Here is a 143264-nt window from a genome sequence, read left to right as displayed (position 1 = left end):
GAAATACGGAACGGACCAATGAACCGCGGGGTCAACTTGCGAGAAGCTGTCTTAAGGGGAAGGTTCTGAGTGGAGAGCCAAACTCTCTGACCGCGACAATATCTAGGACTCTTAGTTCTACGCTTATTAGCAGCTCTCACAGTCTGCGCCCTATAACGGCAAAGTGCAGACCTGACCCTCTTCCAGGTGCGCTCGCAACGTTGGACAAAAGCCTGAGCGGAGGGGACGCTGGACTCGGGGAACTGAGATGAGAACAGCGGAGGCTGGTACCCGAGGCTACTCTGAAAAGGAGATAGCCCGGTCGCAGACGAAGGAAGCGAGTTGTGGGCGTATTCTGCCCAGGGGAGCTGTTCTGACCAAGACGCAGGGTTGCGAAAAGAAAGACTGCGTAAGATGCGACCAATAGTCTGATTGGCCCGTTCTGCTTGACCGTTAGACTGGGGGTGAAAGCCGGAAGAGAGACTGACGGAAGCCCCAATCAAACGGCAAAACTCCCTCCAAAATTGAGACGTGAATTGCGGACCTCTGTCCGAAACGACGTCTGACGGAAGGCCATGAATTCTGAAAACATTCTCGATGATGATTTGTGCCGTCTCTTTAGCAGAAGGAAGCTTAGCAAGGGGAATAAAATGAGCCGCCTTAGAGAACCTATCGACAACCGTAAGAATAACAGTCTTCCCCGCTGACGAAGGCAGTCCGGTGACAAAATCTAAGGCGATGTGAGACCACGGTCGAGAGGGAATGGGAAGCGGCCTGAGACGGCCGGCAGGAGGGGAGTTACCGGACTTAGTCTGCGCGCAGACCGAACAAGCAGCCACAAAACGACGCGTGTCATGCTCCCGGGTGGGCCACCAAAAACGCTGGCGAATGGAAGCAAGCGTACCCCGAACGCCAGGGTGGCCGGCTAACTTGGCAGAGTGAGCCCACTGAAGAACGGCCAGACGAGTAGGAACGGGAACGAAAAGAAGGTTCCTAGGACAAGCGCGCGGCGACGGAGTGTGAGTGAGTGCTTGCTTTACCTGCCTCTCAATTCCCCAGACAGTCAACCCGACAACACGCCCCTCAGGGAGAATCCCCTCGGGGTCAGTGGAGGCTACTGAATAACTGAAAAGACGAGATAAAGCATCAGGCTTGGTGTTCTTAGAGCCCGGACGATAAGAAATCACAAACTCGAAACGAGCGAAAAACAGCGCCCAGCGCGCCTGACGCGCATTAAGTCGTTTGGCAGAACGGATGTACTCAAGGTTCCTATGGTCAGTCCAAACGACAAAAGGAACGGTCGCCCCCTCCAACCACTGTCGCCATTCGCCTAGGGCTAAGCGGATGGCGAGCAGTTCGCGGTTTCCCACATCATAGTTACGTTCCGACGGCGACAGGCGATGAGAAAAATACGCGCAAGGGTGGACCTTGTCGTCAGAGAGGGAGCGCTGAGAAAGAATGGCTCCCACGCCCACCTCTGACGCGTCAACCTCGACAACGAACTGTCTAGAGACGTCAGGTGTAACAAGGATAGGTGCGGATGTAAAACGATTCTTAAGGAGATCAAAAGCTCCCTGGGCGGAAACGGACCACTTAAAGCACGTCTTGACAGAAGTAAGGGCTGTGAGAGGAGCTGCCACCTGACCGAAATTACGGATGAAACGACGATAGAAGTTCGCGAAGCCGAGAAAGCGCTGCAGCTCGACGCGTGACTTAGGGACGGGCCAATCAATGACAGCTTGGACCTTAGCGGGATCCATCTTAATGCCTTCAGCGGAAATAACAGAACCGAGAAATGTGACGGAGGAGGCATGAAAAGTGCACTTCTCAGCCTTCACAAAAAGACAATTCTCTAAAAGGCGCTGGAGGACACATCGAACGTGCTGAACATGAATCTGGAGTGACGGTGAAAAAATCAGGATATCGTCAAGGTAAACGAAAACAAAGATGTTCAGCATGTCTCTCAGGACATCATTGACTAATGCCTGAAAGACAGCTGGAGCGTTAGCGAGGCCGAAAGGAAGAACCCGGTATTCAAAGTGCCCTAACGGAGTGTTAAACGCCGTCTTCCACTCGTCCCCCTCCCTGATGCGCACGAGATGGTAAGCGTTACGAAGGTCCAACTTAGTGAAAAACCTGGCTCCATGCAGGATCTCGAAGGCTGAAGACATAAGAGGAAGCGGATAACGATTCTTCACTGTTATGTCATTCAGCCCTCGATAATCTATGCAGGGGCGCAGAGACCCGTCCTTCTTCTTGACAAAAAAAAACCCCGCTCCGGCGGGAGAGGAGGAGGGGACTATGGTACCGGCGTCAAGAGCTACAGACAAATAATCTTCGAGAGCCTTACGTTCGGGAGCCGACAGAGAGTATAGTCTACCCCGGGGGGGAGTGGTTCCCGGAAGGAGATCAATACTACAATCATACGACCGGTGTGGAGGAAGAGAGGTGGCCCTGGACCGACTGAACACCGTGCGCAGATCGTGATATTCCTCCGGCACCCCTGTCAAATCACCAGGCTCCTCCTGTGAAGAAGAGACAGAGGAAACAGGAGGGATAGCAGACATTAAACATTTCACATGACAAGAGACGTTCCAGGAGAGGATAGAATTACTAGACCAATTAATAGAAGGATTATGACAAACTAGCCAGGGATGGCCCAAAACAACAGGTGTAAAAGGTGAACGAAAAATTTAAAAAGAAATGGTTTCGCTATGATTACCAGAGACAGTGAGGGTTAAAGGTAGCGTCTCACGCTGAATCCTGGGGAGAGGACTACCATCCAAGGCGAACAAGGCCGTGGGCTCCCTTAACTGTCTGAGAGGAATGTCATGTTCCCGAGCCCAGGTCTCGTCCATAAAACAGCCCTCCGCCCCAGAGTCTATCAAGGCACTGCAGGAAGCTGACGAACCGGCCCAGCGTAGATGGACCGACAAGGTAGTGCAGGATCTTGAAGGAGAGACAGGAGTAGTAGCGCTCACCAGTAGCCCTCCGCTTACTGATGAGCTCTGGCTTTTACTGGACATGAAGTGACAAAATGACCAGCGGAACCGCAATAGAGACAGAGGCGGTTGGTGATTCTCCGTTCCCTCTCTTTAGTCGAGATGCGGATACCTCCCAGCTGCATAGGCTCAGCACCCGAGCCGGCAGAGGAAGATGGTAGTGATGCGGAGAGGGGGGCAACGGAGAACGCGAGCTCCTTTCCACGAGCTCGGTGACGAAGATCAACCCATCGCTCAATGCGAATAGCGAGTTCAATCAAGGAATCCACGCTGGAAGGAACCTCCCGGGAGAGAATCTCATCCTTTACCTCTGCGCGGAGACCCTCCAGAAAACGAGCGAGCAAAGCCGGCTCGTTCCAGCCACTGGAGGCAGCAAGAGTGCGAAACTCAATAGAGTAGTCTGTTATGGATCGATTACCTTGACATAGGGAAGACAGGACCCTGGAAGCCTCCTCCCCAAAAACAGATCGATCAAAAACCCGTATCATCTCCTCCTTAAAGTCCTGATACTGGTTAGTACACTCAGCCCTTGCCTCCCAGATTGCCGTGCCCCACTCACGAGCCCGTCCAGTAAGGAGAGATATGACGTAGGCGATACGAGCAGTGCTCCTGGAGTAAGTGTTGGGCTGGAGAGAAAACACAATATCACACTGGGTGAGGAACGAGCGGCATTCAGTGGGCTCCCCAGAGTAACACGGCGGGTTATTGATTCTGGGCTCCGGAGATTCGAAAGCCCTGGAAGTGGCCGGTGGATCGAGGCGGAGATGGTGAACCTGTTCTGTGAGGTTGGAGACTTGGGTGGCCAGGGTCTCAACGGCATGTCGAGCAGCAGACAATTCCTGCTCGTGTCTGCCTAGCATCGCTCCCTGGATCTCGACGGCTGAGTGGAGAGGATCCGAAGTCGCTGGGTCCATTCTTGGTCGGATTCTTCTGTCAGGTGCGTGAATGAGGACCCAAAAGCGAATTAACAAAACAGAGTTTCTTTAATGACGAAACACACGTAGGCTCAGATGGACAGGCAGATTCCGACAGGACAGGACAAGGTTAGATGAACAGGCAGATTCCGACAGGACAGGACAAGGTTGCAGCAAACACGACGATAGTCTGGTTCAGGCATGAGTAACACAAACGAGAATCCGACAAAGACAGAAGCAGAAACAGAGAGAGATATAGAGACCTAATCAGAGGGAAAAAGGGAACAGGTGGGAAAAGGGGTGAACGAGGTAGTTAGAGAAGACAAGGAACAGCTGGGGGAAAGAGGGGAAGAAAAGGTAACCTAATACGACCAGCAGAGGGAGACAGGGTGAAGAGAAAGAACAGGAACAGGACACAACATGACAATACATGACAAAGCAGGCCTCCTGTTTGCAACAAGGCACTAAAGTAATACTGCAAAAAAATATATCAAAGCAATTAACTTTTGTCCTGAATACAAAGTGTTATGAAAATCCAATACAACCATTACTGAGTACCACTCTCCATATTTTCAAGCATAAAAATAAAATACAACAAATAAAAATCGTTAAGGACTTGGGAGTTTTTCAGGATAAAAAAGAAATGGAGCTAAGCACAGGCAAAACCCTAGAGGAAACCTGGTTCAGTCTGCTTTCCACCAGACACTAGGAGATTAATTCACCTGTCAGCAGGACAATAACCTAAAACACAATGCCAAATCTACACTGGAATTGCTTGCCAAGAAGACAGTGAATGTTCCTGAGTGGCCAAGTTACAGTTTTGACTTACATTTACTTGAAAATCTATGGAAATACCTGAAAATGGTTGTCTAGCAATGATCAACAACCAATTTGACAGAGCTTGAAGAATTTAGAAAATGATAATGGGCAAGTGTTGCACAATCCAGGTGTGGAAAGCTCTTGAGACTTACCCAGAAAGATTCACAACTGATATTACTGCCAAAGGTGTTTCTACAAAGTGACTCAGGGGTGTGAATACCTATGTAAATGAGATATTTCTGTATTTCATTTTCAATAAATTTGCTAAAATTTCAAAAAAACAATTTTCACTGTCATTATGTGGTATTGTATAGGAGAGATTCTTATTTTTTTAATACATTTTGAATTCAAGTTGTAACAACACAATTAGGAATAAATCAAGGGGTGTGAATACTTTCTGAAGGCACTGTATATGTCCGACTTGTACAATATATTAACCTTATATCATAGCCTACTAATAACATTTGCATTATTAACTGCATTTATTCTCTTTCCAATCCAAGGGGGAATTATGGTGTAGATATTGGGTGGTGGGGGGGGGGGGGGGGGGGACAATTTTCAGACGGGGAACATTACTTATTATGCCGCTCTTGAGTGGTATATGGAGGGATATTTTTTAAAAGACAGTATAAGTGGTCATCACCTTCATTAATTAATATATTTTCAGACAAATATTAAGAAGACACAAGATGAATACTGAGTTGTATTATAATGATGCAAACATGCATATTTATGTATTGTAAGAAGACTGAGTTTTATTATAATGATGATCATAAATATTTACATATAAAAACGTTTCTGCAATAGTACAGTTTGACATGGCTTTATGGTCTCTCGAGGGATATTTTTGAAAACACTAAGTGGAAGGATAAGTCACCATCAGCAATCAAATTATTTCAAGGCAAATATTAAGAAGACACAAAAGAGGAAGACTGAGTACAATGATGCACATTCATATTTACATAGGATATCATCTACTAAGTTGATCATACATTTACTATTAAGTTTTGTAGTTTTCCTAGTTGACAGGTGGAAGACACACTTGGGGGACTGAGCTAAAAGATACCTTATAGTATATTTAGAGTCCTGATATTCAGTCTAACAAACAGCTGTCAGGGGAGAGTCTATATTGAAACTGTAAATTAGGAGGTTGCTGATAGAGACTGGGCTTTTCTAGGAGTCAGACAATAGCTGGACTCTGAAGATGGCTGACCGTAGCTGGACTGGACTAAACTTGGAAGGCAGGCAGTGACTGGGCTCTGAAGGTGGCTGACAGAGACTGGACTTTACCTTTTCTAGGAGGCAGACAGTAGCTGGGCTCTGAAGGTGATTGGCAAAGCCTGGACTGGAATTTGAAAGTCTGGGCTAAACTTGGAAGAAGGCAGACATTGGCTGGGCTCTGAAGGTGGCTGACAGAACGGGCTTGACCTGTCTAAGAGGCAGACAGCTACTAAAAGAAACAATTGGAAAACGAGACTGTCTTATGTTGTAGCAACTAAACTGTCCCTTAGTGGTAGAGCGTGCTCACTCCCTGGATGTTGTGTGCTCAAGGTTGTATTTGTTCTCAGTAGTTTTTTTAATTAGTATATATTTTTCTCCCCAATTTTGTGTTATCCAATTGCGATACAATTACGATCTTGTCTCATCGCTGCAACTCCCCAACGGGGCTCAGGAGAGGCAACAGTCGAGTCATGTGTCCTCTGAAACATGACCCGCCAAACCGCGCTTTTTTAACACCTGCCCACTTAACCCGGAAGCCAGCTGAACCAATGTGTCAGAGGAAACAATGTTCAATTGACGACCAAAGTCAGCATGCAGGTACCCGGCCCGCCACAAGGAGTCACTAGAGCGTGATGAGCCAAGTAAATGCCGCTACCTCGGCTGGGTCTGAGGTGCAGGAAGTGGAGATTAATTGGGTGGTTGGAGCAAATGTCTTATCTGCCTGGGCTTGGGGTATGTGGTGGCTGGCCACATCCAACCTGGCTCCTGAGCGATCTGTCGCCGGTTACTGGAGGCTACTTGAAGAGACCGCTTCTGTCTGCCTCGGTCAAGCACTGCTTGCCTCTCTTCCCAGACTTGTTGATGAAGGTCCGGTCCCACTGCTGTGATCCGGTCCTACGTGGACTTTCGAGACCGGGCTAGCTAAACGAGCGCTGCATAGCGTGTAGCCAGTTTGGCTAACTCGCAGAGGTGAGCTAGCTATTCTTGCCTCCTCATTCTAGACTTATGTACACTCAGCTAGCACGTCAGAGTCTACAATTCAGAATGCTCACGAGCTGCCGGCTACTATAGAGACACATCTGTAGTGGTGTGGAAATGATCCAACCATTATGTAGAAATTATGTTGAATTTATTAATAAACTACATTTATCAATCTGATTCCAATATTATGTGAATAAATGCAACAGGCCGTGTACGTCTCTGGAGGATCTAGTCAAGGTAGCAAGCCTTGCATCACCTCTCAGTATGCATTTAATGAACATGTGTCTAACTTGCACCGTTATGTAATTATTAAGAGAGTAGATACAAATGGCTAATCCTGGCAACCAATGTTCTAACATTAACTTATTGAGGCAAGCAGATCAGCGATTTCAAGGTGGAGCCCAAGCATGTGCTATGCATAGTGTATATAACAATTACCAACAGACCTACTAAATTATAAACGATAGTCAAATAGTTACTCTGTAAAATGAGGAATGCATTTATTCAATTCAACTAATAACATTTATTAGGGATAATTATGAAAACACAGAGATGAAAGATAAATGATTTTATAATAAAAAAGATTGTATTGGTGAAATATTTGGGTAAGCCTGACTTCTGTTGGCATCCATGAATACATATGCATGCATCATTGAGAGATTCTGCAGTGCAGAATATCCTAGTTATCACTGTGAAATAATCTGCTTTAACTAGATTGTTTCATTGTGCCATCTTAATGCAATGCAATGAATGGTCAAAGACAAACTTACATTTCTTTACAACAAGAAATTACACATCATTCATCTACCTTAACCTGATCTTACTTTCTGATTCGGAACTTTGTGTTTGCGATGTTCTTGTTGCTCACTTGAGTCAAGCTGCGAAAAGAGGTAGAAGGCATTTTTGCAAAAGCTATTCTTTCAAGGAGGGGAGAGGGAGGGGCACACGAGAGGGGCGCATTCCATTCCAGAAGATACATGTGTTTTCTGAAATGGAATGAGGCCGGTCTTACTGCGGGGCAGGTGCTGGCATGGCTAAGGTTGCTGAGCAGCATACTGAAATTAGTGGGAGAAGGGTGTATAGACAGTGGGAGAGGGGCGTATAGACAGTGGGAGAGGGGCACATAGACAGTGGGAGAGGGGCACATAGACAGTGGGAGAGGGGCACATAGACAGTGGGAGAGGGGCACATAGACAGTGGGAGAGGGGCACATAGACAGTGGGAGAGGGGCACATAGACAGTGGGAGAGGGGCACATAGACAGTGGGAGAGGGGCACATAGACAGTGGGAGAAGGGTGTATAGACAGTGGGAGAGGGGCTTATAGACAGTGGAAGAGGGGCTTATAGACAGTGGAAGAGGGGCTTATAGACAGTGGAAGAGGGGCTTATAGACAGTGGAAGAGGGGCTTATAGACAGTGGAAGAGGGGCTTATAGATAGTGGGAGAGGTGTATAGACAGTGGGAGAGGTGTATAGACAGTGGGAGAGGTGTATAGACAGTGGGAGAGGTGTATAGACAGTGGGAGAGGTGTATAGACAGTGGGAGAGGGGCTTAAAAACACGGGGAGAGGGGCTTATAGACAGTGGGAGAGGGGCTTATAGACAGTGGGAGAGGGGCTTATAGACAGTGGGAGAGGGGCTTATAGACAGTGGGAGAGGGGCTTAAAAACACTGGGAGAGGGGCTTATAGACAGTGGGAGAGGGGCGTATAGACAGTGGGAGAGGGGCGTATAGACAGTGGGAGAGGGGCGTATAGACATTGGGAGAGGGGCTTATAGACATTGGGAGAGGGGCTTATAGACAGTGGGAGAGGGGCTTATAGACAATGGGAGAGGGGCTTATAGACAGTGGGAGAGGGGCACGTAGACAGTGGGAGAGGGGCTTATAGACAGTGGGAGAGGGGCACGTAGACAGTGGGAGAGGGGCGTATAGACAGTGGGAGAGGGGCGTATAGACAGTGGGAGAGAGGTGTATAGACAGTGGGCGAGGGACACATAGGCAGTGGGAAAGGGGCTCATAGGCAGTGGGAGAGGGGCACGTAGACAGTGGGAGAGGGGCACGTAGACAGTGGGAGAGGGGCACGTAGACAGTGGGAGAGGGGCACGTAGACAGTGGGAGAGGGGCACGTAGACAATGGGAGAGGGGCACATAGACAGTGGGAGAAGGGTGTATAGACAGTGGGAGAGGGGCGTCTAGACAGTGGGAGAGGGGCGTCTAGACAGTTGGAGAGGGCCTTATAGACAGTGGGAGAAGGGCTTATAGACAGTGGGAGCGGGGCTTATAGACAGTGGGAGAGGGGCTTATAGACAGTGGGAGAGGGGCACGTAGACAGTGGTAGAGGGGCACGTAGACAGTGGGAGAGGGGCGTATAGACAGTGGGAGAGAGGTGTATAGACAGTGGGCGAGGGACACATAGGCAGTGGGAAAGGGGCACGTAGACAGTGGGAGAGGGGCACGTAGATAGTGGGAGAGGGGCACGTAGACAGTGGGAGAGGAGCACGTAGACAGTGGGAGAGGAGCACGTAGACAGTGGGAGAGGAGCACGTAGACAGTGGGAGAAAGGCACGTAGACAGTGGGAGAGGGGAGTATAGACAGTGTGAGAGGGGCGTATAGACAGTGGGAGAGGGGCGTATAGACAGTGGGAAAGGGGCACGTAGACAGTGGGAAAGGGGCACGTAGACAGTGGGAGAGGAGCACGTAGACAGTGGGAGAGGAGCACGTAGACAGTGGGAGAAAGGCACGTAGACAGTGGGAGAAAGGCACGTAGACAGTGTGAGAGGGGAGTATAGACAGTGTGAGAGGGGCGTATAGACAGTGGGAGAGGGACATATAGACAGTGGGAGAGGGACACATAGACAGTGGGAGAGGGGCATATAGACAGTGGGAAAGGGGCGTATAGACAGTGGGAGAGGGGCACATAGACAGTGGGAGAGGGGCACATAGACAGTGGGAGAGGGGCACATAGACAGTGGGAGAGGGGCACATAGACAGTGGGAGAGGGGCACATAGACAGTGGGAGAGGGGCACATAGACAGTGGGAGTGGGGCACAGACAGTGGGTGAAGGGTGTAGAGACAGTGGGTGAAGGGCATAGAGACAGTGGGTGAAGGACAAAGAGACAGTGGGTGAAGGACATAGAGACAGTGGGTGAAGGACATAGAGACAGTGGGTGAAGGGTATAGAGACAGTGGGTAAAGGGCATAGAGACAGTGGGTGAAGGACATAGAGACAGTGGGTGAAGGAAATAGATACAGTGGGTGAAGGACAAAGAGACAGTGGGTGAAGGACATAGAGACAGTGCAGCTGAGCGGAGGAGGTACAGGGCATCCACATTATTTTTATTGATTTTAAATCAATTATTGGGGGGATGAATCGACCTGTTCTGAATGTTGTGGGGGGACATATCTCCCCTGCCAATTACAAGCATCATTTACTTTACTTTTCTATGAACTGTGATACCTTTTCAAAAAGTGATTTATTGCCCACCTTCCCTACAGAATCGCATGCTCCATCCATGACAGTGTGGGGGTCCAGAGTGAAGCGCTGCATGGGGCCTATCGTCTACACAGCTCCCCCAGATGGTGGCTGGGGCTGGGTGGTGGCGGTCTCCTTCTTCCTGGTGGAAGTGTTCACCTACGGAGTCATCAAGAGCCTGGGCATCTTCCTCCAGGACCTGATGGGGGAGTTTGGGGAGAGCAACAGCCGAGTCTCTTGGATCATCTCCATCTGTGTCTTCGTCATGGCCTTCACTGGTGAGACTAGGGGCAGCATCAGGGTCTAGGGCTGGGGTGTTTTTGGAGAGCTGCAGGGTGTGCGGGCATTTGTTACTAGCCCAGCACTGATTGAAATAATCAGATTTATGCTAAGCTGAATCAATGCTGGGCTAGAACGACAGGCTCAGGAGCTCAAAATAAATGCTTTTAAAAGGTGACAACACTGTGATAACACTCAGCTACAAAAGGTCAGATGCTCTAAAGTGTGCTAACCAGAGATACCTGTCCCCTTTCAGCTCCTCTCGCTTCTGTGATGACCAACCGGTTTGGCTTCCAGACAGTTGTTATGATTGGTGGACTCCTCGTCTCCATAGGAACCATCGCCAGTGGCTTCACCAAATCCATCAACGAGATGTACATCACCATCGGACTCGTTGCAGGTATTAGTAACAAACACACAATTGATCATCACAACTGTCACAGTGCCACCAGTGTTTCACCAGTGTGCTTGTGTCCTCCTCCCTCCACAGGTCTGGGGTACTGTCTGACCTTCTTGCCCACCATTACTCTCCTGTCCCAGTACTTCTCCCACCGACGCTCCCTGGTCACAGCTGTCGCCTCCACAGGAGAGTCCTTCTCTGTGTTCGCGCTCGCCCCAGGTAAAAGGTCACAAGGGGACTTGAACACTCTGCTTACTAGCTAGCAAAGTTTATCTTAAAAAACAGCTAATGTTTCAGTTTACCAACCTTCCCATTCTCTTAATCTTACTTCTCTCAATTGCTTTTTCATTTCACATTAACCCGCATTTAATTTTAGGAGGGATTGCAAACCCTGACCACCATTTGAAACACTCTCCTCTCTGTTCTCCCCTCTGCTCCTCAGCCTTCTCTGCTCTAAGGGACTGTATCGGCTGGCGTTACACCCTGGTGGTGATCGGAGCTCTACAGGGCATCATCATCATCTGTGGAGTTCTGCTAAGACCCATCATCATCAGACCTGGACCAGCCACGGAGAAAGAAACTGATGGACTGGCTGACAAAGAGCTGAAGGCTCTGAACACAGAGGAGGAGTACTACAGTAAGGAGAGGTTGTACACTAAGGGCAGTTCATATGTTAAGGATGGGTCTTACACACTGCAGAGGGATAGCAAGCTGGCTCATCGTTACTCCCTGAGCTCTGGAGAGTCTGTAAACTCTGAAGTTCAGTCCCTCCATCACCAGGTCCTGGAGGACGGCAGTAAGGCAGGGGAGGAGATAGAGGAGGAGGAGGCGTCTTCACAGAGGTGCTTAGGAAGCAAGGAGAAGGAGATGGAGAAGGACGAGGAGACGGAGGAGAAGGATGAGAAGCAGACACAAACACTATCCCCCCAGAAACTCCTTGACTTCTCCATGTTAAGAGAAGGCAGCTTCATCTGCTACGCTCTCTTCGGCCTTTTTGCCACATTGGGTTTCTTCGCCCCTCAGCTCTACATCATCGAGCTGAGTGTGAACCGTGGCGTGATGCGTCACCGCGCCGCCCACATGCTCTCCGCCATGGCCTTTGCCGAGATCTTCGGCCGCCTCTCCATTGGTTGGGTGCTAGGCAGGAAGCTGTTCAGAGGCAGGAAGCCCCTGGTGCTGCTGGGATGTGTAGTTCTGCTGTGCCTGGTGCTGGTGGCCTTTACCCTGGTGTGGGAGTTCTGGGGCCTGGCCGTGTGTTGTGGGTTCTATGGGTTTTTTATAGGCACCGTGTCGTCGACACATATACCCATGCTGGCAGAGGAGGATGTGGTGGGCATAGAAAGGATGTCGTCAGCTGTGGGGCTCTATGTGTTTATACAAAGTTTCGCTGGGCTGGCGGGACCACCTCTGGGAGGTAAGCGATGCATTCAAATCTCTTTTTCACAGACTTCTGTCATGTCACCTCTCTTTTGCTCTCTTTGATATGTAGCACCAGTTTTATTTTCATTGTCATCAAAGGAAAATAACACAAACTTGCTTAATTTGTGCATCATTTTAATTAATGAGTTTGTTTAACATATACAATTTATATTGTGTTCTCTCAGGTGTTCTTGTGGACCTGACTCAGAACTACGGCTCAGCGTTCTACTCCTGTGCGGTGGGTATGAGTCTAGGGGCTGTGTTCCTGGGTCTGGTACGACCAGCGAAGAGAGGCCTGCTCTGCTGCAGCACAACCAGGCCTCAGAGCATTTCGTATTATTCTGTATGTAAATCCGAGACACTACATTTACTATGATATGTTACATTTCGTACGGTATGTATTAATTTGTGGAAGTTCATCATGACATGGTCGTGACATGGTACAAATTACAATTCATATTTTATGTTATGAATTTGCAAAACGTATGATATGTTACGAAATCTCGCTAGGTGCCCAGATTGCTAACATTAGCTAGCTCGCTAACATTAGCTAGGCTAGGAGTTAGGGTTAGGGTTAAGATTTAGGGCTTAGGATAAATGGTTAAGGTTAGGATTAGCTAAAATGGTTAGGGTTTTTACTTACAGAATAATACGAAGTGCTCTGAGACCAGGTTGTACAGCAGGAGGGGGGATCAGAACCTCCCAGAACTCATGCAGGTGGGGCCGGGGAACCCTGTACCTCAGCGAGAGGGGAAGGAGGCCCAGGACAGAGACAGTCCTCAGGACTTCCTAGAAGTTAACCTTGATTTGGACCAGAAAACGTTACTGAAAAAGGCCAACAGATGACAATCTCTACTTGAAAAGACATCACAAAGGTCAGAAGGAAATCCCATAAGAGTCTGAACTGAAGTCTTAGTTGAACTAGTGCTGATTGAGATAAATCAGACAAATGTTTGAATAAAGATGTAGACTGCCATGGACTATCTATCCTGTGATTTCAGATCTGGTTTTGGGTGTCTGGAGAGTGGCTCACACTGAACAAAGGAAATCCCAATCACGGCCGGTTGTGATACAGCCTGAAATCGAACCAGGGTGTCTGTAGCGACGCTGAAATGCAGTGCCTTAGACTGCTGCGCCACACGGGAGCCCATGAACATGAACACACTGTTTTGGCTCATGGTATTGTAAGAGAGGATACAAACAATATGTAGATACATGAAGTCAGCTGTGAAGAAACAATAACACCATGACATCATGTTGTATTCAATTACTTTTTAAACTTCACTTTACATTTTTTAGACAAAGCAATCACTTGGTACTAATAAAAAATAAATATCACAATAATGTGTAAAGTCATTGAAGTGCTTTGAATAGAAATGTACATTCTAGGATCTTCCTCTCATCCTAGTGTATATTCATAAATCATATACATTTCCTGATTGTGACCATTCTAGAATTTAGAGGTAAATCTGGAGATTCTATTATCTCCAGACACCTCCTGAGCCACTGTCTGAAGGTCTGGAAGGGCAGAGTGGGTTTGGGACAGTAGGGCTCGGAGTCTGACTAGGAGATAGTGGGCTGTCCAGGGCTAGCTGTTCCCCCCTTCTCTATCCATCGCAGCAAGGTCTGAGAGAGACGAGATATACAGTGTGTTTGGAAAGTATTCAGAACCCTTGACTTTTCCCACATTTTGTTATGTTACAGCCTTATTCAAAAATGGATGAAATTGTTTTTTTCCCTCATCAAACTACACACAATACCCCATAATGACAAAGCAAAAACTTTTTTAAATTGATGCAAATATCACATTTACATAAGTATTCAGACCATTTACTCAGTACTTTGTTGAAGCACCTTTGGCAGCGTTTACAGCCTTGAGTCTTCTTGGGTAGGATGCTACAAGCTTGGCACACCTTTGGGGAGTTTCTCCCATTCTTCTCTGCAGATCCTCTCAATCTCTGTCAGGTTGGATGGACAGCATTGCTGCACAGCTTTTTTCAGGTCTCTCCAGAGATGTTCGTCGGGTTCTGTCTGGGCCGGGCTCTGGCTGGGCCACTCAAGGACATTCAGAGACTTGTCCCAAAGCCACTCCTGCGTTATCTTGGCTGTGTGCTTAGGGTCTTTGTGCTGTTGGAAGGTGAACCGTCGCCCCAGTCTGTGGTCCTGAGCGCTTTGGAGCAGGTTTTCATCAAGGATCTCTCTGTACTTTGCGCCGTTCTTCTTTGCCTCAACCCTGGCTAGTCTCCCAGCTCTACCGCTGAAAAACATTCCCACAGCATGATGCTGCCACCATCATGCTGCTGCCACTACCATGCTTCACCATAGGGATGATGCCAGGTTTTCTCCAGATGTGACATTTGGCATTCAGACCAAAGAGTTCAATCTTGGTTTCATCAGACCAGAGAGTCTTGTTTCTCATGGTCTGAGAGTCTTTAGGTGCATTTTGGCAAACTCCAAGCAGGCCATCATGTGGCATTTACTGAGGAGAGGCTTCCTTCTGGCCACTACCATAAAGGCCAGATTGGTGGAGTGCTGCAGAGATGGTTGTCCTTCTGGAAGGATCTCCCATCTCCACATAGGTACTCTAGAGCACTGTCAGAGTGACCATCAGGTTCTTGGTCACCTCCCTGACCAAGGCCCTTCACCCTCGATTGGTCAGTTTGGCCAGGCAGCTAGGAAATGTCTTCCTGGTTCCAAACTTCTTCCATTTAACCCTCATGTTGTGTTCGTTTCATGTTAATTAATTCTGTGTTAATACATATATTATCACCTTATGTTGTGTTAGATCGTTTTATCAACTTAAGTTCTTGTGAACATTACAAGTTTTGAACTTGTTTTAGCTTTTTATGACCTGTAGGCCTCATTGACCTGAGCTCATACAACTTGTTTTTTAGTACAAAAAGCATAATGTATGGATCATTTTGACTATAACAAATAGTCAGATGAAACATATTGTGCTATTTATCACATACTACTTTGTGTAAAAGTTTAACAAGGACTCTCTCCTTCTCACCAGTGTCATGAACAAAGATATGATCAAAGAGCCTCACATACAGTATATTGTTTGGTCACTGTGCTGCCACAGAAAGAATTGTGAGCAAGGCCTCAAAAAAGCTTTATATACCAGAGCTACGAGAAAAGTTCTATATATTATTGAAACAATGTTGCAATTGTTTGTGAGAATTCCAACAGGTGTGGTTCCCGTGGGGGAAAGATTCTATTGGGGAAAGGTTCCCGTGGGGTTGCCATGGAAGCCAAGAAGGGGAGTGAGGTGTGTGTGTGTGCTCAAAATACACATGCATGTGGGGGTCTGGGAGAGGAAGTGTGTCCATCTGATGAATTGGCATGTGCCTGAACTCTATTTTATACACTAATTGTAATGTCACCCATTCATTTATAATGACTGGTCATTTTTGAATGGGAACACCACAGGTGTAAAAAAGTTAAATAAAACACCCAAAATGTAATGAAAATCGTCAAAAGTTTATTTTGTGTGTTCAGATGCCTTGTGTGGACAAAGTCATGGAACCTTATGACAATCAGATTAAATTAACTACAGTTTTCAGAGAGAAAACGTCAAATTCTACAGGAACACAGCAGGAGGATTAAGAAAGATGGAGGCCACTGTGTTCTTGAGGACCTTCAATGCTGCAGAAATTTGTTGGTACCTTTCCCCAGATCTGTGCTTCGACACAATTCTGTCTCGGAGATCTATGGACAATTTCTTCAATCTCATGGCTTGGTTTTTGCTATGACATGCACTGTTAACTGTCAACATTTCTAAAAACCTGTTTTGCTTTGTCAATATAGGGTATTGTGTGTAGATTGCTGAGGATTTATTTTATTTGATCAATTTTAGAATAAAGCTGTAACTGTGGAAAAAGTCAAGGGGTCTGAATACTTTCCGAAGGCACTGTAGCCACTCCAGAGTCACCCCATTACACTGTAGTATGGGAAATAGACTGGCAACCAGGCTACAGAATACAGTGAATCAAAGTCGATGCAAATTACGTGCTTACCTTGTATCTGTCAGCCATTTTGAATCCGATGGCAGACCAGGCAAAGGTCCAGGGGCCGGCGGTCTGAGTGCTCCAGGTGGTTGGAACCCTGAATGACACACTGCATCCACTGGCAGTATTTCACCCCGAATATGTGCTCTATCTCATGGGTGACCATCTGGAACCAAACACAGAGGAGGGATAGGCATAAATGTAGGGGATAAGACTGAACCAATAACAATCCATTTCTAGACAGGGCCAAAGATCAGACTTATGTTCAATAGGCCACCCTCGTGATAGGAGTGCTGTAGTAGCCCTTAAACACAGAGTAGTCTCCCCGACAAGGCCTGATACACGTAACTCCTGCAGTAGAAGTTGTCGTCGTACCTGGCAAAGCTGAAAACTCCCATTCCTGCAGAAAGAAAATGTTCAGTCAATGTATAATTTTTGTTTGAGTAACATGCTGACCACACCGCCTGTGTTTGCGCGTGTGAGCGTTGCAAAATATATGTACACATTCACGTTATTCAATCATTTCATCCAAACTGCTTGTTTGGATGAAATGTCCTGCCTCTCCTCGTTGGTTTTTAGGAGCATATACCCACATGGGTGATTGAAAGATGAACTGAGGTCCACAGTCCAGTTGGTGCTGCTAATGCAACTTAAAGTTGGTTGTCAACTGCCATATAAAATCTAAAGAAGAAGAAGACTGAAGAGAGATTACTAGAAACTAACTAGGTTTCCCCTTTTATTTGTGGATTAATTGTCAGAGTAGAGAACACATGATTTTGTGTGATTCAAAATGGGTCAAAATTCTACAAAAATCTAGAAAAAAAGGACCTTGTGCATTTCAGGTAAAATAAAAACCCAACGTTTATATCCCAGGACAAAGTAGCTAGCAACAACAAGCTAGCTAGCTAAATGTCCATACATTTTCATGTGTTTAGACCTGTCCCCAAATAAATATATTGGTTCAGATATTTATTTTTTTGATCGCGTCTGGTTTGGAAGGACAAAATCAACATGCGCAATGGGATAACTCCATATTATAGGAATACAACTACATTAAAGTGTGTGTGTGTTTAATTACCTTCAGTGAGAGAGGCCTTTCCAAACACAAAGTTCCAGGAATCTTTGGGGTAGAGATCTATCATGGTGATGCCCATGATGCCGAAGGCATCTTACGGTTTGCTCTTCTGAAGAAACCACAGCAAATCCCCTGAAAGAAACAATGACAACCACCTTTCATTTATTTATTATTTTTATACCCACATCGGCCAGTTGAGGGCCTCATAACACCGGAGAAACCCCCCACAAAGCGGAACCCTGGCCCATGACCCGGTGTCGTGAGCTGGTTTCTCTCACCTGCGTGGATCTGTAGGTTGTGTGAACTGCTGTTGACCCTGAAGGCACAGCCTGTGGCAGCAACGGTCACTGGAGGCAACAGCTTAACCACCAGCCAATAATAGAAGGCCTGGCAGTAGTCCCTCAACCACCTCACGTACTGGCCTGTCTCAGCCTCTGCCTCCCTAAAGGAGCCTGGGAAACAACACACATAGAGATGGATAGCTGAATAGTACCACTCAATGTTTCACCTTGCATTATTTCGGTGGAGAATCCTCTCCCATATAGCTCTGTGGCACACCAACTGTAAAATGTTGTCCTCTATTGGTTTCAATGGAACATGCTGGTGTTTGTACTCTAGCCCCGAATGCTGTTTGTGTGGTCTTTGCACCTGACTCAGAAGGAAATAAAAAGTATGAGATGCACTGGTAGTGTATGCCCTATTTGTGGTTCTTGTTCTGAGCACAGAGTGGCAAACTAGGTGCATGCACGCCTCTTTGCAAGAGGTTCAAGTCGTGCATGCTCTGTATTGGTTGCTACACTGCCTTTAACTGTGGCAGTTCAAAGATTCTATCTTTCATGACCTTTAGCTTTAGTTGAATCCATGTAGCTGCTCCCTTAACTCTGATTACTTACAGTAGCTGATGTGTGTGGCTCAACAGTAGTGGTCAGCTCAATCACACACAAATGAGTTTGTTGTCCATGGTGCACCAGCTATTGGCACCTGAATGATTCACTGTTATTTTCAGAGGATTTTGCCACTGCAGAGAAACTGTATCTCTGTAAAAAGTATTAATAGGCCATAGAGCTTGAGAGACAGCTAAAACAGAAAGAGTGTGGACCCACCTACCGATGATCTGTAAGTAGATAGTACTGTGACCCTTGATGGGTTTGCTGGGGTAGGGGTTGCTATAGAAACTCTGGAAGTCTTGTGGCTCCTCTGGGTGCGAGTGGATCCAGTCCGAGACAGAGTGCACAGTGATGGGCCGGAACAAGGACCCATCCCCCAGACAGAGACACTCCTCCAGGAGCCTCCGCTCTTCTCGACTGTACTTATGGTAGCGATCAGTCAGGTCACAGCGGCTGGACACCAGTGCTGTGCGAAGTGTCTCTGCGGGGTGCTGGATCACCTGCATCTGTGGATCAGTCAGGGGAAGGTCAGGAGAATGTGACATACAGTGAGGTAAGAGTATGATGAAGTTGCCCAAAAGGCCTAGACACTGTAGCTCCCTCCTAATGGTATTGGTTAGAGTTTAATATCTGTACCTTGGGGCATCTTCCAGAGCCTTGTATGGCACAGGGACAGCTGAGAATAAGACTGCATTTATACAGGTTAGACAAAGTTTATGGGTGGGGCTGAGGCAAAATAAACTAAAAGCCTCCTGACATTCTTAATAAATATAGCATATTTGCTTTTTGTATGTTGTCTTTAAGGTAAAGGACAAGTTTACAAATGAGGATTGTTTAAATAGTCCCTATAATTCCATACCTGGTGGAGGAATACAAATAACTTCTAATGCCTCTTCATGCAACCACCAGTAACATCCATTATTTTCATTCACAGGTAGATAGGATTACAGAGCATAACACTAGGGACCACACAATGCAGGCACATTCTGTTCCCATATAAAGTTAGAAAAAAAACTTTCATCACAATAATGGAATTTCATAGAAAATATAAATATTTGTAGAACTAAAAGGTTGTTTACCTGCGACAAGTTAACAGGGTAACTGCCTCTCTTATATGCAACATGTAGCCTACTGTAGAGCTTGCAGATGCGCATTCGGTCGGTTTCAGGTTATTGGATCGTTACGTCATCAAACGTCACGTAAACACTTTCAGCTGGGTCTTTTAGCTAGCAGCAGAACACTCGCTAGCTTGATCAGATTCGTAGTATTGTATTCTTTCTGATCTGTCATCTCACCAATACCGAATGATAGTTTGACTGCTATCAAATACTACCAAAACTCGAGTTCAATTGACAGATTGGAGGAATCTCTCGATTGTTTCGTTATAAGTTTAGCTGGTTAGCTAGCTAAAGTAGCTTATAGCTAGATAGTTTATAACGGCGGAAAGAGACGATGAGACGTTAACCGAGAAGTAACTTGTTTACTGACATAATCTGCATACATACTAGGATAGTGACAGTTAATGCTAAATTATCAAGACTAACCAGTCAAGGGTTGTTTCCTTGCTAACCAAATAAGCTGTTCAACAAGCTAACAACCAGATAAGATCAGAATGCCCTGACTGGTCGTGCGGGGAAAGCTCTGCTGTACGTACGAAAATAGATTTTTGCTCGACCAAAAGTTGTGAGGGAGAGGAGTCGTTCCTTTACATCCGAACGTGCTCAGAGTCTTCTTTGTAACCAAAACAACCCACTGACAATCGTCTGCCAAATGTTGACAGAAAACAGGTGAGTGTTTTTCTTACAAAAATACCTAATACCTATAATAATCAGATTCTACTACTTGCATCAGTTAGCTGATGTTGAATAGAGTTCCATGTAGCCATGACACTATTTAGTAATGTGCGTCTCTCATAATCTGTTCTGGACTTGGAAGATACCTCTGGTGGCATGTCTTGTGGGGTATGCATGGGTGTCCAAGCTGTGTGCTAGTAGTTTAAACAGACACCTATGTGCATTCAGCATGTCAACACTTCTTACAAAAACAAGTAATGATGAAGTCAATCTCTCCTCTACTTTGAGCCATAAGAGATTGACATGCATAGTATTGTTAGCTCTCCGTGTACATTTAAGGGTCAACTGTGCTGCTCTGTTCTGAGCCAATTGTAATTTTCTTAAGACCCTCTTTGAGGCACCTCACCACATGACTGGACAGTAGTGGTGTCAGGAAAATAACCTCACACTCAATGTCAACAAAACTAAGGAGATGATTGTGGACTTCAGGAAACAGCAGAGGGAACACCCCCCTATCCACATCGATGGAACAGTAGTGGAGAGGGTAGCAAGTTTTAAGTTCCTCGGCATACACATCACAGACAAACTGAATTGGTCCACTCACACAGACAGCATTGTGAAGAAGGCGCAGCAGCGACTCTTCAACCTTAGGAGGCTGAAGAAATTTGGCTTGTCACCAAAAGCACTCACAAACTTCTACAGATGCACAATCGAGAGCATCCTGGCGGGCTGTATCACCGCCTGGTACGGCAACTGCTCCGCCCTCAACTGTAAGGCACTCCAGAGGGTGGTGAGGTCTGCACAACGCATCACCGGGGGCAAACTACCTGCCCTCCAGGACACCTACACCACCCGATGTCACAGGAAGGCCATAAAGATCATCAAGGACATCAACCACCCGAGCCACTGCCTGTTCACCCCGCTATCATCCAGAAGGCGAGGTCAGTACAGGTGCATCAAAGCTGGGACCGAGAGACTGAAAAACAGCTTCTATCTCAAGGCCATCAGACTGTTAAACAGCCACCACTAACATTGAGTGGCTGTCGCCAACACACTGACACTGACTCAACTCCAGCCACTTTAATAATGGGAAATGATGTAAATATATCACTAGCCACTTTAAACAATGCTACCTTATATAATGTTACTTACCCTACATTATTCATCTCATATGCATACGTATATACTGTACTCTATATCATCGACTGTATCCTTATGTAATACATGGATCACTAGCCACTTTAACTATGCCACTTTGTTTACATACTCATCTCATATGTATATACTGTACTCGATACCATCTACTGTATCTTGCCTATGCTGCTCTGTACCATCACTCATTCATATATCCTTATGTACATATTCTTTATCCCCTCACACTGTGGACAAGACAGTAGTTTTGGAATTGTTAGTTAGATTACTTGTTGGTTATTACTGCATTGTCGGAACTAGAAGCACAAGCATTTCGCTACACTCGCATTAACATCTGCTAACCATGTGTATGTGACAAATAAAATTTGATTTGATTTGATTTAGTACAGGTGTGACAAAACTAGGGCCTGTAGGACCTGCCTTGTTGATAGTGTTGTAAAGAAGGCAGAGCAGCACTTTATTATGGACAGACTTCTCCCCACCTTAGCTACTGTGGAATCAAGATGTTTTGACCATGACAGTGACAATCCAGGGTTACTCTAAGAAGTTTATTCACCTCAACTTGCTACATTTATACGTTATTCATTACAATATTTAGTTGAGGTTTATGGTTTAGCGAATGATTTGTCCCAAATACAATACTTTTAAATGTTTTTAATATTTAGGACTTTTGCCATCCATTCTGACTGCAGCTCTTTTTTAAGTCTTGAATTGATTTCACTTGCTGTAGTAGCTGATGTGTATAGTGTTGAGTCATCCGCATACATACACATTTGCTTTACTCAAAGCCAATGAATGGCATGTCATTACTAAAGATTGAAAAATGTAAGGGGCCTAGACAGTTGCTCTGGGGAATGTCTGATTCTACCTGGATTATGTTGGAGAGGCTTCCATTAAAGAACACTGTTCTGTTAGACAGGTAATCCTTTATCCACAATATAGCAGAGGTGTAAAGCCATATCACATACCTTTTTCCTGCAGCAGACTGATCGATAATGTCAAAAGCTGCACTGAAGTCTAACAAAACAACTCCCACAATCTTTTTATAATCACTTTATCTCCCTCCAGGCCTAAGGGCACACACTTTCTTGTAGGCTTAGATTGAAGATATGGCAAATCGGAGTGGCAATATCGTCTGCTATTATCCTTAGTAAATTTCCATCGAAGTTGTCAGACCCAGGTGGCTTGTCATTGTTGCTAGACAACAGTAATTTTGTTCACATTTTCAAATTACAATGCTTGTCTTTCATATTTTGATCAGTTGTACTTGGGTGTTTAGGGTCAGTGTTTGTTGCTGGCATGTCATGACTAAGTTAGCTAATCTTGCCAATTAAAAAATCATTAAAGTAGTTGGCAATATCAGTTGGTTTTGTGATGAATGAGCCATCTGATTCAATGAATGATGGAGCGGAGTTTCCTTTTTGCCCAATATTTAATTGAAGGTACTCCAAAGTTGTTTTATTATCATTATTTATATAATTAATCTTTGTTTTATAGTATAGTTATTGAAGTACCATTAACCTCTGTGGCCAGTGTTACATTTGTTAATGTTTCAAGTAGGCTAATTGATCTCTCCGCGTATCAGTTTAACTTGGACAATATTTCACATGGTTGTTTTCTTCCCAGATAAGTTGTAATACTCATGGCTGAAAATTTGAGCACATGCCTGCTCCTATAACTATAATGCTGTGGCTGAGATAGCCTCTCTCTCTCCCACACACACACAGTGCATTCGGAAAGTATTCACACCTCTTGACTTTTTCCACATTTTATTACGTTACAGCCTTATTCTAAAATTGATTCAATAATTGTTTCCCCTCAATCTGCGCAACCTACCCCATAACGACAAAGCAAAAACATATTGATAATTCTTTGCAAATGTATTACAAATCAAAAACTGAAATATCACATTTATGTACAGTACCAGTCAAAGGTTTGGACACACCTACTCATTCAAGGGGTTTTCTTTATTTTTACTATTTTCTACATTGTTGAATAATAGTGAAGACAACAAAACTATGAAATAACACACATGGAATCATGTAGTAACCAAAAAAGTGTTAATTAAATCAAAATATATTTTATATTTGAGATTCTTCAAAGTAACCACCCTTTGCACACTCTTGGCATTCCAAATAATATACCATTTTATTAGTCACATACACATGGTTATTTTTACATTTACCTTTATTTAACAAGACAAGTCAGTTAAGAACAAATTCTTATTTTCAATGACGGCCTTAACTGCCTTGTTCAGGGGCAAAACGACAGATTTGTACCGTGTCAGCTTGGGGATTTGAACTTGCAACCTTTCGGCTACTAGTCCAACACTCTAACCACTACGCTGCCGTTAGCCAATGTTATTGTGAGTGTAGCGAAGTGCTTGTGCGTCTAGTTCCGACAGTGCAGCAATATCTAACATGTAATCTAACAATTCCACAACAACTACCTAATACACACAAATCTAAGTAAAGGAATGGAATGAGAATATATACATAGATATATGGATGAGCAATGACAGAGTGGCATAGACAAGATGGTATAAAATACATTACTCATCTCATATGTATATACTGTAAGATATTATTATTATTATTATTATTATTATTATTAAAATGACTAGTGATCCATTTTATTAAAGTGGTCAATGAGTTTGTCTGTATGTAGGCAGCAGCCTCTCTGTGTTTAGTGATCGTTGTTTCAGTCTGATGGCCTTGAGATATAAGCTGTTTTTCAGTCTCTTGGTCCCAGCTTTGATTGTACTGACCTCACCTTCTGGATGGTAGTGCGGGGTGAACAGACACTGGCTCGAGTGGTTGTTGTCCTTGATGATCTTTTTGATATTCCTGTGACATCAGGTGCTGTAGGTGTCCTGGAGGGCAGGTAGTTTGGCCATGGTGATGTGTTGTGCAGACCCCACCACCCTCTGGAGAGACTTGCGGTTGTGGGTGGTGCAGTTGCCGTACTCAGTAGTGATACAGCCCGTAAGGATGCTCTAAATTGTGCATCTGAAAGTTTGTGGGTTTTAGGTGTCCTTTAGTAGTGGTTTCTTTGCAGCAATTCGACCATGAAGGCCTGATTTACGCAGTCTCCTCCGAAAAGTTGATGTTGAGATGTGTCTAATTGAAGTCTGAAGCATTTATTTGGGCTGCAATCTGAGGTGTAGTTAACTATAATGAACTTATCTTCTGCAGCAGAGATAACTCTGGGTCTTCCTTTCCTGTGGTGGTCCTCGTGAGACCCAGTGTCGTCATAGCGATTGATGTTTTTTGCGACTGCACTTGAAGACACTTTCAAAGTTCTTGAAATTTTCCTGATTGACTGACCTTCATGTCTTAAAGTTATGATGGACTGTTGTTTCTCTTTGATTATTTGAGCTGTTCTTGCCATAATATGGACTTGGTCTTTTACCAAATAGGGCTATCTTCTGTATACCACCCGTTAGTGACACACCGATATTACATTTTTGACCGATATCTGATATTTTCCTTAGCAAAAAAAACCAGAAACCGATAACACACATATGGACACAGCTGTCTAAGGCACTGCAGTCCCTGGTTCAAATCCAGGCTGTATCACATCTGGCCGTGATTGGGAGTCCCATAGGGCGGCACACAATTGGTTATTTTGTTGGCATTTACTTATGCCCCCATTACCTGTAAAACAATCAACCTATTTCTTTCACTTACTTGCTGTGCTGTTTTGTTGTTCATTTGTTCAGTAGTTTCATTCTCAACCAGGATTTCATCATACATGTCAAGCAGTGAAGTTTCAGCTCTGTCTGTCCGTTGCGCCTCTTCCTCGGTGCGCACTGTCACTGTCCGTTTTCATCTTGTCCAGCTGCGAATGTAGCATTTCACGGAAACTCTGTTTCTTGTCTGCATTGAAGTAGCGGTCCTTGTACATAGCATCGAACATGGTGGCGACACAGTAAAGAGAGAATTCCACCGAATCACTTGTTCACAGTCTGAGTGGGCAGTTTTTTCGCTGGGGCAAACTTTTGTCAAGGGCAACTGTTTCATTCGCCAATTAGGGCCAGTAGGAACATCCACCTTGTCTGGAAAAGGGGCCATCTTCACTCCATAGAAACTAGCCAGCACTAACGTCGCACACTAGCTGCTAGCTAACTGGTTAGCTTAACATTAGCAAAGTCAGAATGGGCATGCGCACTCCACTGTTGTGACAGAATCGGTGGCGTTAGAATTAGGAATTAGAATACTACACTGAACAAAAATATAAATCAACATGTAAAGTGTTTCATCAGCTAAAAAAAAGATCCCAGAAATGTTCCATACACACATAAAGCTGATCTCAAATGTTGTGCACATTTGTTTATATCCCTGTCAGTTTTTGTTGAGCAGGTGTTTCAATGCCATGAGTCAGTTGTTTGAATGGAGCTAGCTAGTGTATTCATGTTTCCAAGTTTCAACCATGTTCTCAAATGCCATTGAAATGGCAGCAGTGGTATGACAACCAGCATATTCCTGAGCATGCAATATGACTTTCCTCCGTACGAAATCCTCATCGACCCACTGTGCTGTCAGACTCCGCATGCTCATGGGGCTGATAACGCTGGTCCAAATGTCAGTCGTGAAACTAATAGCAGTGACACCTATTACTGTGCAACTACAGTAGGGCAACATCTGAAAAATAGTACCAACATTTAAACAAAAGTCTACCGGTGCTCGACCAGTTGGCGAAAGCCAACATCACCCACGACAGAGAACGGCAATGAATTCCATTATCTTGGCTTTAATGGATTTCGCCTTTGAGTTGTCTCTTTCAAATGACTGCTTGTTCCACACAGCAGATGTGGGCTAGGTTAGGAATGCAATATACTGTAAGTATTCAGACCCTTTACTCAGTACTTTGTTGAAGCACCGTTGGCAGCGATTACACCTTTGAGTCTTCTTGGGTATGATGCTACAAGCTTGGCACACTTGTATTTGGGGAGTTTCTCCCATTCTTCTCTGCAGATCCTCTCAAGCTCTGTCAGGTTGAATGGGGAGCGTCGATGCACAGCTATTTTCAGGTGTCTTCAGAAAAGTTTGATCAGGTTCAAGTCCGGGCTCTGGCTGGGCCACTGTTACGAATCCCTTTTGGCCCGACAGTCTAGGGGGGATGGTAATGATACCCGTAACATAACTCAGGCAAATTATAATAGTGACAAAGCAAAAGTGTGAACGAAATAACCAGGACAACTGAAATCTACCGTCAAACTCAAGGTTTATTTGAAAACACACGGTAATGGGGGGAAGCAGGAAAAGGGGCTGAGCTGGACCCAAGGAAAGAAACAATAAGTATTCAAAAACACCCCTAAGCTAGACTAGCCTATTTCAACAACAGCTAACTAACTAACCAAAAATACAGTGGGTGGTCCGCCCAGTTCTAACTAGTGTATTTAACAAAGTCTACCTACGGGTAGTGTATGCCCATGGGCGACTTGTCTTGATTTCCCCTTTTCCCACCAGCAAACAAACACCATAACCAAAAACAATACTCACAGGTGAGGACAAAGTGCTATGGAGGTGCTCAAACAAAAGATAGGTTAATACACAAAGAGAGCGTGAAACACAGAGACCTACAGACATGGCATTTACAGAGAGATTGAGCTCCAGAGCAAACTACTGACAGGGTTTTTAAACCAAGGGAAAGGAACTGTGATAGGGTAGGAAACAGGAGGAGGTGTGTCTTCTGATTGATGATGATTGGATTGGTGACTGAGTGGGGAGTGATGATTTTCACCTGTGAGGGGAGAAGGAGAGAAAAGAACACAGGATACACACACACACACAGGATACAGGTATCCGTAACAGCCACTCAAGGACATTATCACCTTTAAGTGCCTTTTGGCAAACTCCAAGCGGGCTGTCATGTGCCTTTTACTGAGGAGTGGCTTCCATCTGGCCACTCTACCATAAAGGCCGGATTGGTGGAGTGCCGCAGAGATGATTGTCCTTCTGAAAGGATCTCCCATCTCCACAGTGGAACTCTGGAGCTTTGTCAGTGACCATCCGGTTGTTGGTCACCTCCCTGACGGGCGGCCAGTTCTAGGGAAAAACACCTGGAATTTTGATTTAATCAATTTTAGAATAAGGCTGTAACGTAACAAAATGAGGAAAAAGTGAAGGTCTGAATACTTTCTGAATGCACTGTACACCCACTTTCTCAATATAGGCCTAATAAAATATGCCATTTAATAGAAGCTTTTATCCAAAGCAACTTACTGTATACATGTTATGTATGAGGGGCCCCAGCAGGAATCGAACTCAGTCCTTGGTATTGCAAGCACCATGCCCTATTGACTGAGCAACACAGGCACAAACTCACTTCCTCCCTCCCTGGCCTCTCTGTCACTGTGTACAGGAAGCGGCGGCGGGGTGGAGACAATGAGGGGGACCAGCTGGCGAAAAGGTCAGGAGGGGGACAGGAGGGTCACGCCCTGGTGTCCAAGCTGGGCCAAGACGTCTGGGACTCTGAGGTGACAGGACACACACACTTGTGATGGTTTGTGCAAAAAGTATTTTCTGTAAGTCATTCCTGTTTTCTCTCTCTCTGTTCCAGTCGTCCGGCAGTGACAGCAGTAGTGGTATCAGTAGTCCTGAGAGGGCAGGGGGAGGAGCCAGCACCAGCACATGTACACAGAGCCAGAAGAACTGCACTTCCCAGAGTCTCCTCAGTCCCTCGCAAGAAGACCCTTCAATTTCCTCGTTGAGTCTCTATGGCGGCAGCACTCCCTATGACCACATCAACAGTGTTCTGAGGGAGGCCCATTTCAGCAGTCTGCAGACCAGAGGTCAACCAGGATCTACGTGACCTCAACTCACCCCTGACCCATCACTCCTGACCCCCGTTGCCCCAACTGGGCAGGGTCGGTTCAGGTAGAAGTTGCCCGTAGGCTCAAATCTAGAATCAACTTTAGTCAGATTTGTGTCTAGGAGCAACTTCAACCTATTGTCATCCATGACGTGGCAGATGAGGATATACATCCTTTGGGCTCTGGGCCAAATCCATACCATCGTCCCTGTGCCGTACATCTTACATACATGAAGCACACCTACATATACAATGGCCCGCCCACTGTGGTACTACTATATGCAGTATGTATGTACTCCAGCACTTTACCGAGGGGGTCTACTGCTCTGTGCTAGTCTCCTTAAATTAGTGACTTCTTGTTGGACATTAACATCACCACTGGTGCTATCTACTGACGGACATTTGTAGGAGTGTCTAAAGTGCTTGCTGTATCCTAATTAATAAAGAGAAGCACTTTATTCTGCCTGTTTTTTGTCCAGGCCAATACTCATCATGCTGTTTTGTTTGCAAAGCTGAGTGTGAGTTGGTGTTGATTAGTCACTGTGGTTACCTTCATCCTCCCACCACAAAAAAAATGAGGGGACCATGATTACACTCACTTGCACAGAAGTATTTTTTCTGTGACAACAGGCCACATTCTCCATTGTTCAGAATGTTCCAATGGAAATGAGCTGTTTGTTTCTCCCGTTCTTGATAGAGGAAACTGAGTGTGAAAAACTCAGCATCATTGCAGTTCTTGACACAAACCGGTGCACCTGACACCTTCTACCATACCCCGTTCAAAGACACTTAAATATTTTGTCTTGCCCATTCACCCTCAATGGCACACACACATCCATGTCTCAAGGCTTAAAAATCCTTCTTTAACCTCTCCTCCCCTTCATCTACACTGATTTAACAGGTAACATCAATAAGGGATCATAGTTTTCACCTTGTCAGTCTGTCATGGAACGAGCAGGTGTTAATGTTTTGTACACTCAGCATACTTGTTAGGTAATTGACATCTGTGCTGCTCATGACTACCAAATGTTATGTATTAGAATTGTATCTTACAATACCATTCAAATAACTTGAGTTGTACTTTTATAATGTTAGTTAACCTGACCCAGAATTCCAGACAAACTGACCTTCAACTAAACAGCCTCTGGTAGAACACAAAAAAAGCAAGGGTTTTTATAAGATACAGGACTGCATTGCAAGAATGTGTAGATACTAACCCTGGCCCACTTCCATTTAAAACATACCAAATTCCATGTATTTTCCAATAGAGAGAGTCAGGGAGATGTTTTCCCACTGGTCTGTAGGTCACTAGGTAGAAGTCTGCCTAAATGAGTGACGCCACCTTTGAGCTGCTCTCATGTCTTAATTAAGCATGACTAATGCTGCCTTGGCCTGCTGTTGGTTAAAGCTACTGGTCTATGCAATTTAACCACTATTTAAACACTGCTTTTCAATAGTGTTTTATTTGTCCTTTTCCACATTCTTGTTAATTTGGCAATAGTTAACATAGTAAAGTGCATCTGGAACATCTTCAAAAGGCCACATGAAAAGTAAGCATTGTCTCTTGAGCAAAATCATTGTTTTCATGGAAAGAGACACTCGTACACATGAATGAATTGTTCATATCGTACATAATGAATTGTTCTTATCTGCTTGAAAAATGATATGTACACATTTAACAGTAACAATGCGCCCATATAAATTACGCTTTGTTTGATCTTGAAAACTACCACTGCGCAGACATTGTAGGCCTAAACAAACCAACGTGTCCCTAACAACAAGAGGATAATTACGGAACAGTTTTGAGACAACATATACTGCTGCAGGCATTGAGGTGGACTTGGGGTATTGAAAACAGTATGGGTAGTAATGGATAATGAAACCTTAACATTATAGTACAACAGACATGATGCCACAAGAACACAGATTTCCACACATAACTATGGAATGTTTACCAACTAACTCAAAGATCAAAACTAGTCCCTCATCTCTGCAAAAGGTTATTGAAAACCTTCAACATAGCGGTCAACTGGCTGATGTTTGATTGGATATTCCCCTAAATCTGCTCTCCACTCAAGGTGGAACAGGCTTTAATGACTTCCATCAGGAGATGTAGATTACTGTATGTAAGTCCTAGGATGTAGGTTACAGTTTGTGGCCTGGGACGTAAATGACTCTGTCATTCGTGGGACGGCTAATCTGTGCACCTTACACCTCCCATGCCACACGCATGCCTAAACCAGCCTCACATGCCAAATCCAGTGTCATTAAGTCTGTTTGCCAATGTGTGTGTAAAACTGGATCTGTGTGTAGTAGAATCATCTGGAATGAGGTAGATCAGCCTTTCCTTACACAGACAAACGAAACACATGACCAGCATTACACGTAGCAGGTACAGTAGGCGTCAAGATTGACAAAATGATTCTCAACACGCCACAGACAGACATCCATCCTAAGACTCAGTCTCGGACAGCCGGTCCTGGCATATCTCTAGAGGCAATTTGGCTGCTCCCCCTCCAAACACCTCCACATCACTGTCCAGCCAGGACACCACGTTCCCGGGGGTGTAGGAGGAGCAGTTGGCCATGGTAAGGATGTCGGCTGGCTTCAGGACATTGTCCCAGATGTTAACCTGGCTCAGCTCACCCACAAAGGCCTGTGTGGCGTCAAAGCGCCCACCCACCATGTCCTGTTGAGGCCATAAACAACAGGCCTCGTTAAAAACAACAACATATCACTGTGTGGACTGCCAGGCTGAGCCAGACAAACTTGACCTGTCTGGTCTCTACTTTATTCGCTCTAAAAAAAAAAATATGTTATTTTCTCATGTAACTGATCTTTAGGATTTCTGTTAGCGATGGAGCTTTTCAAATTTGGTCTACACTCTAGAGCCTATAGCTCAGTACTCATGGCCATGGCTAAGAACCTGTACCATTCAAATCTGAAAACCTGATGTGCTTTTGTAAACCAAGAGTAAAATAGGCTAAATATTTCCCATACAAATATGTAATTGTGTATCCTACAGATAAGGGGCGCTAGTCAGCAGACTCACTTGTTCCTGCCCCAGTATGATGGCTCCTCCAGGCTTGATGCGGTGCCAGGGGGCCAGGTTATCCCCTGCCCCCAGCTTCTGACCATCCTGGTAGGCTTCCCATAGACCATCCCTGGTGGTCCAGGTGATACAGATGTGTTGCCACCTCCCATCACGCACTGATAGAGGTAGCTGAGCCACCTGGACAGGTAACATAGGAGAGGAGTGTAAGGTAGGTACAGATGCTTACAAACAGAAAGGAGAAATACACATTAGATTGAGGAAGGTTAGGATTTGGTAAAGCTGGTAAAAAATTAAAAATCAGCAACCTCATTAAAGCCAGATCTAATTTAAAACAAAGACTCCTGTCAATAACGGTAAGCTCTCCCACAGATCAGCGATACTGAGAATCACTGAGTCATTTAGAGTGCCCTTACCTTGTCATTGATGAGCAGCTCTATGGGGTTGTTGCCCCACTCCATGAGGACAATCTCATTGGCCTGTCCTGGCACCCCATAGGAGAAGGGGGTGCCTATGCCAGGGCCGGCGCTGGACCGCAGCCACATGCACAGAGTGAAAGAGTACATCTCAGGAAGGCTCTTGGCCATGCGGCCGTACAGATAGTTCGTACGCAGGGGGAGGACCAGCTTAAACTGCTCGGGGGACTTGAACCCACTGCCACCTACAGAGAGAATAATGGGAGAGTTGTCTATGAAGTCACTTATACACAAATTACGAGAACAAAATGAACATTTGTCAGATTTGATCTAAAGCCTCAGTTGTTTACTGCAGTGGGGTACAGTGTGTGAGTGGCAGTAATTGGGTCAGTTAGTGGGATAATTGATAGAATGAATGACTCATTGTGTTTACAATGTGTGAGTCTCCCGGTTTGTGCTGCAGGTGTGTACTACTGTCATCGGATTGTGTACACAGACATATGTTTGTGCGTACGTGAGTATGTCTGTATGCGTCTGTCATATCTTTCCTTTTCCAGTGATTTACCTTTCTCCAGCTCATTGATCCTGGTCAGCAGGGAGTTGAGGGTGCTCTCTGTCTTCTGCCTGTGGGCTGTGGTCTCGTTGTAGAGCAGAGACTTCTCTTCCTCCAGGTTGTTGACCTTACTGAGCAGCTGTTTTTCCAGGTCTCCCAGCCTGTGCTGCAGCAGGTCTCGCAGCTCGCTGGGGAACAACGCTCCCGACATGTTTGCTCTCTGCTGCTGCTGCTGCGGGGACAAGATGGAGACGTCATTAGACAATTAAATAAGTGGAGACAATACAAGATGGTCACAGACAAATAGTGGAGGTTAACGCAGACAGTCTGTGGAGGTTGATAGACTTCAGGTCAATTTGTATTGAGGTCTGAGATGCGCTGCTTCCCGTCTCTTATGTTTGTCACCTATTTAATGGGTGTAATTTTCAAAGATCATTGGCTGAGTGGAAATCGACTACACTGTGTGTAGGCCAGTATGTTATCAGAAGGCCCAGGAGTTGTTTTCCTGGCCACATGACTCTGGCCCCTTATTGTAAATCATGGAGAACATTGGGTCTCTCCAATTGTCTCACCAGTTTCCAAAGCCTGTTAATGCATAATGAGCTTAAACACCATCTATTGTGTGGTTTAGCTTGATACCGTCATGCGTTTGTTTCCCAATGTACTTTTACTGCATGACCTAATGGGGATTACCTGTGGTTCAGGAAGCTCTAAACTAACAGATGGTACTACACCTACACAAGCTAGGATTGGATTTACTGAACTTGTGTTTCGATCTGGAATGAAACAGCTCTGCAAGAGACCTAAATATCCCAAGAAACACATTATATCCTTGGTCATTTGAATGAGCTGCTTTTATTAAGAGCTGATGCATTTGTTGAGTAAGGTGACATAGGGAACTTAATCACTGGAAGGTAAAGGAGATAAAAGGCTAATCCATTTAGGGTATGCCTCCACATGGTGGCAAAAATAGAATATTATAGGCCACAGGCCAAAATGGGAGCAAATTTATTGGCCACAAAGTTGACCACAGCAACAGGTGTTCACTTTGGACTCAATTACTTAATAAGCAGACAATCATGCAAGGGGCAACAATTTTAAACATTAGGCCTATTTCAGATGTATTTAAGTCACACTGGTGACGATAATTTTCAGCACTCCCTTTCCATGATTTAGGAACCAAAGAGTAATTTACGTGTCTTACCTCTAGGTTCTCCAGTCGGTCCTTCAGACTCTGCATGGTTTTACCGAGGTTGTCGATTGTATCATTGGGATCTCTGGGTAAATCTCCCATTGTGTTCTGATTATTTTTGTTTTTACTCCAAGATCCACCACTTTCATACTTCCCTTCCTCGGAGGCTGACTCGCAGAGGGAGAGCTTGGTGGTCAGCTCGTTTATGGTCCCAAGTTGGTTGACTATCGTCTCTTTCTGTTGGAGAACCGTTTCACGGAGCTGCATGACTGTGTTCCTCAACACTTCCTCCTGAGCTGCCGTGTTTGGTTCGGGAACTACGGGGACCAAACATGTGTCAGCGCCAACCGTCATGGATCGGCATAGGAACCGGGCTCCCGTATCCGGATTGTCATCCTGTCCACGCACAAGCTTCTCATAGCCCAGTCCCAGTGCGTAAAAACACAACAATCTCAACAGAGATAACATACCAGGGCAGTATTTTGGTCGTTAATCTTTAGTGAAATAACGGGTGGCGCCTAACCGATTATTATGCCTTTCAAATCCGGTGCGTAAAACACGCCGAGAAAGCGGTAATCTACTCGGAATACCATAGTCAATCTCGAATTAAACGATATATATTGTTTCAAAACGTTATCATTCCATACAAAGTACAATTTTGACAAGTAAAATTTAGGCGATGGTAAAACCACATGAGTCTGGGTTAACGCTCAAAGTTTCCATGCCTTCAATCCGCATTTAATGGTGCTTTAAGGACAGCGACCATGAGTTAAGAAGATTACTGTCAGATGTATGGCGCGATTGGATTGGTTGTAGTATGTTGCCATAACTACAGTCCGTATAGGTAGGTTCTGTATGATGGACAAGTCATTTTTGAGTTGTATCTAACTGGTACTGTATGATCATTGACCAATCAATTGAAATAGATGCTATAACAATGTCCAATATTCCATATCCTTATAAAAACTATAGTATTAAATAAATTAGGGAAAGCCTTCACACATATGGTTCAGATCCATCAAACACCAGTACTAAAGGCTCAACTGGGATCACAGATGACAAGATAGGTAGGTGGGATTTCCACTAGATAGCCAATTTTGACTTCGTGGCTCAGCTATATCGTAAAAATTAATGAAAACATAAATGAGCTTTATGGTCTTAATTTAAGGTTAGGCATAAGGCTACCAGTGTGGTTAAGGTTAGGGTTTAATGTTAGGTTGAAAATCAAAGTTTGAGAAGAGAAATTGTAGAAATAGGCAGGCATTATACATTTGTGGCTGTGGTAACTAGTGAGCACTCTGACACCACCAATGGAAAGATCCAGAACCGCCTGGCATGATATACTAGACACTGAAAGGAAGATGATGGAAAGGAGGAGAGCAAAGTTGATGGAATGATGAAAATGGAGGTGAGTAGAGTTGACAAGGAAACAGATGTCTAACAGGACCAAATAAGGATATCAATTGTTGCTGTTTTATCATTGCCATCATGCACACCGATTAAGTCAGCCTGCCCTGGTCTCAAAGACATAGTACATGTAAATCCGGGACACTCAAATTAGTAAGATTTGTTACAGTTTGGTATGGTGAAATAAGACGGAAGGTTTCTTAAGGCAAAAACGGAGGGAGGTTGGTTGGGCATATAACACTACTACTTAGCATGTTGTTAGCTAACCCTTTCCCTAACCTTAACTGCAACCCAACTCATAACCTTATCCCTAACCCGAGCATAGAAAACGTTAGCCAGCTAGATAATGTTAGCCACCTAGGTAACGTTACCCACAACAAATTGGAATCATATCATACATTTTGAAAATTGGTAACATATTCTACGTCTTGCGAATTCGTAACATATTGTATTACTTCCAAATCCGTAACATATATGAATTGTAAATCTTAACATATCATACGAAATGGGTGATGGACATCCACAAATTAATACGTAACATATACTAAAAGGAGTGTCTCAAATTTACATACAGAACAATATAAAATGCTCTGAGACCAGGTTGGCCCTAAGAACACTTGGTGTCAACCAATGTTCATGATAAAGGATGTGCAGGTAAACAATTAGTAGCATCACCTTCGTGGTCTGACTGAAATCTGGAAGACAGTAGCATCTAAACAGCAGGCGAGATGAGCACTGAGAGGAAGACGGGAAGCTCTGTAACCACAGTGGGGTTGGCTTTTGATATGGCATCGAAAACGGTCACTTAACAGCCAATTAGTGATTTGTGACACAGTTCGGTATACTGACACAGGGGTGCAAAGCTCAGCTGGTGAAAATATAATCTATTTGTGTGTGTGCGTGTATACAGTATCGGTCAAGGGTTTTTCTTTATTTTCTACATTGTAGAATAGTGAAGACATCAACTGAAATAACACATAGTAGTACCCAAAAAAGTGTTAAACAAATCAAAATATAGTTTATAGCTTCGGAAACTATTGGCATTCTCTCAACCAGCTCCAATGAGGTTGTCACCTGGAAAGCAATTCTGTTAACAGGTGTGCCTTGTTAAAAGTTCATTTGTGGAATTCCTTTCTTATTTTACTAGGCAAGTCAGTTAAGAACAAATTCTTATTTTTAATGACGGCCTAGGAACAGTGTGTTAACTGCCTGTTCAGGGGCAGAACGAAAGATTTGTACCATGTCAGCTCGGGGATTTGAACTTGCAACCTTCCGGTTACTAGTCCAACGCTCTAAGCACTAGGCTACCCTGCCACTCCTTCTTAATGCATTTGAGCCAATCAGTTGTGACAAGGTAGGGGTGGTATACATAAGATAGCCCTATTTGATAAAAGACCAAGTCCATATTATGGCAAGAACAGCTCAAATAAGCAAAGAGAAACAACAGTCAATTATTACTTTAAGACATGAAGGTCAGTCAATCAGGAACATTTCAAGAACTTTGAAAGTTTCTTCAAGTGCAGTTGCAAAAACCATCAATTGCTATGACGACACTGGCTCTCATGAATCGCCACAGGAAATAAATGCTTCACAGAGTTCAAGTAACAGACACATCTCAACATCAACTGTTCAGAGGAAACTGTGTGAATCAGGCCTTCATGGTCAAAGGTTTCTTTCTGCAAAGAAACCACTACTAAAGGACACCAATAATAATAAGACTTGCCAAAAAACATGAGTAATGGACATAAGACCGGTGGAAATCTGTCCTTTGGTCTGATGAGTCCAAATTTCAGATTTTTGGATCCAACAGCCGTGTCTCCGCATGTGTGGTTCCCACCGTGAAGCATGGAGGAGGAGGTGTGATGGTATGGAGGTGTTTGCTGGTGACACTGTTAGTGATTTATTTAGAATTCAAAGGCACAATTAACCAGCAAAGGCTATTTGACCAAGAAGGAGAGTGATGGAGTGCTGCATCAGATGACCTGGCATCCACAATCATCCGACCTCAACCCAATTGAGATGGGGTGGCTACTTTGAAGAATCTAAAATATATTTGTTTAACACTTTTTTTGTTACTACATGATTCCATATGTGTTATTTCATAGTTCATAGTGTTGATGTCTTCACTATTGTTCTACAATGTAGAAAATAGTCAAAATAAAGTAAAACCCTTGAATGAGTAGGTGTGTCCAATATATGTGTGTATATATAGTGCATTTGGAAAGTATTCAGACCCCTTGACTTTTCCAATTTTTTAACGTTAGCTTTATTCTAAAATGGATAAAATATTTTTTTTTACTCATCAATCATCAAATGAAATGATGAAGCAAAAACAGATTTTTATAAATTATTAGAAATGTATTAAAAACAAAAGCTGAAATCACATTTACACAAGTATTCGGACCGTTTACTCAGTACTTTGTTGAAGCACCTTTGGCAGCGACTACAGCCTCAAGTCTTCCTGGGTTTGACCCTACACGCTTGGCACACCTGTATTTAGGGAGTTTCTCCCATTCTCTGCAGATCCTCTCAAGCTCTGTCAGGTTGGATGGAGAGCATCGCTGCACAGCTATTTTCAGTTCTCTCCAGAGATGTTAGTTTGGGTTCAAGTCCGAGCTCTGGCTGGGCCACTCAAGGACATTGACATTGAGATGACATTGAACATACTTTGGCATTGAACATACTTTGGTGTGAAAAGTGCAAATCAATCCCAAAACAACAGCAAAGGACCTTGTGAAGATGCTGGAGGAAACAGGTACAAAAGTATATATATCCACAGTAAAACAAGCCCTATATTGACATAACCTGAAAGGCCCCTCAGCAAGGAAGATGCCACTGTGCCAAAATTGCCATAAAAAAGCCAGACTACTGTTTGCAACTGCACATGGGGACAAAGATCGTACTTTTTGGAGAAATGTCCTCTGGTCTGATGAAACAAAAATAGAACTGTTTGGCCATAATGACCATCGTTATGTTTGGAGGGAAAGGGGGAGGCTTGCAAGCCGAAGAACACCATCCCAACCGTGAAGCACGGGGGTGGCAGCATCATGTTGTGGGGGTGCTTTGCTGCAGGTGGGCCTGGTGCACTTGACAAAATAGGGCATCATGAGGGAGGAAAATTATGTGGATATATTGAAACAACATCTCAAGACATCAGTCAGGAAGTTAAAGCTTGGTCGCAAATGGGTCTTCCAAATGGACAATGACCCCAAGCATACTTCCAAAGTTGTTGCAAAATGGCTTAAGGACAACAAAGTCAAGGTATTGGAGTGGCCATCACAAAGCCCTGACCTCAACCCTATAGAAAATTTGTCGGCAGAACTGAAAAAGCGTGTGCGAGCAAGGAGGCCTACAATCTTGACTCAGTTACACCAACTCTGTCAGTAGGAATGGGCCAAATTTCACCCAACTTATTGTGGGAAGCTTGTGGAAGGCTACCTGAAACATTTGACCCAAGTTAAACAATTTAAAGGCAATGCGACCAAAAACTGAGTGTATGTAAACTTCTGACCCACTGGGATTGTGATGAAAGAAATTAAAGCTGAAATAATTATCTCTACTATTATTCTGACATTTCACAATCTTAAAATATGGTGGTGATCCTAACTAACCTAAAACAATTTTTACTAAGATTAAATGCCAGGAATTGTGAAAAACTGAGCTTAAATGTATTTGGCTAAGGTGTATGTAAACTCCCAACTTCAACTATATATAGCCTTTCCAAATCATGTTTTATCATTTTGAATTTACCACAGGTGGACTTGGACTCCAATCAAGTTGTAGAACCATCTCATTGATGATCAATGGAAAGAGAATGCACCTGAGCTCAATTTCGAGTCTCATAGCAAAGGGTCTGAATACTTGTGTAAATAAGATATTTCTTTTTTTTTTAAATTATATATTTGCAAAAATGTCTAAAAACCTGTTTTTGCTCTGTCATTATGGGGTATTGTGTGTAGATTGAGGGGAAAAAATATTTGATCCATTTTAGAATAAGGCTGTAACGTTACAAAATGTGGAAAAAGTCAAGGGGTCTGAATACTTTACGAATTGCATTGTATACACACTACACACTATGACCAAATGTATGTGGACACCTGCTCTTTGAATATCTCATTCCAACAACATTGGGATCAATATGGAGTTGGTCCCCCCTTTACTGCTATAACAGCCTCCACTCTTCTGGGGAAGCTTTCAACTAGATGTTGGAACATTGTTGCGGGGACTTGCTTCCATTGGCTGGCTCATGGTCGGCGTTCCAATTCATCCCAAAGATGTTTGATGGGGTAGAGGTCAGGGCTCTGTCTCGACAAACCATTTCTGTTTGGACCTCTCTTTGTCCACAGGGGAATTTTCATTCTGAAACAGGAAAGGGCCTTGCCCAAACTGTTGCAACAAAGTTGTAAGCAGAGAATCATCTACAATGTCATTGTAGCGTTAACATTTCCCTTCACTGGAACTAAGGGGACTAGTGTTGGGGTTCATTCCTTGTTCCTTGTCAATCATTGGCTCATTGATGAAATAAGCATTCATACAATATCTTTAATTAAATCAGTCAAAAACCTTTATTAATGCAATTGCAGACAGAAATTGACAACAGGAACATAGCACGCATGTTTCCGAGTAAGTTCTGCAAAATAGAAAAGGGTCCAAGTTGTTTTATTATGCCTGCAGTCATATCTTAGTGATGTCACTGCCTACGTCATTACCTTCTACTCCTGAAACCAAACCCATACCTACACAGCTATACAAACAAGAGTTTCAGTGTTATCTAAAGGCTCAGCAGTAAATGTCCACTCCCCAAGTTGATTTATAGTGGAATGTCTGACTAGTCTCTTATCTCTTACACTCCCCTGCAGAGTTCTGTCTCACAGTCACACATCTCTCAGACCATTTCTTTATAAGAGGCAGAGACTGGAAATACTGTGGTACAATATTAAACATTATAATTAATATATATTGTTAATCTGCAGTATAGGACCCTATAAATGTAAGGAGGGAGGGGTCTTATAACCCCTCCCCTTCTATTAATACAACATAAGCATAATCAATTATTATAATACATCAAACATTTGGTATAGCCCCTATCATGACCCCAAGGTGAACCCGACACTAGCCCGAACCCTGCAAAACAGCCCCAGACCATTAGTCTAGATTACATTTTGGATTGGAGATGTTTATGGCTGCGATCCCTGTACAGGGATCAACATCAGGGGAAATTTCAGAGTGACGTAACATTAAACATTCTTGAAAATGCAAGTGTCTTACATCCTTCAAAAGATTAGCATCTTGGTAATCAAACTACATTTTCCAATTTAAAATAGCTATTACAGAGAACAAATACCATGCTTTTGTTTGAGAAGAGCAATCAACAACAGAAACATTTTCCGCCATGACAGTTTTTACACATTCACATCTGAAGGTAAAATTATGACTTTACATTCTGATATCCTGCTCTTATTTCTCTTCCTGAGGGTCCCAGTGATCAAATGAAGTGCCGTTTTCTTTGATAAAATCCATTTTTATAGCTTAAATCGAAACATTTTGTAACCCGTTTGTGCCGCGAATTCCATCTCTATCAATTTTTTATGGAGCATTCGACGTAATTACACACGGTAAACCATCGTTTATCTAGTCATGTTTGGTTTCAGTGCATTCCTCTGGATGTTTGCAACACAGCCAAACCTCTGTTTTTTTTGCTGGGAGTATTGACCGAAGTGAACTGATTTGAAGACAACGAGCACCAATAATTTTAGTGAAGCTTTGTTGATGGACTGTATTTCTGCCCAATGACCACAGATCTTCTTGAAATCTAGCTGGGTAGATAGCCAATGAGCTGAGGTAAACGCCAGTATGTAATGGTTTTGGGTTGGACCACCATTCCTTGTTTGTAATCGCACGCGTAACGAACTCCATTCTTGCCTTGACGATCAGAGGAGTTGCTGTGAGGCTTGTTACGTGCAGCAGTATTTCGGAAAGTTGTATTTTCAACGATTTCATTGAAGATATCATGGCGAATAAATCAGCAAAAGCGAAGTCAAAGTCTAAAGTGAAAGTGAAAAAGTGAGACAGATTTTTTGTTTGAGGAATCTTTGAGTGTTATGATTCAAACAGGAACTGAGGAGCTGTTTCTGCAAGGAGAGGACGTACCTCTGGACGGGTAAGTGCTAATGCCGTTTTATGAAATAAATATATATTTTTTGCAATTTGCAATGAAATGTGTGCTTTGTGTGTGTGTGTTTGTTTGTTTGTTTGTTTGTTTGTTTGTGTGTGTGTGTGTGTGTGTGTGTGTGTGTGTGTGTGTGTGTGTGTGTGTGTGTGTGTGTGTGTGTGTGTGTGTGTGTGTGTGTGTGTGTGTGTGTGTGTGTGTGTATGTATATATATATATATATATATATATATATATATATATATATTCCATGTCAGATTATATTTTCCATTTTTTTATTCAAATGGAATGGAGTAGAACAACAATCACACACATGGCCACTGCGCCTGCTACTCCTCTCCATTTCCATATGAAATAGCCATTGGGTGCTGTTCAGGGGAGGGCAGGCCCACAACAATGGCCGGAGTTGAATGTGACTGTTCCCTCTGCTCTATACAATACATATCTGTTTATTTTCTGTGATGATAAAAGGCTCATACAATACAAATATTCTTTAAATGTTTTCTTTCACAGTGATAGCGACTCCGACTGGGAGCCCCCGGTGCCAAGCTGCCCGCTCTACCTCTGCCCCCAGTGGTGTTCATATGCCACAGTTCATTACTGCAGGCATGACTGTGCCTCAGGGCCAAAAGGGCACAGCATGGAGGCGTCGTTGTGTTCTGTGTCGCATGAACTGCACCACTTGTTCAGTTTGCCTCTGCTTTACATCAGAAAGAGATTGCTATGGGACATGGCACAGGCAGCAAAATATTGTGTCGAGGACTTCCAAAGGGTGCACTGTTTTTTAAAAATATTTATTTTCTAATATTTTTTAAAACATTTTTGTTTTGTTTTTGTGTGTGTTAGAATTACTTTTTGATATGTTGTATATAGTTATTTGCACTGTTGTATATAGTTATAGTTCATTTCACCAATTCGGCCACTTGGGTACATTTGGGCAACTTGTGTGGGACACCTGGGTGACCATGCTAAATGTCATGTAGCTCACCCATTCCTGAAGTTATCAGTCTGAAACTTTGCACACCTACAGTTGCCCTCTTGTGTTATCCATCAAAATTATCTCCAGCATCCTACCTGACTGTGTGGCTATTCTAGTACATGTGAAAGATGATGCTACAACAATAAAAAACAGAAAACGTATGCTCTTTCTTTCTCTTTTCTTCCACCAGATCTACTGTGTTATATTCTCCTACATTCAATTAACATTTCCACAAACTTCAGAATGTTTCCATTCAAATGATACCAAGAATATGCATATCCTTGCCTCTGGGGCTGAGCTACAGGCAGTTAGATTAGGGTATGTCTTCAGGCGGAAATTGAGAACAAAGGGATGCAGCCATAACAGGTTAATGAGTCTAGAAGGAGAGTTTACAGTCTAACCAAACACCTAGGTATTTGTAGTTGTCCACATATTCTAGGTCAGAACCGTCCAGAGTAGTGATGCTAGTCAGGTGGGAGGGTGCGGGCAGTAATCGGTTGAAGAGCATGCACTTAGTTCTACTTGCATTTAAATGCAGTTGAAGGAGTGTTGTATGGCGTTGAAGCTCGTTTGGAGGTTTGTTAACACAAAGAAGTGCCAGATGTATACAGAATGGTGTCGTCTGTGTAGAGGTGGATCAGATAATCAATAGTAGCAAGAGCTCCATCATTGATATATACAGAGTAAAGAGTCGGCCCGAGAATTGAGCCCTTTGGCACCCCCATAGAGACTACCAGACGTCTGGACCACAGGCCCTCTGATTTGACACACTTAACTCTATCTGAGAAGTAGTTGGTGAACCAGGCAAGTCAGTCATTAGAGAAACCAAGGCAGAGAAACCATATATATATTTACAACTTTCTTCGCATACCTTTTTATATATATATATTTTCTTTTCCATAAACTCATCTTCAAAACACTCTCCTGCAACCCGCCTCACCAATTTATATATGAAAAAGAAAGTATTATTTACCTCAAATCTGTAATCCTCCATAGAAGCTAACCAGAAGCTAGCCAGAAGCTAGCCTGAAGCTAACCAGAAGCTAGTTAGCTTCCTTACTGGCTAATCGTTAGTATTCAGCTAACCACGGTTGGTGGTCATCAGCTATCCTTTAGCTCGAAAATCTATCGCCAGTTTTGTCTGGCGCGGCTCGGACCGGAACTATTTTTCTCTCCATGTCCCCGGATTTCAACCGCAAGCTCTGGACATTTATACCGGGATCTCGCAGCTAGCTAGCTGCTATCCGTGTGACTATCGGCTTACGTCGATTCCGGAGCAAACATCAATTATTCCGGAGCTAGCCAGCTGAAGAGTTCCATCAGTCACTCCTGGGCTACAATCACCTATCCGGACCCGTTTTACTGCCAACGCGGAGCCCCACCCGGCCTTCACAACTGGACTACCGACGTTATCTGCCCGAGGGAGTTATCCAGCTGGCTCCTCCGTCGCGACGTTACCTGAACGCCCATCTGCAGTCCGCTAATTGTTAGCTGTCTTATCGGCTGCTATCTATTTTTTTTTGCAAATTGGATTGATCCCCTCTACCACACGGAACCCCACTAATCCTACCGACGGAAACGCACGAGGTGGCTAAAAACAGACCTCCATCCTATGCTAGCTGGCTACCGATGGCCCGGCTAGCTGTCTGAATCGCCGTGACCCCAACCAACCTCACTACTCACTGGACCCTTTTGATCACTCGACTAAGCATGCCTCTCCTTAACCTGTTGCATCTCTAGGGGCGCTATTTCATTTTTGGATAAAAAACGTTCCCGTTTTAAGCGCAATATTTTGTCGACTTTGTTCGACTATGCACAGTTTTGGAAAGAAAACACTCTGAAGTTTCAGAATCTGCAAAGATCTTGTCTGTAAGTGCCCCAGAACTCATTCTACAGGCGAAACCAAGATGAAACGTCAAACAGGAAATGAGCAGAATTTCTGAAGCTCTGTTTTCTAATGTCTCCTTATATGGCTGTGAATGCGACAGGAATAAGCTTAGACCTTCTGCCGTTTCCCCAAGATGTCGGCAGCATTGTGACGTATTTGTAGGCATATCATTGGAAGATTGACCATAAGAGACTACATTTTCCAAGTGTCCGCCTGGTGTCCTGCGTCAAAACTGGTGCACAAAGCCAGATGCAAGTATTTTTCCATTTGATTGAGAAGAGAAACCATGCTTCCACGAACGATATATCATCGAAGAGATATGTGAAAAAACACCTTGAGGATTGATTCTAAACAACGTTTGCCATGTTTTCAGTCGATATTATGGAGTTAATTTGGAAAAAAGTTCGCGTTTTGAGGACTGAATTTTCGTTTTTTTTTGGTAGCCAAATGTGATGTACAAAACGGAGCTATTTCTAATACACAAAGAATCTTTTTGGAAAAACTGAGCATTTGCTATCTAACTGAGAGTCTCCTCATTGAAAACATCCAAAGTTCTTCAAAGGTAAATGATTTTATTTGAAGGCATTTATGTTTTTGTTGAAATGTTGCGTGCTGGATGCTAACGCTAATGCTAACGCTAAATGCTACGCTAGCTAGCTACTTTTACACAAATGATTGTTTTCCTATGGTTGAGAAGCATATTTTGAAAATCTGAGATGACAGTGTTGTTTACAAAAGGCTAAGCTTGAGAGATGGCATATATTTCATTTCATTTGCAATTTTCATGAATAGTTAACGTTGCGTTATGGTAATGAGCTTGAGTCTGTATTCACGATCCCGGATCCGGGATGGGGAGATCAGAAAGGTTAATGTCAATATGTCAATATGTCAATATGACTTGTCCATTGCTGTTCTGGTTAGTGTTTATTTGCTTATTTCACTGTAGAGCCTACCCACCATATACTACCCACCATTGCGACCTGTACGCTCTCGTTGGCTGGCCCTCACTTCATACTCGTCGCCAAACCCACTGGCTCCATGTCATCTACAAGCCCTTGCTAGGTAAAGTCCCCCCTTATCTCAGCTCGCTGGTCACCATAGCATCACCCACCTGTAGCACGCGCTCCAGCAGGTATATCTCTCTTGTCACCCCCAAAACCAATTATTTATTTGGCCGCGTCTCCTTCCAGTTCTCTGCTGCCAATGACTGGAACGAACTACAAAAATCTCTGAAACTGGAAACACTTATCTCCCTCACTAGCTTTAAGCACCAGCTGTCAGAGCAGCTCACAGATTACTGCACCTGTACATAGCCCACCTATAATTTAGCCCAAACAACTACTTCTTTCCCTACTGTATTTATTTTATTTATTTATTGATTTTGCTCCTTTGCACCCCATTATTTTTATTTCTACTTTGCACATTCTTCCACTGCAAATCTACCATTCCAGTGTTTTACTTGCTATATTGTATTTACTTTGCCACCATGGCCTTTTTTTTTGCCTTTACCTCCCTTATCTCACCTCATTTGCTCACATCGTATATAGACTTGTTTCTACTGTATTATTGACTGTATGTTTATTTTACTCCATGTGTAACTCTGTGTCGTTGTATGTGTCGAACTGCTTTGCTTTATCTTGGCCAGGTCGCAATTGTAAATGAGAACTTGTTCTCAACTTGCCTACCCGGTTAAATAAAGGTGAAATAAAAGAAAAATAAATAAAAAGAAGGTACGGTGGGATTCAAAATGGTCGGTGATCTGTTTGTTAACTTGGCTTTCAAAGACCTTAGAATGTTTGTTGTAGGATAGTTATATGTCTGACAGAACTCTACAGGCTATCACTGCAGTAGATTGCAACTCCGCCCCCTTTGGCAGTTCTATCTTGTCGGAAAATGTTATAGTTAGGGATGGAAATGTAAGGATTTTTGGTGCACTTATAGGACCAGGGCTGCACTAGCAGGGCTGACATTTGACGAACTGACTTGTTGGAAAGGTGGCATCCTATGACGGTGCCATGTTGAAAGTCACTGAGCTCTTCAGTAAGGCCATTCTACTGCCAATGTTTGTTTATGGAGATTGCATGGCTGGGTGGCTGAAATGGCCAAATCCACTAATTTGAAGGGGTGTCCACATACCTTTGTATATATAGTGCATGTACAATACCAAACGTAACATATCATACTAATTTGACTGTCACGGAAATCCATTTACTATGTTACGTCTACCACTGAGTCCAGGTTGCAACCAGCTGGAGCTCTTTCAAGTCAGATTATGAGTTGAGCTGAGTACAATGCCACAATGAGCTTCAGTCAAAGATCTTTACAGTTCAACATCAATGTTAAAGCTGCAATATGTAACTTTTTGGGCGGCCTGACCAAATGCACATAGAAATATATGAGTTATAGATTTGTCTTTCGCATTGAAAGCAAGTCTATGAGGTTTGTTCTATGTGCACTATTTTTATGCTTCCCGTTCTTAAATTTAGTTTTTGTGTATTTTACTTTCGGTTTTGTACACCAGTTTCAAAAAGTTGAAAATACAATATTTTTGGTTATTGAAAATACATTTCACAGCGGTTTAGATGGTACAAAGATTCTTTGCACTTATTTTGTTTTGCAACAAAATGAAATTAGGCGACCTTTTAAAATTGTACCAACAGGAAATGGCGTGATTTCTTCATAATCCATCTTTCAAGTTTGTCAATGTTACATAAAGCTCTATACACTTCGTCATATAAACACAGCTTTTCCCCGACTGCCCATCCAAGCCATGACAGAGTGCTGTATGGGCAGGCCCTGCAGTAAAGCACATTTGTAGCATGTGTGCTGATTTTAAAATGGACTGTCTACACCTCAATATCTTATATGTATGTCTACAGACATGCAAACTGAACTCTACATCGTTTGTATTCATATGCAAATATTGGGAATTAAATAGATATTAGACAACATATGATAAATAGCTCCTACAATGTAGTTGTGTGTTGTTTTGGTATCTCAAATAGGTTTCACACTCTTATTTGACGTTCAACGCGGGATGGGCGGGGCTTGGGAGAAAGGAAGGTCTACCTCGGTAGCTCGGACGGGGCTGTTCCTGAATAGTCCGTTGTCTCGAAAGGTACAGTGCGCTCGTCGGAACTTAATACAGATTTCATCCGGTTAGGAATGTAAATTGTTATGTAGAGTTTGGTAAAAAGAGAAGTAAACGTGCATTTTTCATGACAGAGTCATAACCTGTCATTCCTACCTTGAATCATTCCTAAGGTAAGTTCGCTTTCTCCTTTACACTGCCTTTGTTTTGTGTCAGTTTTAGGCTGATGTGGTCAAAGTTAATACATCAGAAAAAACGAATCATATTTATGCAGCAGTCATACTCATAGTCAATCCTAAGCATATTCCTAGGTAGAAGTCACTTCACACTTAAACTTTTTCTTAGCTATTATTTTTCCTGAGCTACAAAACTAGATGTGAAAAGTAGGTATTTCTGTGCCTTACCAGATACACCAGTAGCCTGAAGATCTTGTTCTGCATATCCAAGCGTGCATTGTAAAACCTGTTGCCTAGACACTTTTGTTTTGAGTCTGTTTGTGGTTTGACCTGTAACTCTTGCGCTGGGGTCTCAGTAATAATTTTAATGACAGGTTTGTGAAATCCTTTGGTGTCCTTGGAATAAGTGAACGATGTTACCCTCTCTGCAAAGTGCATCTCCAAGGTAATCGCCTCACAAGCTCGCACGACACGTTGCTTACTGTAGCAAAATGGCTTCTATTAATTACAGTGGCTTTGAACAGTTGTGTGGTAGTTACTCGGTTGATGATAAAGATCACCACATAACTCTCACAGTGCCTTCAGAAAGTATTCACGCCTCTTGACCTTTTCCACATGTTGTTACAAACTGAATTTAAAATGTATTCAATTTAGATTTTGTCACTAGCCCATAATGTGAAAGTATAATTACATTTGTTGTCATTTTCACAAATTCATGAAAAAGGTCAAGCTGAAATGTCGAGTCAATAAGTAAACTGAACAAAAACATAAACACAACATGTAAAGTGTTGATTTCATGAGCTGAAATAAAATATCCCAGACATGTTCCATACACACAAAAATATTATTTCTCTCATTTTGTGCACAAATTTGTTTACATCCCTGTGAGTGAGCATTTCTCCTTTGCCAAGATGATCCATCCACCGGACAGACATGGCATATCATAAGCTGATTAAACAGCATGATCATTACACAGGTGCACCTTGAGCTGGGGACAAAAGGCAACTCTAAGATGTGCAGTTTTGTCACACAACACAATACCACAGATGTCTCAAGTTTTGAGAGAGCGTGCAATTGGCATGCTGACTGCAGGAATGGCCACCAGAGCCGTTGCCTGATGATTTAATGTTCATTTCTCTACCATAAGCCTCCAATGTCGATTTAGAGAATTTGTCAGTATGTCCAACCGGCCTCACAACCACAGACCACGTGTAACCATGCCAGCCCAGGAGCTCCACATCTGGCTTCTTCACCTGCGGGATCATCTGAGACCAGCCACCCGGACAGCTGATGAAACTGAGGCATATTTTTGTCTGTAATAAAGCCTTTTTGTGGAGAAAAACTAGTTCTGATTGGGTGGGCCTGTTTCCCAACTGACTGCACCCCTGCCCTGTCATGTGAAATCCATAGATTAGAGCCTAATTTATTTATATCAAGTGACTGATTTCCGAACTGTAACTCAGTAAAATCGTTGGAATTGGTTATGTTGCATTTAAAAAAATATATTGTTCTGTATATTTAACCCCTTTTGTTATGGCAAGCCTAAATAATAAGTATTGACTCAGTCAATTTAATTCATTTTGAATTCAGGCTGTAACTCAAAATGTGGAATAAGTCAATAGGTATGAATACTAACTGAAGGCACTGTATTTGAGAGCTGTCATTCACTGGCATCTCACTATGGAGTACTTTCTAGGTCAGGGATGGGCAACTGGCCCCAGTTAGAATGGTAGAATTCACAAGGTGCAGTTTTGAAAATTGGTTGTGCATCAGCAGCTTTTCACTTGTTATGCCTGTCACTGACAGTCAGTCAATTATCCCATGTCAGCTACCATTTTTTTTAGATTGTTAAGTTAGCTGGAGAGACTATCTAAACTTCTAGTAATCATGGTCATATTACCGACCAGGAAGCCCCCATTGATTTTGTTAGTCACTGTCATTCAGATATCATATTAAAAACTGCAAATATTTCTTCCCTCCCCATGGCAAAAATGTGTTGAATTATATATAGGAAATGAGTTACAGTATAAATTGCCAAATCTTCTCTCCGCCTCATGGCAAAATGAGTAGAATTACAGGAAATTAACTCACTAAAACTTTTATTCTCTCTGCTGTCAAGAGGGGAGCCAGTAAAATGTTTTGCCCGCAAGGTAGGGATGGGGGGGGGGCAACAAAATGTAACTTAGGGCCGGCTCTGTCTCTTCACTCTCTGTAGACTCCCTCCCCTGCTGGACAGTCACAGTCAGTGTGAGGAGAATGATGAGACAATGAGTGACGTATCCATATCTAGTGCCATACGCTTAAGACCCCATAGTCAACTCAATTATCCAGAAGTCCTCAGCCAGAGCAGGATGGCCAATAGAGAGCCACACGGCAGCCAAGAAGAATCACCGTCAAGATCCAGCCCAAACTGGCCACCTCAGGGACTATGTGCTGGCTACAGCCCCCAGACACCCTACCCCGGACAGGAAGAGATGTGTCTGAGTGCCCTGGACCACCAGAGGTACGCCTGGCTGAAATCCAGCTTTGCCAACAGCAGCGACGGACGCACTGGAGGGCCATACCCAGACAGCCTGCCATCCTACTCATACCCACACTGTGCAGACTTTGCCAGTTGCCCAGTAGAGGAGGGCCATCATCACCAGGGTAAATCCCACCACTCACTCCCTGGGCGATACAGCCCCAGCATCAGTAGCCTGGAGCAGCCGTACTCTCTGCTCTCCTGCCCACCAGAGGCTGCCCTCCGCTACCCTTTCCTTCCCCCGTACCCCTACCCAACTCAGGGCCCGGTCTGCTGTGCACAGTGCCCTGCACAGGGGCTCGGAATGGGCCCTGTCCTACAGCTCGTTCCAAGGCCAAGTTACCGTCCACCCTACTATGGTGAGTTCCAGTTCCAGTCATATAGGGGGGTGGGTGTGTACGTAGCCTGGTTCCTCTCTAGGTTTCTTCCTAGGTTTTGGCCTTTCTAGGGAGTTTTTCCTAGCCACTGTGCTTTTACACCTGCATTGCTTGCTGTTTGGGGTTTTAGGCTGGGTTTCTGTACAGCACTTTGAGATATCAGCTGATGTACGAAGGGCTATATAAATACATTTGATTTGATATGTAAAACTATATTTAGTATATTGAGTTGCACCCCCCCTTTCGCCCTCTGAACAGCTTCAATTCGTCGGGCCATGGACGCTGCAAGGTGTCTAAAGTATTCCACAGGAATGCTGACCCATGTTGACTCCAGTGCGTCCCACAGTTGTGTTAAGTTGGCTGGATGTCCTTTGGGTGGTGGGCCATTCTTGATACACACAGGAAACTGTTGAGCGTGAAAAAAACACAGCAGTGTTGCAGTTGTTGACACAAACCAGTGCGCCTGGCACCTACTACCATACCCTGCTGTCTTGCCCATTCATCCTCTAAATGACACACATCTCTAGGCTTAAAAATACCTCTTTAACCCGTCTCCCACTGCTTAAAGTGGATTTAACAGGTGACATTAATAAGGGATCATAGTTTTCACCTGGATTATCCTGGTCAGTCTGTCATGGAAAGAGCAGGTGTTCTTAATGTTTTGTACACTGTGTATGTCACAAGCATCCCAGGCCATATGTGGCATCCTATTCCTCAGAGGCACTCCTATTTTGGCCTTCCACCTCCTAAAATGTTAGATCATCCACAGTGCATGCAGCAACATATTCTGTCTATAAACAGGTTCCCATCCAACCTTTTTTTAAGTGAGTAAAGTACATGTCAGATAAAAATGTAATGACAGGCCTGATGGAAACAGAACATTTGACGGTAAACTTTCCAAATGTCAACAAAACGAAATACGCTAGACAAGGTGGGATCTTTTTGAGTCGGTAAAAATGTATAATGCGAGAAATAGTGATGGAGGCGCCTTATGATGGCTATTAGATCAATATTTGCACATATCGAAGTAAACTTGGAGTCATGCGTTGACATGGTGTGTGGTCTTCCCACTACGACTCCCCGCTACAGATGAAATAAATGATGATGAACTTCACAGGGTGGTGAAGGTGCTTGGTGATGAGCTTGATTCTCCTTTCCATTTAAAATATTTTCTGGTGACAAGCTCATCCATGCTTTCCTGCCGTTTGACAAATAACAATAACCTTGCTCTTTTGCCCATAATAATCTCATCATGTAGTCCATACCTGCACTGTATCTGCGAGTTGTTGCCTAGAGTGCGTGTGCCAAGACCAGAGTGTGCACATTCGCTATATAACCCGCCAAAAATTGTGACAAAACCATTAGTAGAGTTGAAAATGCGATGGAAACCTATTTAACTTGTACTTTATTCGGTACATGGGATTTGAACCGCAAAAGTTACTTTCATGTGCACTACGTCATCACGCACAGCCTTTTGTCCGCAAACAAGTCAATTTGATGGAAACACATCTCTGGTGGGAAAATGCTGTTATTGTTTTATGTGGGTTTTAGAATATTCCCATGGAAGTTTGTCATCAATTGGATGGAAACCTAGCTAATGACAATTAAAATAATACTCTTTGTATGTATTTGTTACTATGTGTGTGTGTGTGTGTGTGTGTGTGTGTGTGTGTGTGTGTAAGCATTTATGTCTACAAAAAAATGAGTACCAATCAAAAGTTTTAACACCCACTCATTCAAGGGTTTTTCTTTATTTTTACTATTGATGAGTGTCCACTGGTCAATATGAAATTGTATTTGTCACATGCGCCGAATACAACATTATAGTGAAATGCTTACTTAGAAGACCTTAACCAACAATGCAGTTTTAAGGAGAGAATTTGTTTTTAAATATAACAAATTATTAAGGAGCAACAATAATATCTTTATTATTTACTATTTTCTACATTGTAGAATAATAGAAGACATCAAAACTGTGAAATAACACATATGGAATCATGTAGTAACCAAAAAAGTGTTAATCAAATCAAAATATATTTTAGATTGTTCAAAGTTGCCACCCTTTGCCTTGATGACAGCTTTGCAACACTCATAGCATTCTCTCAACCAACTTCACCTGGAATGCTTTTCCAACAGCTTTGAAGGAGTTCCCACATATGCTGAGCACTTGTTGGTGGCTTTTCCTTCACTCTGCGGTGGAGGCCAGGTCATCTGATGCAAAACTCCATCACTCTCCTTGGTCAAATAGCCCTTACACAGCCTGGAGGTGTGTTTTGAGTCACTGTCCTGTTGAAAAACAAATGATAGTCTCAATAAGCGCAAACCAGATGGTATGGCGTATCGCTGCAGAATGCTGTGGTAGCCATGCTGGTGAAGTGTGCCTTGAATTCTAAATCAATCACAGACAGTCTCACCAGCAAAGCACCATCACACCACTTCCTTCTCCATGCTTCATGGTGGGAACCACACATGCGGAGATCATCTACTCATCTACTCACAAAGACACGGCAGTTGGAACCAAAAATGTGGACTCATCAGACCAAAGGAATGGACAGTCTATTGTCCATTGCTCATGTTTCTTGGCACAAGCAAGTCTCTTCTTATTATTGGTGTCCTGTGGTAGTGGTTTCTTTGCAGCAATTCGACCATGAAGTCCTGATTTTAGGCCGTCTTCCCTGAACAGTTGATGTGGATGTCTGTAACTTTAAACTCTGAAGCATTGTTTTTTGGAATGCAATTTCTAAGGCTGGTAACTAATGAACTTATCCTCTGAGCAGAGGTAACTCTGGGTCTTCCTTTCCTGTGGGGTTCCTCATGAGAGCCAGTTTCATCATAGCGCTTGATGTTTTTTGCGACTGCACTTGAAGATACTTTCAAAGTTCTTGAACTTTTCCTGATTGACTGACCATCATGTCTTAAACTAATGATGGACTGTTGTTTCTCTTTGCTTCATTCAGCTGTTCATGCCATAAATGGACTTGGTTTTTACCAAATAGGGCTATCTTTTGCGCTGCTGCTAATCTCTGTTTATCTTATGCATAGTCACTTTAACAATACATTCATGTACATACTACCTCAATAAGCCTAACTAACCGCTGTCTGTATATAGCCTTGCTACTCTTATTTTCAAATGTCTTTTTATTGTTGTTTTATTTATTTACCAACACACAGACATACTTTTTTTTCTCCGCACTATTGGTCAGAGCCTGTAAGTAAGCATTTCACTGTAAGGTGAAGAAACATGTTGTATTCGGCGCACATGACAAATAAATCAAATCAAAGTTTATCTTCTGTATACAACCCATACCATGTCACAACACAACTGATTGGCTCAAACGTATTAAGAAGCAAAGAAATTCCACAAATTAACTTTTAACAAGGCACACCTGTTAACTGAAATGCATTCCAGGTGACTACCTCATGAAGCTTATTGAGAGAATGCAAAGCTGTCATCAAGGCAAAGGGAGGCTGCTTTGAAGAATGTCAGATATAAAATATATTGTGATGTGTTATTTCATAGTTTGTCTTCACTATTATTCTACAATGTAAAAACCCTTGAATGAGTAGGTGTGTCCAAACTTTTGACTGGTACTATTTTTTAAAATAAATATATTGGTGTCATATCAGGTCCGGACCACTGCAGACATCAAGATGCAGCTGGCACCACTCAAAGGTGAGTTGTCGAACTAACCCATCCTTTACATTTTTCTACAATGAAGGCCTACCAAAAGGCCTCCTGCAGGGACGGGGGCCTGGGATTAAAAATAAAGAATAAATACAACGAATACAATATAAATATAGCAAGGCAGCAACACATGACTACACAGCATGATAGCAACACAACATAAAAAAAACATGGTAGCAGCACAAAACATGGTACAAATATTATTGGGCACAGACAACAGCACAAAAGGCAAGAAGGTAGAGACGACAATACATCACACAAAGCAGCCACAACTGTCAGTGTCCATGATTGAGTCTTTGAATGAAGAGATTGAGAAACTCAATCAAACTCAATCTACCCAACTCAGGTAGGGGGGAGTGAGGCCTAAGCGGGTTTTATAAATAAGCATCAACCAGTGGGTCTTGCGACAGGTATACAGAGATGACAATTTTCCAGAGGAGTTTATAGTGCAGTTATGTATCCTACAAGGAGCAAAGGTGGCAAATCTGATGGTCGAAAGGTAAAGAACATCTAGCCGCTCGAGAGCACCCTTACCTGCCGATCTATAAATTATGTCTCCGTAATCTAGTATGGGTAGGATGGTCATCTGAATCAGGGTTAGTTTTGTAGCTGAAGTGAAAGAGATTTAACTTTAGCCTGCAGCTTTGATATGTGCTGAGAGAAGTACAGTGCACCATCTAGCCATACTCCCAAGTACTTGTTTGAGGTGACTATCTCAAGCTCTAAACCTTTAGAGGTAGTAATAACACCTGTGGAAAGAGGGGCATTCTTCTTACTAAACCACAAGACCTTTGTTTTGGAGGTGTTCAGAACAAGGTTAAGGGCAGAGAAAGCTTGTTGGACACTTAAGAAAGCTTTGTTGTAGAGCGTTTAACACAACATCCAGAGAAGGGCCAGCTAAGTATAAAACTATCATCTGTGCATAAATGGATGAGAGAGCTTCCTACTGCCTGAGCTATGTTGTTGATGTAAATTGAGAAGGGCGTGGGGCCTAGGATCGAGCCTTGGTGACAGGCAGTGGCTGAGACAGCAGATTTTCTGACTTTATACACTGCACTCTTTGAGCGAGGTAGTTAGCAAACCAGGCCAAAGACCCCTCAGAGACACCAATGCTCCTTAGCCGGCCCACAAGAATGAAATGGTCTACCGTATCAAAAGCTTTGGCCAAGTCAATAAAAATAGCCACACAATATTGCTTAGAATCAAGGGCAATGGTGACATCATTGAGGACCTTTTTAAGGTTGCAGTGACACATCCATGACAGCTAGGATCAGCTTGATCGCTGCCTTCTAAGCAAAGGGAACCTCCCCAGAAAGGAGAGACAGGCTTGGCGATGATGGGGGCAACAACCTTAAAGAAGAAAAGGTCTAAACCATCTGACCCAGATGTTTTTTTGGGGGGTCAAGTTTAAGCAGCTCCTTTAGGAACTCCAACTCAGTGACTGCCTGCAGGGAGAAATTTTGTAGCGGGGCAGGGGAAAAAGAGGGAGAAGCATCGGGGAAGGTCGCATTAGAAGTGTTGGGAGATTAGGAAATGTTGGACAGGCTCTGATGTTACAACTTCCCCTCAATGTTTTACTTCCTTGGTTACATTTTAAAAACGGTCTTGTGTAAACAATGACATCTGTGACAATATCAAGCCATTTGAAGAGGATGATTTAAGGAATGCATACTGTAAATTCTTCGACAGAGAAGAGTTCTGACAATCTAATTATGTCAATTACATGTAATATACTCTATTTCCATTGGAACAGGCATGTGCTTCTTTTAATAATAACGTTTTCGGTTCCGGACTCTGCATGCCACTGAAGTCGTACACAAACAGTACAGGCCGTAACACAGCGTTAGCTATAAGGTGGACACCACAGGAGGCTGGTGGGTGGAGCTATAGGAGGACGGGCTCATTGTAAAGAATGTAATTAATGGAACGGTACCAAACACATCAAACATATGGAAACCACACGTTAGACACATTCCATTCCATCCATTACAATGAGCCTGTCCTCCCATAGCACCTCCCACCAGCCTCCACTGGTGAACACATATCATAGGTAATGGTTTAGTACAGACCAATAGACAAGGGTTCCAAGCAACCAAACAGAAAGTGGGAACTCATATATAAAAGGCCAATGACTGCCTGGACAATTTCCACACGAGAGATAAATGAAGTATTGGCTCAGTTAGAGAATGGCACTTACAACACCAGGGTTGTGGGTTTGATTCCCACGGGGACCAGTACGGGAAAAAGTACAAAAATGAATCCACTCACTACTGTAAGTTGCTCTGGACAAGAGCATCTGCTAAATGACAAAAATGTCAATATAAATTACGCTTAATGTAAGTTACATTGTCAAGTTCTTGACTGGCACTATGATTTGGCTTGTCTCTCCCATCACAGTGAGAGCTTTGTCCCCCAACACAGACAAAGTGACAGACCTGGGAGTAGTACACAGCTGTCATTGGAGCAAAGTAAGTGCTGTACAGAGTATGGTAGACCAAAACTGCTAATAGTATCAACATGGAATTTGTTGTCTTCTTACTAGCACTGACTTCGCAGATAGTTACTTTATTAAGGAACATTTTTACTTACTATGATTGTGATATGTGGTTGTCTCACCTAGCTACCTTAAGAGGAATGTGACTAACTGTAAGTCGCTCTGGATAGGAGCATCTGCTAAATGACAAAAATGTCAAATGTTTGTGCTATTATACAAATACGAGTGATTACACACTTGTTTCTGTTGGTCCATACTGTGTGCTATTTAACAGCACACAGTGCTATTGAGTAACACGTTATTTGTTTATTTTAGGAAAGGTCTTTGTCACCTATGAGAGAGACAGCGACAACCATTTTAAAGAGACCATGAACTTTGTTTCCCTGCTGCGTCACAACGGCTTTGACACTAGTGTAAGGTTACTTTATTCCTCATCACTTTTTACAGTTCAGAATCAAAGAATTTCACTTGCCATTTACTGATATAGTAGTATATTAGTGCTGTTTCTCTTCCTGTATGGTTTCAGGTGGATGTATTTGAGCAGCAGCTCATAAGTATTAGCGCCATTGACTTCATGGAAAAATACATCAATGAGGTAAAATGGCTGATTCAACCTCAGATGACTTTGACAAGATGGTAGAAATGCTTCGTAACCTTTTAATCAATGCTATGTTACATCACAAATGAAGTCATGAAGTCAAGTTAGCGTGTGTCAACATGAAGTGGCCTGGGCTGAGGGCTAATCCTATCTATCTTTACCTTCTCAGAAATATTACCTTATCATCATTGTTATCAGTCCCAAGTATCATGAGACCGTAACGGGGGCTAATATCCATATGGAGAAAGACGAGAGGATGTTACACACAGTCTATATCTATAAGCAGGTGAGCTTATGGCAGTCCATAAAGAAACCTAATGATAATCTATCAAAAATAATGTTTTCATCGATTTCATGCTTCACTTCTAGAAAGGGATATGAAAGTGTGACTATGTTACAGCTGCAGAATGAGTTCATTCAGAATGGATGCCAGAACTTCAGATTCATTCCCATACTGTTTCCAGGAGCTAAAAAGGTATTGGACTTATGTGGAAATAAATGTTTTTGTTTTTTTAAGCACTAAAACACTTTACTAGGAAACTGAAAGACAATAGCTCTTATTTACTGAATTCAGTCAGATCAATGGCCTCTTTCTAGCAGCCTCTCCCCCTCTAGCCCATTTATGCCTTGCGCTAACACCACTGGAGGTTGGTGGCACCTTTATTGGGGAGGACGGGCTGATATTAATGGCTGGAACGGAATGAATGGTATCAAACACATGAATTCTATGTGTTTGATAGCATTCCATTTACTCCATTCCAGCTATTAATATGATCTGTCCCCCCCCCTCAGCAAAACAATTGTACCCACTTTTTCAGATGTGTCCACACGTGCTATTAATATGTGTATTTTCTGTCCACTGTGTCTGCATTGTGACCAGATTTCCTGGTCCCTCCCTGTATGCAAATGATATGACAGATATTGTTTCAAATGAATATGTATGATTTATTTTAAGACACATTGATGCCACACGTCAATGGTATTAGAGGGTGGGAAATTATGATTTAAATGGTTTCACTGTTCAGATCTGTTTACACTTGTACAATATCCAGACACAATGCGTGCCTGACTACCTCCAGAGGTGGGCAGGAAGATCTGATCACAATCAGGTGCTTCTTTTAATCGTCTACACCTATCTAAAAATGTGGGCACAATCAGAATGTGGACAAGATCAGGACAAAGGATGCATGTTAGAACCAGGTATAAACAGGTCTTCTTTCTGTCTCAGTGCCATGTTCCTGCCTGGCTCCAGAACACTCTAGTCTACACCTGGCCAAAGGACAGAGACGACATCCTACGTCGACTGATGAGAGTGGAGAAGTACAACCCTCCGCCTGTTGGGGAGCTACCCACCATCGTCTCCACCCCCCTCTAGAACCACAGCCTGTTGGGTTTACTTTACAGTGAAGTCCAGTCATGCTGTTTTTCCATCAGGACTGGGTCCTAATCCCAGCCTTTTTTGGGGTGAAGGCACTAGTGTTATTCTAGGGAATTTGTGTTTCCATAGCTATGGCTGAGTGACTCTTTAAGTTGTGTAGCACATAATCAACAACCTCTGAATACTCTTGTCTTTTGGGAACATCTGTTGCAGTATTCTGCCCAGGGAGGTTGCAATAAATTGGATTTGATTGATATTTACCCTGTCTTATTTCAGTTGGTTTGCTCCCTATAAAAACTACTATGACATGCATCGAAGATGAGTGAATAAATAGAACATTGTTTTACTAAATAAATGTTTTCCCTTATGGAAATACTCTTTTAAACGGAGGCATTTTAACTAGGACTTAAATCACGACTTTCATGACTCGACCAGTGATGACTTTCAGTCTCTCTCTCTCTTGCATGATTCAACATGCTAGCTACAACAGCAAATGTTACATAGTTACTGTACTAGCAGTCTAGCCTTACTTAGCTTTCTACCTGATGAAGAATTACTTTAAAGATTGTTGGACCGCAGCTTTTAGCACTGCCAAGTGACTTGGGACTCAAGTATAAAGGACTCGGTGTTGGACTCCAGGTATAGTGACTCAGACCCCGCTGGGCAGTGATTGAGTACATAGACAGACAATTTTGACAGGTCGGTCCATCGGCAAAGAATATCTGCATCTGAAATGGTGCACTATCACAGGTGTCAAACTCATTCCAGAGACTTCAATGTCTGTGGGTTTTCACTCCTCCCTTGTAATTGATTAGTTAGGACCTCCCCTCACCTGGTTATCTAGGTCTTAATTGATTAGTTTGACAACCAGGTGAGGGGAGGTCCTAAGTCTTCGTTTGACAATAATTGAAAGGAAGTAACAGACCAGCAGACACTCGGACCTCCACGGAGTTTGACACCCCCTGCCCTATAGTGACATGGTTAATGCTATATGTTATCCTTGGGACATCCCGACCCTAAACCTTTTAAATGTAATCTTCAATGAGGTGATGTCAGAGTTGTGATGTCCCATGGGCACTTTTCCATAGTGACATACCTGTTGTTCTTGTAGTGCAGGAATGTGTTTTTGTTCTAACATGGGGCCCCTCCGGGCACATAGCAAAGCTGAACCACATATGAGACAACTCCCTGCTGACTGAAAGACCTACTAGATTACCTAACTTCTATGATCTGACTTTTCCCTACCCCAATGTTTTCAATCAAATTTAAAACACATGCAACAAATGTGAGCTGGTAGATTAGTCAGCCCACACTGGAGAGGGGGACATTTGATTCAAAACATTGCAGTGCCATGGTCCCATGGGGAGTTGAATATTAGGCTGTGTTTATACAGGCAGCTCAAATCTGATATTTTCAGAGCTGACGTGATTGCTCAAAAGACCAATTAGTGAAAAAGGATCAGAATCGGGCTGCCTGTGTAAACGCAGCCCTAGTGGCATATCCAGAGACCAAAAAACTACTGAACAGATAACACATTTCTGACAAGGGAGGAATTGCAGTGAATCAGATTCATTTATTTAACGCCTGTAGGGCGGGGTGCTGCTAATGTTATGTAATGGCCCACCATGAAAGGCCTTTCTTCTACTTAGTGCTGCAACAAAAATACAGCAGGTTTTATTCTAGTCACACAGTGGTGCAACAGCATGGCTTTAGTTGAAATAGACACAGTATCACCACTGAATGTACCAATATGCTTTCAATCTGTCGTATACTGTAGCGCTCTGACCAACAGACAGGACATAGAGAAGGACAACTCCTTGTTCAAACATTACTTCATTATATTTCACTGAGGTTTTGGCAAATCGTCCATGCAATCTACAACCAGTCCCATTCCTACTGAATGTGAATCAAGAGTAGAAATAAAACACACTTGTGAAATAACACTCAATGTTTATATTTAAGGTAGTAAGAAGGGCACCTAGTGCCAGAGAAGAGCGGAAGACACATCCCACTGGGCACAGATGTCAATTCAACATCTATTCCACGTTGGCTCAACGTCATTTCATTGAAATGACGTGGAAGCAATGTTGATTCAATCAGTGTGTGTCCAAGTGGATTACTCTAACATAAAATCATTGTAGTGCAAAATCCTGAGTCAAAGTAACCATTAACTAGCTCGTGAAAATTACCTCATTTGTTAAACATAACTCTGCAAACTGAACATACTCCAGGCATACTGTGTAGAGTTTTTACCTCTGGGGATTATGGAAATTAAATTAATATTACGATTCACAGCAAACATTGCATACCTTCAGGACTGGGAGCTGGGCACCCCTGACAAATTGTAGTCATGTTTTCAGAGCAGAGATGCCTATGGTGCCAGCATGATCCTAAACATTCCTGTTCTGTGTTGGAGATCAGAGGTTAAGGAAAGAGAAGGCTGATTGGCTGCTGGTGGACGTGAGGTTGTACGTAGGCGTTGTATCGCTGTCATCGACACAGAGTAGCGGTGTGTTTGTAGGGGTAACACTCAGACACTCCCTCCCGTCTCTCTTTTCCACCTGAAGCTGCAGATCTCCATTCCTCTCTGTAAGGGTTGATGGACACACAGATGTCCCTCTGGCCACCAGCTCCATGCCACTGAACAAAGAGAGTCTACCCCCACAGGGCTGCTCGATCTGGGGGTCTGTGACTCGGAATGGGTCCCTCTCTGTCTGGAGCTCTGAGTCTTTAACTGTAACATTTGAGGTGAGCTGGGTCTCACCAGTCCTAAACCCAATCTGACTGTCCATGAACTCTTCATCCTGATTAGCAGACCCTCTCTCATCATCAAGGTTGAGATTTAGTAACCTCTCAGATGTACCCTTTTGGGCCCAGCCCAGGTCAGGCAGGGGAGGGGGTTGAGCTTGCCCCCCAGGTGACTGCTCAGTCCCAGGGTCTCTCCCTCTGTGATAGTTAAAGACTGTGATGTCACCTGGGCGTGTTGGCAGTAGCAGTGCGGGACTTGTGGGAGTGGGGGGCTGGTCCGAGGAGGATAGAGGAACACCATTGGCTGCTGCTGCATCACATCCGGCACCAATGATTGGCCCGCCCATCAGAGCCTTAAACTGACGAAGGATCTGGAAGGCAAAACCATCCTTTTTTACAATGCAAAACGACATAGTGTATATACCAAGAGTCAACCATCGTAGATCATCGTCTTCGATTATAACACCCAGGATCATCACACTCTGCCTCTCTGGTGTTTACTTATTATTAAAAGTTTGATATGCAGAAATCACCCTGCCATTCCCTGGTTGCTAAAATTCTAATAGTTCGCTTCATTTCAGTTTGTGACAAAACAAGCAATATAGTGTAGAGAATCATTGTTCCATGTAAGCTGCTGTGAGCAGGTTGAGAGTTTCAAGTTCCTTGGTGTCCACATCAGCAATGAACTATCATGGTCCAAACACACCAAGACAGTCGTGAAGAGGTCACGACAACACCTTTTCCCCCTCAGAAGAATGAAAAGATTTGGCATGGGCCCCAAGGTCTTCAAAAGGTTCTACAGCTGCACCATCGAGAGCATCCTGACCGGTTGCATCACTGCCTGGTATGGCAACTGCTCGGCATCTGACCTTTAAGGCTCTACAGAGGGTAGTGCGAATGGCCCAGTACATCACTGGGGCCAAGCTTCCTGCCATCCAGGACCTATACAATAGGTGGTGTCAGAGGAAAGCCCATAAAATTGTCAAAGACTCCAGTCACCCAAGTTATATACTTTTTTCTCTGCTACCGCACGGCAAGCCTTCAGAGCATCAAACTAACACACAGGTCCTTTCTCAGCTCCTGTCTGCCTGTGGTGGAAGCAGTCACACACTTCCCATAAACTGCAGCCTGAGGAGAACAAGATATTCAGAAGTAAGTATTTTGATAAGATTTTAGAGGATGACTTCACTGGTTAGAATAGATGAATCTATGGTCCAAGTAATTTCTAGTCCACACTCAGTTTCCTCTTGATTATTCCCTAAGAGTCCCCATAGCAACATCGGGGGCCAATGGCACCATGCATAACAATTGAAGCCTAATTCCTTGGCAGGCAATTCCTGTCCTTCCGAGTTCTCCCACTTACATACAGTACATCACCAAAAGTATGAGGACACCCCTTCAAATGAGTGGATTTGGCTATTTCAGCCACACCCGTTGCTGAAATGTGTATAAAACCGAGCACGAAGCCAGGCAATCTCCATAGACAAACATTGTCAGTAGAATGGCCTTACTAAAGAGCTTTCAATGTGGCACCTTTTCAACAAGTCAGTTCGTCAAATTTCTGCCCTGCTAGAACTGCTCCGGTCAACTGTAAGTGCTGTTATTGTGAAGTGGAAACGTCTAGGAGCAACAATGGCTCAGCCGCAAAGTGGTAGGCCACACAAGCTCAAAGAACGGAACCACCGAGTGCTGAAGCGTTAAAAGTCGCCTGTCCTCGGTTGCAACACTCACACTGAGTTCAAAACTGCCTCTGGAAGCAAAAGTTCGTCAGGAGCTTCACACAAGCCTAAGACCACCATGCGCAATGACAAGCGTGGGCTAGAATGGTGTAAAGCTCGCCGCCATTGGACTCTGGAGCAGTGGAAACACATTCTCTGGAGTGATGAATCACACTGGCAGTCCGACAGATGAATCTGGGTTTGGCGGATGCCAGGAGAATGCTACCTGCCCGAATGCATAGTGCCAACTGTAAAGTTTGGTGGAGGAGGAATAATGGTCTGGGGCTGTTTTTCATGGTTCGGTCTAGGCCCCTTGTTCCAGCAATGTTGCAATATTTTGTGGAAAGCCTTCTTTTTATTTATTTTTTACCTTTATTTAGGCAAGTCAGTTAAGAACAAATTCTTATTTTCAATGACGGCCTCGGAACAGTGGGTTAACTGCCAGTTCAGGGGCAGAACGACAGATCAACTGCTCGGGGATTTGAACTTGCAACCTTCCAGTTACTAGTCCAACGCTCTAACCACTAGGCTACCCTGCCGCCCCTTCTCAGAAGAACGGAGGATGTTATAGCAGCAAAGGGGGGAGACCAACTCCATATTAATGCCCATCGTTTTGGAATAAGATGTACGACGAGCAGGTGTGAAACCAAAAGTAAAAAAGACGCAAGAACGGAAAGCATAGAAATAGCACACAGAACAGATTTACCGCTTCGTAGACTTGCTTTCAATGGGAATGAAATATCTATAACTCATTTCTATTTGAATTTGGTTTGGTCGCCCAAAAAGTTACATATTGCAGCTTTAAAAGGTAATAACTAGACTATGTGTTACCTTGATGGTCTTGTTGGCTACAGGCCCTGGAGGTCCCTCACTCAGCTGGACCAGCCTCCTCTGGGTCACCCCGAAGATTTGCTCCAGAGACAGCAGATCAGACGTCATGAGACAGGCCACAGCACACAGCGCCCTCTGGTGGGAAGGAGGGAAGCAGCACATTCACACATATTTGAAATTTGATGTTTATTTTTCAAGAGAAACCTGGTCAAAATAGCAGCACATTCAAGACACATGTATATTGACTCTACCATCTGGGCAGTCTGTGACGGGTCCTGCAGTCTGCGAGAGAGCAGCTCCACCACCACCTCACAGTTCAGAGTGGAACACCTGGCGACAGATGGGAGGGAATTAAAACATCCCAAAAAACACTGGACAAAAATCAAGGTGAAGGCAGACTGGAACAAAGGTCGAAGCCAATGCTCTAATAACATGCAACCTATTGGTCTGTACTGACTCCTTGATGAAGTGCTGGTTCTCCTCTCTGGACAGGAAGACCTTGGAGCCCTCAGTCATCCTTCTGATCAGCGCCATCTCCTGCCCACAGTCCCCTAACTGCATAGCCTCCACCCTGACAGAGAAAGGTGGATGGAGGGAGAGAGAGGGAGACTCAGCATGGTTGACTCATTTAGTATTTTGCTGGTAAAGACTTTTTATATCATGTAATATTTCCACCGTTCTGATAGGTCTCCGGAGCTCTCCCTACTGGCTCCCGATTGGCTCCCGGTGCCACCCGAATTGCTGCTACCGCCCCCCGAGACCTGGCAATGGTCTGCGGTCTCCTGACAGGAGTTGTGGGAGGAGCTATGGCTGCTGTCAATCTCCTCCCAGCCCCCACCCACCTGCCCTGGACACCGCTGGGAAACTAAGAGTAGGGGAAGAGAGAGAGGGAACAGGCCAGGATTTTGAGAGAAGTACAGGCGAAGAAGGCTTTCAGTCCTGTCAAACATATGTAACAACTATGTAATAAAAGCCTAACGATCTAATCAATATAACAGCTGATTTAAAAACACCTTTGGGTCTGTGAGGAGGCACAGTGTAGGCACATGCTGGCACTGCCACCTCTACGGGGCCCGAAGGCGCCACCACCGCCCGGTAGTGGTTGTCATGGAGTCGGATACCCTGGTGTTCCATCGGGGGCAGGACGGCACTGGCCACAAACTCAGTAGCCTTGCGGATCTTGTCCATCAGGGTCTCACCGCCTGCCGGAAACAGGACGTGATATGGATTTGACTGAGTGTATTTAAAATCTATTCAAACAGGTCCACTGAGCCACATGAAACAAAAATGGTGGCCTTGTTGCTGCCACCTACTTGTTGTGTTCTTCCCTGGGCTGTAGCCAAACCCCTGCATTCTGGATCCGTGGGCAGACTCTGACCCCATCCCTGGAACAAAAGACCTCAACGATAAAAGACAACCATTGTACTTGTGTGCCTGCCTTTCCCCACTCTTCCCATCCACTCCCTCTTTTCCACCTGTCTCTTCCTCACTCCTCCCTGCTTCTTTCTTCTTCTCCACCCTCCCTCCTTTTCTCTTCCTCAATATCTCAATCAATCTCCCAAGGATTGGTTTAACTTGATTGTAATTGAGGTCACATCCATTCATTCAGTAGCCAGATGTCTGTCATTAGTAGCAGTATTAGGTCAGAGATTGTTTGTTAACTAATAAGAGAGATACACATGCAATAACAACACAATGTACTCACCCATGTTGGCCATGGCTAGTTTGCATGGAGACGTGCTGCTCTGGTGAGAGACTGTCTCTGTGAAGAGTAACCTGGCTAATTCCTGAAGACCGATAAAGACAGAGAGTTTGTGACTTTCAAAAAGACGCATTGGGGGATAGTAATTGTTTTCGACATTGTTTTGGCTCACCTGTGCCGTGGCCCTCACTTTCTGGTACATAGCGGTGCCATGGATGGGGTCAAGAGGACCACTGTAAACTGATATTCAGCATAACACACAGATTCAGTATAACACTCATAGCTCTCCGAAACCCTACTGTCATAAAGAGAAGGATGAAATGGAGACACTGAGATGCATTAGTGGCCACATCATCATCTCACCTGAGGCCTGCTGGATGAAGGTGGAGTTCCGTCTGAGTTCCGTCAGAAAGTGAGGTGATCCGTGACCACAGAGATGGACGAAGATCTTCAGAACCTGGAAGGACAGAAACGATGGAAAGGGAAGAGGCACAGGAGGAACAGATGAATAGCTGATATGATATATGGTGAAGATGCATTCTTCTACATGATTCCTCTTCAGCCTCAGTTAACAAATCAAGGTCAAATTCAGTGTTTGGGGGCCTCTTAATGCAGCTGAAAGCCTGGTAACCTGGCTAGCTGAGCTCACCTTTATTTTGACATGGCAGGATTCTACCTGCAGCCTCTCCAACAGGTACTCCAACAGGCACTGACCACACCCAGTGGACTCCTGGGAGATTTCTGCAGCACCAGGAGGGTAAAGGATACAAACTGTACTGTCTTTTGGTTGACATTGAAAAGAATAGTATCTCACTACATGATCTTTAATATCAGAACACAGTACTGTATCAGCACACAGTGGGAGGTGATGTGGATAAAAGGATACTTCCGATGTCTTCAAAGAGGTAGCCAGGACAGGGCTTTTCGTCATCTGCTGTTGCTTTCATCAGAGTGGGAACCTGAGAGGGTAAGAGATCATGCATGGATTGGCCAACAGATGAACACCAGAATAGACCATTTAGCTAGGATTTGTCATTTTATGTTTGGGTTTATAGCGAAAAGCACAGGGTGGTGGGTCCAGCGTAATACACTGTGGGGAGAAATCATACCAATTGACAATAGCGTTAAAGTCTTATATACGTCTGATCATGACAGACGATTTCTGTCCTGGGAGTGTGATATCATTTCATGTGCTAGCATGCTAACGTTAGCTAACTAGGTTGCTGTGGTACAGTAAACAGTGGGCGTAATGGGATTTACAAAACAATGTACTGTTCCCCCATAAAATGACATATACGCATTATATCAAAATGTTATTTGCAAGTGTTTATATAGGAAAATAACACCTACTTTCTGAAGGAAAGATAGTCGTTCCATGAATGTTGCCATGATTTTGCAATAACTGGAGGCTACACATCTCTTCCTCGGGACAGACAACGAAGGCGGGGTCTACAATGACAGGTAGCCAATCAAACAACTATGGGTAGTACTCATACGATACCATTGGTCCAATGCTTTTGCGTAAGGGTAACCATTGGCAAATCAAAAAGTCCATAATCCATATTGCCCTAACAAATCACGTTCGTAGATTGCATGCATGTAATTTCCTGATTCAGGGTCAACAACATGGCGCTGTCCATGGACTATGTCATCAAATGGTTTGAGTGATATTTTCCTACGAGTGCCATCTATTTCTATGATACTTACTTAATATTGTACAAGAGCTTATGCAGAGGCATTAGATCGTTATTCAATTGATTGTATTCGTCGTTTTTTTTTCCATCGTCAAAGACTATTGATCAAGTGTCCACCTATTTATCAAACGTGTGGACTCGCAGTCGAGAGAGGATGAGATGGTTTCCAGAGCTGTTTCCCCAGTGTACTGGTGGGGTGCGTATGTAGCTACTTGTTAGCTACCTAACAAATATGGGCACTGTAGCCATTCATAATCCAAAAGCATCTATACCTCAGTGGTCATCATACGCTACATGACCAAAAGTATGTAGACACCTGCTCTTCGAACATCTCATTCCAAAATCATGGACATTAATATGGAGTTGGTCACCCCCCTTTGCTGCTACAACAACTTTCCACTAGATGTTGAAACATTGCTGCAGGGACTTGCTTCCAGTCAGCCATGAGCATTAGTGAGGTTGGGCATTGATGTTAGGCGATTAGGCCTGGCTCACAGTCAGCATTTCAATTCATCCCAAAGGTGTTCGAAAGGGTTGAGGTCAGGGCTCTGCGCAGTCCAGTCAAGTTCTTCCACACCGATCTCAACAAACCATTTCTGTATGGACCTCGCTTTGTGCACGGGGGCATTGTCATGCTGAAACAGGAAAGGGCCTTCTTCCAACTTTGTGGCAACAGTTAGGGGAACAGCTTCATCTAGAATGTAATTTGTATACTGTAGTGTTAAGATTTCCCTTCACTGGAACTAAGGAGCCTAGCACAAACCATGATAAACAGCCCCAGACCGCTATTCCTCTGCAATATGCCTTCAGGCAAGTAGCGTTCTCCTTGCATCCGCCAAACCCAGATTCATCAGTCGGACTGCCAGATGGTGAAGCGTGATTCATCACTCCAGAGAGCGCGTTTCCAATTGTGGTGAGCTTTACACCACTCCAGCCGACGCTTGGCATTGCGCTTGGTGATCTAAGGCTTGTGTGTGGCTGCTCGGCCATGGAAACCCATTTCATGAAGCTCCTGACGAACAGTTATTGTGTTGACATTGCTTCCAGAGGCAGTTTTGAACTCGGTAGTGAGTGTTGCAACCGGGACAGCGGTCCCGTTCTTTGAGCTTGTGTGGCCTACCGATTTGCGGTTGAGCCGTTGTTGCTCCTAGACATTGCCACTTCACAATAGCACTTACTGTTGACCAGGGCAGTTCTAGCAGGGCAGAAATTTGACTAACTGGCTTGTTGGAAAGGTGGCATCCTACGACGGTGCCACATTGAAAGTCACTGAGCTCTTCAGTACGGGCCATTCTACTGCCAATTTCTGTCCATGGAGATTGCATGGCTGTGTGCTCGATTACACCTGTCAGCAGCGGGTGGGGCTGAAATAGCCGAATCCACTCATTTGAAGGGGTGTCCACATACTTTTGGTGATGTACTGTATGTAAGTGGGAGAACTCAGAAGGACAGGAATTGCCTGCCAAGGAATTTGGCTTCAATTGTTATGCATGGTGCCAGTGGCCCCCGATGTTGCTATGGGGACTCTTAGGGAATAATCAAGAGGAAACTGAGTGTGGACTAGAAATGACTTGGACCATAGATTTATCTATTCTAACCAGTGAAGTCATCCTCTAAAATCTTATCAAAATACTTACTTCTGAATATCTTGTTCTCCTCAGGCTGCAGTTTATGGGAAGTGTGTGACTACTTCCACCACAGGCAGACAGGAGCTGAGAAAGGACCTGTGTGTTAGTTTGATGCTCTGAAGGATTGCTTTGTTACAGCTGTGAGTGGCATATTACAGGGGTTTCATTGTACATTTGATCAAATTGTCTGTTTTTGATGTATCAATTTACTTTATCATCAAATTGTCTTGCAGGCCAAGAAGTATCTTCAACACAACCAGGCAATGGACCCAATGTCCCCTCCATGTTGTATCTTCAACATAACCAGGCAATGGACCCAATGCCCCCCCCCCCCCCATGTTGTATCTTCAACATAACCAGGCAATGGACCCAATGTCCCCTCCATGTTGTATCTTCAACATAACCAGGCAATGGACCCAATGTCCCCCCCATGTTGTATCTTCAACACAACCAGGCAATGGACCCAATGTCCCCCCCCCCCCCCATGTTGTATCTTCAACACAACCAGGCAATGGACCCAATGTCCCCCCCATGTTGTATCTTCAACATAACCAGGCAATGGACCCAATGTCCCCCCCATGTTGTATCTTCAACATAACCAGGCAATGAACCCAATGCCCCCCCCCCCATGTTGTATATTCAACACAACCAGGCAATGGACCCAATGTCCCCTCCATGTTCCATGAACATCATATAGTACTGTTACAGTAATGTGCTGGCAGGTGCTGCAAGACTTCTTGTCTCACCTGTTTAAAATTGGTTCCAGGGGTAATGCCAGGACAGTGTTTGGACAACACTTTTCAATAATGCTTTAATGCATTAATGCTGTGTACTAACATGGAGCCCACTACCGAAGACTTGTAGGACTGTTTCTTTATAATATAATGTCCTTTATGGCTCAGCTGGTAGAGCATGGCGCTTGCAACGGCAGGATTGTGGGTTTGTGTCCTGGGGTCACTGATACGTAAAAGGATGACTCAAGTCAATTTGGATAAAAGCGTCTGCTAAATGGAATATTGTTATGTAAATACATGTGTATGGGGTCGCTTTTGTTCATGTACACAACACACATTTTGACAACTGAATATTTTGCACATTTTCAAAAAATACAATGAGTTGAAAGCTTTACAGAAAAATAAACTCTTATTCTAAAGAAGTCATGAGCAGTTCTGAAGCCACTATTGATGTCCTCTCTCTGTGGAGTCCATTTCATTCTCTGTCCTTATAGTAGTTACAGCACAGTGCACCATTGTAGAAGTCAAAGCCACTGTTTCAAATGCTACAAAAACAGAGAGATGACAATTAAATTCCATAAATAAACCACCTCTACAAGTATTCCAGTATTTTGCCTTACATTGTCACTGCTAGAGAAGCCACTTCATAGGACAAATTCAGACAGGGCTAAGGAAACTTACATTTACATCTCAATACAGTTACTCACTTTGGCCCACTCATTTCACTGCAAGTTACAATAAAAGGCACAAAGCAGTGGCACACACACACACACACACACAGGATATGACTAAACAAAATAACCACATTACTTTAAGTTGTGGAGAATAGAACCAGAACATGGAATGTAGAACCAGAGTTATGGATTCAGAACTCCTTTGTGGGTAAAACGTTTGGGAATTGTACATTACACTGAGTGTACAAAACATTATGGACACCTGCTTTTTCCATGACAGACTGACCAGGTGAATGCTATGACCCCTTATTGATGTCACTTGTTAAATCCACTTCAATCAGTGTAGATGAGACAGGTTAAAGAAGGATTTTTAAGCCTTGAGACATGTATGTGTGCCATTCAGAGGGTGAATGGGGTATGGTAGTAGGTGCCAGCCGCACCGGTTTGAGTGTGTCAAGAACTCCTATACTGCTGGGTTTTTCACACTCAACAGTTTCCTGTGTGTATCAAGAATGGCCCACCACCCAAAGGACATCCAAGCCAACTTTACAACTGTGGGAAGCATCCCTCTGGGGCGCTTTTGACACCTTGTAGAGTCGAGGCTGTTGTGAGGACAAAAGGGGGGGGGGGTTGTTGCAACTCAATATTAGGAAGGTGTTCTTAATGTTTTGACCAGTCAGTGTAGAAATAAGGCTACACTATACAACACTACAGTAGCAGTTTGTACTCATCAAAATGGAAGTCTGGTTTAAAATCGAGAGGAAAATGTAAGCAAGGAAGCTAACCGATTTATCCTTAACTAAATGTACAATGAATGTTTTCCAAAAATATTATGTAAAAAAAAAAGCAGCATGAGAACATTTAACTACGTTCAGAAAATAACATATACACTATTTACAGCTCACAATAACTAACATACATTTCAAAGGGCTTAACAAAAGCACTACAGTAACAAAAACAACCACAAGTAATCTCTACAGAGCCAAAACGAAAACTCCACATCATCTAGAAGTATCAAGGGATTTAAAGTGAAACGCAGCCATTGGAAAGCCGGATAGGTGGTGCATTGCTCTCTCACACACACAGGACAGAAGGAAACTTGGCATGTGGTATTGCATAGCTTAACATACATTACAGTAGAGCATTGAGCTTCTTAATAAAAAAAAACTAAAATAAGTTAATATTTACATACAAATATATTTTAAATAGATTTATGGCAGCATAATACAGCATATTATTATAGAATAGTCTACAATATATTTGATCATTGCTACAATATCTTTATCATCACTATATCTGCAATGTCTTCTGGAATCATGGAAGGAGCATGCTAAAAAAAAAACATTCCTATTTGGTAGAAGAACACAGACTAGGGTCAAATGAAGACACACAGGCAGCCCAATGCTGATCTTCAGCCAATAAATGGTATTTTGACCAATCAGATCTTTTGCCAATAATTGGTAAAAAGCTCAGAATTGGGTCACCTGTGTAAACACAGCCAGAATGTTCCCTATAACAATCAATGCACCTCACACACTCACAATCCTCCTGTACTGGTCAGGTATTATGAAGACAGGTGGTAAGGCAGAGTGTGATCCATGGTACATGACTGTGTGTGGGAGTGAAAGAATGTGTGTTGTGAATAGTATGAACGCGTGTATAATGACCAACTGTACGTGTGTGTGTGTGTGAGAGAGAGAGAGAATAGGGTGTGCACATTCCAACCAACTCTATGCGAGTGTTTGTGTAAATAAAAAGGACTTGCACAGTCCAACCCAACTGTCCGTGAGTGTATGTTATACCGTATTCATGTGAGTGTATACCGTTACCCACTCCCAGTTACTCGTCTCTCTCAAGCTCAGAGGTCTGTTTTATCTGGCGTGTGTGTACCTGTGCCCCGAGTAGCGGTGCCTCCAGGGCTGCATGGAGATCCCACCCCCTCATGTCCAAGAAGGGCTCCAGCCCCGGCACACCCCTCCTGGAACCCCCAGCCTCCCCTACCCCCAGAGCTCTCCTCCTCCTTCTCAGGTCCATGTCTCCTTGGTCCCTGGCCTTCTCCTGGACCTGGCCTTTGTGGGTCTTCTCTTCAACAACATCGCTGGAGTCTGACTGGACGGTCGCCCTCTCCTTCAGGTCCCGTCCACTCTTCTTCACAGCCCCTAGTCCTTCTCCTAATCCTGGTTTGACAGGTCCTGGCCCGACAGGTCCTGGCCCAGCTGCAGCCAAAGCCTGCTCCTCCCGGGCCTTGATGGCGCTCTCCAGCTGTGCCAATTTCTCCTTCTGCTCCTGGTCCTTTTTCTCCTTCTCCGCTCTCTCCATCACCTCTCTCTCTGTCTTCTCTCACTGGATCCTCTCTCGCTCCGCTCTCTGCCTCTCTGCTCGCTCCTTTTCCAGCCTCTCATTCTCTATTCCCTCCTTCTCTACTCTGGATTTTTCGATCTCCTGCTCTCTCAACAGTTTCTCCCTCCTCTCCCTATCCAACCGTTCCTCCTCCACCCTCCCCTGCACCGCTCTATCAATCCTCACTTCCTCCAGTCTCGCTTTCTCTATCCTCTCCTTCACCTTGTCCACTACCTCCACCCCTCCTTTAACTACCCCGTCCTCACCTTTGGCAGGTGGCGGCTGGGCTGGTTCTACCTTAATCCCCTCTGTCACCTTCTGACCCAGCGGTACTCCCCTAGCCCCAAGGTCCCCCTCCTTAGGGGCCTCCACCTCTGCCCCTGCCACGATTGCTGCCTCAGCCAAAACGGGCCGTTTAGGGACCTCCAGAAGTACTTCTTGTTTGGCGATAACAGAGGCAACCACTTTGAAGACCTGCTCTTCTGCACTCTTCTCCACAGGGAGGACCTCATTGTGGGGCTGGATGTGAGGCTCGGCCCCTCCGGCCTGTGGCGCTCCAGCGGGCTCCCCAGGCTCCATGGTGTCTGAGGCCAGGGCAGGACCACCTTGAGCTGGGTCTTTGGGTTTGGATGCGCCCCCCTCCTCCTGGACCCCCTTCTCTGCATTGGCCTCTGGAGCTCCATCTGTCGTATTACAAAGATCGTTATTTACTTTCCCTTTTAATAACCAAACAGTTGAATTACTCAACACTTAGATACACATCACAATATAAAGACAGAACACGTATGAGTGTGCACACGCTGTGCGTCTGTACCGGTCTTTCTGGGGTGCATCTCCTGGTGTTGTTCCTGTATGACAGCCAGTAGTTTCTCCTGCTGGTCCAACAGCCTCTTCTGCTGCTCCTGCTGCTCCTTTATAACCTGCAGCAAAGCAGCATGGTCCAACTGACCCTCTATGTGGGGGAGACAGGGTTACAACACACCAAACACACACAGGGGGAGTCAATTACAAGTGGGTTGGGTTGAATATACCATTCACAAATCATATATTTGGAGGTATTGGAGGGAGAAAGGGTATTCGATTTATCCAGACAAACAGTATAGGGATGTGTTTAAGGGTGGGGGGGGCTAGCGAAGGGATAACTCAGTCAAATGAATGTTGGGTATGGTTGCTACAAACAACAACAGTTTGGACAAGGTGTGTGGGGGGGTCCTGTGTGAGAGGGGGTGAGGTGATTTAGAACTTGAGGGTTATGGACATTTGGGTTAGGGGGACACAGAATTAGAAAGGTGAGTGACGATGTGAATACAGGGAGTGAGAGAAACACTTTGAACACGCTAAACAAACATGAGTTATCTATCCAAAACAGAGATGTATGGATAAACCACTACTCCAATCCTTTTGTCTCTATAACAAAGAACAAATAGCAAAAACATATACATGATCAAATACAAATCTTAGAATCAACTATTAAAGACTACCAGATTCTCCAATTACATTTATTGAACTACAGGACAAAATACAAACCCTCCAACCCCAAAAGGTCTGTGGTGTTGATGATATCCTCAATGAAATGATAAAATATACAAACTACAAATTCCAATTGGCTATAATTAAACTTTGTAACATCATCCTCAGCTCTTGCAACTTCCGCAATATTTGGAACCAAGGACATATCACCCCAATCCATGAAAGTGGAGACAAACTTGACCCCAATAACTTCCGTGGGATATGCGTCAACAGCAAACTTGGGGAAATCTCCTGCATCATCAACAGAAGACATTTCCTCAGTGAAAACAAAGTACTGAGAAATTGTCAAATTGGCTTTTTACCAAATAACAGACCACGTATTCACCCTGCACACCCTAATTGACAAACAAACCAAAACGAATGCAAAGTCTTCCCATGCTTTCTTGATTTAAAAAAAGCTTAACACAATTTGGCATGAGGGTCTGCTATTCAAATTGATGGAAAGTGGTGTTGAGGGAGAAAAATACAACATTGCGCGCTTAAAATGGGCAAAAAAACACATTTCTTTCCACAGGGCTGTGGGGTGAGACAGGGATGTACAGTACCAGTCAAAAGTTTAGACACACCTACTCAATCAAGGGTTTTTCTTTATTTTGACTATTTTCTACATTATATAATAATAGTGAAGACATCAAAACTATGAAATAACACATGGAATCATATAGTAACCAAAAACATGTTAAACAAATCCAAATATTTTTGAGATTTGAGATTCTTCAAAGTTTCCATGACAACAGCTTTGCACACACTTGGCATTCTCTCAACCAGCTTCATGAGGAATGCTTTTCTAATAGTCTTGAAGGAGTTCCCACATATGCTGAGTACTTGTTGGCTGTTTTTCCTTCACTCTGCGGTCCAACTTATCCCAAACCATATCAATTTGGGTTGAAATCGGGTGATTGTGGAGGCCAGGTCATCTGATGCAGCACTCCATCACTCTCCTTCTTGATCAAATAGCCCTTACATAGCCTGGAGGTGCATTTTGGGTCATTGTCTTGTTGAAAAACAAATTATAGTCCCACTAAGCGCAAACCAGATGGGGTGACATATCACTGCAGAATGCTGTGGTAGCCATGCTGGTTAAGTGTGCCTTCAATTCTAAATAAATCAGACAGTGTCACGAGCAAAGCACCCCCCAAACCATCACAACTCCTCCTCCATGCTTCACGGTGGGAACCACACATGCGGAGATCATCCAATCACCTACTCTACGTCTCAAAGACACGAATGTTGGATCAGATCAAAGGACAGATTTCCACCGGTCTCATGTCCATTTCTCGTGTTTCTTGGCCCAAGCAAGTCTCTTCTTATTATTGGTGCCCTTTAGTAGTGGTTTCTTTGAAGCAATTCAACCATGAAGGCCTGATTCACGCAGTCTCCTCTGAACAGATGATGTTGAGATGTTTATTTGGGCTGTAATCTGAGGTGCAGTTAACTCTAATGAATTTATCCTCTCCGGGAGAGGTAACTCTTTGTCTTCCTTTCCTGTGGCGGATTATTAAACATAAGAATGAGTGTGAGGTGTTGTCAGAACCCAGCTTGTGAGAAGTGACAGAGAGCTCTTATAGGACTAGGGCCCAAATAATAATAATCAATAATTTTGCTCTTTATTTAGCAATCTTACATATAAAACCTTAAATTGTTCATCAAAAATTGTGAATAACTCACCACAGGTTAATGACAAGGATGTGCTCGAAAGGATGCACATAACTCTGCAATGTTGGGTTGTATGGGAGAGAGTCTCAATCTTATATCATTTTCCACACACAGTCTGTGCCTGTATTTAGTTTTCATGCTAGTGATTAGAGGTCGATTAGAGGTCGACTGATTAATAGGGCTGATTTCATTTCATAACAAATCGGTAATCTGCACACCGATTATGGCCGATTGCATTGCACTCCACGAGGAGACTGCGTGGCAGGCTGACTGACCTGTTATGCAAGTGCAGCAAGGAGCCAAGGTAAGGTGCTAGCTGGCATTAAACATATCTTATAAAAAAAACAATTAATCTTAACATAATCACTAGTTAACTACACATGGTTGATGATATTACTAGTTTATCTAGCTTGTCCTGCGTTTCATATAATCGATGCGGTGCCTGTTAATTTCTCATTGAATCACAGCCTACTTCGACAAACAGGTGATGATTTAAAGAGCGCATTCACGAAAAAAGCACTGTCGTTGCACCAATGTACCTAACCATAAACATCAATGCCTTTCTTAAAATCAATACACAAGTACAGTGGGGAGAACAAGTATTTGATACACTGCCGATTCTGCAGGTTTTCCTACTTACAAAGCATGTAGAGGTCTGTAATTTTTATCATAGGTACACTTCAACTGTGAGACGGAATCTAAAAGAAAAATCCAGAAAATCACATTGTATGATTTTTAAGTAATTAATTAGCATTTTATTGCATGACATAAGTATTTGATACATCAGAAAAGCAGAACTTAATATTTGGTACAGAAACTTTTGTTTTCAATTACAGAGATCACACATTTCCTGTAGTTCTTGACCAGGTTTGCACACACTGCAGCAGGGATTTTGGCCCACTCCTCCATACAGACCTTCTCCAGATCCTTCAGGTTTCGGGGCTGTCGCTGGGCAATACGGACTTTCAGCTCCCTCCAAATATGTTCTATTGGGTTCAGGTCTGGAGACTGGCTAAGCCTCTCCAGGACCTTGAGATGATTCTTACGGAGCCACTCCTTAGTTCCCCTGGCTGTGTGTTTCGGGTCGTTGTCATGCTGGAAGACCCAGCCACGACCCATCTTCAATGCTCTCACTGAGGGAAGGAGGTTGTTGGCCAAGATCTCGCGATATATGGCCCTATCCATCCTCCCCTCAATACGGTGCAGTCATCCTGTCCCCTTTGCAGAAAAGCATCCCCAAAGAATGTTGTTTCCACCTCCATGCTCCACGATTGTGTTCTTGGGGTTGTACTCATCATTCTTCTTCCTCCTAATACAGCGAGTGGAGTTTAGACCAAAAAGCTCAATTTTTGTCTCATCAGACCACATGACCTTCTCCCATTCCTCCTCTGGATCATCCAGATGGTCATTGGCAAACTTCAGATGGGCCTGGACATGCGCTGGCTTGAGCAGGGGGACCTTGCGTGCGCTGCAGGATTTTAATCCATGACGGCGTAGTGTGTTACTAATGGTTTTCTTTGAGACTGTGGTCCCAGCTCTCTTCAGGTCATTGACCAGGTCCTGCCATGTATTTCTGGGCTGATCCCTCACTTTCCTCATGATCATTGATGCCCCACGAGGTGAGATCTTGTATGGAGCCCCAGACCAAGGGTGATTGACCGTCATCTTGAACTTCTTCCATTTTCTAATAATTACACCAACAGTTGTTGCCTTCTCACCAAGCTGCTTGCCTATTGTCCTGTAGCCCAACCCAGCCTTGTGCAGGTCTACAATTTTATCCCTGATATCCTTACACAGCTCTCTGGTCTTGGCCATTGTGGAGAGGTTGGAGTCTGTTTGATTGAGTGTATGGACAGGTGTCTTTTATACAGGTAACGAGTTCAAACAGGTGCAGTTAATACACGTAATGAGTGGAGAACAGGAGGGCTTCTTAAAGAAAAACAAACAGGTCTGTGAGAGCCGGAATTCTTACTGGTTGGTAGGTGATCAAATACTTATGTCATGCAATAAAATGCTAATTAATTACTTAAAAATCATACAATGTGATTTTCTGGATTTTTTTTTAGATTCCGTCTCTCACAGTTGAAGTGTACCTATGATAAAAATTACAGAACTCTACATGCTTTGTAAGTAGGAAAACCTGCAAAAATCGGCAGTGTATCAAATACTTGTTCTCCCCACTGTATATATTTTTAAACCTGCATATTTAGTGTGAGGTGTTAATTGCTTGCTAACATGAATTTCTTTTAACTAGGGAAATTGGGTCACTTCTCTTGCGTTCTGTGCAAGCAGAGTCAGGGTATATGCAGCAGTTTGGGCCGCCTGACTCGTTGCGAACTGTGTGAAGACCATTTCTTACTAACAAAGACCGTAATTAATTTGTCAGAATTGTACATAATTATGACATAACATTGAAGGTTGTGCAATGTAACAGCAATATTTAGACTTAGGGATGCCACCCGTTAGATAAAATACGGAACGGTTCCATATTTCACTGAAAGAATAAACGTTTTGTTTCCGAAATGACAGTTTCCGGATTTGACCATATTAATGACCCAAGGCTCGTATTTCTGTGTGTTATTATAAGTAAGTCTATGATTTGACAGAGCAGTCTGAGGGATGGTAGGCAGCAGCAGGCTCGTAAGCATTCATTCAAACAGCACTTTCCTGCATTTGTCATCAGCTCTTCACTGTGCTTCAAGCATTGCACTGTTTATAACTTCAAGCCTATCAACTCCCGAGATTAGGCTAGCAATATTAAAGTACCTATTAGAACATCCAATAGTCAAAGGTATATGAAATACAAATGGTATAGAGAGAAATAGTTCTATAATAACTACAACCTAAAACTTCTTACCTGGGCATATTAAAGACTCATGTTAAAAGGAACCACCAGCTTTCATATGTTCTCATGTTCTGAGCAAGGAACTTAAACGTTAGCTTTTTTACATGGCACATATTGCACTTTTACTTTCTTCTCCAACACTTGGTTTTTGCATTATTTAAACCAAATTGAACATGTTTAATTATTTATTTGAGACTAAATTGATTTTATTGATGCATTACATTAAGTTAAAATAAGTGTTAATTCAGTATTGTTGTAATTGTCATTATTACAAATATATATTTTTAAAAATAAAATAAAAATCGGTAGATTAAATCGGTATAGGGTTTTTTGTCCTCCAATAATCGGTATCGGTGTTGAAAAATCATAGTCGGTTGACCTCTACTAATGATGGCAGAGAATCCACTCTCACTTACAGTTGAAGTCGGAAGTTTACATACACCTTAGCCAAATACATTTAAACTCAGTTTTCATAATTCCTGACATTTTATCGTTGTAAAAATTAATATCATCACTTTATTTTAAAAATGTGAAATGTCAGAATAATAGTAGAGAGAATGATTAATTTCAGCTTTTATTTCTTTCATCACATTCCCAGTGGGTCATAAATTTACATACACTCAATTAGTATGGTAGCATTTCCTCAAAATTGTTTAACTTGGGTCAAACGTTTTGGGTAGCCTTCCACAAGCGTCCCACAATATGTTGGGTGAATATTGGCCCATTCCTCCTGACAGAGCTGGTGTAACTGAGTTAGGTTTGTAGGCCTCCTTGCCCGCACAGGCTTTTTCAGTTCTGCCCACAAATTTTCTATGGGATTGAGGTCAGGGCTTTGTGATGGCCACTCCAATACCTTGACGTTGTTGTCCTTAAGCCATTTTGCCACAACTGTGGAAGTATGCTTGGGGTCATTGTCCATTTGGAAGACCCATTTGCGACCAAGCTTTAACTTCCTGACATGTTGCTTCAAAATATTCACATAATTTTCCTACCTCATGATGCCATCTATTTTGTTTAGTGCACCAGTCCCTCCTGCAGCAAAGCACCCCCACAACATGACGCTGTCACCCCCGTGCTTCACGGTTGGGATGGTGTTCTTCGGCTTGCAAGCCACCCCCTTTTTCCTCCAAACAGTAACGATGGTCATTATAGCCAAACAGTTCTATTTTTGTTTCATCAGACCAGAGGACATTTCTCCAAAAAGTACGATCTTTGTCCACATGTGCAGTTGCAAACCATAGTCTGGCTTTTTTATGGTGGGTTTGGAGCAGTGGCTTCTTCCTTGCTGAGCGGCCTTTCAGGTTATGTCGATATAGGACTCGTTTTACTGTGGATATAGATACTTTTGTACCTGTTTCCGTCAGCATCTTCACAAGGTCCTTTGCTGTTTTTCTGGGATTGATTTGCACTTTCGTACCAAAGTACGTTCATCTCTAGGAGACAGAATGCATCTCCTTCCTGAGCGGTATAACTGCTGCGTGGTCTCTTGGTGTTTATACTTGCGTACTATTGTTTGTACAGATGAACGTGGTACCTACAGGCGTTTTGAAATTGCTTCTAAGGATGAACTAGAATAGTGGAGGTCTACAATTGTTTTTCTGAGGTCTTGGCTGATTTATTTTGATTTTCCCATGATGTCAAGCAAAGAGGCACAAAGTTTGAAGGTAGGCCTTGAAATACATCCACAGGTACACCTCCAATTGACTCAAATGATGTCAATTAGCTTAACAGAAGCTTCTAAAGGCATGACATCATTTTCTGGAATTTTCCAAGCTGTTTAAAGGCACAGTCAATTTAGTGTATGTAAATTTCTGACCCACTGGAATTGTGATACAGTGAATTATATGTGAAATAATCTGTCTGTAAACAATTGTTGGGAAAAGTACTTGTGCCATGCACAAAGTAGATATCCTAACCGACTTGCCAAAACCATAGTTTGTTAACAAGAAATTTGTGGAGTGGTTGAAAACCGAGTTTTAATGACTCCAACTTAAGTGTATGTAAACTTCCGACTTCAACTGTAGGTACATGGTTGCATAGGGCATCAGTGCCTTAACAGCGCGATTTGCCAAGGCAGGATACTCTGAGCGCAGCTCGATCCAGAAATCTGTCAGTGGCTTCTGATTAAAATCAGTTCTCACAGAACCGCTTGTTGCAATTTTGATGAGGCTCTCTTCTTCAGATATAAGTAAGTGGACTGGAAGCAGGGCATGAAAGGGCTAACAAATCTAGTTGTTGGTGTCATCTGTTTTGGGAAAGTACCTGCGTAATTACGCAACTAACTCACTCAGGTGGTTCGCTATATCAAATGTGACATTGTCCGTAAGCTTGAGTTCATTTGCACACAAAATATGATACAATGATGGAAAGATCTGTGTGTTGTCCTTGTTGATGCAGACAGAAAGGAGCTCCAACTTCTTAATCATAGCCTCAATGTTGTCCCGCACACTGATTATAGTTGCGGAGAGTCCCTTTAAATCCTTGATTCAGGTCATTCAGGTGAGAAAAAAACCATCCAGTCGTGTGAAAAACTCGTCATCATGCTAGCAGTCAGTCAAGTAAAAATTATTGTCAGTAAATAAAACTTTACACTTGTCTCTCAATTTTTTTTAAACTTGTCAATACTTTGCCCCTTGATAATCAGCACACTTCTATTTGTTGTAAAAGCGTTACATGGTCGTTGCCCATATCATTGCATAGTGCAGAAAATACATGAGAGTTCAGGGGTCTTGCGTTAACAAAGTTAACCATTTTCACTGTAGTGTCCAAAACGTCTTTCAAACGGTCAGGCATTCCTATGGCAGCAAGAGCCTCTTGGTGGATGCTGCACTGTACCCAAGTGGCATAGGGAGCAACTGCTTGCATGTGCATTACCACTCCACTATATCTCTCTCTTTTGCGCCATCATAGAATTCACTGGCTTGTATGCGAAGCAGTAATGGTTTCAAAACATCTCCTGTCACGTCACTGAAGCGTCATGAAACAGTGTTGTTTGATGAAGATATTGTCTGTATAGATTTTTTGGGCCTTTTCCCCCAGCATTGTCCCAGCCATATCCGCAGTAGCAGGAAGAATTAAGTCCTCCACAATAGTATGGGGCTTGTCTGTCCTAGCCACTCAGTAGCTCACCATATAAGAGACTTCTAGCCCCTTCTTATTAATGGTATCTGTTGCTTTTACACGTCTTACTTCTCGAAAGTCGTCTTAATTCTCGCTCAAATAACTCCTGTGGCTTATTTTTCAAATTGGCATGTTTTGTTTCTAAATGTCTGCGCAACAGTGAAAGTTTCATCGAGTTGTGAGATAGTACTTTGCACATATAACACACTGTGGCTGAGGAAAGGCACTACTCCCAATATAAGTGAAGCCCAAATCAATGTAGAGCTCATCATATTTGCGCCTCTTCGATGGTCCAACGTCCCTGTCTGTTGTTCGGTGCTTTCCCTGGTAAGGGGGCAATAGCTCTTTGGCTGCATCACATTCACAACCCTCAGTGTCCATGCTAGCTGGGCTAACAACAAATGTAGAATTACTGATGCTAGCATTGAATCTGCTCGTGGAAGCAGAACAACTTGTGTCGTCGACAGGTGCAAGTGAAGTACTGCTGGTAGTAGCAGTATGATGTCCTAGTAGTAGTAGCAGTATGATGTCCTAGTAGTAGTAGCAGTATGATGTCCTACTAGTAGTAGCAGTATGATGTCCTAGTAGTAGTAGCAGTATGATGTCCTAGTAGTAGTAGCAGTATGATGTCCTAATAGTAGTAGCAGTACTACCAGTAGAGCTGGTATGTGTCTCTATGGACACATCTATCAATTGTCGAGCAAACGGAATGAGCAGCAGCTACGTTTGGCTACATACGGACCGTTAATGGAATTCCCGCAAGAGAGTAACGGGTAATGTGATTGGATGTTAATAATTTGACTAGGCTACCTGTATTTGACATTGTGATGTTATTTAGCTGAACACTAGATGGTTTCATTTTATTTTTGGCAGTGAAACGAAGCTACTCGGGCGAGAAAAAAAAAACTCACCCAAATGTATAGGCCCATTTTGAAATATAAATGTTATTTAAAAAATACATGTGAATCACATTTTTATTTGACGTACCCCCGACGGCATTGCACGTAGTACCCCAGTTTGGGAATACCTGCCCTAGAGCACACAACAAACTATACACACCTCGGCCTAAACATCAGCGCCACAGGTAACTTCCACAGAGCTGTGAACGATCTGAGATACAAGGCAAGAAGGGAATTCTACGCCATCAAAAGGAACATAATAACATTCGACAAACCAATTAGGACCTGGCTAAAAATACTTGAATCAGTTATAGAACCCATTGCCCTTTATGGTTGTGAGGTATGGGATCCGCTCACCAACCAAGAATTCACAAAATGGAACAAAACACAAAATTTAGACTCTGAATGCAAAAATCTCCTCTGTGTACAATGTAAAACACCAAATACATGCAGAGCAGATTTAGGCTGATACCAGCTAACTTACACAATTCAGAAAAGAGCCGTTAAGTTCTACAACCACCTAAAAGGAAGCGATTCCCAAACCTTCCATAACAAGTAGAGAGAACGACAGAGCGACAGAAGGCGAGGGATGAGTTCATACCTGCAACCAGCTTTTTTATCACTGTGACAGGAGCCAGTATACAGGAAAAGAAAGGAGAGAGACAAGAGTTAGAGGAGAGAAACCAAAAACCTGATGTGGAGTATCCTGAGTGAATCAACCCAAGTCTGTCTGTCTGTCTGTCTGCCCTGGTCTGTCTGTCTGTCTGCCGTGGTCTGTCTGCCCTGGTCTGTCTGCCCTGCCCTGGTCTGTCTGTCTGCCCTGCCCTGGTCTCTGTCAGTCTGCCCTGGTCTGGTCTGTCAGTCTGCCCTGCCCTGGTCTGTCAGTCTGCCCTGCCCTGGTCTGTCAGTCTGCCCTGCCCTGGTCTGTCAGTCTGCCCTGGTCTGTCAGTCTGCCCTGGTCTCTGTCAGTCTGCCCTGGTCTGTCTGTCAGTCTGCCCTGCCCTGGTCTGTCAGTCTGCCCTGCCCTGCCCTGGTCTGTCAGTCTGCCCTGCCCTGCCCTGGTCTGTCAGTCAGTCTGCCCTGCCGTGGTCTGTCTGTCAGTCTGCCGTGGTCTGTCTGTCTGTCTGCCTTGGTCTGTCTGTCTACCCTGGTCTGGTCTGTCTGTCTACCCTGGTCTGGTCTGTCTGTCTACCCTGGTCTGGTCTGTCTGTCTACCCTGGTCTGGTCTGTCTGTCTACCCTGGTCTGGTCTGTCTGTCTACCCTGGTCTGGTCTGTCTGTCTACCCTGGTCTGGTCTGTCTGTCTACCCTGGTCTGGTCTGTCTGTCTGTCTACCCTGGTCTGGTCTGTCTTGTCTGTGAACTGTTAACCCTGGTGCTTGTTCTGTACTTCAATCCTACTCTTATTTTTCTTTCTTTAATCTTGCTTATCCTTAGTGCAATTTCCACTACTTTACCATCCATCTTATCCTCCACTCCTCTCTCCTTAACTTCTGGAACAGCAGCCCCCTCTGCTGCCACGGGAACCACTGCTTCAGCAACTGGGGCCGCCGGCTCACCTAAACCACATGGTCAAAGGCCAGGTGTCCAACACATCTACAGCCAATCAAATCACCGAGAGCATCTGAAATGATTGAATGTTCTGGATAAAGACCAGTCATACTCACGTTTCCCAGCAACCTCTGGGGCTTTGGCCGCATCAACCAGCGCCTGCTCAGCCACCACATCCTTCCCAACAAGCACCTCTTTCATTGGGGCAATTTTCTCCACTTGCTTTAGGGGTGGGACTTCCTGTTTCTTCCCCGCCCCCGGCTTCTCCAGCACCGCATTGGACTGCACCTCAGCTCCTCCCACTTCCACTTCCTCCTTTTTCACCAACAAAGAAAGTTTCTCCTCCTCCTCTCCTCCCTCTTTATTCTTCACCTCTTCCTGGTCCGCCACTCCCTGACCCTCAGACTCTTCTCCTCCCGCTGCAGGTTGGTTCTCCTCCTCCAGCTCTGCGTCATTCTTCCTCTTCTCTATCTGGACCTCATCATGGGGGATGGGCGGCTCGTGCCGATGGGCCTCCCCGTCAGGTACCGCCACACCTGGAGGAGGGGGAATACACACAGCTATAACACATGGAGTTTCAGGTGTTGCTGTAAATAGTATTCTGACAAACAACCCATCACTAATAGATGATTGCTTTTCTTCTATGTTCTAGTCTAGTGGATTCCCCCTGGTTCTATAGCGTTCCCCCTGGTTCTATAGTGTTCCCCCTGGTTCTATAGCATTCCCCCTGGTTCTAAAGGGTTCCCCCCTGGTTCTAAAGGGTTCCCCCCTGGTTCTAAAGGGTTCCCCCCTGGTTCTAAAGGGTTCCCCCTGGTTCTGTACCTGCATCAGGGCGGTCCAGCTGCACTTCCTCCTCCTCTTTCCTGTCTGGAACTCCTTGTTCAGGTCCTTTGATCTGGGGGGCTTGTTCCTGCTGTCTCTCTACTGGACGGACTGGCTCTAAAGCAGCAGGGGCCTTATGCCTCTCCACCAACACAGGCTTCACCTCAGGCTGTTTCGCTACCACCGGCTTCTCTACTGCTGGGAAGGAACAATTTGTTTGTATGTGTAAGAGCCACTAGATGGCAGCAGAAATCTAAGCTATAAAGAGATGCAACACTAATACATCTCTAATACGGACATACAATACAACCTAAGAGAATGAGAAGGTGACAGAAAAGACAGACAGCGACAGAGAGCGAGAGAGACAGCGACCGAGAGAGACAGCGAGCGAGAGAGACAGCGAGCGAGAGAGACAGCGAGCGAGAGAGACAGCGAGCGAGAGAGACAGCAGCAGTCAGGCTTCTCCAGCACCTCATTGGACTGCACCTCAGCTCCTCCCACTTCCCAAGACAGTGAGCGAGCGACACAGTGAGCGAGCGAGACAGACAGCGAGCGAGACAGACAGCGAGCGACAGCGAGCGAGCGAGACAGACAGCGAGCGAGCCAGGACAGCGAGCGAGCGAGACAGGACAGACAGCGAGCGAGACAGGACAGACAGCGAGCGAGACAGGACAGACAGCGAGCGAGACAGACAGACAGCGAGCGAGACAAAGACAGACAGACAGCGAGCGAGACAGACAGACAGCGAGCGAGACAGACAGACAGCGAGCGAGACAGACAGACAGCGAGCGAGCCAGACAGACAGCGAGCGAGCCAGACAGACAGCGAGTGAGCCAGACAGACAGCGAGCGAGACAGACAGACAGCGAGACAGACAGACAGACAGCGAGACAGACAGCGAGTGAGACAGACAGACAGCGAGCGAGACAGACAGACAGCGAGCGAGACAGACAGACAGCGAGCGAGACAGACAGACAGCGAGCGAGACAGACAGACAGCGAGCGAGACAGACAGACAGCGAGCGAGACAGACAGACAGCGAGCGAGACAGCGAGACAGACAGACAGCGAGCGAGACAGACAGACAGCGAGCGAGACAGACAGACAGACAGCGAGCGAGACAGACAGACAGACAGACAGCGAGCGAGACAGACAGCTGCGAGCGAGACAGACAGCTGCGAGCGAGAGACAGACAGACAGCGAGCGAGACAGACAGCGAGCGAGACAGACAGACAGCGAGCGAGACAGACAGACAGACAGCGAGCGAGACAGACAGACAGCGAGCGAGACAGACAGACAGCGAGCGAGACAGCGAGCGAGACAGACAGACAGCGAGCGAGACAGACAGACAGACAGACAGCGAGCGAGACAGACAGCTGCGAGCGAGACAGACAGCTGCGAGCGACAGACAGACAGACAGACAGACAGACAGACAGACAGACAGACAGACAGACAGACAGACAGACAGACAGACAGACAGACAGACAGACAGACAGCGAGCGAGACAGACAGACAGCGAGCGAGACAGACAGACAGCGAGCGAGACAGACAGCGAGCGAGACAGACAGCGAGCGAGACAGACAGCGAGCGAGACAGACAGCGAGCGAGACAGACAGCGAGCGAGACAGACAGCGAGCGAGACAGACAGCGAGCGAGACAGACAGCGAGCGAGACAGACAGCGAGACAGACAGACAGCGAGCGAGACAGACAGACAGACAGCGAGCGAGACAGACAGACAGACAGCGAGACAGACAGACAGCGAGCGAGACAGACGAGCGAGACAGACAACGAGCGAGACAGACAGCGAGCCAGACAGCGAGCGAGACAGACAGACAGACAGCGAGCGAGACAGACAGCGAGCGAGACAGACAGCGAGCGAGACAGACAGACAGCGAGCGAGACAGACAGACAGCGAGCGAGACAGACAGACAGCGAGCGAGACAGACAGACAGCGAGCGAGACAGACAGACAGCGAGCGAGACAGACAGACAGCGAGCGAGACAGACAGCGAGCGAGACAGACAGCGAGCGAGCGAGACAGACAGCGAGCGAGACAGACAGACAGCGAGCGAGACAGACAGCGAGCGAGACAGACAGCGAGCGAGACAGACAGCGAGCGAGACAGACAGCGAGCGAGACAGACAGCGAGCGAGACAGACAGCGAGCGAGACAGACAGCGAGCGAGACAGACAGCGAGCGAGACAGACAGACAGCGAGACAGACAGACAGCGAGACAGACAGACAGCGAGACAGACAGCGAGCGAGACAGTGAGCGAGAGACAGCGAGCGAGAGAGAGCGAGCGAGCGACAGCGAGCGAGACAGAGAGCTAGCGAGACAGAGAGCTAGGGAGAGGGAGGGAGAGAGAGACAGAGAGCTAGGGAGAGAGAGACAGAGAGCTAGGGAGAGAGAGACAGAGAGCTAGGGAGAGAGAGACAGAGAGCTAGGGAGAGAGAGACAGAGAGCTAGGGAGAGAGAGACAGAGAGCTAGGGAGAGAGAGACAGAGAGCTAGGGAGAGAGAGACAGAGAGCTAGGGAGAGAGAGACAGAGAGCTAGGGAGAGAGAGACAGAGAGCTAGGGAGAGAGAGACAGAGAGCTAGGGAGAGAGAGACAGAGAGCTAGGGAGAGAGAGACAGAGAGCTAGGGAGAGAGAGACAGAGAGCTAGGGAGAGAGAGACAGAGAGCTAGGGAGAGAGAGACAGAGAGCTAGGGAGAGAGAGACAGAGAGCTAGGGAGAGAGAGAGACAGAGAGCTAGGGAGAGAGAGAGACAGAGAGCTAGGGAGAGAGAGAGACAGAGAGCTAGGGAGAGAGAGACAGCGAGCTAGGGAGAGAGACAGCGAGCTAGGGAGAGAGACAGCGAGCTAGGGAGAGAGAGAGACAGAGAGCTAGGGAGAGAGAGAGACAGAGAGCTAGGGAGAGAGAGAGACAGAGAGCTAGGGAGAGAGACAGAGAGCTAGGGAGAGAGACAGCGAGCGAGACAGCGAGCGAGACAGACAGACAGCGAGCGAGACAGACAGACAGCGAGCGAGACAGACAGACAGCGAGCGAGACAGACAGACAGCGAGCGAGACAGACAGACAGCGAGCGAGACAGACAGACAGCGAGCGAGACAGACAGACAGAGAGACAGACAGCGAGCGAGACAGACAGACAGCGAGCGAGACAGACAGACAGACAGACAGCGAGCGAGACAGACAGACAGACAGCGAGCGAGACAGACAGACAGACAGCGAGCGAGACAGCGAGCGAGACAGACAGCGAGCGAGACAGACAGCGAGCGAGACAGACAGCGAGCGAGACAGACAGCGAGCGAGACAGACAGCGAGCGAGACAGACAGACAGCGAGCGAGACAGACAGACAGCGAGCGAGACAGACAGACAGCGAGCGAGACAGACAGACAGCGAGCGAGACAGACAGACAGCGAGCGAGACAGACAGACAGACAGCGAGCGAGACAGACAGACAGCGAGCGAGACAGACAGCGAGCGAGACAGACAGCGAGCGAGACAGACAGCGAGCGAGACAGACAGCGAGCGAGACAGACAGCGAGCGAGACAGACAGACAGAGAGCTAGGGAGAGAGACAGAGCGCTAGGGAGAGAGACAGAGCGCTAGGGAGAGAGACAGAGCTAGGGAGAGAGACAGAGAGCTAGGGAGAGAGACAGAGAGCTAGGGGGTCATTAAAATGACAGAGAGTTACACACACTAGAGCAAGGACAGTTCACACAGCCTCAGAGGTAGAGATGGAAAGAGGAGAATGGAAGGAAGGCTAGGGAGAGAGACAGAGAGCTAGGGAGAGAGACAGAGAGCTAGGGAGAGAGACAGAGAGCTAGGGAGAGAGACAGAGAGCTAGGGAGAGAGACAGAGAGCTAGGGAGAGAGACAGAGAGCTAGGGAGAGAGACAGAGAGCTAGGGAGAGAGACAGAGAGCTAGGGAGAGAGACAGAGAGCTAGGGAGAGAGAGAGAGCTAGGGAGAGAGACAGAGAGCTAGGGAGAGAGAGAGAGCTAGGGAGAGAGACAGAGAGCTAGGGAGAGACAGGGACCCATGCTTCCGTTATCATTCATCTGCAATAAACAGGAAACAGGTGTGGAAGTGGATGACTGTATCAGTCAGAGGGAGAGAGAGATAAAGAAAGAAAGACAGTGATAGAGGTAGAGATGGAGAGGAGAATGGAAGGAAGGCTGAGGCTGTGTGAACTGTCCTTGCTCCAGTGTGTGTAACTCTGTCATTTTAATGACCCCCCCTCTTCTCTTACCCAAACCCCTAACCACTCCAAACACCGGCCCTCCTGTCTCACTCATCTCTCCCCTCATTTCCTCTGTCCGTTCCTCTGAATCGTCTCCCTCCATCTTATCCCGTTACAGGAAAGAGAGCAGGCATTTCAGCTGCCCAGGAGAGGGGGAAAGAGAAGGAGAGAGGGAAGAGGAGAGAGAAAATGAAGTAGGAGAGGGGGAGAGAGGGGAGAGCGAGATGGGGGTGGGTGAGAAACCACCGGAGTTTGAAGAGCATCATTCTGGATCCATCAATGTCAAAGGCTGCTCCTCTTATCCTCTACCCCGTCTGTCTAGCTGTCTGTCAGTCAAACATTCAATATATTCCCGCATTGATAAAGGAATTTATATGTTTAAAGTAATGACTAAAGTATTCCACCCTGAAACGGTATAACTGTGTGAAATGTATTAGAATTATAAGGCTATGTGTTAGAGTCATAATTCAACAATGTGTGTGACTAGGCCGTTGTGTTACTATTTTGCAATATGAGCTGGGTAGACATTCAAGGACAACTGAACTGTCGACTTGTGATAAAGATTTACCATGTTGCAGAAGGGTGATAAACAATGTATGTTAACTTTGGAAAAATACAGCCCACCTAAAGAGAGGTGGAGTTTCTACTGATGTGAGTTCTTGTCTGTGTGTGTGAGGTATAAAAGGCTATGTGCATTGTATGATTTTCAGATTACTCTCTGAATAAAGGATTGATCTATTGCAGACTGGGGACTTAGTCTAATTCTTCATTAACCAGGGTCTTACAAACTTATGGGAATTGGTCAAAGTTATAAAATAGTTCAGTTAGAACATTGGGATAAAAATTCTCATGACATCCATTTATCTGCAGTTCCATCTTTCTTTGTTTTAAGATTGCTGTGACCTTTTGGCTCTTGGTCTCTCTACTCTCACCAAAATGTGATCTTTGGAGTTCGGCGCATCTCAGACTTAGAACTGAATAGAACTGAATAGAATAGCTGACTCAAGGAAGGAACATTGTAATATCATCCATACCGTTCAATAAATCAGCCATGTCAGGAAGGACTCTCAAGATGGCACTCTTGTCAGCTGCAGGGGGAGGAGGGGCATGCTTGGGGGTGGAGTCACTGGCTGAGATTGACACCGTGGTGAAGGTGCTGACCAGCAAGATGCCTAACCCAACCCACAGCACCAACTATAGAGAGAGAGAGAGAGATGTTGGTGAGTGATGAGATTAGTCGAGATAATGCATGCATGTATGCATGTATGTACAGTGCCTTGCGAAAGTATTCGGCCCCCTTGAACTTTGCGACCTTTTGCCACATTTCAGGCTTCAAACATAAAGATATAAAACTGTATTTTTTTGTGAAGAATCAACAACAAGTGGGACACAATCATGAAGTGGAACGACATTTATTGGATATTTCAAACTTTTTTAACAAATCAAAAACTGAAAAATTGGGCGTGCAAAATTATTCAGCCCCTTTACTTTCAGTGCAGCAAAATCTCTCCAGAAGTTCAGTGAGGATCTCTGAATGATCCAATGTTGACCTAAATGACTAATGATGATAAATACAATCCACCTGTGTGTAATCAAGTCTCCGTATAAATGCACCTGCACTGTGATAGTCTCAGAGGTCCGTTAAAAGCGCAGAGAGCATCATGAAGAACAAGGAACACACCAGGCAGGTCCGAGATACTGTTGTGAAGAAGTTTAAAGCCGTATTTGGATACAAAAAGATTTCCCAAGCTTTAAACATCCCAAGGAGCACTGTGCAAGCGATAATATTGAAATGGAAGGAGTATCAGACCACTGCAAATCTACCAAGACCTGGCCGTCCCTCTAAACTTTCAGCTCATACAAGGAGAAGACTGATCAGAGATGCAGCCAAGAGGCCCATGATCACTCTGGATGAACTGCAGAGATCTACAGCTGAGGTGGGAGACTCTGTCCATAGGACAACAATCAGTCAGTCGTATATTGCACAAATCTGGCCTTTATGGAAGAGTGGCAAGAAGAAAGCCATTTCTTAAAGATATCCATAAAAAGTGTCATTTAAAGTTTGCCACAAGCCACCTGGGAGACACACCAAACATGTGGAAGAAGGTGCTCTGGTCAGATGAAACCAAAATTGAACTTTTTGGCAACAATGCAAAACATTATGTTTGGCGTAAAAGCAACACAGCTGAACACACCATCCCCACTGTCAAACATGGTGGTGGCAGCATCATGGTTTGGGCCTGCTTTTCTTCAGCAGGGACAGGGAAGATGATTAAAATTGATGGGAAGATGGATGGAGCCAAATACAGGACCATTCTGGAAGAAAACCTGATGGAGTCTGCAAAAGACCTGAGACTGGGAAGGAGATTTGTCTTCCAACAAGACAATGATCCAAAACATAAAGCAAAATCTACAATGGAATGGTTCAAAAATAAACATATCCAGGTCTTAGAATGGCCAAGTCAAAGTCCAGACCTGAATCCAATCGAGAATCTATGGAAAGAACTGAAAACTGCTGTTCACAAATGCTCTCCATCCAACCTCACTGAGCTCGAGCTGTTTTGCAAGGAGGAATGGGAAAAAAATTCAGTCTCTCGATGTGCAAAACTGATAGAGACATACCCCAAGCGACTTACAGCTGTAATCGCAGCAAAAGGTGGCGCTACAAAGTATTAACTTAAGGGGGCTGAATAATTTTGCAAAAATCCAGAAAATCACATTGTAGGATTTTTAATGAATTTATTTGCAAATTATGGTGGAAAATAAGTATTTGGTCAATAACAAAAGTTTCTCAATACTTTGTTATATACCCTTTGTTGGCAATGACAGAGGTCAAACGTTTTCTGTAAGTCTTCACAAGATTTTCACACACTGTTGCTGTTATTTCCTCCATGCAGATCTCCTCTAGGCCACTCCAGGACCTTCAAATGCTTCATACGCTTCACAGTAGGTATGGTGTTCTTTGGATACAACTCAGCATTCTTTGTACTCCAAACACGACGAGTTGAGTTTTTACCAAAAAGTTATATTTTGGTTTCATCTGACCATTTGACATTCTCCCAATCTTCTTCTGGATCATCCAAATGCTCTCTAGCAAACTTCAGACGGGCCTGGACATGTACTGGCTTAAGCAGGGGGACACGTCTGGCACTGCAGGATTTGAGTCCCTGGTGCCGTAGTGTGTTACTGATGGTAGGCTCTGTTACTTTGGTCCCAGCTCTCTGCAGGTCATTCACTAGGTCCCCCCCGTGTGGTTCTGGGATTTTTGCTCACTGTTCTTGTGATCATTTTGACCCCACGGGGTGAGATCCCCAGATCGAGGGAGATTATCAGTGGTTTTGTATGTCTTCCATTTCCTAATAATTGTTCCCACAGTTGATTTCTTCAAACCAAGCTGCTTACCTATTGCAGATTCAGTCTTCCTAACCTGGTGCAGGTCTACAATTTTGTTTCTGGTGTCCTTTGACAGATCTTTGGTCTTGGCCATAGTGGAGTTTGGAGTGTGACTGTTTAAGGTTGTGGACAGGTGTCTTTTATACTGATAACAAGTTCAAACAGGTGCCATTAATACAGGTAACGAGTGGAGGACAGAGGAGCCTCTTAAAGAAGAAGTTAAAGGTCTGTGAGAGCCAGAAATCTTGCTTGTTTGTAGGTGACCAAATACTTATTTTCCACCATAATTTGCAAATAAATTCATAAAAAATCCTACAATGTGATTTTCTGGATTGTTTTTCTCATTTTGTCTGTCATAGTTGAAGTGTACCTTTGATGAAAATTACAGGCCTCTCATCTTTTTAAGTGGGAGAACTTGGCTGACTAAATACTTTTTTGCCCCACTGTACATACAGTGTATGTACAGTTGAAGTCGGAAGTTTACATACACTTAGGTTGGAGTCATGAAAACTATTTTTTTCAACCACTCCAAAAATGTATTGTAAACAAACTATAGTTTGGCAAGTCGGTTAGGACATCTACTTTGTGCATGACATAAATCATTTTTCCAACAATTGTGTACAGACAGATTATTTCACTTATAATTCACTGTATCACAATTCCAGTGGGTCAGAAGTTTACATACACTAAGTTGACTGTGCCTTTAAACAGCTTGGAAAATTCCAGAAGGCTAATTGACATCATTTGAGTCAATGGGAGGCGTACCAGTGGATGTATTTCAAGGCCTACCTTCAAACTCAGTGCCTCTTTGCTTGACATCATGGGAAAATCTAAAGAAATCACCCAAGACCTCAGAAAATAAATTGTAGACCTCCACAAGTATGGTTCATCCTTGGGAGCAATTTCCAAATGCCTGAAGGTACCACGTTCATCTGTACAAACAATAGTACGCAAGTATAAACACCATGGGACCACGCAGCCGTCATACCGCTCAGGAAGGAGACGCGTTCTGTCTCCTAGAGATGAACAGACTTTGGTGCGAAAAGTGCAAATCAATCCCAGAACAACAGCAACAGACCTTGTGAAGATGCTGGCGGAAACAGGTACAAAAGTATCTATATCCACAGTAATACGAGTCCTATATTGACATAACCTGAAAGGCCGCTCAGCAAGGAAGAAGCCACTGCTCCAAAACCGCCATAAGAAAGCCAGACTACGGTTTGCAACTGCACATGTGGACAAAGATGGTACTTTTTGAAGACATTTCCTCTTCTCTGACGAAACAAAAATATAACTGTTTGGCCATAATGACAACTTGGAGAAAAAAGGGAGGCTTGCAAGTCGAAGAACACCCTCCCAACCGTGAAGCATGGGGGTGGCAGCATCATGTTGTGGGGGTGCTTTGCTGCAGGACGGACTGGTGCACTTCACAAAATAAATGGCATCATGAGGGAGGAAAATTATGTGGATATATTGAATCAACATCTCAAGACATCAGTCAGGAAGTTAAAGCTTGGTCGCAAATGGGTCTTCCAAATGGACAATGACCCCAAGCATACTTCCAAAGTTGTGGCAAAATGGCTTAAGGACAACAAAGTCAAGGTATTGGAGTGGCAATCATAAAGCCCTGACCTCAATCCTTAGAAAACGTTTGACCCAAGTGAAACAATTTAAAGGCAATGCTACCAATTTCTAATTATGTGTATGTAAACTTCTGACCCACTGGGAATGTGATGAAAGAAATAAAAGCTGAAATAATTAATTCCCTCTACTATTATTCTGACATTTCACATTCTTAAAATAAAGTGGTGATCCTAACTGACCTATGACAGGAAATTTTTACTAGGATTGAATGTCAGGAATTGTGAAAAACTGAGTTTAAATGTATTTGACTAAGGTGTAAGTAAACTTCCGACCTCAACTGTGTGTGTGTGTGGTACCTGTGCGGTGAGTCCATTCTTCTGGATCTTTCTGTAGATGAGGGCAGGGCAGATGAAGCAGATGAGGGAGCCCATGGTGGCTCCAGTCAGACCCAGGATGGTCTCCACTACAGAGGGAGTAGCATAGACAAACATTAAGTCACACAATCCACTTGCATGGCTAAAGCCACATACTGCCAGTGTACCACATGAGTCTACGTGTCAGCCAGGTAACAATCCTCATTCTACTCTTCCACGTTCCTCATTCTCTCCATGTCTTCCCGCACCTCCTCAACTTTTTCCAGACAGACAAGGACATGGCTAAGCCTTCCTATTCAATCAGAAGTCAGAATCCCCATGTTCCAACCCATCTGGCCCATGGCCCCGTTCCAACCCATCTGGCCCATGGCCCCGTTCCAACCCATCTGGCCCCGTTCCAACCCATCTGGCCCCATTCCAACCCATCTGGCCCCGTTCCAACCCATCTGGCCCATGGCCCCGTTCCAACCCATCTGGCCCTTGGCCCTGTACCAAATGAAGCAGAAACCTACCCCCCCTTAATCTAATCTAGCACAAGCTTCACTCTCAGACCCTGTGTTTCAAGCCAGTACCAATCTCTCCTCCTGGGAACCCAGGCCATATTATGTGATTTAGTGTCCGTTTCCCCTCTGAGTCCCCCCATCACTCTATTAGCCTGATTAGGTACACACACACACACATACGCTGGTGTGTGTGTGTGCGTGCGTGTGTCCCTACCCAAACACAACCCTAACTAATAGCCTTACCACATAAGATGAATAAAACATGCAAACTAACCCAAACCTCTAGATCATCGTTACAGAAAACACACAACAGAGACCTCTAAAGAACAAGTGTGCGTGCGGTTTGTGTGTTTTGTGGGGGGGGGGGGGGGGGGGGGGGGCTATGAGCCAGAGAGGGTGTGTGTGTCTGGGTGTCTGAGAAGAGAGAATAATAGAGGGGGGGGGGGGGGCTATGAAATCAAATCAAATCCAATTTTATTCAAATCAAATCAAATTGTATTTGAGCCAGAGTGTGTGTGTGTTTTGTGGGGGTGGCTATGAGCCAGAGAGGGTGTGTGTGTTTTGTGGGGGGGGGCTATGAGCCAGAGAGGGTGTGTGTGTCTGAGAAGAGAGAATAATAGAGGGGGGGGGGGGGCTATGAAATCAAATCAAATCCAATTTTATTCAAATCAAATCAAATCGTATTTGAGCCAGAGTGTGTGTGTGTGTTTTGTGGGGGTGGCTATGAGCCAGAGAGGGTGTGTGTGTTTTGTGGGGGGGGGGAGGGGGGGGGGGGCTATGAGCCAGAGAGAGTGTGTGTGTTTTGTGGAGGGGGGCTATGAGCCAGAGAGGGTGTGTGTGTTTTGTGGGGGGGGGGCTATGAGCCAGAGAGGGTGTGTGTGTTTTGTGGGGGGTGGCTATGAGCCAGAGAGGGTGTGTGTGTTTTGTGGGGGGTGGCTATGAGCCAGAGAGGGTGTGTGTGTTTTGTGGGGGGGGGGGGGGGGGGGGCTATGAGCCAGAGAGGGTGTGTGTGTTTTGTGGGGGGTGGGGCTATGAGCCAGAGAGGGTGTGTGTGTTTTGTGGGGGGTGGGGCTATGAGCCAGAGAGGGTGTGTGTGTTTTGTGGGGGGTGCTATGAGCCAGAGAGGGTGTGTGTGTCTGGGTGTCTGAGAAGAGAGAATAATAGCTCTATAAAAGGTGTGATTTAAGGAGTGGGTTAGAGTGTGACATTCACTGAGTCGTAAACTCATATTCACACAGCCTGTGCTACAATGCACGACACAACACATGCACCTTAAAGACCTGCAGTCACACACACACACACCATTGGGGATGAGGATGCCTCCCAGCATGGTTCCAAAGACGATGGCGAGGGTGATCATCTTAAAGCGCATTGGAGGCATGTACCCCCCTGCAGTAAACGTGCCATCCTTCTGCTGAGGGACAAAAAGAGGGGAGAGAGAAATATTCATTATAACAGTGTTGTACAGTAAAGCTCTTCCAGGTTAGGTCATTATAATATCATATCACTGTTCACAGTGTGTCTCCGTGTTTGGATTTACTTTCCTTGTGGGGACCAGATAGTAAAATAAGGACAACAGTGGGTCCCCACAAGGAAACAGACTATTTTGGGTTTGGGGGTTAGATTCAGATTTCGGGTTACAATTACAGTTAGGGTTTCGGTTTAGGAGTTAGGATTAGGTTTATAGCTCAGACACACCGGTGGGATTGTCAAACGTTTGCCTGCCGACAGTACTTAGCACCTCTGAATGGAGTGTCAGCAGTCAATCTCTTTTGTGTCCACACAGCAAAGATCTTGAAGTCGTCAGCCACTCAGCCTTGTTAAAATACTCCAAACCAGAAGGTGGAGTAGCATTGTCGGGCAATGCATGTCCATGTCTGTTGCTTCATGGTTTAGTCAAATGTTAGATACGCTAATGTTGCTATTGTTATAGAAAGCCTTTGTTGATACTAGCCAAAAGGCCACAGCTAGATAACTAGCTAGCAAGATCACAAATAAACTATTTAATTCATTCCCCATAATCGCATACAGCCCATAGATACATGTTTAGCTAGCTAGCTAACGTTAGCTAAATTGTTAACATGATACGCTTGCTAGCTAGGTAAAGACACCGCATTGACTTTCGGCAGCTGCTTCATGCAAACAAATCAATTGTGATTGCTATAGTGGCCAGATAGCTAGCTTGGTAAAGCATTTAGTGTTGTGTGCATTGTGCTGCACTAACCACCCCTTTCATTTCATATGAAGTGTGCGACTGCCTTTCTCAGTTATCAAGATAACGTTAGCTAGCTAGCTCAAACAAATAAGTTAGTGCACATAATCAAACCGAACAATTTTTTTTTTAATTTAAGCACAAAAATCCTTAGCTAGATGTAAAGACTTGCTCTAGGAAAGAAATATATTATGCAGCTTTGTTTAAGTTAGAACGGTTCGAATGAAAACGGTGGATTGTACGGGAAAATGGGCCTTCTTTTCCTTGTCACTCCTGTCACCTCCTCCACGTGGAGGTTTGTGCGCTTTGATTGTCTCAAAGTCAAGTTATCGGCCACTGCCGAGCACTGCGATTCTACAAGGAGAAACTTCAGGTTCATCGGTACACAGCAGGTACGTATTTTTATTCTAGCAAGAGAAGGAATGGCCTCCTACTGTGCTAAGAGCCTATTGGCACTCAAATTCTCAGTGAATTTCATGCTTTAGGGAAAATAGAATTTTGAATGGGAATAAAATGTTTGGTCTCCACAAAGACAGTAAAATAAACGTGTGCGTGTGTTTGCGTGTTAGGGCTGGGAATTGCCATGGGCCTCACGATATTATCACGATACTTAGGTGCCGATATGATATGTATTGCGATTCTCACGATTCTATATGTATTGTGATTCGATACTGTGATTTTACTGCGATTGGATGTTCCAAACATATTGCTGCTGCAGAGGGACAGGAGATGGCCTACAGAGCTAAGCTATGAAGGTACAAGCTAGCGCAAAAATATTGTTGCAATATTGTCAAACAGATACATTGTCAAAAATAATATTTCGATATCTAACGGTATCGATCCCCCCCATCACTAGTATGTGTGTGTGTTGGTGTGTGTTAACCTGCATGTGTGTATATAGTCACCTGTTGTTCGAACAGCATGGTGTTGATTGCCTGTCTACAGGGCAGTATCATCATGGGAAAGCCCACCGCCACTGACATCATGAAGCCCACCCGGATCATCTTAGTCACCGGGTTAGAAGGGAAGTTCATCAGAACGTTACCGGCTATGTCCTCCGTGAAACTGACGTAGCCAAAGAATCCCACCTAGAGAGGAGAGGATGGAAGGGTTCATAAGAAACGGAATAGAGCTAAGCACAGGCAAAATTTGGTTAATTCTGCTTTCCAACAGACACTGGGAATCAAATTCACCTTTCAGCAGAACAATAACCTACAACACAAATATGCACTGGAGTTGTTTAACAAGACGACATTAAATGTTCCTGAGTGGCCTAGTTACAGTTTTGACTTAAATTGGCTTAAAAAAAATCGATGGCAAGACTTGAAAACGGCTGTCTAGCAATGATCAACAATGTGCACATATTATACAGCAGCTGCGGTCATCCCCCTCTTCAAAGGGGGGGACACTCTTGACCCAAACTGCTACAGACCTATATCTATCCTACCATGCCTTTCTAAGGTCTTCGAAAGCCAAGTCAACAAACAGATTACCGACCATTTTGAATCTCACCATACCTTCTCTGCTATGCAATCTGGTTTCAGAGCTGGTCATGGGTGCACCTCAGCCACGCTCAAGGTCCTAAACGATATCTTAACCGCCATCGATAAGAAACATTACTGTGCAGCCGTATTCATTGATCTGGCCAAGGCTTTCGACTCTGTCAATCACCACATCCTCATCGGCAGACTCAACAGCCTTGGTTTCTCAAATGATTGCCTCGCCTGGTTCACCAACTACTTCTCTGATAGAGTTCAGTGTGTCAAATCTGAGGGTCTGTTGTCCGGACCTCTGGCAGTCTCTATGGGGGTGCCACAGGGTTCAATTCTTGGACCGACTCTCTTCTCTGTATACATCAATGAGGTCGCTCTTGCTGCTGGTGAGTCTCTGATCCACCTCTACGCAGACGACACCATTCTGTATACTTCCGGCCCTTCTTTGGACACTGTGTTAACAACCCTCCAGGCAAGCTTCAATGCCATACAACTCTCCTTCCGTGGCCTCCAACTGCTCTTAAATGCAAAACTAAATGCATGCTCTTCAACTGATCACTACCTGCACCTACCCGCCTGTCCAACATCACTACTCTGGACGGCTCTGACTTAGAATACGTGGACAACTACAAATACTTAGGTGTCTGGTTAGACTGTAAACTCTCCTTCCAGACCCATATCAAACATCTCCAATCCAAAGTTAAATCTAGAATTGGCTTCCTATTTCGCAACAAAGCATCCTTCACTCATGCTGCCAAACATACCCTTGTAAAACTGACCATCCTACCAATCCTCGACTTTGGCGATGTAATTTACAAAATAGCCTCCAATACCCTACTCAACAAACTGGATGCAGTCTATCACAGTGCAATCCGTTTTGTCACCAAAGCCCCATATACTACCCACCATTGCGACCTGTACGCTCTCGTTGGCTGGCCCTCGCTTCATACTCGTCGCCAAACCCACTGGCTCCATGTCATCTACAAGACCCTGCTAGGTAAAGTCCCCCCTTATCTCAGCTCGCTGGTCACCATAGCATCTCCCACCTGTAGCACACGCTCCAGCAGGTATATCTCTCTAGTCACCCCCAAAACCAATTCTTTCTTTGGCCGTCTCTCTTTCCAGTTCTCTGCTGCCAATGACTGGAACGAACTACAAAAATCTCTGAAACTGGAAACACTTATCTCCCTCACTAGCTTTAAGCACCAACTGTCAGAGCAGCTCACAGATTACTGCACCTGTACATAGCCCACATATAATTTAGCCCTATCAACTACCTCTTTCCCAACTGTATTTAATTTATTTATTTATTTTGCTCCTTTGCACCCCATTATTTTTATTTCTACTTTGCACATTCTTCCATTGCAAAACTACCATTCCAGTGTTTTACTTGCTATATTGTATTTACCTTGCCACCAAGGCCTTTTTTTGCCTTTACCTCCCTTCTCACCTCATTTGCTCACATTGTATATAGACTTGTTTATACTTTATTATTGACTGTATGTTTGTTTTACTCCATGTGTAACTCTGTGTTGTTGTATCTGTCGAACTGCTCTGCTTTATCTTGGCCAGGTCGCAATTGTAAATGAGAACTTGTTCTCAACTTGTCTACCTGGTTTAAATAAAGGTAAAATAAATAAAAATAAATAAAAAATACAATCCAGGTGTGGAAAGCTCTTAGAGACTTACCCAGAAAGACTCACAGCTGTAATCGCTTGTCAAAGGTGATTCTAACATGTATTGACTCAGGGGTGAGAATTCTTATGGAAATGAGATATTTATGCTTTTCATTTTCAGTAAATGTGCAAAAAAATCTAAAAACATCTTTTCACTTGGTCATTGTGGGATAGTGTGTGTAGATGGGTGAAAAAAACAACGATAATTTTTAAAAATGTTCAATTCAGGCTGTAACAACAAAATGTGGAATAAGTCAATGGGTATGAATACTAACTGAAGGCACTGTAACACACACCTAAACCATCGTGCAGTATAGAACAATGTACTGTACTATGCAGCGAAGACATCGGGATAGGTAGTGACATCATCAGCGTGCACCACTCACCGTGATGTAGAAGGTGGTGACGACGTTGAGGGAGGTGGTGAAGATGGTGCTCATGCGTTTGATGGAGGGCTCGTCCAGACTGTCGTAGGTAGGCAACACCTGCCTGTAAACAAACAACCAGCCCACAAGCTACAGCTGCCACATCAGACTGGACCGGAGAGCTCAAGTTTCAGGACAAACTTTATAGGCTACTAGAGAAGTAAAGCATCAAGACTTTGTGGATTATCAAATGTTTCAGGGGTCTTAAGATAATCATTTGATCAAAATCTAAAATATTCTAGGCAGAGAACAAGACAGACAAGGCAAACCATGAGGGTAAAAAGGTGAATTCTGTCTGATAGTTCAGATCTCTAGTCATTATAGATGATTAGATTGAAAAGTGAGGATCAGGGGTGAAATCATTTGTCCAATGATTGCACTCAAAACGCAAATAATTTGCAACAAAAATTAGAGTTTATATTGAACAAATTTAGGTAGGTCCCTCCCTGTTTTGTACCGTTTGGTTCAGTCTGGTTTCTAGTGAATACACCCCAGCATTTGTATCATATCACATAAAACACATGCTAAACAGATGTCATGGAGAGAACAGCCGATTTCACAAAAAGTCTGTTGTATTTCCATGATCTGGTAGGTAGAGTGGGTGAGAAAGACGTGTGTGTGCGACACAAGTTTGTGCGTGTGTGCATTACAAGTGTGTGCGACACAAGTGTGTGTGTGTGTGTGTGTGAGAATGAGTGGGCACTTTACTGCACTGTATGTCAGTGCTGGTTATTATCTCTGAGAAACAAAGAGAGAAGGGGCTGTCTGTCATCGAGCAGCACTGTAAAAGAACAGGCCAGCAGCACTGTAAAAGAACAGGCCAGCAGCACTGTAAAAGAACAGGCCAGCAGCACTGTAAAAGAACAGGCCAGCAGCACTGTAAAAGAACAGGCCAGCAGCACTGTAAAAGAACAGGCCAGCAGCACTGTAAAAGAACAGGCCAGCAGCACTGTAAAAGAACAGGCCAGCAGCACTGTAAAAGAACAGGCCAGCAGCACTGTAAAACAAGCCTGTAAAAGGGGAACTTACAGGCCTTCTACTTTACACCTAGTGCTAGCCCGGAGTTAGAGCATTAGAAAGTTTCTTGGCAGTCTTTTTTGCACTTACTCGTGTGTGTGTGTGTGTGTGTGTGTGTGTGTGTGTGTGTGCATGTGTGTGTGTGTGTGAGAGAGAGGGAGGGAGGGAGGGAGAGAATACAGTTACTGTGTCTCTACTGCATTCTCTCCCTCTCCTGTGGTTTTTATGAGTGTGCAGCACTGTCCCAACGGTGCTTTTCCTTGACGCCTGTTTAAACTCAGGAACTATTCCATCTTATAGCCGAGGGCAAATCAAACAGCTTACTGGAACTAGACCTCAAACCTGTACATTCTCTCAATAGATCACATTCCATTGTTTTTCATTCCGTTTACACCGTCTGTAAAACAGTCCAATGGATGTTTTTTCATTTGGTTCATACGGTCTGTAAAACAGCTTTCAATACACATTTATTTGTGCTATTCCTGCTAGTAAAATTGAAAGCGATAACTGAAACTAGCACCCAAGCACATGGGAAGAGTTAAACACATATTGTCTTCATATTGCTTATCTTGTTTTGTTTGAATCCACAGCAGTATCACAGAGGGACATTTTCATTAGTGTTAGTCTATTCTATGACTGCTCAGTTTCATAACTCTATAGTCTTGTTGGTTAATAATGATGTTAAATCATGTTGTAACTGAAAGTAAACAGCTTTAATAAAGGTCATAAAAAGCATATGTGTTGAAAGCTGTTTAAATCAGTGTGTCGTAAGATGGCCGCCGTCCAGTGGTCTGATTAGTGGTTTGGCTGGAGCAGCGCTCCGTTCACTGTCTCTCCATTGGCCAACAGAGGGCCCTGCCAAATACCACTCATCACCGCCAGACTGCGACAGGCCCACACGTGCATGCACACAGGGACGAGTGTGCGCGCTCTCACACACACACACACACACACACACAGATGAGAGCAGTGTTACCTCGGTGAGATAATTATTAAAGCCTCGTTCCAGCACCAGTCAGCCTCACCCATCCAACACCTACCTCACCCTCCCCCACCTCTCCCAAGCACCTCCATACTCACATACAACTCCTTAAAAAGACACTTCATACATGCAAACCTCCAGTGCGCGTCCCAAACTAAGTTAACCCCACACACCCCTAACCACAACCAGAATCCCCACCCCTTCCCCTCTGCAGCTCAGGCACCACGGCGATGACAGAAGAGAGGAGGAAGCGACAGAGCATGCAGATGGAGGTGAAGGAGGAGGGATGGATGGTGGGAGGGATAGAGGAATGGGTGGATTATGCCGTAGAGGGGGGAGACTTTTCTCCTCAAGATCTCCAATCAACATCTCGTATTCAGGCGACTCTTCAACAGCCAAACTAACCAGCAAACTATGACGTTGTTATAAAAAATAGATTTTCCAGGGCGAGAATGCAGCTCTTGAAATTCATACCGAAACAATATTCTGCACTTTGTTAGACAGATCCACTTACAGCACTGTGTCCAGAAGTAGCAGTAACTGGTGGAAGGACAGGGAATAAAGAAGCCAATTGGTTAAGCATGAAGCTGTGAAAGTGCAACAGCAAATCAGCAAACTCCCCTACAAACATCCCCCTAACTCTCCACCCAAAAACTCTGTCTCCACCCCCTTGCAAACTAACCACCCCTATAGCCTTGGGGTGCAATCGCAAATTCACTCTGGCTATCTACTCTGGCTATCTACTCCAATTTCAGAGGACTCTCATCTGAGTGTGCTAGAGAGCAGAATAACTGATGAATTTAAGAACGTGCAACACCCGTTGAATATGGCCAGTGTCAGTAAACGTCTGCACATTTTTTAAAATGAAATTGTGTGCCAGCAGCACAGTTACAGTCAGTCACAAGCTCATTTCAACATATTAGGTGCAGCATGGATCACCACCTGAACTATCAAGTCCATTCTACCCATTATTGTTCTGTCTCGAGACTCTACATCCTGGTCATGTTCTAGGTTGAAGATGACAAAGGTAAAGACAAAAGGGTTCTAATATCCCATAACACTTTGCAACAATTGGTTTAGCTATGCTTCTAATACAGTGAGTGGTTCTTAACCTGGTTTCGATTGAACCCCAGGGGTTCGGTGAGTCAGTCTCAGGGGTTCGGCGGAGGTCAAGACACACATTCGACTCATATGATTCGTGATGACACGCCCCGCTTGGCCATCATTGGCTGCAGGTGATCACGCTACATCGCTTGGCCTATCTGTGCTGCAGGGAATTTGGTGTGCTCAGTAGTCGACTTGTGACTGTCGTGATGGTACGTCTTGTGATTTCTTTCTTAATATTTTAATCCCTTCATACTTACTATGTCGAGCAAAAAAAGAAAGTGGTCGGACCAATATGTACAATATGGATTCACATGTATAACGGAACGTGATGGGAGTCAGTGTCCTAACTGCATGATTTGCAATGCCAAGTTGAGCAATTCTAGTATAGCACCGGTAAAACTAAGATAACACTTCCTTAAGCTGCATGGAGATGGAAAATACAAGAACACAACGCTCGCTGAATTCAAGGTGAAGAGAGACAGATTCGATGAAAAGGCTACTCTGCCTGTTCTCGGCTTTGTACCCATCAACAAACCGATCCTCACAGCATCGTACGAAGTTGCTTACCTGATCGCAAAGCAGGGCAAACCACACACCATTGGTGAAACACTCATAAAACCAGCTGTGTTGAAGATGGCGAATATCATGCTGGGAAAAGAGGCTGAAGTTAAGTTATCCCAAATTCCTCTTTCAAATGACACCATCAGCGACAGAATAGAGGACATGAGCAAAGTAGTTGCAGATCTGATTTCAAGCCCGGCAAAATTCAGCCTTCAACTCGACGAGACCACAGACGTTTCCAATCTAAGCCAGCTTGCTGTATTCGTGCGCTATGTGAAAGACGACATGATAAAGGAAGAATTTTTATTTTGTAAGCCTCTTACAACAACAACTAAGGCAGCCGATGTGAAGAAACTTGTGGATGACTTCTTCAAAGACAACAATCTTTCGTGGGATATGGTTTCTGCAGTTTGTTCGGACTGAGCTCCAGTCAGTTTTGGTGCGCTAGTGAAAGCCGATGCACCACACATCATTGTTGCGCATTGTATTCTGCACAGGCATGCGTTGGCAACAAAAACCTTGCCTCCAAAACTGGCAGAAGTATTACAAATTGTAGTGGAATGCGTGAACTGTGCGCGAAATAGTGCTCTGAGGCACCGCATCTTCAGTGAGCTGTGTAAAGAAATGGGCTCTGAATTCGAGGTACTTCTGTACCATTCTAAAGTTCAGTGGTTATCCCAGGGACAGGTGCTGAATCGTGTTTTTGCCGTGCGTGTGGAATTATCCCTGTTTTTGCAAGAGCACCAATATTGTCATGCAGATTGCTTCAAGAGTTCATTCTCATTTTAGCGTACATGGCTGATATCTTCGCAGCTCTCAATCATCTCAATCAAAAGATGCAGGGCGGTGGAGTCAACATCATCGAAGCGGAGGAAAACCTGAAGGTTTTTCAAAAAAAGCTACCGTTATGGAAACGACGAACAGAGAACGATAACTTCGCAAACTTTCCCCTGCTGGACGACTGTGTAAGTAAGATCGAAGATGTATCTGGAATCGGAGACATTTCTGTACCAGCGGAACTGAAGCAAGAATTGCCACGCCCTTAGATGAGCTTGCAAAGTATCTCGACGGATATATCCAGCATGGGTGAGACAGCCGTTCACGTTTAGTGTTGAGACAACAGATGTCAATGATGAATACCTCGATGAAATCATTGAAATTCAGCAGAGCCAGGTTCATCAGCAACTCAACGCTTTCAACGTTTTGGTGTCAAATGGTAACGTACCCTGTTATTGCTAAGAAAGCTCTGGAGATTTTCATGCCGTTTGTTACAACATATCTTTGCGAGCAATCCTTTTCAAGGATGCTGGACATAAAAACGAAGAAAAGTAACAGACTTTGTTGCGAAAATGACATGAGAGTGGCACTTGCCAAGGTGAAGCCGCGCATTTCTGAACTGGTCTCTGAAAGGCAACAGCAGAAGTCACACTGATTTGCAGTAAATATTCATTATTATGTTTTTGTTTTTGTGAGAAAATCATGTTTTTATGATTTTGTTCTTTAAACACAGTGATGTTGATGCACGGTTCATTTTGTGCACCAGTAAAATACACTGCTCAAAAAAATAAAGGGAACACTTAAACAACGCAATGTAACTCCAAGTCAATTACACTTGTGTTAAATCAAACTGTCCACTTAGGAAGCAACACTGATTGACAATAAATTTCACATGCTGTTGTGCAAATGGAATAGACAACAGGTGGAAATTATAGGCAATTAGCAAGACACCCCCAATAAAGGAGTGGTTCTGCAGGTGATAACCACAGACCACTTCCTAGTTCCTATGCTTCCTGGCTGATGTTTTGGTCACTTTTGAATGCTGGCGGTACTTTCACTCTAGTGGTAGCATGAGACGGAGTCTACAACCCACACAAGTGGCTCAGGTAGTGCAGCTCATCCAGGATTGTGGCAAGAAGCTTTGCTGTGTCTGTCAGCGTAGTGTCCAGAGCATGGAGACGCTACCAGGAGACAGGCCAGTACATCAGGAGACGTGGAGGAGGCCGTAGGAGGGCAACAACCCAGCAGCAGGACCGCTACCTCCGCCTTTGTGCAAGGAGGAGCTCTGCTAGAGCGCTGCAAAGTGACCTCCAGCAGGCCACAAATTGAGCACATCTGGGACATCATGTCTCGCTCCATCCACCAACGCCACATTGCACCACAGACTGTCCAGGAGTTTGCGGATGCTTTCGTCCAGGTCTGGAGGAGATCCCTCAGGAGACCATCCGCCACCTCATCAGGAGCATGCCCAGGCGTTGTAGGGAGGTCATACAGGCACGTGGAGGCAACACACACTACTGAGCCTCATTTTGACTTGTTTTAAGGACATTACATCAAAGTTGGATCAGCCTGTAGTGTGGTTTTCCACTTTAATTTTGAGTGTGACTCCAAATCCAGACCTCCATGGGTTGATAAATTTGATTTCCATTGATAATTTGTGTGATTTTGTTGTCAGCACATTCAACTATGTAAAGAAGTAAAGAAGTAAAGAAGTATTTAATAAGAATATTTCATTCAGATCTAGGATGTGTTATTTTAGTGTTCCCTTTATTTTTTTGAGCAGTGTATATTCCTCTAATCTCCCTCATCCCTGCCTGTTGACGGCCGCTTCATTGAAGTCCAGTCAGCTACATGGAGGTCAAAGGTCAGGCATGAATGATACCGGCCGCTCCCAGCTGGACAACATAGGAACGTTTTCTATGAAACAGATGACTCATTGGAAGCGTCTTCATGGAGACTGTTGCTGGGCAGTGTATGTACCTATGTTTTGAATTTTTTAAAAATCATATTTTATTATTCCAATTAAGAAGGGTTCGGGGAATGCGCATATGAAATTGGTGGGGTTCAGTACCTCCAACAAGGTTAAGAACCACTGTTCTAATATCCCATAACACTTTGCAACAATTGGTTTAGCTATGCTTGTAGAGGGTTCTGGTAGTTCGCTGCGGTGCTGGTAGTTCGCTGCGGTGCTGGTAGGTCGCTGTGGTGCTGGTAGGTCGCTGCGGTGCTGGTAGGTCGCTGCGGTGCTGGTAGGTCGCTGCGGTGCTGGTAGGTCGCTGCGGTGCTGGTAGGTCGCTGCGGTGCTGGTAGGTCGCTGCGGTGCTGGTAGTTCGCTGCGGTGCTGGTCCCATGAATCTTTTTATTTCTCAAAAAGCTTCCACATGGAATCATAACTTGTCCTAACCTTTATTATCTTCAACCTAGGTCATGTTCAATTGGCACAAAACAGGACCTTTTAAGATGTATTGGTAGGTAGGTACCCCTCCATTTGAAAAAAGGCGGTGTCTCCCATTTTTATGCCTAATGAACACAACCCCTATCCTATCACCCTTTCAGGGACCAGGAGACAATACACGCTACGGGATACGATTCGTACTAATGAGCTGGAAGGGCGGAGAGGGACTGGGAGGTACTTACGACTGACAGGCGAAGGCCATGCCACAGATAGGGAGGCAGCGAAAGATGCCGTCCCAGCGCACCATACTGACCCGCCCCAGCCAAAAGCCACTGAGTAGCCCGTGTTTGAATGAGGACAGCACCATCTGAGGGAGGGAGGGAGGAGAGCAGGGGGAGTTACGGCATGAACCAAAAGAGGAGGAGGAGGAGGAGAGAAGCTGAGGGCCTGTCTGATCATGAGTGAAAGAATGAAAAGGGGAGGAACTGGAGAAAATAAATTTGAACAAAATAAAAACAGACAGAATGCTGATAAAAACTATTTTGCTCCTGCTCTAATAATGCTGTGACGATATCAGAATCATCGTCTCTGACCTGTTCGAGATTTACACAAGCCCAATGCCCAGCTAGTGCGGGCTGCACGATTCTTTTCATTTTAAATTGGGATTGACATGCGCAATATCCATATGACAAGAGGCTGCGATATTACCAAACAGCCATCTGTAACACCCGTTTCTCTTTACTTTGATTTATTGCTCCAGTTGACAGAGTTCTCTCGCTGTCACTCAAGCAGGAAGTGCCTTGTGCTCCAGATTCACTTCGCATGCATTGACCAACAACAGAATGCAGTCAACAGATTGTTCCAAACAAGAACGATGCAGCTTTCCACTTCGCTTCTTAATATAAATACAAATTTTCTATATTATACTGTTTGTTTGGGTAACTTGCCCTTTGAAAAGCACTAGTTAGTTGGTCTTAGCAATCTGCAAATATAACTAAAGAATTTATGTTCGTCCCTAATGCTTGACCTCCCGAGTGGCGCAGCGGTCTAAGGCACTGCATCTCAGTGCAAGAGGCACACAGTCCCTGGTTCGAATCCAGGCTGTATCACATCCGGCCGTGATTGGGAGTCCCATAGGGCGGTGCGCATTTGGCCCAGTGTAAATACGTTTTTTTTCTTAACTGACTTGCCAAGTTAAATAAAGGTAAAAAAAATGATGCTAAATCCACTGAGATAGTGGAAAAGTTTGCTAGCAAGATTACCCTACTACAGGCCGATAGCAGTGGTGGAATATAGCAGCATTGTTTGTGCAACAGCTTCTTCATCAGATAGGAAAAGGAGAAGAACATTCTAAAATCTTTGTCTGAATGTCATGTACACGGAGTATACATTAAGACCATCTCCCTAATGTTGAGTTGGCCAGTGTTGACTCCAATGCTTCCCTCAGTTGTCAAGTTGGCTGGATGTCCTTTGGATGGTGGACCATTCTTGATACACATGGGAAACTGTTGAGCGTGAAAAACACAGCAGCGTTGCAGTTCTTGACACAAACCGGTGTGCCTGACACCTACTACCATACCCCATTCAAAGGCACATTCATATTTTGTCTTGCCCATTCACCCTCTGAATGGCACACATACATGTCTCAAGGCTTTAAAATCCTTCTTTAACCAGACTCATCTACACTGGTTGAAGTGGATTTAACAAGTGACATCAATAAGGGACCATAGCTTTCACCTGGATTCACCTGGTCAGTCTGTCATGAAAAGAGCATAATGTTTTGTACACTCAGTGTATATACATCTAATAAGGGTCACATGGGAAACACTGACCAACCATTCGGTTCCTACTCTGTCACAAACATCTCCTCCCTTACTTTTTCCATTCGCTGTCATGCCAAACCGTATTCCAACCAGAAAATTAGAATGATCATTCTATTTATATGATTCCAACGGTTTACCCAAATCACAATTGGATTTTTTTGCCCATATTGTGCAGCCCTAAAAACTATAACGCAGAATGTTAAGACTGATCAAGAAATGAAATACAGTGGGGCAAAAAAGTATTTAGTCAGCCACCAATTGTGCAAGTTCTCCCACTTAAAAAGATGAGAGAGGCCTGTAATTTTCATCATAGGTACACTTCAACTATGACAGACAAAATGAGAAAAAAATCCAGAAAATCACATTGTAGGATTTTTAATGAATTTATTTGCAAATTATGGTGGAAAATAAGTATTTGGTCAATAACAAAAGTTTCTCAATACTTTGTTATGTACCCTTTTTTGGCAATGACAGAGGTCAAACGTTTTCTGTAATTCTTCACAAGGTTATCAAACACTGTTGCTGGTATTTTGGCCCATTCCTCCATACAGATCTCCTCTAGAGCAGTGATGTTTTGGGGCAGTTGTTAGACAACACAGACTTTCAACTCCCTCCAAAGATTTTCTACGGGGTTGAGATCTGGAGACTGGCTAGGCCACTCCAGGACCTTGAAATGCTTCTTACGAAGCCACTCCTTCGTTGCCCGGGCGGTGTGTTTGGGATCATTGTCATGCTGAAAGACCCAGCCACGTTTCATCTTCAATGCCCTTGCTGATGGAAGGATGTTTTCACGCAAAATGGCCCCATTCATTCTTTCCTTTACACGGATCAGTTGTCCTGGTCCCTTTGCAAAAAAACAGCCCCCAAAGCATGATGTTTCCACCCCCATGCTTCACAGTAGGTATGGTGTTCTTTGGATGCAACTCCGTATTCTTTGTCCTCCAAACACGAGTTGAGTTTTTACCAAAAAGTTATATTTTGGTTTCATCTGACCATATGACATTCTCCCAATCTTCTTTTGGATCATCCAAATGCTCTCTAGCAAACTTCAGACGGGCCTGGACATGTACTGGCTTAAGCAGGGGGACCCGTCTGTCACTGCAGGATTTGAGTTCCTGGCGGCGTAGTGTGTTACTGATGGTAGGCTTTGTAACTTTGGTCCCAGCTCTCTGCAGGTCATTCACTAGGTCCCCCCGTGTGGTTCTGGGATATTTGCTCACCGTTCTTGTGATCATTTTGACCCCACGGGGTGAGATCTTGTGTGGAGCCCCAGATCGAGGGAGATTATCAGTGGTCTTGTATGTCTTCCATTTCCTAATAATTGCTCCCACAGTTGATTTCTTCAAACCAAGCTGCTTACCTATTGCAGATTCAGTCTTCCCAGCCTGGTGCAGGTCTACAATTTTGTTTCTGGTGTCCTTTGACAGGTCTTTGGTCTTGGCCATAGTGGAGTTTGTGGACAGGTGTCTTTTATACTGATAACAAGTTCAAACAGGTGCCATTAATACAGGTAATGAGTGGAGGACAGAGGAGCCTCTTAAAGAATAAGTTACAGGTCTGTGAGAGCCAGAAATCTTGCTTGTTTGTAGGTGACCAAATTATTATTTTCCACCATAATTTGCAAATAAATTCAATAAAAATCCTACAATGTGATTTTCTAGATTTTTTTCTCTCATTTTGTCTGTCATAGTAAAGTGTACCTATGATGAAAATTACAGGCCTCATCATTTTAAGTGGGAGAACTTGCACAATTGGTGGCTGACTAAAAACTATTTTGCCCCACTGTATGTATTTCTGAGGGGCATTTACGGTGTGTATCTGCTTCCCATATTGAGCTCCAGAGGACCAGAGAGAGAGAGCTCCAAGAGCATCCTCCACATCAGAAGATGGTAGTTGAGTGGGGCAGAGGTTGAGCAACAACTGTAAACCCCATTGCTTCCCAACCAGACACCAGAAACACAAACAACCTAAAGAGTAACTTTGAAGAGGGGACAGGAAATGGGAATGCGAGGACTGGAGATTAAGAGGGAGGAGGCTATTAGTGGGGGAGAGTTGAATTTCTTCCCCTTAGCGTTGGAGTTGATAGCTTCCCCCAGGTCGGGGTTCAAGGGTCCTTTCCATGGTTACTTACGGGTGACAGCAGAAGGTGGTGGCGATAATGGGCAGGCACTGTATGACGCCCCTGACCCGCCACAGATGAACATGCTCGAACCAGGAGCCTGAGATCAGGCCGTAACGCAGAGAAGACATGACTATCTACAGCAGCCAGCCAGACAGCAGTCAGCAGCAACATAAGAGAGGAAGGTAGAGAGAAACAGTCGCAGTGTGGAAGGTAGAGAGAAACAGTCGCAGTGTGGAAGGTAGAGAGAAACAGTCGCAGTGTGGAAGGTAGAGAGAAACAGTCGCAGTGTGGAAGGTAGAGAGAAACAGTCGCAGTGTGGAAGGTAGAGAGAAACAGTCGCAGTGTGGAAGGTAGAGAGAAACAGTCGCAGTGTGGAAGGTAGAGAGAAACAGTCGCAGAGAGGAAGGTAGAGAGAGAAACAGTCGCAGAGAGGAAGGTAGAGAGAAACAGTCGCAGAGAGGAAGGTAGAGAGAAACAGTCGCAGAGAGGAAGGTAGAGAGAAACAGTCACAGAGAGGAAGGTAGAGAGAAACAGTCACAGAGAGGAAGGTAGAGAGAAACAGTCACAGAGAGGAAGGTAGAGAGAAACAGTCACAGAGAGGAAGGTAGAGAGAAACAGTCACAGAGAGGAAGGTAGAGAGAAACAGTCACAGAGAGGAAGGTAGAGAGAAACAGTCACAGAGAGGAAGGTAGAGAGAATTGGAAAGGAGGTGTCGGCAAGGAAGGGAGAGAGTCAGGAACAACAGTGAGAGAGAGAAGGAAGGAGGAGAGGAAGGAAGATACATCACAGTTAGAGGGTTAGTGGTCTGGACCAGGGTGGGCGGTGGTCGGGGCCAAGACTGGGTCTGGTTCTAATCCCAGACACCACAGTACCTCAACTCACAGTGGTGTTCAGTAGAGATGTCATGGTTTTACTACAGGAGGTTGGGGCAGAGCACATGATAGCACTACGAGGCTATACTATACTACAGTAGCAGTACTAAAGGCTAACTGTGTAAGCAGTGCAAACACTACAGAAATAGACATCGACAACAAGATTAACAACAATAACACTCCCAACCTCAATTCATTTCACAATGGGGTCAAAGAAAAGGCAAGGGAGTCACACTGTCCACATCCCTTATTCTGTCAGTGTGAAACAGGACAAGAAAGGTAACATATCATCAAACTTGGTATTAGAAACAATGAGTCAGCTATTGAGTTACATTTCTGTAAGTAAAACTCTGAACATTTACCCCATCTGAACAGGACTCTCTTTTACACCAGGCAGTCCTGTACCCCTACCCGTTCCCCGCTGTGGTTTTGGTCTCACCGTGAACATGAAGAACGTGTAGAACATGAGGGCCATGGCAGAGAAGGACTGGATAGATGACATCATGTTCCTCAGCAGACTGAGAGGCAGCACGATGAACAGAGACACCGCCATCAGCAGCAGCACACGGAAACCAAATGTCACCTGCAGAGGGCGGGACACAAGCTCTAACCAATCCTATCACACATACAGTCAGTTCAAACCAATCAGCAACAGTACATGGAAATGTTCAATTGAATGTTTGCTACGTTGTGGAACGGTTTGTACTGAATGACACGTTTCCCCAAAACCTCTTGTACATTCTTGAATAGACTTTGAGGTATTATTGCTCCTTTTGTTGGGTGTGCATTGGTGATGGGGGGGTGTGGCTGGGCGTGGCTGGGTGATGGCGGGGTGTGGCTTGGCGTGGCTGGGTGATGGCAGGGCGTGGCTGGGTGATGGCGGGGTGTGGCTGGGCGTGGCTGGGTGATGGCGGGGTGTGACTGGGTGATGGCAGGGTGTGGCTGGGCGTGGCTGGGTGATGGCGGGGTGTGGCTGGGCATGGCGGGGTGTGGCTGGGCGTGGCTGGGTGATGGCGGGGTGTGGCTGGGCGTGGCTGGGTGATGGCGGGTGTGGCTGGGCGAGGCTGGGTGATGGCAGGGTGTGGCTTGGCGATGGCGGGGTGTGGCTGGGTGATGGCGGGGTGTGGCTGGGCGTGGCTGGGTGATGGCGGGGTGTGGCCGGGCGTGGCTGGGTGATGGCGGGGTGTGGCCGGGCGTGGCTGGGTGATGGCGGGGTGTGGCCGGGCGTGGCTGGGTGATGGCGGGGTGTGGCCGGGCGTGGCTGGGTGATGGCGGGGTGTGGCCGGGCGTGGCTGGGTGATGGCGGGGTGTGGCCGGGCGAGGCTGGGTGATGGCGGGGTGTGGCTGGGCGTGGCTGGGTGATGGCGGGGTGTGGCTGGGCGTGGCTGGGTGATGGCGGGTGTGGCTGGGCGAGGCTGGGTGATGGCGGGGTGTGGCTTGGCGATGGCGGGGTGTGGCTGGGTGATGGCGGGGTGTGGCTGGGCGTGGCTGGGTGATGGCGGGGTGTGGCCGGGCGTGGCTGGGTGATGGCGGGGTGTGGCCGGGCGTGGCTGGGTGATGGCGGGGTGTGGCCGGGCGTGGCTGGGTGATGGCGGGGTGTGGCCGGGCGTGGCTGGGTGATGGCGGGGTGTGGCCGGGCGTGGCTGGGTGATGGCGGGGTGTGGCCGGGCGTGGCTGGGTGATGGCGGGGTGTGGCCGGGCGAGGCTGGGTGATGGCGGGGTGTGGCCGGGCGATGGCTGGGCGATGGCTGGGCGTGGCTGGGTGATGGCGGGCGAGGCTGGGTGATGGCTGGGCGTGGCCGGGCGTGGCTGGGTGATGGCTGGGCGTGGCTGGGTGATGGCTGGGCGTGGCTGGGTGATGGCTGGGCGTGGCTGGGTGATGGCTGGGCGTGGCTGGGTGATGGCCGGGCGTGGCTGGGTGATGGCTGGGTGATGGCTGGGTGATGGCTGGGCGTGGCTGGGTGATGGCCGGGCATGGCTTAAAGTAATGAGTGAAGTATGTAAATTGCAGCGTTCCCCAACCTACAACCTCCCAGTTTTTCAACTGGTAGTTAAGTACAGCACCGTTTCCGTTTAATTGAACAAATACATTTTTTGGTGCTGAACGCAGCCCTGGGAGGGTGGGACAGGAAACGAATCAGACCAATCATATCACACGGTCAGTTCTGAGAGTGTACATCCAATCAGAGCATTTATGAATGTTTATGTATTGTTTATGATGACATTCTAATTTGTCTATATGCAGGTGATTTATGATGTGCTGTTCATATGTAAACTAGGTTACGGAAAAAGGAATTATATTCTCTGGTTCTATTCTCTGATTGTATTCTGTAACTCAAAACTCATGACTCCTACCGGTAGGCCCAACAACTGGGCAAAGAAATTAGAGCCCAGGTCAGCGATGACGACATAGAAGGCAATACAGGTCCCCAACATCAGACCTATCATACTGTAGAGAGAAAGAGAGAAAGACAGAAAGAGAGACCAGGAGAGAGAGGGGACGAAGTGAGAGCGACATTTAGACAATAGCGAGGCTCTAAAGACACAAGATATACAGTGCATTCAGGAAGTATTCAGACCCCTCAATGTTTTCCACCTTTTGTTACGTTACAGCCTTATTCTAAAATTGATGAGGGGGAAGGAAAACATGTAATCAATCTACACACAATACCCCACAATGACAGGTTTTTATACATTTTTGCAAATATATATATATATATAAAAAAAATGAAATATGAACTTTTTCCCCCCAATTTCGCGGTATCCAATTGGTAGTTAAAGTCCTGTCTCATCGCTGCAACCCGTATGGACTCAGGAGAGGCGAAGGTCAAGAACCGTGTGTCCTCCGAAACACGACCCAGCCGAGCCGCACTTCTTCTTGACACAACACTCGCTTAACCCGGAAGCTAGCCACACTTCTTCTTGACACAACGCTCGCTTAACCCGGAAGCTAGCCGCACTTCTTCTTGACACAACGCTCGCTTAACCCGGAAGCTAGCCGCACTTCTTCTTGACACAACGCTTAACCCGGAAGCTAGCCGCACCAATGTGTCAGAGGAAACAACGGAAACCTGGCGACCATGTCAGCGTGCATTGCGCCCGACCCGCCACAGTAGTCGCTAGTGTGCGATGACACAGGAACATCCCTGCTGGCCAAACCCTCCCCTAACCGGACGACGCTTGGCCAATTGGGCACCACCCCAATGGGTTCCCAGTCGCTGCCGGCTGTGACAGAGCCTGCATTCGAACAAGGATCTCTAGTGGCACAACTAGCACTGCGATGCAGTGTCTTAGACCCCTGCGTCACTTGGGAGGCCCTGAAATATCACATTTACATGAGTATTCAGACCCTTTACTCAGTACTTTGTTGAAGCACCTTTGGCAGCGATTACAGCCTTGAGTCTTCTTGGGTATGACGCCACAAGCTTGGCACACCTGTATTTGGGGAGTTTCTCCCATTCTTCTCTGCGGATCCTCTCAATCTCTGTCAGGTTGGATTGGGAGCGTTGCTGCACAGATATTTTCAGGTATCTCCAGAGATGTTCGATCGGGTTCAAGTCCGGGTTCTGGCTGGGCCATTCAAGGATGTTCAGAGACTTGTCCCGAAGCCACTCCTGCGTTGTCTTGGCTGTGTGCTTAGGTCGTTGTCTTGTTGAAAGGTGAACCTTCACCCCAGTCTGAGGTCCTGAGCACTCTGGAGCAGGTTTTTCTCAAGGATCCCTCTGTACTTTGCGCCATTCATCTTTCCCTCAATCCTGACTAGTCTCCCAGTCCCTGCCACTGAAAACCATCCCCACAACACGATGCTGCCACCACCATGCTTCACCATAGGGATGGAGACAGGTTTTCTCCAGGTGTTGCAATTGCAATCCAGGATTAGATTCATTTTGTCGAGCAGTAGCAATACATATAATATATAAATATAATATATATTACACACACACAACTGTTCAAAAGATTGGGGTCACTTAGAAATTGACGTACAGGTGTACAGAGGCCCATTATCAGCAACCATCTCTCCTGCGTTCCAATGGAACGTTGTGTTAGCTAATCCAAATTTATCATTTTAAAAAGGCTAATTGATTTTTAGAAAACACTTTTGCAATTATGTTAGCACAGCTGATTAAAGAAGCAATAAAACTGGCTTTCTTTAGACTAGTTGAGTATCTGGCGCATCAGCATTTTTGGGTTTGATTATTGGCTCAAAATGGCCAGAAACAAAGACCTTTCTTCTGAAACTCGTCTGTCTATTCCTGCTCTGAGAAATGAAGGCTATTCCATGCGAGAAATTGCCAACTAACTGAAGATCTCTTACAACGCTGTGTAATACTCCCTTCACAGAACAACACAAACTGGCTCTAACCAGAATAGAAAGAGTGGGAGGCCCCGATGCACAACTGAGCAAGAGGACAAGAACATTAGAGTGTCTGTTGATGTTCTGTGGTGGTCGCTGCAGCAGGGAGGAGAGAGAGACAACACTATAAACACTATTGATGTTCTGTGGTGGTCGCTGCAGCAGAGAGGAGAGAGAGACAACACTATAAACACTTGATGTTCTGTGGTGGTCGCTGCAGCAGAGAGGAGAGAGAGACAACACTATAAACACTGTTGATGTTATGTGGTGGTCACTGCAGCAGAGAGGAGAGAGAGACAACACTATAAACACTGATGTTCTGTGATGGTCACTGCAGCAGAGAGGAGAGAGAGACAACACTATAAACACTGCTGATGTTCTGTGGTGGTCGCTGCAGCAGAGAGGAGAGAGACAACACTATAAACACTGTTGATGTTATGTGGTGGTCGCTGCAGCAGAGAGGAGAGAGAGACAACACTATAAACACTGTTGATGTTCTGTGGTGGTCGCTGCAGCAGAGAGGAGAGAGAGACAACACTATAAACACTGTTGATGTTCTGTGGTGGTCGCTGCAGCAGAGAGGAGAGAGAGACAACACTATAAACACTGTTGATGTTCTGTGATGGTCACTGCAGCAGGGAGGAGAGAGAGACAACACTATAAACACTGTTGATGTTATGTGGTGGTCACTGCAGCAGAGAGGAGAGAGAGACAACACTATAAACACTGTTGATGTTATGTGGTGGTCACTGCAGCAGAGAGGAGAGAGAGACAACACTATAAACACTGTTGATGTTCTGTGATGGTCACTGCAGCAGGGAGGAGAGAGAGACAACACTATAAACACTGTTGATGTTATGTGGTGGTCACTGCAGCAGAGAGGAGAGAGAGACAACACTATAAACACTGTTGATGTTCTGTGATGGTCACTGCAGCAGGGAGGAGAGAGAGACAACACTATAAACACTGTTGATGTTCTGTGGTGGTCACTGCAGCAGAGAGGAGAGAGAGACAACACTATAAACACTGTTGATGTTCTGTGATGGTCACTGCAGCAGGGAGGAGAGAGAGACAACACTATAAACACTGTTGATGTTCTGTGATGGTCACTGCAGCAGGGAGGAGAGAGAGACAACACTATAAACACTGTTGATGTTCTGTGGTGGTCACTGCAGCAGGGAGGAGAGAGAGACAACACTATAAACACTGTTGATGTTCTGTGATGGTCACTGCAGCAGGGAGGAGAGAGAGACAACACTATAAACACTGTTGATGTTCTGTGATGGTCACTGCAGCAGGGAGGAGAGAGAGACAACACTATAAACACTGTTGATGTTCTGTGGTGGTCACTGCAGCAGGGAGGAGAGAGAGAGAGACAACACTATAAACACTGTTGATGTTCTGTGGTGGTCGCTGCAGCAGAGAGGAGAGAGAGACAACACTATAAACACTGTTGATGTTCTGTGATGGTCACTGCAGCAGGGAGGAGAGAGAGACAACACTATAAACACTGTTGATGTTCTGTGATGGTCACTGCAGCAGGGAGGAGAGAGAGAGAGACAACACTATAAACACTGTTGATGTTCTGTGGTGGTCACTGCAGCAGGGAGGAGAGAGAGACAACACTATAAACACTGTTGATGTTCTGTGGTGGTCACTGCAGCAGAGAGGAGAGAGAGACAACACTATAAACACTGTTGATGTTCTGTGGTGGTCACTGCAGCAGAGAGGAGAGAGAGACAACACTATAAACACTGATGTTCTGTGATGGTCACTGCAGCAGAGAGGAGAGAGAGACAACACTATAAACACTGCTGATGTTCTGTGGTGGTCGCTGCAGCAGAGAGGAGAGAGAGAGAGACAACACTATAAACACTGTTGATGTTCTGTGGTGGTCACTGCAGCAGGGAGGAGAGAGAGAGAGACAACACTATAAACACTGTTGATGTTCTGTGGTGGTCGCTGCAGCAGTGAGGAGAGAGACAACGGGTGCTAGTCAGTCACTCGCTGTCTTTAAAAAAAAGAATACACAGCACAGCAAGTCTGAGGTCCGGCACAATCAAATCATTTGCTGGTCGGCCTCTAGTCATTTGTGTCTTAATGATTTAATCAAACCAGGTGCTTAACACATCAGACAAGCTCAGTGAATATAGTTGAATTGATTTTGATTTGAATAAAACACATTGGATGTGTCAATATGGAAAATACACGTTTAAATATGTCAAAAGAACAGACAACTCTTGTCTGTCTGTTTGTATTCAGGGACAGCCCTAACTGTCTGTCTGTTTTTATTAAGGGACAGCCCTAACTGTCTGTCTGTTTGTATTCAGGGACAGCCCTAACTGTCTGTCTGTTTGTATTCAGGGAAAGCCCTAACTGTCTGTCTGTTTGTATTCAGGGACAGCCCTAACTGTCTGTCTGTTTGTATTCAGGGACAGCCCTAACTGTCTGTCTGTTTGTATTCAGGGACAGCCCTAACTGTCTGTCTGTTTGTATTCAGGGACAGCCCTAACTGTCTGTCTGTTTGTATTCAGGGACAGCCCTAACTGTCTGTCTGTTTGTATTCAGGGACAGCCCTAATTGTCTGTCTGTTTGTATTCAGGGACAGCCCTAACTGTCTGTCTGTTTGTATTCAGGGACAGCCCTAACTGTCTGTCTGTTTGTATTCAGGGACAGCCCTAACTGTCTGTCTGTTTGTATTCAGGGACAGCCCTAACTGTCTGTCTGTTTGTATTCAGGGACAGCCCTAACTGTCTGTCTGTTTGTATTCAGGGACAGCCCTAACTGTCTGTCTGTTTGTATTCAGGGACAGCCCTAACTATCTGTCTGTTTGTATTCAGGGACAGCCCTAACTGTCTGTCTGTTTGTATTCAGGGACAGCCCTAACTGTCTGTCTGTTTGTATTCAGGGACAGCCCTAACTGTCTGTCTGTTTGTATTCAGGGACAGCCCTAACTGTCTGTCTGTTTGTATTCAGGGACAGCCCTAACTGTCTGTCTGTTTGTATTCAGGGACAGCCCTAACTGTCTGTCTGTTTGTATTCAGGGACAGCCCTAACTGTCTGTCTGTTTGTATTCAGGGACAGCCCTAACTGTCTGTCTGTTTGTATTCAGGGACAGCCCTAACTGTCTGTCTGTTTGTATTCAGGGACAGCCCTAACTGTCTGTCTGTTTGTATTCAGGGACAGCCCTAACTGTCTGTCTGTTTGTATTCAGGGACAGCCCTAACTGTCTGTCTGTTTGTATTCAGGGACAGCCCTAACTGTCTGTCTGTTTGTATTCAGGGACAGCCCTAACTGCAAAAGCATTGGCTCTCAAAGGAAAGGACACCTACCTGGTCTCCACCAGTGTTTTTCCTGGTTTACCGTAGGCATGGAACGCTAGGCCAGCATAGGTCCTGCGTTTGGTGCTGCTGGCCGTGTAGACCAGAAACATACATGACTTGTGGGTCATCCACGAACAGAAGAACAGCAACAGAGTCCCCAGCACTATCCCACACTAGAGAGAAACAGAGAGAGGGAGATGTCAAAACTCAGCAAATAAGGCAATCTGTCATACACATTTCATATTGACAGGTGCATGACGAGGGACTAAAGGGGCAATTCAATACAAAGGCGTTAACATAAGAAAGAAAATGGATCCACAGCCTGTATATTACACCTGTTAGGATGCGTGGAAAGGTAAACACGGAACATATAATGCCTTCTTCACTGTCATATGTCACACCAGTAGGTTATCGTGAGTTCACAAATTAGTTATACACACTGTATAAAAAACTAGATCTGCTATAGGAATACTCGTTTGGCCGGTGTGAGATAGCGGTACCTGTTTGAAACAGAAAGGCATGGTCAGCACGCTCACTCCAACGATGCTGTTGACCACGTTCGTGATCAAACCCCAGTTTGAAGCCGCCACAGTCATTTTGCACGGTTCGATGTTTTTCACCACCCAAAACCGTTCACCGAACTAGCTAGCTACGTTGAGAACAGGAAATCGCTAGCAGTGGCGGCCGTTATCTGGTCCAAGTTGCGATGATGACAGTAGTTGAATCCGGTGACTGGTTTGCTTTCCCAAAATGTATCCCTCAAGTGTTTGTGACGTGACGCTTGTAGGCTAGCGAACTTGGAGAAACAACAACAAAACATCACTGCATCTACCGATCAGGCAAACTAGATCATTCAGCTAAAATATGTATGAGACATTTCGATTAAATAAAGTACGTTCATCTGCATGGTGCATGTGCGTTTAAAAGGACAGTTTGACAACTGAAAGGAAATCGAACTGTTGTTACAAAAACTGGTTAACCGTACGTAGCTATCGTATTAGCTATGTTATCATCGGTGATTATTCTACTTTGATCCACTGTGTTGGAAAATAGCGTTATAAATGTATATCCATCACATAACATTTTATATATTTACCATGAAACAGACGACTACAAAAGCTTCGAAAATCACTTTTTCCTGAACGCTTGACCAGGAAGTATGAATCTCGCTCGACAACTCCTGGCAATACAACAATCAAAGTATAACAACTGTGTCTCGTGATGCATTTGGAAGGCTTGGGTGCCCTCTAGTGGCCAGCCGTGTTACTGCATTTCAAAAGGGTAGTGTCCCAAGATGCAATACATTAATTGCCTTTAATTAAGCAGCCGTGACAACTTGAACAAAAAACTCCAGGTTCATGTTACGAATGACTGTCTGGCATTTTTCAGTTAGTGTATAACATCTGAGAAATTACAAATTTGTCACATGATCATGGTGTAGCCATTTTTCATAATTACTTTCTATTTACAAAGTGCAGGCAGAGATTGAATAGGCCTACAGTAAGAGACTTTGTTATCATCACAAACACACAGCCACAACTCGTCCCAAATTAAGTGAAAGCGACAAACATACAGATGACATCCATGATGTTCTGTTTTTCTAAATCCCTTAGAGATTCCAGGAGGACGGGAAAACAGGAATGGTTGATGTGGGAGCTGGAATCAGAGCAATAGAATCCTGACTCTGAAAGAGGTTTCTACTAGGTTCCCTAGACGCGGATTCGAGGTAAATTTTGTGTGTTTCTTCCTAATGTTACGGTTAGGATTGGGGGAGGGTAAACTGATCATGGGTCAATTTGGTTAAGGTTAACATCCAACCTGAACCTTAGCTCTGTTGAGGTGGTTATTTTGTTGTCTGGCTAAAAAGGTGGGGGACCAAGGGAGGGGAATGACCTGACCACTTTACCCCAGCTAGGGCTCTGGTCTCTGGGGAAGGGGAAGGGGATTTGAGAGGCAGGGATCCGATGGAGCTTTGGGGGGTGGGAGAGAAGGGGAGAGAGAGCATGTGTGAGTGAGTGAGTGTGTGTCTGTGATAATGTGCGAGCATGTGTGTGTGTGTGCGTCAGGGAGGTAGGGGAGGTTAAGACAGGAAAAGCCTGGACATTGTGCTCCAGTGACCCCTCAAAATCAATGTGACAGACTGGTTGATTGGCTGGAGGGTCCTGTCTGTCCACACCTAATCCCTCAAGGCAGGTCCATGACCTGGGTTGGGATAGGGCTGGTGTGTGTGTGTGTGTGTGTGAGGCTGGTAGGTGCGAGCAGATATCGAGGGTAGTTGCCTTGGCAAGACTGGCAGAGGCAGGACAAGGTACATGGGCAGCAGTTGTAGTTGGGGGGATTTTTCAGATGGCACATTTCAGGGCAGATTTGGGAGGATAACCCAGTCGGGTGAAATTAGACACAGGCATCTGGATTTGACCTCCTGACCTCTGGGGGTGACCACAGGTCGCGGTGGGGTCGCGGGGCACAAAGCAGAGCACTGACCCCCGAGAGGTCAAGCATGAGGGCGGCTGAATGGAGGTCTTTGTGGGGCCAGGCATGCACACAATATCCTATGAGCACCGGGGGTTTGAGGTCCTGAGTCTGCCCAGGAAACCAGTGTACAGAGATGAGGAGAGATGTGTGTGTGTGTGTGTGTGTGTGTGTGTGTGTGAAAGAGAGAAATAAAGCAAGAGATACAGTACCAGTCAAAAGTTTGGACACATCTTCTCATTCAAGGGTTTTTCTTAATTTTTACTATTTTCTATATTGTAGAATATTAGTGAACATATAAAACTATGAAATAACACACATGGAATCATCTAGTAACCAAAAAAGTGTTAAACAAATCAAAAAATATGTCATATTGTAGATTCTTCAATATTTTGCAGATCATCTGGAATTTTCATTACAGCAACACTTCTCATGAAAACTAGTAGAGAAGCAGTTGATCTCTCGTCAACCCTCAACCAGGAAAGACAAACAGATCCTAAAGGTAGATGGATGATTTTAAATATGTTACTGGACCATAAACAGTTATGGCTTTATTAACCTATACGTTCCAAATAATTATTGATCCATGCTTCTTTGAAAATATCTACAATAATTGATCAAACCTACAAGCAATGCAATACTCTATTATTATGGTAGGAGATTATAAAAAGGTTTAAATAGCTCTATGGACCATAAAGGAAATCATACTACAATCTATCACCCTCAGGCTCTTAAAGAAATCACACTACAAACTATCACCCTCATGCACTTAAAGAAATCACACTACAAACTATCACCCTCATGCTCTTAAAGAAATCACACTACAAACTATCACCCTCATGCTCTTAAAGAAATCACACTACAAACTATCACCCTCATGCTCTTAAAGAAATCACACTACAAACTATCACCCTCATGCTCTTAAAGAAATCATGAATGTCATGGATATATTGGAACTAGTGGATATATGGAGGCTTAAATATCCTGACCTAGTGAGATATACATGGCGAAGGCTCAATCAAGCTAGTCGCCTTGACTACTTTCTTATGTAATTCTCATCAAAAGTTTAACAAAAGTGTTCATAGGGGACAGAATGTGGCGAACCATCACATAATTGGCATATATATTACTCTTACAGAATTTCCACGTGGGCAGGGATATTGGAAATCTAATCAAGCCTATTTGAGGATAACTTGCTTTTAATTAGGACAGAGTAATTTATAACAGACTTTTCCCGACATAACATAGGTACAGCAGATCCCCTTATTGTATGGGACATTTTTAAATGTTGTAACGTTCTGGGTGTAGTGGGTGAGAAGTCAGGTGCAGGAAGCAGAGAGTTCAGGGTAGTGCTACTTTAATGCACAACCCCACGAAAACACAGGGCGTATAACAAAACAAACGCCCCAAACACGGGGACTTAAACTGTCCAGCAAAACCCACGAAATGGGAAACACGTAACCCACAGCCGTGCACACAAGTTACACAAAACAAGCCCGCACAAAGAGCAGGCGGGCCGGCTGGCTAATAAAGCCCAACTAATCAGCAAATACACAACAGGTGTAACCAATAAACAGACAAGGAGGGGTAGGAAAGAATCAGTGGCAGCTAGTAGGCCGGTGACGACGACCGCCGAGCGCCACCCGAACGGGAAGGAGTCGTGACAAATGTGCCTTTAGAGGCCATGCAATTCAGTACCCATCTCTAAAACAAAAGCAATTTAGGGCAAAAGAGTCCATATTAACAAAGGAAATGGAAAGAGCAGATATATTACAATAACAACTGTACCATAGACGCTCAGAATAAGCTATTGAGGAACTTATTCAATAAAGATCAAGTGTAAAATATGATAAAAAATAAAGCTAACTGGATGGAATATGGGAGAAAAAAGCCAAATTATTTTTTAAATCTTCAACATAGAAATGCTACCAAAAATATTTTATTGAAACTTGTTACAAATTACTGAGCCACCCATGATTCACCAAACAATATCATGAAAGAGGAAGCAAAATACTTTAAGCATATGTTTCAGTTTCAGTCTCCTACATCTCCTCTAACCGAAGCTAATTGTATGTATTTTTTTTCTATTAATTATGTGAAATGAAGAGCTGTACAGAAAGACTCATGTTAAGGCCAAATTAGAGAGGAGGAACTTATTGATACAATTAAAGCCTTAAAGTCCTGGAAAACTCCAGGACTGGATGGTATACCAGTTGAGGTATACCCCCCAAAAAATAGATATTCTCAGAGAACCGTTATTAGCATGTGTTAACTCCTATAAATTGTAGAATTTCACACTCAACAAGATGTTCTTATTTCATTATTACTGAAACAGGATCCAAGTGGTAAATATAAAGATCCAGTCCATTTTTTTAAAAGTATAGCAAAATGCATCGCGCATAGAATTAAAAAGGTATTGTCGTACATTATTCATTCTAATCAGACAGGTTTGAAGACAAATCTCCGTCCCAGTCTCAGGTCTTTTGCAGACTCCATCAGGTTTTCTTCCAGAATGGTCCTGTATTTGGCTCCATCCATCTTCCCATCAATTTTAACCATCTTCCCTGTCCCTGCTGAAGAAAAGCAGGCCCAAACCATGATGCTGCCACCACCATGTTTGACAGTGGGGATGGTGTGTTGCTTTTACGCCAAACATAACGTTTTGCATTGTTGCCAAAAAGTTCAATTTTGGTTTCATCTGACCAGAGCACCTTCTTCCACGTTTGGTGTGTCTCCCAGGTGGCTTGTGGCAAACTTTAACCGACACTTTTTATGGATATCTTTAAGAAATAGCTTTCTTCTTGCCACTCTTCCTTAAAGGCCAGATTTGTGCAATATACGACTGATTGTTGTCCTATGGACAGAGTCTCCCACCTCAGCTGTAGATCTCTGCAGTTCATCCAGAGTGATCATGGGCCTCTTGGCTGCATCTCTGATCAGTCTTCTCCTTGTATGAGCTGAAAGTTTAGAGGGACGGCCAGGTCTTGGTAGATTTGCAGTGGTCTGATACTCCTTCCATTTCAATATTATCGCTTGCACAGTGCTCCTTGGGATGTTTAAAGCTTGGGAAATCTTTTTGTATCCAAATCCGACTTTAAACTTCTTCACAACAGTATCTCGGACCTGCCTGGTGTGTTCCTTGTTCTTCATGATGCTCTCTGCGCTTTTAACGGACCTCTGAGACTATCACAGTGCAGGTGCATTTATACGGAGACTTGATTACACACAGGTGGATTGTATGTATCATCATTAGTCATTTAGGTCAACATTGGATCATTCAGAGATCCTCACTGAACTTCTGGAGAGAGTTTGCTGCACTGAAAGTAAAGGGGCTGAATAATTTTGCACGCCCAATTTTTCAGTTTTTGATTTGTTAAAAAAGTTTGAAATATCCAATAAATGTCATTCCACTTCATGATTGTGTCCCACTTGTTGTTGATTCTTCACAAAAAAATACAGTTTTATATCTTTATGTTTGAAGCCTGAAATGTGGCAAAAGGTCGCAAAGTTCAAGGGGGCCGAATACTTTCGCAAGGCACTGTAAATGCCTGGAATTTTTCCATTTCAGATTATCTCTAATAAAATGGGTTAAAGTTATGTATAGTAACCCTAGGTGTAAAATAGTAAATAATGGCTACATCTCAGAAAGTTTCAAACTATCTAGAGGTGTAAAACAAGGTTGTTTACTATCGACATAACTATTTATTATTACCATCAAAATGTTAGCTATTAAACAAACAATTGTTGGAAAAATGACTTGTGTCATGCACAAAGTAGATGTCCTAACCGACTTGCCAAAACTATAGTTTGTAAACAATACATTTGTGGAGTGGTTGAAAAACAAGTTTTAATGACTCCAACCTAAATGTATGTAAACTTCAACTGTATATAATGAATATGAGGGCAGCAATGATTAAATATTAAAGCATTAGACCTCTCACTAAAGCTGTCAGTCATACAAAAGTTATACTTAAATCTGAACTGGTTCTCTAGCAAATTAGTAAGAATGTCTCACCCCATGTTCAATAATGGCATTTTTCCCTTTAATCAGATTACAACCTCTCACTTTCGGTTATTTGAAAATGAAATAATCTCCAAAATATCGCTTTTTTTAAAGAAGCCATAGAACGTTGGTTGAAATTTCAGTTCAATCCACCAGAAAAGACAGAACAAGTAATATGGCACATATTGTGGTTTAAGTCAAATATACTAATTGATTAAAAAAACAATTTTTTATAAAATTTAGAAAAAAAGGTATAATCTTTGTAAATGATATGATAAACAGGACTGGTGGAGTTATGTCACACATGTAGCTAACAAAAATATATGGAAATGTCTGCTCTACCCAATATGGTCAGTGTTCAGTGTTCTAATCAACTATTTGCAGTATTACCACAAAAATGGAAGAGGCAAGTAGAAGTGGGAAAAGTAAGAAACTCATCTGCATTAACTACCAAAATTTGTTAAAGAAAATTGTGATAAATAAAATAATATGCCAGTTTCGTTTAAGGACCAAAAAATTGACAGCCGTGCCATATAGATTGCAAAATAGTTGGGAAGAGATTTTTGATGTACCGATTCCATGGCACATGGTTTATGAATTGATACGCAAAACGACACCGGATTCAAACCGTTGAATTTTTCAATTTAAATTATTATACAACATTCTTGCACCCAACATGTTAAATATATGGGGGAGGGGGGATATAACCTTCCCAGTTCTGCAGATTTTGCTGCGAAGAGACGGAGTCATTAGATCATTTATTTTGGTAATGTCTATATGTAGCTTGTTTTTGGTCACCGGTCCAGGAATGGCTGAAGAATTGCAATATTTACATGGAGCTAACTCTGCAGACAGCACTACTGGGTGATCTGAAAAGTTATAGTCAATTGATCAATAATATAATAATACTTGAACAAAAATGTTTACCTTTAATTTACATTCTGAAAAAACTATGAGAATAGAAAAGCTCAGAACTTTTGTGAAACATCACAGCACAGTTGAAAAATATATGGCAAATAGAAGTCCACTATGGATGGTGTTAAGAGATAGATGGGAGGGGTTGAATGGAGCTGAAATGTGGGACTGATAACAACACGATAACTAATGTCAAATATAGTGTTTGTAAAATGTAAACTCAGCAAAAAAAGAAACGTCCTCTCACTGTCAACTGCGTTTATTTTCAGCAAACTTAACATGTGCAAATATTTGTGTGAACATAACAAGATTCAACAACTAACACATAAACTGAACAAGATCCACAGACATGTGACTAACAGAAATTTAATAATGTGTCCCTGAACAAAGGGGGGTCAAAATCAAAAGTAACAGTCAGTATCTGGTGTGGCCACCAGCTGCATTAAGTACTGCAGTGCATCTCCTCCTCATGGACTGCACCAGAATTCTTGCTGTGAGATGTTACCAGACTCTTCCACCAAGGTACCTGCAAGTTCCCGGAAATTTCTGGGGGGAATGGCCCTAGCCCTCACCCTCCGATCCAACAGGTCCCAAACATGCTCAATGGGATTGAGATCCGGGCTCTTTGCTGGCCATGGCAGAACACTGACATTCCTGTCTTGCAGGAAATCACACACAGAACGAGCAGTATGGCTGGTGGCATTGTCATGCTAGAGGGTCATGTCAGGGTGAGCCTGCAGGAAGGGTACCACATGAGGGAGGAGGATGTCTTCCCTGTAACGCAGGCTCCTTGCAGCATGACTAAGGCACGTTCACGCAGATCAGCAGGGACCCTGGGCAGCTTTCCTTTAGTTTTTTTCAGAGTCAGTAGAAAGGCCTCTTTAGTGTCCTAAGTTTTCATAACTGTGACCTTAATTGCCTACTGTCTGTAAGCTGTCAGTGTCTTAATGACAATTCCACAGGTGCATGTTCATTAATTGTTTATGGTTCATTGAACAAGCATGGGAAACAGTGTTTAAACCCTTTACAATGAAGATCTGCAAAGTTATTTGGATTTTTACAAATTATCTTTGAAAGACAGGGTCCTGAAAAAGGGACGTATCTTTTTTTGCTGACTTTATTTAGGTTCAGAACTTTTGTGAAACAGCACAGTTAAAAATGGCAAATAGAAACTGGATGGTCATCAGAAATAGATGGGACATGTTGAGGGTAGAGGAAGGACAGGAGAAAAAAAATATATAACTACCGTAAAATAGATTTTGTCCATAAAATGTATATAGTATGTATAAGTGGGAAATAGAGGCCTAGATATTGTTGTTCACTAGTTTACTCCAATTAGGGGAGGGGTAGTAGGGTTAGTGGAGAACAATAAAGGAACATATATTTTACCAATCAGCATCATTACTTTTTTTCCACCTCGTTTGCATTATTTCTTTGAATCATATAAATATTAAATTCATCATCAATCCAGGAGGCTGAAACAGTTTCTTAACAATTGCATGTTTCAAATCAAATCAACGTTTATTTGTCACGTGCGGGAGTTGTAGCGATGAGACAAGATATTAACTACTAAACAATTGGATACCACAAAAAGGGGGTAAAATTTATTTTAAAAAGAAATAAAATAAATAAAATAAAAAAAAGACAGGCTATATACAGTAGCGAGGCTATAAATGTAGCGAGGCTATAAATGTAGCGAGGCTATAAATGTAGCGAGGCTATAAATGTAGCGAGGCTATAAATGTAGCGAGGCTATAAAAGTAGCGAGGCTATATACAGACACCGGTTAGTCAGGCGGATTGAGGTAGTATGTGGGTCAGAAGTTTACATACATACATAGTTGACTGTGCCTTTAAACAGCTTGGAAAATTCCAGAAAATTAACTAATTGACATAATTTGAGTCAATTGGAGATGGACGAGTGGATGTATTTCAAAGCCTACCTTCAAACTCAGTGCCTCTTTGCTTGACATCATGAGAAAATCAAAAGAAATCAGCCAAGACCTCAGAAAAAAAATAGTAGACCTCCACAAGTCTGGTTCATCCTTGGCAGCAATTTCCAAACGCCTGAAGGTACCACATTCATCTGTACAAACAGAAGTACGCAAGCATAAACACCATAGGACCATGCAGCCGTCATACCGCTCAGGAAGGAGATGCGTTCTGTCTCCTAGAGATGAACATACTTTGGTGTGAAAAGTGCAAATCAATCCCAGAACAACAGCAAAGGACCTTGTGAAGATACTGGAGGAAACAGGTAGAAAATGATCTATATCCACAGTAAAACAAGTCCTATTTCGACATAACCTGAAAGGCCGCTCAGCAAGGAAGAAGCCACTGCTCCAAAACCGCTATAAAAAAGCCAGACTACGGTTTGCGACTGCACATGGGGACAAGATCATACTTTTTGGAGAAATGTCCTCTGGTCTGATGAAACAAAAATATAACTGTTTGGCCATAATGACCATCGTTATGTTTGGAGGAAAAAGGGGGAAGCTTGCAAGCCGAAGAATACCATCCCAACCGTGAAGCACGGGGGTGGCAGCATCATATTATGAGGATGCTTTGCTGCAGGTGGGACTGGTGCACTTCACAAAATAGATGGCATCATGAGGTAGGAATATTATGTGGATATATTGAAGCAACATCTCAAGACATCAGTCAGGAAGTTAAAGCTTGGTCGCAAATGGGTCTTCCAAATGGACAATGACCCCAAGCATACTTCCAAAGTTGTGGCAAAATGGCTTAAGGACAACAAAGTCAAGGTATTAGAGTGGCCATCACAAAGCTCTGACCTCAAACTATAGAAAATGTGTGGGCAGGACTTGGAAAGTGTGTGCGTGAGCAAAGAGGCCTACAAACCTGACTCAGTTACACCAGCTCTGTCAGGAGGAATGGGCCAAAATTCATCCAACTTATTTTAGGAAGCTTGTGGAAGGCTACCTGAAACATTTGACCCAAGTTAAACTATTTAAATGCAATGCTACCAAATACTAATTGAGTGTATGTACACTTCTGACCCACTGGGAATGAGATGAAAGAAATAAAAACTGAAATCATTAATGCTCTCTACTATTATTCTGACATTTCAAATTCTTAAAATAAAGTGGTGATCCTAACTGACCTAAGACAGGGAATTTTTACTACTATTTTTAAATGTCAGGAATTGTGAAAAACTGAGTTTAAATGTTTTCAGCTAAGGTGTATATAAACTTCCGACTTCAACTGTATATTCGTATGTGCTATTCTTAGCCCTTTTCTGGGTAGCTTATCAGAGAAATATGTAATATGTAAATAAATAAGTAAAATAAAACACTGTTTAGGTAATAGTCAGTCAATCAGGCGCTTGTGAGCATCAGTGGGTGTATGTATGTATGTGTGTGTATATGTGATGCTGGGTTGAAGCTACTGACCTGGAAGCTAAGCTCTCTGATTCCTCCCAGGCTTTGGGACAATGAATTGTGTGTGTGGCATTGATAGTGCATCCTTGTCTGTAACTCTTAAAGAACACATGCATATTGCTGTGTGTTCAAGAGAGAGAGAGAGAACCCTCTGCTCCAGTAATCACAGAACGCATGCATATTGCTATGTGTTTGATAGAGAGAGAGAGAGAAAGAGAGAGCGAGAGAGAGAGAGAGAGAGAGAGAACCCTCTGCTCCAGTAATCACAGAACGCATGCATATTGCTATGTGTTTGATAGAGAGAGAGAGAGAAAGAGAGAGAGAGAGAGAGAGAGAGAGAGAGAGAGAGAGAGAGAAAGAGAAAGAGAGAGAGAGAGAGAGAGAGAGAGAGAGAGAGAGAGAGAGAGAAAGAGAAAGAGAAAGAGAAAGAGAGAGAGAGAGAGAGAGAGAGAAAGAGAGAGAGAGAGAGAACCCTCTGCTCCAGTAATCACAGTTAATTGCAACGCAGCATTAGCCCTGGCCTTGAATGGGGTTTTCAACCAGCCTCTTACACAGAGAGGGAGAGAGAGACTGCATGGCTCTGTCTGTCTAACTGAACATTGCCTACCTTTGTCCCTCGCCCCTCTACATTCTATTAACCCCCTGTCATTTGACCATCAATAATACACTGGGGTCTTGAAGCTAGGCCCTAACAACCACTCTGCTCATAGGCTCCTAAGCTTCAGATAGAAGGAAGGAATGGACGAAATATGTATTTTGGGCTGGATGGGTAGGTCTGGTGTTGTCGTGGTTAAATTGGGGAGGCCATGTAGAATCTGAATTAATAAGCTTTAAAATGCTTTTTTTTACTTGGAATTTCAGTGAGTTCTTGTTCATTCTGTCCTTGAAAAATGGAGGGTTATGTTCTAAGTATTTTGGTCATGAGAAATCTTGTTAATACTTTTATTAACGCCGGCAAGTCAATGTTTTCTGATAAAGTTATAATGTCAAAGATGTACAGATAGGGTGTGTAGCGGGAGCTTGGGACAGTAAAAGTGTCCGTGTAACATTCTTGATAAGGAGAACAACCAATCCTCCCTCTCACACTCTTCTCCTATACGAATGGTGCCTCTTTCTCAGCATCACCTCTTTTAGGCCTGAACACACGCACACGCACACACACACGCACACAAACACATGCAGAAACACACTTTCTGGAACACACATACACACATAGGGATACACAGTCGCACACACATATAGAGAGAGACGGTATATTACCCTCTGGGGACAGTGTGCAGTGTGAATGGCGGAGACTGTTACCTGTGTGAGTGAATGGAACAGAGTGTCTGTGTGGATTGCTTGGTCTCCTCTGCTAAACCCACTAAAAGGCGCAGTGTGTCTGACATTCCTGCCCACCCCTGTGAGCTGTGTGTGTGTGTGTGTGTGTGTGTGTGTGTGTGTGTGTGTGTGTGCTGATGAGTGTAGTTCAGTGCGAAAAGGGAAGACATTCCTTCACATTTAAAGTCTCTTTGGTGGGGTTTGAGGGATTTAATTTACACAGGCTTTTCACTTACTGACCGGCCGGGGTGTAACTGAAGTGGAAAAACTCAATAATTATTCCAATTCCTAAAGCATCTAGTCCCTCTGTGCTGAATGACTACCGCCCTGTTGCCTTGACATCCTTAGTTATGAAATACCTTGATAAACTTGTGAAAAGTCATATTCTCGAGAAGCTCCTCCATCCATTTCAGTTTGCCTATCAGCACAGCAGAGGAGTTGATGATGCCATTCTTAGTCTCCTTAGTCTCTTAGTTTGTTGACTTTTCTTCTGCCTTCAACACAACCCAGCCTTACATTCTGGCACAGAGACTCATTTGGGACTTCTCCTTAGATGGGGGGCTGATTTTGTGGTCACAGCGAGTCAAAACAGGTCCCCACGTGTCAGACATATACAACACCAACACTGGCTCTCCTCAGGGATGTGTTTTGTCCCCACTCCTGTACATCTTGTTCACTAATAGTTGTACTAGTTCCCATCCTGACAGACACCTTGTTAAGTTCGCTGATGACACTGCCTTGATCAGCCTGTTGCATGATGACGAGGAACACCGTGGCCCGGTCCTAAATTACTTTGTAGAGTGGTGTGACGAATCACACTTGATCCTCAATGCCAATAAGACCATAGACTTCAGGAAGCATACAACACCTACCTCTGCAACATCTATCAGAGGACAGATCATAGAGATTGTAGAGGAATATACATATCTGTGTGTCCTCTTGGACAATAAGCTTCAGTGGAGTAAATGTACAGACCTGATCTACATAAGACTGTTTAAAAAAATAAATAATTGACAGTCTAGGAACAGTGGGTTAACTGCCTGTTCAGGGGCAGAACGACAGATTTGTACCTTGACAGCTCGGGGGTTTGAACTTGCAACCTTCCAGTTACTAGTCCAATGCTCTAACCACTAGGCTACCCTGCTGCCCCTGTACTTTCTCAAAAAGCTGGGATCTTTTGAAGTTAAGTGTACTGTACTGACTGTTTTACAAATCTTTCATTGAGAGTATTTTAACTTCTTGTATTGTTTGTTGTTTTGGCAATGCCACTGTCAGCCAGAGAAATATGCTGAGAAGGATTATCACCACAGCAAGCAAGTTACTTGGAGTCAAACAGACAGGCCTGGATGAGATCTTTAAGGTCAGGGCCCTCTGTAAGGCTCACAAAATCATTTTAGACCCAAGCAACCCCCTGTACCCAGACTTTATTCTATTCCTCTCTGGGCACAGGTATAAGGCACCCCTCGGCAGGAAAAACACAACTAGACAATCATTTGTGCCAGGTGTGATATCCCTCCTAAATAGCTTGGGTTAATGTTCCTATCAACCCAGTAAGGCCAGCAGCCTAATCTCTTTTTATTGCTAGGTAACTGTTATGAAAGTTGTATTGTCAATTTGTTTTTTGTTATTTAATTAAAAGCCACTTTAAACGTGTACATGACACTGCAACCAAATTTACCCATGGGGACAATAAAGTCAGTCAAGTAAAGTAAAGTAAAGAAGTCACTCAGTGACTAGTGGAAATGAACCCTGTCGTATTTCTTCTAAATTGACACCACCCCCACTACCTCTACTGTTACCCCTCCCTCCCTCCCTTCATCCCTTCACTTCCTTCCTTCCCTCCACCCTTCCATTCCTCTCTTTCATAACTTAGTCTACCAACACTGTGTGATTGTACGTTCCACCTCAAAGAGCACAATAGGATTTCGACACCCTTCATCTCAGATTGTGCTGAAATCATTTATGTAGTTAGAAGTAGACTAAATTAGCATTACTGAAACATATAATTAGCTCTCTGAGAAATTAAGCTAATTGATTGCACCAAATTGCCAATATATTTATTTTATAACAATTTGAAGGGGTGGCGATTTTAAAATTGACGATTTTAATTTATAGGATTCAAAGTCTTCAAATCTTCAATAGCTATAGTACCAAAGATTTGATTTAGAACATCATTCTTCCTAACAATGAGTAAGATCTTAGAGATCCAATAAAATGATCAAAAGCCACCCAACAAACCCCCCCTAACAACCAGTATAGTATGGAGCTGTGGCTTGGAGTATTGCTTCTTCATCCTATTGCTTCTTTATCCCTGTGACTCTGGGGGGAGGGGAGGGGGGGGGGGGATTAGCCATTGAAGTCTCTTGCATTTTTTACAATAATTTAGTGTGGAAGTATCTGGTTTTGCCCACTAGATGTCGCTGTTCCTGTTGCTGTTGCTGCCACTTTTATACATTTTGCTGTCTTGTGTTTATTAAATGGATCACAACATTTTCTTTGCGACTTTGGGTAATAAAATAAATGTATTCCCACTTTCACTGAGTTAGAATACCTCATGATAAGCTGCAGACAATACTATTTACCAAGAGTTTTCATCTATATTTTTGATAGCTGTCTATTTACAACCACTGTCTATTTGCCCAGTGACACGAACCTACCAGATGAGCTAAATGCCTTCTATGTTCAGTTCAAGGCAAGCAACACTAAAGCAACACCATGCATGAGACCACCAGCTGTTCCGGAGGACTGTGTGATCTCGCTCTCCGTAGCCGGTTGACCTATAAACAGGTAACATGTTTCACCATAGTCCCTGTGCCTGTCCCTGTCCCTGCGCCAAAGAATGCCAAGGTAACCTGACTAAATGACTATCGACCAGTAGCACTCACATACACAACCGGTCAAACAAACTTACTCATTCAAGGGGTTTTCTTTATTTTCACTATTTTCTACATTGTATAATCATAGTGAAGACATCACAACTATGAAATAATACATATGGAATCATGTAGTAAACGAAAAAGTGTTAAACTGTCCGTAAGGCGCTACAGAGATTGGTGCGGACAGCCCAGTACACCACTGGGGCTTAGCTCCCTGCCATCCAGGACCTCTTTAATAGGCGGTGTCAGAGGAAGGCCCTAAAAATTGTCGAAGACTCCAGCCACGGAAGCGATAGACTGTTCTCTCTGCTACTGCATTGCAAGAGGTACCACTGCAAATCTGGAAGCAACAGGACCCTGAACAGCTTCTACCCCCAAACCACAAGACTGCTAAACAGCTAAACAAATGGCTACCCAGACTACCTGCCTTGACCCTTTTCTGCACTAACTCTCTTGCACTGGATTACTCTACACCCATACTGGACTCTACACACAAACACTGGACTCTACTCTACACACATACTGGACTCCACACACACACTGGACTCTTCTCACACACTGGACTCTACACACACACTTTACTCTACCCACACACTGGACTCTACACACACACTGGACTCTTCTCACACACTGGACTCTACCCACACACTGGACTCTACACACACACTGGACTCTACACACACACTGGACTCTACACACACACTGGACTCTTCTCACACACTGGACTCTACACACACACTGGACTCTACACACACACTGGACTCTTCTCACACACTGGACTCTACACACACACTGGACTCTACACACACACTGGACTCTTCTCACACACTGGACTCTACACACACACTGAACTCTACACACACACTGGACACGCGCACACATGCATACTTACGCCACACACACACACACACACACACACACACACACACACACACACACACACACACACACACACACACACACACACACACACACACACACACTCACACACACAAACACACAGACACACATAACGCACATACACATGCATACTGACCCCCCCCCCACACACACACACACATTCAAATCAAATGAAACTTTATTTCTCGCGTGCGCCGAATACAACAGGTGTAGACCTCACCATGAAATGTTTACTTTACAAGCCCTTAACCAACAATGCTGTTCAAGAAAGAGTTAAGAAAATATTTACCAAATAAACTAAAGTAAAAAATAAAATAAAAAAGTACACACACACACATTAACATTTAAACACATATCTCAAATATCTCTTTAATACCAGTAAATAGAATAGAAACACAGCCGTTCATTATCCCCAGCGAACCCTGACCTCATTACATGGCTGCCTGTGCCCAGCGAACCCTGACCTCATAACATGGCTGCCTATTCTTTGCGAACCATGACCTCATAACATGGCTGCCTGTCCTGTTTCATGATCAACATGTACAGCAGTAGTGGACATTATGTACCGCAACGTAAACAGATCATGATGGAGGTGGATCTTCTTTATAAGGGAATGTCAAATGTATTACAGACTTTAAAAAAAGGGTTCCAAAAGGGTTCTGTGGTGGTCCCCATAGGAGAACCTTTTTTGGTTCCAGGTAGAACTCTTTTGGGTTCCATATAGAACCCTCTATTGAAAAGCGTTCTACCTGGAATCCAAAAGTGTTCTACCTGGAATCAAAAGGGTTCTACCTGGAGCCAAAAGGGGTTCTTCAAAGGGTTCTCCTATGGGAACAGCCAAAGAACCCCTTTTGGTTATTGATAGCACCTTTTTTTCTAAGAGTGTAGAAATTGTGCAATAAAGATAACCTTAACATGTGTATGCTTAACTCTGAATGTGTGTGCTCTTGGTTCCTGCCCTTAACATATTTGTGTTTTGTATGTGTACTCAGCACTCCATAAATGTTTGTCCTCTCCAACCCTGGCCACACTAAACACTTTACAGTCCAGATGATCCATCACCACTCCCCTCTTCTCCCATGCTCAGTTCTAGTCTCGTATTGCTTTCTTCTTCCCTCATCCAAATTCAGCTGTGTAATTCTCTCTCGGAGGACCTGATTGATCTGCGTCCTACACGTTTGAGAAACATCAACTGGGTAAAGGGGGATTTTAAGTCAGAGAGAGAAAAGAGACAGCGGAGAAAGGAAGGGAGAGAGGGAGGGAGGGAGAAGGGGAGAAAGGGAGGGAGAGGGGGGAGAAGGGGAGAGCAGTACCACTGTGGTTTAAGAAGAAAAGACAGCGGAGAAAGGGAGGGAGAGGGGGGAGAAGGGGAGAGTAGTACCACTGTGGTTTAAGAAGAAAAGACAGCGGAGAAAGGGAGGGAGAGGGGGGAGAAGGGGAGAGCAGTACCACTGTGGTTTAAGAAGAAAAGACAGCGGAGAAAGGGAGGGAGAGGGGGGAGAAGGGGAGAGCAGTACCACTGTGGTTTAAGAAGAAAAGACAGCGGAGAAAGGGAGGGAGAGGGGGGAGAAGGGGAGAGCAGTACCACTGTGGTTTAAGAAGAAAAGACAGCGGAGAAAGGGAGGGAGAGGGGGGAGAAGGGGAGAGCAGTACCACTGTGGTTTAAGAAGAAAAGACAGCGGAGAAAGGGAGGGAGAGGGGGGAGAAGGGGAGAGCAGTACCACTGTGGTTTAAGAAGAAAAGACAGCGGAGAAAGGAAGGGAGAGGGGGGAGAAGGGGAGAGCAGTACCACTGTGGTTTAAGAAGAAAAGACAGCGGAGAAAGGAAGGGAGAGGGGGGAGAAGAGGAGAGCAGTACCACTGTGGTTTAAGAAGAAAAGACAGCGGAGAAAGGGAGGGAGAGGGGGGAGAAGGGGAGAGCAGTACCACTGTGGTTTAAGAAGAAAAGACAGCGGAGAAAGGGAGGGAGAGGGGGGAGAAGGGGAGAGCAGTACCACTGTGGTTTAAGAAGAAAAGACAGCGGAGAAAGGGAGGGAGAGGGGGGAGAAGGGGAGAGCAGTACCACTGTGGTTTAAGAAGAAAAGACAGCGGAGAAAGGAAGGGAGAGGGGGGAGAAGGGGAGAGCAGTACCACTGTGGTTTAAGAAGAAAAGACAGCGGAGAAAGGAAGGGAGAGGGGGGAGAAGGGGAGAGCAGTACCACTGTGGTTTAAGAAGAAAAGACAGCGGAGAAAGGAAGGGAGAGAGGGAGGGAGGGAGGGAGAAGGGGAGAAAGGGAGGGAGAGGGGGGAGAAGGGGAGAGCAGTACCACTGTGGTTTAAGAAGAAAAGACAGCGGAGAAAGGGAGGGAGAGGGGGGAGAAGGGGAGAGCAGTACCACTGTGGTTTAAGAAGAAAAGACAGCGGAGAAAGGAAGGGAGAGGGGGGAGAAGGGGAGAGCAGTACCACTGTGGTTTAAGAAGAAAAGACAGCGGAGAAAGGAAGGGAGAGGGGGGAGAAGGGGAGAGCAGTACCACTGTGGTTTAAGAAGAAAAGACAGCGGAGAAAGGAAGGAAGGGAGAGAGGGAGGGAGGGAGAAGGGGAGAAAGGAAGGGAGAGGGGGGAGAAGGGGAGAGCAGTACCACTGTGGTTTAAGAAGAAAAGACAGCGGAGAAAGGAAGGGAGAGGGGGGAGAAGGGGAGAGCAGTACCACTGTGGTTTAAGAAGAAAAGACAGCGGAGAAAGGAAGGGAGAGGGGGGAGAAGGGGAGAGCAGTACCACTGTGGTTTAAGAAGAAAAGACAGCGGAGAAAGGAAGGGAGAGGGGGGAGAAGGGGAGAGCAGTACCACTGTGGTTTAAGAAGAAAAGACAGCGGAGAAAGGGAGGGAGAGGGGGGAGAAGGGGAGAGCAGTACCACTGTGGTTTAAGAAGAAAAGACAGCGGAGAAAGGAAGGGAGAGGGGGGAGAAGGGGAGAGCAGTACCACTGTGGTTTAAGAAGAAAAGACAGCGGAGAAAGGAAGGGAGAGGGGGGAGAAGGGGAGAGCAGTACCACTGTGGTTTAAGAAGAAAAGACAGCGGAGAAAGGAAGGGAGAGGGGGGAGAAGGGGAGAGCAGTACCACTGTGGTTTAAGAAGAAAAGACAGCGGAGAAAGGGAGGGAGAGGGGGGAGAAGGGGAGAGCAGTACCACTGTGGTTTAAGAAGAAAAGACAGCGGAGAAAGGAAGGGAGAGAGGGAGGGAGGGAGAAGGGGAGAAAGGGAGGGAGAGGGGGGAGAAGGGGAGAGCAGTACCACTGTGGTTTAAGAAGAAAAGACACGGGTTTCCTTTGTGATTACATCTTCCGCTTCTCTTTCTGAACAGAAGAGAAACAAGGTGGCTTTACTTTTCCACATTTAGCCTCTGCCAAGGACTCCTTCTCTCTGTTTTTCTCTCTCTCTCTCTCTCTCCATCTCGCTCTCTCCTTTCTCTTTCTCTCTCTCTCTCTTTCGCTCTCTCTGTCTCTATTTCTCTCTTTCTCGTTTTCTCTCTCTCTTTCTCTCTCTATATATATCTCTCTGTCTCAATCCAATTCAATTCAATTCAAGGGGCTTTATTGGCATGGGAAACATGTGTTAACATTGCCAAAGCAAGTGAGGTAGATAATAGACCAAAGTGAAATAAACAATAGATATTAAGAGTAAACATTACACATACAGAAGTTACAAAACAATAAAGACATTACAAATGTCATATTATATATATAAAAATACAGTGTTGTAACAATGTACAAATTATTAAAGTACACAAGGGAAAATAAATAAGCATAAATATGGGTTGTATTTACAATGGTGTTTGTTCTTCACTGGTTTTCTTGTGGCAACAGGTCACAAATCTTGCTGCTGTGATGGCACACTGTGGAATTTCACCCAGTAGATATGGGAGTTTATCAAAATTGGATTTGTTTTCAAATTCTTTGTGGATCTGTGTAATCTGAGGGAAATATGTCTCTCTAATATGGTGATACATTGGGAAGGAGGTTAGGAAGTGCAGCTCAGTTTCCACCTCATTTTGTGGGCAGTGAGCACATAGCCTGTCTTCTCTTGAGAGCCATGTCTGCCTACGGCGGCCTTTCTCAATAGCAAGGCTATGCTCACTGAGTCTGTACATAGTCAAAGCTTTCCTTAAGTTTGGGTCAGTCACAGTGGTCAGGTATTCTGCCGCTGTGTACTCTCTGTGTAGGGCCAAATAGCATTCTAGTTTGCTCTGTTTTTTTGTTAATTCTTTCCAATGTGTCAAGTAATTCTCTTTTTGTTTTCTCGTGATTTGGTTGGGTTTAATTGTGCTGTTGTCCTGGGGCTCTGTGGGGTGTGTTTGTGTTTGTGAACAGAGCCCCAGGACCAGCTTGCTTAGGGGACTCTTCTCCAGGTTCATCTCTCTGTAGGTGATGGCTTTGTTATGGAAGGTTTTGGAATCGCTTCCTTTTAGGTGGTTGTAGAATTTAACGGCTCTTTTCTGGATTTTGATAATTAGTGGGTATCGGCTTAATTCTGCTATGCATGCATTAGTTGGTGTTCTACGTTGTACACTGAGGATATTTTTGCAGAATTCTGCATGCAGAGTCTCAATTTGGTGTTTGTCCCATTTTGTGAAGTCTTGGTTGTTGAGCGGATCCCAGACCTCACAACCATAAAGGGCAATGGGCTCTATGACTGATTCAAGTATTTTTAGCCTGATCTTAATTGGTATGTTGAAATTTATGTTCCTTTTGATGGCATAGAATGCCCTTCTTGCCTTGTCTCTCAGATCGTTCACAGCTTTGTGGAAGTTACCTCTCTCTCTCTCTCTCTCTCTCTCATTCGCTATATCTCACTCTCTCTGTCACTCTTGTTCTCTCTCTCCATCTCTCTCTCCTTTTCTCTCTCTCTCTCTCTCGTTCTCTCTCTCCTCTCTCTCCATCTCTCAATCCTTTTCTCTCTATCTATCTCTCTCTCTCTCTCTCTCTCTCTCTCTCTTTCTCTTTATATATCTCTGTCTCTCTCTCATTCTCTCTCTCTCTTTCTCTGTCTCTATCTCTCTCTCTCTCTGTGTCCCTCTCTCCTTCTCTCTCTCGCACTCTCTTTCTCTGTCTCTATCTCTCTCTCTCTCTGTCCCTCTCTCCTTCTCTCTCTCACACTCTCTTTCTCTCTCTCTTTCTCTATCTCTCTCTCTCTGCCTCTCTTTCTCTCTCTCTTTCTCTCACTCTTTCTTTCTCTCTGTCTGTGTGTCACTCCTCAACAAGTATTAAATACAAAATTCTATGTAGTTATGGGTTATTCTATTTAAATCTATGTAACATTATGTGCATCTCTATGTAGCCTTATGTAGTCCTGTGTGACCCCTGCCTCTCGGGTAGTAGCATGATGTATTAGGAGCCCTCTCCCTCATTCTGCCACTTAAAGATCATCCTCATTTCTCATCAAGTCACTCACTGACACACACGCTGACGAACACACACACACACACACACACACACACAACTGTCCATCAACCCACCCCCATCCCCGTCCCCTGCCATAGTTATATGCTTCACAGAATTCTCAAACTACACACACATACAGACACACACACCTCTGACCCTATTTGGGGTCAGATAGACGGGAACCAAAATCAGTTCCAAATGTTGGCATTATTTATTATCGGGTATCATCTCACTGTACAAATCCCTGACAGATGTTTGCCTCTGTGCATGTCTGTGTGTGTGTGTGTTTGTGCGTGTGTGTGCGTTTGTCTGTGTGTGTCTCTGTGTGTATGTGCGTGCGTGTGTGTGTGTCCCTGTGTGTATGTGCGTGTGTGTGTGTTTGCATGTTCGTGCATGTGTGTGTGTGTTTGTGTCTGTGTTTGCATGTTCATGCCTCTGTGTGTGTGTGTGCCTCTACATGTTATGACCAATTACAGTACAGCATACACTACAGGTGTTACAGTTCGCTGATATGACCCTCCCCTTGACACACTCCCTCCCCTTGACACACCCCTAACCCTCCCCTTGACACACTCCCAACCCTCCCCATCCACCCCTCCCTTGACACACCCGCTCCCTTTGACACACCCCTAACCCTCCCCTTGACACACCCGTTCCCTTTGACACACTCCCAACCCTCCCCATCCATCCTCACCCCTCCCCTTGACTCACCCCCTCCCATTGACACCCTCCAACCTCCCGTTGACACACCCCCTCCCCTCCCCTAGACACACGACCACCCCTCCCCTTGACACACCCCCTCCCCTCCCAGTCCATCCCCACCCCTCCCCTTGACACATCCCCTCCCCTCCCCGTCGATCCCCTCCCCTCCCCTAGACACACCACCACCCGTCACCTTGACACACCCCCAACCTCCCCTTGACACGGCCCCAACCCAACCCTACCCGTCCATCCCCACTCATCCCCTTTACACACCCCCTACCCCCCCTTGACACACCCCAACCTCCCCTTGACACAACCCCAACCTCCCCATCCATCCCCACCCCTCACCTTGACACACCCCACTCCTCTCCTTGACATACCCCTCCCCTTGACACACCCCCTCCTCTCCCAGTCCACCCCCACCCCTCCCCTTGACAAACCCCCACCCCTCCCCTTGACACACCCCCATGCTACAAGGTTGGCACACCTGTATTTGGGGAGTTTCTCCCATTATTCTCAGCTGATCCTCTAAAGCTCTGTTAGGTCGGATGGGGAGCGTTGCTGCACAGCTATTTTCAGGTCTCTCCAGAGATGTTCGATCGGGTTCAAGTATGGGCTCTGGCTGGGCCACTCAAGGACATTCAGAGACTTGTCCCGAAGCCACTCCTGCGTTGTCTTGGCTGTGTGCTTAGGGTCGTTGTCCTGTTGAAAGGTGAACCTTTACCCCAGTCTGAGGTCCTGAACACTTTTCATCAAGGATCTCTCTGTACTTGGCTCCATTCATCTTTCCCTCAAAAGTCTCAATAGTCTCCCAGTCCCTGCCACTGAAAAACCTCCCCACAGCATGATGCTGCCTCCACCATGCTTCACTGTAGGGATGGTGCCAGGTTTCCTGGCATGGCATTCAGGCCAAAGTGTTCAATCTTGGTTTCATCTGACCAGAGAATCTTGTTTCTCATTGTCTGAGAGCCCTTTAGGTGCCTCTTGGCAAACTCCAAGTGGGCTGTCATGTGCCATTTATTGAAGAGTGCCTTCCGTCAGGCCACTCTACCAAAAAGACCTGATTGGTGGAGTGCTGCAGAGATGTTTGTCCTTCTGGAAGGTTCTCCCTTCTCCACAGAGGAACTTTGGAGTTCTGTCAGAGTGACCATCGGGTTCTTGGTCACCTCCCTGATCAAGGCCCTTCTCTCCCGATTGCTCAGTTTGGCCGGGCGGCCAGCTCTAGGAAGAGTCTTGGTGGTTCCAAACTTCTTCCATTTATGAATAAAGGAGGCCACTGTGTTCTTGGGGACCTTCAATGCTGCAGAAATGTTGTGGTACCCTTACCTAGATATGTGCTTTAA

General features: G+C 44.5%; 8 protein-coding genes across 21 annotated transcripts in view; 3 read left to right on the top strand and 5 right to left on the bottom strand.

Moving 5' to 3' along the window:
- The window catches only part of LOC110502925 (monocarboxylate transporter 7), a 19590-nt gene extending 5762 nt beyond the window's left edge, over positions 1–13828 (top strand). The window contains exons 3-9 of one of the 2 annotated variants that reach the window (XM_036960714.2): positions 10413–10667; positions 10925–11068; positions 11159–11287; positions 11511–12482; positions 12673–12830; positions 13133–13362; positions 13489–13828. In XM_036960714.2, the coding sequence (XP_036816609.2) occupies positions 10413–10667; positions 10925–11068; positions 11159–11287; positions 11511–12482; positions 12673–12830; positions 13133–13333 (1859 nt within the window). In that variant the 3' untranslated portion in view covers positions 13334–13362; positions 13489–13828. Of the gene's footprint in view, positions 1–10147; positions 10668–10924; positions 11069–11158; positions 11288–11510; positions 12483–12672; positions 12831–13132; positions 13363–13488 lie in introns of those variants that run through there. The other variant, XM_021581274.3, reaches the window with a different exon arrangement.
- Positions 13829–16371: 2543 nt separating this feature from the next.
- On the bottom strand, positions 16372–20102 carry amz2 (archaelysin family metallopeptidase 2). The gene is given in 8 exon segments (XM_036960729.2): positions 16372–16537; positions 16539–16711; positions 16775–16838; positions 16840–16897; positions 17576–17704; positions 17851–18024; positions 18680–18965; positions 19539–20102. Coding segments are annotated over 8 exon segments (1002 nt in total). The 5' UTR covers positions 19614–20102; the 3' UTR covers positions 16372–16494.
- On the top strand, positions 19661–28678 carry LOC110502940 (protein VCF1). Its single transcript, XM_021581287.3, has 3 exons — positions 19661–20246; positions 27771–27885; positions 27969–28678. Exons 1-3 carry the CDS (start codon positions 20230–20232, stop codon positions 28218–28220), a joined length of 384 nt encoding a protein of 127 aa, XP_021436962.1. The 5' UTR covers positions 19661–20229; the 3' UTR covers positions 28221–28678.
- A 985-nt stretch (positions 28679–29663) lies between these two features.
- LOC110502928 (neuronal pentraxin-2) lies at positions 29664–35647 on the bottom strand. Of its 3 annotated transcripts, none has more exons than XM_090217483.1 (5): positions 35516–35647; positions 32254–32473; positions 31689–31933; positions 31273–31452; positions 29664–30909 (listed from the first exon to the last, which is right to left on the bottom strand). In XM_090217483.1, the coding sequence occupies exons 1-5, from the start codon at positions 35630–35632 to the stop codon at positions 30673–30675; spliced, it is 999 nt and encodes a 332-aa protein (XP_090073609.1). In that variant the 5' UTR covers positions 35633–35647; the 3' UTR covers positions 29664–30672. The 3 variants fall into 3 exon arrangements, with proteins under 3 accessions (XP_090073609.1, XP_021436953.3, XP_090073608.1); XM_021581278.3 differs by lacking the exon at positions 35516–35647 and adding an exon at positions 33446–35133; XM_090217482.1 differs by lacking the exon at positions 35516–35647 and adding an exon at positions 33446–34178 and having other exon boundaries at positions 32254–32470.
- Positions 35648–46908: 11261 nt separating this feature from the next.
- Positions 46909–58456, top strand: LOC110502930 (uncharacterized). Of its 2 annotated transcripts, XM_021581279.3 has the most exons (10): positions 46909–47140; positions 47518–47588; positions 49359–50023; positions 53669–53714; positions 56124–56194; positions 56536–56633; positions 56747–56815; positions 56988–57104; positions 57219–57293; positions 58047–58456. In XM_021581279.3, the coding sequence occupies exons 2-10, from the start codon at positions 47557–47559 to the stop codon at positions 58191–58193; spliced, it is 1320 nt and encodes a 439-aa protein (XP_021436954.3). In that variant the 5' UTR covers positions 46909–47140; positions 47518–47556; the 3' UTR covers positions 58194–58456. The 2 variants fall into 2 exon arrangements, with proteins under 2 accessions (XP_021436954.3, XP_090073605.1); XM_090217479.1 differs by lacking the exons at positions 56124–56194; positions 56536–56633; positions 56747–56815; positions 56988–57104; positions 57219–57293.
- Positions 51756–68635, bottom strand: tepsin (TEPSIN adaptor related protein complex 4 accessory protein). Of its 3 annotated transcripts, none has more exons than XM_090217478.1 (14): positions 68527–68620; positions 66546–66644; positions 66082–66154; positions 65845–65936; positions 65559–65652; positions 65368–65435; positions 65199–65280; positions 64807–64878; positions 64507–64695; positions 64169–64358; positions 63951–64064; positions 63745–63823; positions 63494–63628; positions 51756–52327 (listed from the first exon to the last, which is right to left on the bottom strand). In XM_090217478.1, exons 2-14 carry the CDS (start codon positions 66582–66584, stop codon positions 52154–52156), a joined length of 1401 nt encoding a protein of 466 aa, XP_090073604.1. In that variant the 5' UTR covers positions 66585–66644; positions 68527–68620; the 3' UTR covers positions 51756–52153. The 3 variants fall into 3 exon arrangements, with proteins under 3 accessions (XP_090073604.1, XP_021436947.3, XP_021436948.2); XM_021581272.3 differs by lacking the exon at positions 51756–52327 and adding an exon at positions 59750–61315 and having other exon boundaries at positions 68527–68635; XM_021581273.3 differs by lacking the exon at positions 51756–52327 and adding an exon at positions 59750–62072 and having other exon boundaries at positions 68527–68618.
- A 953-nt stretch (positions 68636–69588) lies between these two features.
- On the bottom strand, positions 69589–72244 carry LOC149972601 (uncharacterized). The gene has a single exon (XM_090217480.1). The coding sequence runs from the start codon at positions 72242–72244 to the stop codon at positions 71765–71767; it is 480 nt and encodes a 159-aa protein (XP_090073606.1). The 3' UTR covers positions 69589–71764.
- Positions 69589–121169, bottom strand: LOC110503021 (solute carrier family 38 member 10). 8 transcript variants are annotated; one of them, XM_036960712.2, is made up of 16 exons: positions 121018–121169; positions 120422–120717; positions 119931–120094; positions 114600–114693; positions 112684–112827; positions 111382–111506; positions 100550–100652; positions 97900–98082; positions 96085–96196; positions 94262–94368; positions 89963–90122; positions 84687–84884; positions 83981–84400; positions 83771–83872; positions 73080–73217; positions 69589–72948 (listed from the first exon to the last, which is right to left on the bottom strand). In XM_036960712.2, exons 2-16 carry the CDS (start codon positions 120515–120517, stop codon positions 72266–72268), a joined length of 2829 nt encoding a protein of 942 aa, XP_036816607.2. In that variant the 5' UTR covers positions 120518–120717; positions 121018–121169; the 3' UTR covers positions 69589–72265. The 8 variants fall into 8 exon arrangements, with proteins under 8 accessions (XP_036816607.2, XP_090073598.1, XP_036816608.1 ...); XM_090217472.1 differs by having other exon boundaries at positions 84687–84881; XM_036960713.2 differs by lacking the exon at positions 83771–83872.
- Between the last annotated feature and the right edge of the window lie 22095 nt (positions 121170–143264).

Source organism: Oncorhynchus mykiss, chromosome 23, assembly GCF_057628025.1.
Source record: "Oncorhynchus mykiss isolate SJ-2025 chromosome 23, ASM5762802v1, whole genome shotgun sequence".
NCBI lineage: Eukaryota > Metazoa > Chordata > Actinopteri > Salmoniformes > Salmonidae > Oncorhynchus > Oncorhynchus mykiss.
Note: the sequence above shows the minus strand (reverse complement) of the source record. Positions and strands in the feature narration are given on the sequence as shown.

What these genes read in the sequence shown, in the direction of transcription:
- LOC110502928 (XM_021581278.3), bottom strand. Translation starts at nt 33,901, where the DNA reads ATGTTATCTCTGTTGAGATTGTTGTGTTTTTACGCACTGGGACTGGGC. An exon ending in AGCTGCTCATCAATGACAAG is followed by an intron (nt 31,453 to 31,688) that starts GTAAGGGCACTC and finishes TTACCTGTCCAG; the next exon opens with GTGGCTCAGCTACCTCTATC. An exon ending in TCATACTGGGGCAGGAACAA is followed by an intron (nt 30,910 to 31,272) that starts GTGAGTCTGCTG and finishes TGGCCTCAACAG; the next exon opens with GACATGGTGGGTGGGCGCTT.
- LOC110503021 (XM_036960712.2), bottom strand. Translation starts at nt 120,517, where the DNA reads ATGACTGTGGCGGCTTCAAACTGGGGTTTGATCACGAACGTGGTCAAC. An exon ending in AGGCATCCTCATCCCCAATG is followed by an intron (nt 94,369 to 96,084) that starts GTGTGTGTGTGT and finishes CTCCCTCTGTAG; the next exon opens with TGGAGACCATCCTGGGTCTG. An exon ending in GCTGGACCGCCCTGATGCAG is followed by an intron (nt 84,401 to 84,686) that starts GTACAGAACCAG and finishes CCCCTCCTCCAG; the next exon opens with GTGTGGCGGTACCTGACGGG.
- LOC149972601 (XM_090217480.1), bottom strand. Translation starts at nt 72,244, where the DNA reads ATGGAGAGAGCGGAGAAGGAGAAAAAGGACCAGGAGCAGAAGGAGAAA.
- tepsin (XM_021581272.3), bottom strand. Translation starts at nt 66,584, where the DNA reads ATGGCAACATTCATGGAACGACTATCTTTCCTTCAGAAA. An exon ending in CCTCTTTGAAGACATCGGAA is followed by an intron (nt 65,937 to 66,081) that starts GTATCCTTTTAT and finishes CTGGTGCTGCAG; the next exon opens with AAATCTCCCAGGAGTCCACT. An exon ending in TCCGGAGACCTATCAGAACG is followed by an intron (nt 64,065 to 64,168) that starts GTGGAAATATTA and finishes TTTCTCTGTCAG; the next exon opens with GGTGGAGGCTATGCAGTTAG.
- LOC110502940 (XM_021581287.3), top strand. An exon ending in AAGACGTCTGGGACTCTGAG is followed by an intron (nt 27,886 to 27,968) that starts GTGACAGGACAC and finishes TCTCTGTTCCAG; the next exon opens with TCGTCCGGCAGTGACAGCAG.
- LOC110502930 (XM_021581279.3), top strand. Translation starts at nt 47,557, where the DNA reads ATGTTACCCTCTCTGCAAAGTGCATCTCCAAG. An exon ending in CTGCAAAGTGCATCTCCAAG is followed by an intron (nt 47,589 to 49,358) that starts GTAATCGCCTCA and finishes CACTCTCTGTAG; the next exon opens with ACTCCCTCCCCTGCTGGACA. An exon ending in TTACCGTCCACCCTACTATG is followed by an intron (nt 50,024 to 53,668) that starts GTGAGTTCCAGT and finishes GTGTCATATCAG; the next exon opens with GTCCGGACCACTGCAGACAT.